We start from the raw sequence: 121,502 nt of genomic DNA, 5'->3' as shown, positions 1-121,502 counted from the left end.
CAATTAAGTCCGTTCTATGGCAGAACGCTCACTCTTGAGTTGAAGTTTGTTTAACTTAAACATAGTGTGATTATTACTAGAAAGTATTGTATTGACTAAAAATTTCGCTACAGAGGATTGACTATACATAGTTTGTGAATGATTATCATTGAGTATGTACACTCATGTCCAAAGTGATTGTCGCATATCTATAAATCTCTTCTGTAAGAATATAATTTTTTAATGATTTTGCAGGGTACATTTAATACTGATACCGGTACTAAGTGTATAACCGGGAAATGTATATTTGTGGCAAATTTCACAGGAAAAGAATTATAAATACGAAAATTAGAATGAGTAAAACAAAATTTTGCTAAATGGACAAGAGAGTTTTATGTTCGTTTTATCGTTCTTATTTACTGCTCTTTTGACATGAAATTTGCCACATTCATGTCTCTGCCGATTATACAGATACAAGCATTATAAGAAATACCGGGCAAAATCCTTGTCAAATTATATTCCTACAACAACGTGACAATCATTTTGGACATGAGTGTACATTTCTACTTACAAAAGTCGAGGCTGCCTTCCAGAGTCAAAGTTCAAAAAATTGAATCTAGATCCTTACGCCCTTTGATCTATTTCCAGCGGAAATCTATTTTCCCCTCTATTCTGTTACAGAACCAAATGTGTATTCTCTAATAGAAATAGACCATCTGGACATTGCCTCCAAGTAAATACTCAAATAACACATAGAAAAGAATTTTAAAATATGACAAAAAAGATAACGCGGAAAACTGGCATAGTCCTACTATGTGATAAATGAATCATATCTGTGGACTCAGTACACTGCCAACAGAGCAGAGATAGAAACAAACGGAGAAAGGAAACAGTAATGCGCTCTTGGTCTGGTGGGTAAAAATCAATGGTGATTTAAGCTCTGTCATTCCTTTCTCTACTGGAATACTTCAAGGTGACAGCATGGCCAGCATTTTATTCAATGTCTTGATTGCATCTCTCATATACGCGGAGAAGACCAGACTTACTGACGTCAAAATATACCACACTTATCTTCCGTTCAAGTGTTACATATGTAGTTGACGTAGGGCTTACATTTTTATGTAAACAGTATATCCATCCTCGAAATTATTCGGATCCTGTTAGGTAAGTATTAGTACCTATGTAGATTCTTATTTCTAGAGGAATATTAAATAAACAAAAAGCAGTTTATATGTTATTTGATGTTTAAAGGGATTTAAATCTTTAATTTTCTAATCATGCACCAGATCTTTTACATTCCTCCAAAGGAAAAGGTCTAAAGGTGTTAGGTCAGGATTTGCATCATTCTTTGCCAATCCATTTAGCAGGAAGCCGTCAATTCATAGCTACACGAACGTGACAATTGAAATCGGATGGTAATCTGTCATAATGCGATAGTATGCCGTTCCATGTAAATACATGAACGTTTTATGGGGTTTACAACGCCAATCATGTGAAATGTTGTTTCGTCATTACAGATCACATTGATTATAAAATTTTTATTGTCATCAATTTTATGGAATATGGAAGCAGCATATTCTTTTAGGTGTATCACTGGGTTTCATATGGTGCCCTGGACAAAAGAAACAATTTTTCTCTTTCGTACCACTTCGTATATAATGGATGGCGGAATCCCAAGTTAAAAAAGTCGACGTTTCAGACTTTTTGGGATTTCGTATACACGACACAGATTCGTTCCAAAGTTTCCCGAATGCGTCTTGTCTTTCGGGTGATTTTTCTCTAAAGACACTTCTGTTACTTGAAATTGTTTCAGCCACTCACGAATACTTTTTCCTGTTGGTGAGGATCTCCCCTACTCGCAATTAAAGTTACGTTGTATAGTGATTACTGATTTAATATCAATTAACGAAATAACCCCCTGTGCGTTCTCTACTGAATTCGTCATGGCAGTGCCCGGACGACACGAATATCCTGTTTTTGCAAAGCTTATACTGATTTTATTTTCTACTCATGCATTCAAGTACATTTGTGTAGCATATAATCTCTTCTTCTGCAAATTTTGCAGAATACCTTAGGCTTGAGATTCCATGTAAAATGTAGAAACTTGGAACAAAGATTGAAAAAAAAAAGTATTTGAATTAGTTACTGCCAATGCCGTATTTAGGATTTTGTTTCGGAGGAGGGGGCTATGTACAACGTGTGAATAAGCACTTATATTTTTTGAGACTCCGACAAATTTTAATGAAGTTGTGCATATAAAAATTAATTTCGAAGGGGGCTTGAGCCGGATAGCCACCCCCTAAATACGCCATTGGTTACTGCTATCTAAAAAGTTCGGTATTGAGGCGACAGCGTACTTCCAAATGGTATAAAGTCATGGACCTGTGATGCTAGGTTGAAGAACTTATATCATATAGTCTCTATAAGAACATGCATATATACGCATCTTGACAAAAAGTACCCGTGCACACATCTAATTTGAATTCAACTGAGTTTCGTACACGACTATACCCAAACATCAATGAAAAGATAATACTCTATGCTAAAGTAGTTGGGAATAGGGTGAAGGATGACTCATCCGACCATATCACACGTTTCTAGTCCTCAACGGTCCAAGTTGCATGGTCGCGGCATCATTTGCGGCGTGCGAAAGCGTTATGGTCCCTGATCAGCGGTTTGGCCCGTGCAACACGACCCCGTAAGTTCATGTCAGGTAATTCGCGGCGGACTGTGATTGTCGAAACGGTGGTGCAGGTGCTGCTTGAGTTCCTCCGTCACTTGCTCCGCAGTTGCACGACGGTTCTACGTGACAATGCGCTTTAATACCCGGCGAGACCTGTCACTCATGATTTTATTTCGCCCACTGTTCCGCTTCCCCGATGTAGTTTTCCCGCGTGTTGTGTAGGCCGTCGTCACCTTCGACACTGTCCCACGCGACACACCTAACACAGTAGCTACTGCCGTCACACTCACTCCACATAACCGCGCACCAACAATTTGCCCTCTTTGAAAATCTGAGAGGTCTCCCATTTTACACTACCTCCGTCTGCTGCAGCCACTGGACGCTGCTGTTCCACTGCGCCTGACGTAGTATGGAGACCGACCTAACACACCACCACCAGCGGTCCGGCGCTGCGGGCGCCACGACACCACTGCCAACCCATACATCTGACGTGTTTCCAACTACAGGTGTTTCAATTTTTCTGATCACCATCTGTATGTACAATATATACTACACTATAGTATACATATCATGGTATACCTCTAAAATAAACGTTAAATACAAAAAATTATTCTTTCTAACACTTTCATGAGCAATTAATTAATATCCATGAATAATCAATTCATTAATCTAATTATTAAAATTAAACTAATTTATGCAAAATATGTTAAAGAAACCTTGTTTCAAACCTACCTGCGAAAGGAAGAAGGAAGACTCATTTCAGGTAAAGATTTTATTGCCCCCTGCAATAAAAATAAACTCAGGTAAAGAAGGGTCTACCATCTGGTGTACGTCCCTAACCTCAGGTAGCTGGGTCACAAAACAAACTAGTTGACAAGGGACAGGGCAAATTAAAAAGGGTTCTTTTAGACGTAAAGGATCTCCTTCAAGCAATGGGAATGAAATTATGATTCGTTCCTCGTTCTTACCTAGCAATCCACTTTCCTTTTATTATTGGTTTTTACAAGTTTCTGGGCGGAGTAAAAGTTGTAAAACCATTCTTCGTCTCTCGTTTTTCATTTGCTGGAGTCTTTCTATTCAAGTTAACAAACTACGCCTTCTGCCTAGAAGCTCAAAGAAGCTACAACAGAAATAACTACCTCTTAAACAGTATACTTTCCTATCTCCTAAGAACCAAAAAGTGCTTATGATTCATACAAATTTAAACATAAATGAATACAAATTAACATAATTAATTAGATTTTCTACTTCTATTCTATCAATATGTTCTCTAGAGATAATATGAATATTTTATCTACCTATCAATAAAAATATCAATAACCAATACTACAACACAACAAGGACATGTTGTTCTTCCAAACTAGCTGTTAAGAGGCAATCCCCACTCACTCCATGTAATTGCATTGCCTACAATTCTTTAAATATTTTATCTTATTTCTTGTCATCCGCCCTATTATCAGAAATTCCTGAAATTTTTCCCATGTGTCCAGTCATTCCACCTACTTTCTTAAATATAATCAAAACACTCAACCCCTGCGTACGTGCATCCAGTCATGTAATCATTCAAACCACTTTCCTGTCAACAATAGAAAAAAATAATATGCACCTGCGCTCCCTAAACAAGTTTCTCCTGTGTACGTGCATACAGTCACGTAATCATTCCAGCTACTTCTCTGTTAACAAAGAATAAAGGAAACCGCCATGTCAATGACCCTAATTTATTACACATACGAACATCTGTGTTAAAATTCCTTACATTGTTCCCACACGTACACGTGCATATACTCAAGCAGAAAACCTATTATCCGAGAATTCTGAATTCAAAAGACCTATTCTCCGAGAATCTTGAATATAAAGAAAAAAGGAAACCATCCTGTCAATTATACTAATTTATTACACATACAAACATGGTGTTAAATTCCATACATTGTTCCCACACATACATATGCATCTAGTCAAGGACAATATCCATTTTTGAACAACACTCTCAAAAGATCCCTGCTGATCCATTGTCCCCGAGAACGTCGAACCACAACTACTCCGTGAACAAAGGAATTCCTAACATTCTTTCATGCACCTGTATATGTGCAGTCAAGCACATCTATTGTCCAAGAACCTTAAATACAAAAGATCTATTGTAAACAAAGTCGTCCTCCGGCAATTGGGCCGTGCGGTACAACAAAGGGCAATAAACGAACAACAGGAAATAATCTTTTCTATTCTTCAGCGGCGAAGTCTACCTGCTGATCGAAAACTTTAAGGTCATAAATAAACTTCTAAGAATACCAGTAGTATTGGCCCCATTTAATCTAACTTTGGACTTTGACCCCGACATTTGTGACATCATAGGTCAAAGGTCAATGATATTGGTCCGGGGTCAATGACCTAGGGGTACTTAGGACCACCCCCTCTAGATTTTGGCAGGGGTACCTTGGCCCACCCCAAAATTTTGGCAGGGATACATAGGACCAGCCCCCTTAAATTTTGGAAATTGCCAAATCTAAAAATTCGGTGTGGTAGCTTAGGATCAGGTTATGTACCTCTATTAGTATTGGAGGTCCACCTCGTTCTCTTTCATGGGTAAAAAATTGTCAAAAAGTCAAATTTCGGAGGTTTTTGAACTAATTTATCCCCTTGGATGAGGTCCTATTACCTTATATGGTTATATGGTCATGTACATGGGTCCATTCCCTATCATAGGACATGGGTACATTGGTGCACCCCTTTAAATTTTTGGGAGGGGTACCTTGGTCCACCCCTTTAATTTTGGAAATTGCCCATTTTAAACATTTGGTATTATAGTATATAACCATAATATAGATCACTATAAATTTGAGTGGTTCACCTCTTTCCCTTTTAGGGGTACAAAATTACCAAATTTTAGTACAACCACGTGTTTGGCTTTAGGCTCAATTCACCCCGTTTGATGAGGTCCTATTACCTTATATGGTTATATGGTCATGTATCATAATACATGGGTATATTGATGCAACCCTTTAAATTTTTGGGAGGGGTACCTTGGCCCACCCTTAAATTTTGGAAATTCTCCAATTTAAGCATTTGGTACTATAGGACCTCAATATGTATCATGATAAATTTGGATGGTCCACCTCGTTCCCTTTCATGGGTAAAAGATTTGTCGAAAATTAGTACGACCACGTGTTTGGTTTTGACCTAAATTATCCCCTTTGATGAGATTCTATTATCTTATATGATTATATGGGTATGTATAGGGGTCAATTATCTTCCATAAGATATAGGTATATTATTTCACCCTTTTAAATTTGGGGGCGGGGGTATCTTGGCTCATCCACTCGGTTTTAGAAATTGTTTAATGTAAGCATTTGGTATCATAGTACAGGACTTCAATATGTACCACTATAAGTTTGGGTGGTCCACATCGTTCCCTTTCATGATTAAAAAAAACTACCAAAAATCTAATTTCGGAGGTTATTGAAACCCTTTGATAAGGATTTAGAATGTTATATGGGCATGTACAGAAGTTTATTACCTTTATATGTTTATGTTCCCTTTTAAATTTGGGAATTATAAAATAACAAGTTGGTGTCCCTCTTATCGACAAATATTCAAATTTTAAAGGTCATTGACCTATTTTACCTTTCTTGATACGGCTTTATTATTGAATGAGTACAGGATTTATTACTTTTTTCATAAGACACAGGTGTATTTGTGTATCAGTCTTAAATTTTGGGAGGGGTACATTTCTTATTGTCATATCAATAATTGGTAATTGTTCTTAAAATTGGATGGTATCTCGTTCATTGGGTAAATCATTGTCAAATATGAATATGATCACGTGATCAGTTATTGACCTATGATGGGATTAGGAGTCCAGGACATTGGTACATTGAAACTTTGTAGGATAACTTGAGAGTTGTCAAAATTAAATTACGTCATTGGTTTTGATTATTCCCGCCAAATATAAACGTAAGCAATACGATGTACCATGTGATTGACCTTGATGAGGTAGTGTACAGGGATTCATTTCCTTTGTTGTGGTACTTCTTAAGTTTGAGTACACACTTCTAGAAAATAGTTGGTTCTTCTAAGGTAAACAATTGACGGACATTATTGACCTTATTGAACATATAATGATATGGTTAATTTTAAGACAGGTATATCGACAGAGGTACGTAGGACCATTCTTTAAATTTGGGAATTGTGATAAACAGAATTTTCACATAAGGCGCGAAATTTGAAACAATACTTTGAACTTTAGTCACAGCTCATAGTCTAAGATCATTGGTGGTGGTTGATTTATCCTCCAGCTTTAGAAATCTGATAGCTAACCTTATTGAATCTTATGGCTCATAGACGAAAGGTAATACATGCTACAACACTGAAATTTAGTCACAAGGTGATGTAATCTGACACTGGCAAAGTTATTGTTGATGCAATTTGATTGGATGATCAATATCTTTCGTGCAGTCTGATTAACTGATCACCATCTTTCCTGCAATCTGATTGACTGATGATTTTCAAATCTTTGCTGCATTCAGTTTTAAGTTTTATTTAACATTTATCGATTAGTTTAAAAATCTTGGTTTCGTTCAACATTTTACACTCACTGATAAATATGATCAAAACCGTTTATTTTTTAATCGAATCGTTAAAAGCCGGATAAAGTTTGACGGTTAACCGTGAAACGTAAAATCTTTGAGAATTTTGTTTTCAAAAATTTTTGTTTAAAAAAATTGAAATATTTTTGTTTCCAACTGTTTGAAAATTTTGTTTGAAAAATTTTTCGTTTCCAAATTTTTTGAATATTTTTCAAAATTTTGTTTGAAATTTTTTTGTTTCAAAATTTTGTTTGAAAAATTTTTTTGTTTCAAAACTTTTTGAAATTTTTTGTAAAATTTTTCGTTTTCAGTTTGAAATTTTTTCAAAATTTTGTTTAAAATTTTTTGTCTCAAAATTGTTCGTTTCAAAATCTTTTGAAATTTTTTGTTAATTTTTTTTAGAATTTTGTTTGATAATTTTTGTTTCAAAATTTTATTGAAAATTTTTTGTTTGAAATTGTTTTCGTTTCAAAATTTTTTTGTAAAATTTGTTTCAAAAATTGTTTGAAAATTTTTCGTTTGAAATTTGTGTTAAATTTTCTGTTTGAAAATTTATTTGTTTGAAATTTTGTTTTGAATTTTTTTAAGATGTGCTCTCATTAGTAAAGAACCGGAACTGTTTAGAACAAGAACGTCTGGCAAGAATGTTTTATGATGCTGCAATAGTACACGTCAGAACATGGGGTTGTACCAAAATGAAAAACACAAATCATTGAAATGGGTCATTTTATTACACTGCACTTGTTAATCTCATACATGTACATCCATACCAGATAAAGGATCTGGATATTGTCGATACAATGTATTTTGAACTTCTTGCACTAGTTTGTTTTTAGCGTATAATTTTAATTCCAACTGAGGTCTTTTAAGGTCTATTGCAATGTCAATTGGAAACTCAATGTCCATTTGATCACAAATAACTGTTTATCAATACAGGTATGCACCCACGAACGATGTTGACAACCATCACAACATCTAGATACATGTTGTAGAAGATGCAAGACACATTTCTCAAAACAGTACTTTTGCAGAAATATACTTGTTTTGTTGCACATTTCCACTGCATGTTAACACACTGGAATACATTGATGAATTTGTTCCATTCCGTTTGTGTTAGATACACCATGTTGCGAGGGACATGCAATGTACTCTTTTTACGTAACAGCACCATCTTGTTCTCGAGGACTGTACGCAGCGCAACTTCATGATTTGAGCATAATGATTTGATTATGGTCACATTTAACTCACCATGAAAATAATCATTCATTTGGTCGATTCGTGAACATAATATTTTCCATTCTTCAAAGTTCAGTTGTACACCAAATTGTTTTACTTTTCCCAATCGAATCACAGGTTCAAATGTTGTAGCACAGATACCAACCATGACATGTTTTGTTTGAAATATATTTATTGGATAATAGCTTGCGAAGAGGAATTCTTTATCGTTAGAAGTACACATATTTCCTGCTGAAACGCACTTGCTCGAATGATTTCATGAGCTGACACGGTATTTTATGATTTCATACAGCTACAGCTGACATCATTGAAAAGGAATGTGCTGACGTTTGAATTCTTGATTTCACCAAATTTGCTGACGAAACCAAGTTCACAGATCCGGCTGTGCACTAAATTCATATTGATGACTACGTCCAACGAGTCCTCTATAGCATAAAGATACAGATCCAGTATTTAAGAAACGTAGCAGTTCTTTTTGTTTTGATGCTTCCATGTGTAAATATCTTGCTGGTAAAATAATATTCTTGTCATTTTCAAGCTTCACTACGATTCTTAATCCCAACTTTGTAGGGATCATTTGGCTAGCTAAAATTCTGTAAGGTATATTCTGTTGTAAATCAGTATTCTTGGTAAATGATTTCATCACATCACGTGAGTTTAGAAACTGTAGACAAGTAGCCATGATGACGTTATCATGAATACTATCTCGAACGTTGATGCAAAACTGATGACGTTGCATTACCATGTTCTGACGTGTACTACTGCATCATGATAAACAGTATTGCCAGATGTTTTTGTTCTAAACAGTTCCGGTTCTTTACTAATGAGTGCACATTCTTAAAAAATTCAAACCAAAATTTTCGAAACAAATTTCAAACAAAAAATTTTCAAACAGAAAAATTACTAACAAATTTCAAACGAAAAAATTTCAGAAAATTTTGAAACAAATTTTACAAAAATATTTTGAAACGAAAAAATTTCAAAAAAATTTGCAAACAAAATTTTGAAAAAAATTAAAAAAAATTTCAAACAAAATTTTCAAACAAAATTTGGAATGAAAAATTTTAAAACAAAAATTTTCAAACAAAAAATTTGGAAACGAAAAAATTTTAAAAATTTCAAACAAAAAATTTTGAAACGAAAAAATTTTTCCAAAAAAATTCGAAAAAAAGTTCAAAAAATTTTGAAAAAAAATTAACAAAATTTGGAAACGAAAAATTTTTTCAAACAATAATAAACCTATGACGTCAAAAATGTCGGGCCAAAGTCCAAACTTAGATCAGATCACCCCATTACTACTATACCGCTCCCCATCTAAAGATCTCCCTATTTCCGCTCCAAATGGGACAATGCTTTCAATCCTTTAACAAAAGAAAAGAAGTGAGTCCAACTCTTTGATATTTCACATACAATATCATAAAATATAATATCCTGTTCAATTAAAATAATTGAGTGATTAATATCAAAGTATATCAACAAAAATGTTTCCTAACCATTTCCTTTAGTTAGCAACACTGAAAATCACTATAAATGTGAAAAAATCGTTATAAAATACTCGAAAACAATAGAAAATTAGCATAAATTAATATAATATCGTCATAGGACGGTTTAAAATACGCTCACAAGTATCGTAAAAGGGTACAAAATATAGGTTGAAAATAGTAAAAATCCCTAAAAAACGGTAAAAATCCCTAAAACAGACCATTTTTAACATAGGAGTTTGTCACCACTTTTCTGGACGTTAGCCAGATACCCTACTGAGCTGGTAAGAGCTCGAGACAAAACATTTTCTCCCCCTGTAACTCCAAACTGGTGACAGCAGTCATAAATAACTTTCCGTTACTAGCGGTACCCACCCTGCTAGCGGAGTTGTCAATTTTATAACTTGACCTGGACTTTCTGCGTGGAAATTCCATTTTCGGGAGGCGCTTATGCTACATTTTTTCAAGTTGCAATACAGTTATAGTAAGTATTACAATATTATTGAAATGTAAAACCTTTGATCCTCAAGTGAAGATTTTGTGTTGTTGGAAACTGATGCTATAAAGAGGATTGATGGACGTAGTGTTTTCACTTTTCAGAGGATGGTACCGAGACCGAAGCTAGTCTCGATCTCGTCTCGAATTTGAGACCGAGCCGTGCTTTTCGAAATCGAGACGAGACCGAAACTCTCTCAGTCTCGTCTCGATACCATTCTGTGGATGGTATCAAGACGGAGAGTAGTCTTGATCTCGTCTCGAATTTGAGACCGAGACGTGCTTTTTGAAATTGAGACGAGACCAAGACTACTCAGTCTCGTCTCGATACCATCTCTAGTGTTTTCTACGACATACTCAATATACTGTAGTGGTATGTATAGTCTGTAGGCCTATACTGTAGTGCGAATGTATGGAGAAAATGTATTCGAATAATAAACTTTGGGTCCCCAGTTAACACGATTTTTTTAACACGAACTCCTGATTTTTCACTCCTTTGGATTTCGTGTTAACGTGGGTTTACTGTAATATATTTTAAGTTCCATTTCCATTTGCACTAAAAAGTAGCAAAGTACTAATTTACAAATGATGAAAAGGAACCAGTTTGTAAAGTAATCTAGAAATTATGTACAAATAGATATGAAGTACTATCAATACACCCCAAACCACCGTTAGTAATAGACGTCAGTCTGTCTCCTCTCTGTGACTCGAATTTCGGAAAAGGAGTTCTCACATGTGAATTAACGCATGAAATTTCGAGAAATAGGTAGGAAGAAAGGTCGTGTGTGGCAATGTTACGTGCTAAACTATAAAACTAGGTCAGTATGTTGCAAATATTGTGAACATAAATATGTATGCGTAAATGCGTCTTCTGATACATGGTGAGACGTGTCTTCTGACAGTTACCAAACCTAATTTGTTTATAACATTTAAACATTTAATATGTTTATAATATCAATAGTAGAGTCAACTTTAGAAAATCCACTTACACATAAATTGAAACTAGCGGTGTAATTGTATTGTATTGTGTTTATTTTCATCCTTTTTCATGCAAATTGTTCATAACGTGAACGTATGAGTTGGACACGACATAAGAACACTGAATGTGTACACATGTATACATTTAAATCTACATGCAATATTAAAATAGTGTGAATTTATGTAACAAAAAAGGTACAATTTTTCATTATTCTAATTCACATACATCGATATAAAACAACATAACAGTTAATAAAACCTTATATTATAGATTACTTTAAACCTTATTTACTACAGGCGAGATATTCTTCTACAGAATAGAAACAGTGCTCGAGTAGGTAGTACTTGACTGCTTTATTGAAACCGGATGTTTTGCTTTTTAAAGTGGAAGGAAGCTTGTTATAAATATTCACTGCCATAGGAAATGTACTATTCTTATGTACTCTTAAAGGTGAGGACTCTACATGAAGATCAGACGCTTGTCTTGTATTATGCATATGAATATCTGAGTTCAACCGGAAACTGCTTGTACCTATCTGTATATCTTTTCTTACAATTTTTAGAAGTTCATATATATACATATAAACATGGAAGAGGTAAGATTTCAAGAAATTTAAATAGAGGTTTACAAGAAGTTCGAGGTTTACTTCCGGTCATAAACCTTAAAGCTCCCTCTTGTAAAACGAATATGGAATTTATCAGTGCAGTAGATCCACAGAATATAATACCATATTTCAATTTAGAATGAAAAAGTCCTAAATAAGTTGTGAGCATAACATGCTGACTGACACTATTTCGTAAAAGCTTTAACATGTAACAGGTTTGAGCCAATTTACTAGATAATTTTTGAATGTGAATTTTCCAATCTAATGTATCTGACACCCAAAGACCAAGAAATTTGATATCCGAGACGTAATTCAACGTTTTGCCGTTAATTGTTACACAAGGGTGTTTTCTTATCTCGTTTTTTAGTACGTGAAAGCACATGCACGAAACTTTGTTGTGTTTAGTATTAGTTTATTTCTATCCATCCAGTCACTGAAGGCAGACATGGTGGAATCTACTGCATTACATAACTCAACGTAAGTTTCTCCAGTTACTAATATATTTGTATCGTCAGCATACAGAACAATTTTAGCAGAGTCTAAACATTATGACAAATCATTTATATATATTAAAAATAGAATAGGGCCTAAGATGGAACCTTGAGGAACTCCAAATTTTAACTCTTTGGTATCTGAATAACATTTGCTTACTCCCAGAGTGTTTCGAGTTTGACAATTAATTTCAACAGTTTGCCTTCTGTTGGATATATACGATTTAAAGCACTCATAAGCATTTCCCCTAATACCATAATCTTGCAATTTTTTAAGTAAAATTTGATGATCAATTGTATCAAAATCAAGAAATATGCCGGTTGTATATTTCTTAGCGTTTATTGAATTTAAAGCAAAATAGAGAAAGGAGTAAAGAGCAGTTTCAGTAGACTTATTGTTAAAAATATGTGGACTTACTATACAATTTTCCACATATTTACTTGCGTAGAACATATTGTAAGTAAATATACATTTATGCGTGAGTTCCTTCGTGGCAAAGCGGTTAGCAACTGCGCCTTTGGCGCGGAAGATCTGGGTTCGATTTCCGGCGGGAGCTCATATGGTTCGGATTCCACGTTAATCAGTACGTCCTCGTTTCACATAGCCTCGCTGCTCAAAGGGAAGCTATACGGTCATAAGAAACAAATTTACCTTTGAAATCATAATGTAGTAATGGAATTCAATTTTCTTTGTTTATACATAAATTCCCGGAATACTCCCATTTTGGGGAATCTTCCCTGGAATTTTCGCAGGGAATATTCCCGAAAAATATCTTCCCGGGAATTTACCCATCACTAGTTCCGGCCGGGAACATAAGTGGGGGAGAGATCTTATCTGCTCTAGTGAAGTAGAACAGTAGAAGTGAAGTTAGTGTAATATGTAATGATTTTTTTTGGCATTAAATTTTGAAGAGTAAATTTCTTACAAAATTCTTCAGACAATAGAATAAGGAGGCACTATTCTTAGCAATAAGAACGGAAGAGATATCATAACGAAGCACTATAATTATCAATTGTAAAAAAATTGAAGGTTATAAACAGCACCACAAAAATAAGTTATATTGAATTTGTTTCAGCACGAGCAAGCTACCGAAAAATAGACTAATAAATACAACGTAAGTATAATATGAAAATAATGTAAGGTGATATGAATGAAAGAAAATCTTACGTTTTATGTTCCACGCTAGTGCCGGGTAGGCTAAAGTAGACAATGATGATGAGAAATGAATGGGGTGGCATTTAGTATCTCCTTTAACTCGTTTCATGGCTCCAGAACTGATTACCTTATTTTTGTCTAAATTATGATAAAGGTAGAGAAAAATGGGCCCTCGTTTAACCTCCTTCGCTCGCTCAGCTATATTTTGTGAAGTAACACTGGAGATCTTATACAGATGGTGATCAGAAAAATGGAAACACCTGAACGAAATTGCAACTTACTAAATTAATATGGTGTCGGGCCACCTTTCGCCTTCAGAACACCCTGGATGCGACGTTGGGTGGAGGCATAGAGGTCGTGAATGGTAGCAAGTGGAATTTTACACCATTCCTCGTGCAGGGCATCGGACAGTTCTGTGAGAGAGGATGGAGGTGGAAATAGTCGCCGGAGTCGTGTTTCCAAGACGGACCACAGATGTTCAATTATGTTGAGATCTGGGTATTGGGCGGGCCAGGGGAGGTGTTGAACTCCATCCCGATGTTCCTCAAACCACGCTGCAACAACGCCAGCTGTGTAAATGGGTGTATTATCATCCTGGAAGATAGCGTCATTGTCCGGGAACAACATCCGGACCATAGGATGCAAGTGGTCTCCTAAAATTGCGACATAATCGTTGGCAGTGATTCGTCCGCTAAGTGTGACCACAGGACCCAATGAAAACCATGATATTGCGGCCCACAGCATCACCGAGTCGCCGCCATGTTTCGCAGTTGGGCGGAGACACTGGAGATCATAAGCTTGTTTGGGCGTTCTCCACACATAAACACGGCCCGTGGTTGGGAATAGGGTGAAGGATGACTCATCTGACCATATCACACGTTTTCAGTCCTCAACGGTCCAAATTACATGGTCGCGGCACCATTTGCGGCGTGCGAAAGCGTTATGGTCCCTGATGAGCGGTTTGGCCCGTGCAACACGACCCCGTAAGTTCATGTCATGTAATTCGCGGAAGACTGTGATTGTCGAAACAGGGCGGGGAGGTGCTGATTGAGTTCCTCCGTTACTTCCTACGCAGTGGCACGACGGTTCTACGTGACAATGCGCTTTAATACCCGACGTGACCTGTCACTCATGATTTTCTTCCGCCCACTGTTCCGCTTCCCCGATGTGGTTTTCCCGTGTGTTGTGTAGGCCGTCACCTTAGACACTGTCCCACGCTACACACCTAACACAGTAGCCACTGCCGTCACACTCACTCCACATAACCGCGCACCAAAAATTTGCCCTCTTTGAAAATCTGAGAGGTCTCCCATTTTACACTACCTCCGTCTGCTGCAGCCAATGAGGAAACTGGGAAAACCCACGCACACGGTGTTTGCCTACAACAACCCTCAGTTTGGCGTGAGCTGAGATCGAACCAAGAACCCCATGCACCAGAGGTGATCGCTCTTTCACTGTGCCACCGCGGCCCCATAAATTTCAGGTGACAATCAGTCTAGACAATCGAAGGGGTCAGCCCCTCTAACCATTCCAAAACACATACAATAAATTCAGTAGCGTAGCCAGGATGTATGTTTGGGGGGGGGGCAAGTGCTGTTATAGGTACATATAGAAAAAATTACCAACAAAAATTATATACACATAAAAATATATAAAAAATTACAAACATCAAAGTACCAAAATACATTGTCGGACCTCTGGGGGGGGGGGCGGCCCCTCTGGCCCCCCCTTCCCTACGCCACTGAATAAATTACACAATGAGTATTTTAGGGCAACGTTCTAGAACACAGGTCCCCCTTCCGATCTAGCTCTAATAAAGACACAAAACAACGTACCTTGCGGGGCACTTACTCGCCTTCACTCGCTAAAGCTCGCTCGGCAATACTATATGAATTTGATATTAAACTTTCATATCAAATTTGATACAGAAAGGAACCAACCTAGCTAATAACCTATATGAGGGGACCAGTGTTCTAGAACCTTCCCGTATTTTAGTTCGTTAACTCTATTTTACGAGTTAAAATTATGAATTTTGCAAAACAAAGTTATGTAGACGACTTGACTACCGTACCAAAGTATACCCAATATTATTTTAAATGGAAGTTTGTATGGTAGACGCACATTATGTATAATTTTTACTTTATTACACAATAATACATTTTGCACTGTATATGAACATAACAGGAACTACTTTATATAACTGTTGAACTTTTTTCTTTTTTTGAAATCCACGTATCTTATTATTTTGTTGGTACATTCATTTATTTCAGTTGTTCATTTTTTTAGGGGGGGGGGGGGTGATCATCTTTTAAGATATTCTGAACTCTTATTTTATTTGTGTTTGCCCACCAACTGCATACAGATTTATTATAAACCTTCAAGCTTACATGCTATAGAAAATACGCATTCAAACGTATAGAGAAAGTTGCTTACACCAGGGCCAGGGAAAATCTTTATATTGTGTTTCACAGAACTGGATATATTTCTAAAAGGCTAAAAAATGTTCCTGTTTGTTTTATATTTCAACTTCATACTTAAAAGTTATGAGGTGATTGTTCGAATTAGGATATCAGAGCAAGAGCGGTTATTTTGTCCCTTGGTACCATAGACTGCAAAGTTGGCAAAAACCATGGTTTTGATTAGAAACAAAGAGCAACAACAAAAAAGCAGTTTTTTTTTTTGGTTTAAATGATTTGCTCTGTGTATTTATATCACATATGGTCAGAAATAAGTTTGTTTCGCCTTGATGTTATGTAACAACAAGGTTATGCTGTAAGGGGTCATATAAGCTTAAAGCGGAATCGAAACGGCTTTTCGGCTTACATCCGAGAGAAATTGTACATTTGAATTCGAAACCGGGACAAATTGGGCATAAATGCGATACGTCTGCCGACTCACTCACGAAGGACTCCTGATAAAAATACGATGTACTGATCTTTACATATTAATATAATTATCAAGAGTCATTTCAGAAGGACGAAAAGATATACAGTTGCAGAAGTAAAACCATTATATAGAATTACATATGGACAATTTCAAGATACTGCAGAGTACAGAAGAACTAATTTGCTTCAAGTTAGTTCACTACTACTTTTATTAGTCCAAGTTAAAGAAATACGACGACTTAATGTGCATCTCAGTAAGAAAAGTGAATAAAGATACGAATATGAATTATTTGAGTCCACTTTGACTCTGACCAATTTATACATAAATATATACCAAAGATACTTCTGATTTCAATAACTGCCTCTCGTAAAGTTTGTATGAGCGAATGAGCCCCCCCTAAAAGTACGGCATTTCGATGTATTTTATCAATAGTAAACATTATTAAAACAAAACAATATTTAGAATTTTCTTTGATTGCAATTGCATAACAATAATCACAAACCCTTAAAAAATCACAAAAGAAAAATTCATAAACTTATATAAAAAAGTTGCTTTTGTAGTTTAATATCTTTGAATAATGAATGGGGGATTTAGGTTTGTATAAAATACTATAATATACGGGAATGAAACGTGATAACCCACAAATATGTGTTCATCAAATTTTACAAACACTTGCTCTTTTACGAACATTTTTCGTTTTTTGGTTTAAACCAATTGTTTTTTTTGAAAAAAAAACAGCTGGTTTAAACCAGCTAACCCTGATAATTTGCTTCTTATTTCTCATTAGAATTGAAGTTTTTCCTTCATAAAATAACTTTAATAACAAGGAACACAGTTTGCATATAAGGACAGTTACAATTTTACAAGGTTTGTTGAATTATAATGAAATGAATATGAAAATAGTCATCGCAGCTTGGAAACGATACAGGATGTACGGGAAATGATTTCTGGCACCGAGATAAGTAAAAAAGTCATATAAACATATAACATATTGGGCATATTTGTGAAGTTAGCGAGGACTGAAAGTGTGGGAACAGTACGTTCGAAGCGGTAGATATCGTAAGCAAATAAGCTTAGAGATGTTGGTCTATAAAAAGTCTAGAGGTTGCACTAGTGTTGTTCGGTTTACACACACAGGTGGCTCTTGTGTTCAAGACGCAAGAGTACAGGAGTGCGGTCATTATATCCAAAGAATTGTTCCCTGGTTCAAACTTCGCCTAAGTTATAAAGAAATCCAATTTTTGAAGCGAAGTGCATAATAAATTAAAACTTACTACGTTTAGGAACAGTAGATATCTGAAATATACTGCAGCGTTTTCTTGTTAACTCATTTATATGCCGCATGAAAAATAGTTTGAAATGCCAGAAACAAAAATTACTTTTATACATGAAAAACGTAACTAGCCTGTCTAACTTGTTTCTTTTCTGTAATTTGATGGTATAAAATACATCTTTCAAATATGACTTCACTGGAGGTAAGAAAGAAAAGTGCCTAGAACTTTCTGGATTGTTGCAGCTGGCATGTTCCCTCGTACATCCTGATCCTGGGATGAGCAACATCCTCTATTTTATAAGTAGGGCGCCGCGGTGGCTCAGTGGTAGAGCGTTCACCTCTGGTGCTAGGGGTCTCGGGTTCAAACCCTGCTCCCGCCAAGTGAACTTTGTGGTGGACAAACACCGTGTGCGTGGGTTTTCTCGAAGTTCTCCCGTTTCCTCCCACTCTTCATTCCACCATTTCATTCATTACTCATCATCACCGTCTGCTTTAGCCTAACCGGCATAACCGTGGGGCGTAAAACTCAAAAATTTCATTTTATTTTATAAGTAATGTACTTACAACCTGTTTTGCAAGTTTGTGTATAATTGAAATGATCAATATAAATAATAATAATAATAAAATAAACCACCAACTTGAGGTTGTTGGTTGCCAAAGCAAGATTTCTAGTTGTTCCAGGTTAGAAGAGGGCGAACTTTGAAGTCCACGCACAGCGTTCTTTTGGAACAAATAACTATAAGTATGCGAATAAAGATGACACACGAACATGTTTAGGTGGTCACAAGGTAGTTTCCATTACATAAGCATCGTTAGAAACCATACAGTTTAACGCTGTTTCTATGTTCGCAAATGAATTAAATGCATGTTGCCTTCATAATTATGTTCCTTAGAAATTACTTTTCTGAATTAACAGGCTTTATCATAAATTTTAATACACCTAAAATGGCGTTCATTCGGGTTGACAAGAACCATGTTTTTTATTGAAAAAACCGAACAGTTTTTTCGGTTTAAACTTGGTTTTTTGGTTTAAACCAGATTTTTTTGGTTTAAATAATTTGCTCTATGTATTTATATCACATATAGACAGAAATATGTTTGTTTCGCCGTGGTGTTATTATGCGACAATCGGGCCACATAAGCTGGAAGGGGTCACATAAGCTTAAAGCAGAATCCAAAGCAGCTTACGTCCGGGAGAAATTGCCCTCCATTTGAGCTCGAAACCGGGACTAATTGGCCACAAATGCGATACTTTTGCCGACTCATTCACGAAAGACTTCTGATAAAAATGCGTTGTACTGATTTTTACATACTCGTTAATATAATTGTCAAGAGTCATTTCAGAAGGAGAAAAAAAATAAACAATTGCACAAGTGAAACCATTATACAGAATTACGTATGGGCCATTTCGAAGTACTGCAGAGTACAGAACTAATTTAGTCCAAGTTAATTCACTACTCTTTTTCTTAGTCCAAGTTAAAGAAATACAACGACTTAATTTGCATATCGGTAAGAAAAGTGAATAGAGATACGAATTATTTGAGTCCACTTTGGCTCTGATCCATTTATACATAAATATATACCAAAGATACTTCTGCTTTTAATAAATGACTCTTGCGGGATTTGTATGACCACCCCCCAAAAAGTATAGCATTTCGATATATTTTATCAATAGTAAACATTATTAAAACGAAAGAATATTTAGAATTTTCATTTGGTTGCAATTGCATAACAATAATCACAAACTATAAAAAAAATCACAAAAGAAATATTCATAAACTGGTAAAAAAAACAAGTTGTTTTTGTAGTATAATCTCTTCGAGTAAAGAATGGGGAATATAGGTCTGAATATAATACGAACAATATACGGGAGTGTGTTGATCAAGATTTTACGAATACTTACACTTTTATTAACATTTTTCGTTTCTTGGTTTAAACCAGCCAACCCTGGCGTTCATATTATGAATCTAATTTACTAATAATCTTGGGTTCCCTGTGTAACTTGGAAATTACATATACAGAACTTGTCAAATATTTGAAAACGGAAAATCGCAAAAGCTACTTTTGTTTCATATATTTTTTCTTTAAGACGACAGACTATTTCCAGTTATAAATAGTTATTTATGCACCCTAGTAAGTTCATCATCATTCTTTGATTGTAATCGAGGTGATGAATGCAAGGAGCTAATTATTATTATAATTCAATTTCAGTACATTGAACGATCTTACTAGATTTTAGAACTTAAAATATAGCCTTCAAAAGATCAAAGCCTGTGGGATTATGCATTAACGTATTCATAATATTGCGGAATACATTACAAGTATTTCAACATGGAGCACTTTAATTCAGTTGAATAGAATTGAATAGTATACGGGTGTAAACCAACACTAAATAAAGAAATGTAAGACGTTTAAAATTTTGACCAGTTTGAAAATCAGTAGTATCTATCAGTTTCTGTATGGTAATTGTCTTCTACTGGCGTTTAATTGTTTATTTTTTTTTTTCATTATTGCTTTCACAGTTATCCCCACACATCGAATTCACACACTTCATAACATAAATAAAAAAAAAAATTAATAAGGGTCAATTTTGGTTCATCCAATAAATTGAGGCGCTACGTTATATCGTAATTACAATTTTGCAATACTGTTTTACTATAGAAGCTTGCTGCCAACACGTTAAGAGTTCATGGTTGATAGTCATGTTTACACTTTTACTATATATGTTTGTACGAGTTAATTTCCTTATTACTGGAGTTTCAAGTACAAGAGCGAAATTAAGCGAATGGCACGTAATTTGGTTAGCGTAAAATATAGTGTGAACACAAAGGCTACTTGAGATCTGAGCCAACAACTTAATATATGATCTCAACCACATAAAATTCTACCGGGAATGATTTTTTTTGCATAAAAAGTGCGTAATAATGTAATAACAATGGAGCTCGAATAACAGATGGGGTTATAATAACTAAGAATCAGGTGTTATCACAGTTATTGAAATGTTTTAATGAAATATTCACAGTGTTTGGAATATGCACACTATGATTATATCTTCCTTCATAGAATAATACTTATTTGTGAGCTAAGGTTTGTTCTTCTATATTTCTTAATTGTACAACTTTTGCTGCAAGAAGCTGCACTTTGACCATAAAGGTAAATCCTCTTCTCACTTATAACAAGTACAAGAAAAATGAATATTTCGAACTTGTCCAAAGTTATGATTAACGGAACGGAAATTAAATCGCTTTTTTTATGTTTAGTCTTCGAGCAATCAACTCAGACCAGAAATTGTACCCAAACGCACGTGCCACATGATTATCGCTTGAAGGCGGTCAGTCCTGTGTCGGTAAGGTAAGGTGTGCATAAAGCTGTTAAGTTTAAACATACATTCAGTAATTATGCTGTGGAATTAAAACGTGTAAGATGTAAACATTGGAAGTGTTTACTGCTGCTCTTTCCATTTTATATGTGTTATCGGGTGTAGTATCCAAGAGATTATTTTATATTTGTATATACCTGAATTTTGTATGGTTCATAATCGTTGTTACGGATTCTAAAATTATCTTCAAAAAGGAATCAAAATTATATAAAATGATAAATTGTCTTGAATATTATTAAAATGAGATAAGTTACACTATAACATATTGATAAGAAAGTCATACTTGTGTACATTCATTTCATCGTAAAATTTGTTACCTCCGTAATCACATATCCAAGTAATCAAAAATATTATTTGATAAACTTACAAAATTTCTCTTGTATTTATGATTGATATTATAAAATATGTTTGAATTATTAACAAGTATATGTAATTATATTTTTCTTTCTCTTCCAGAGTTTTTTCCCTCAAAGACTGGATGCCCAAATTCTGAAATATTCAGTACAGAAAATTTTTATTTAAGTACATGGCTTTGAATTGCACGATTGTTAATCCTATAAAATTTGAACTGGGAGTAGAAAATAAGTCTATGGAAGTTTATGATTGTAAATTATATAATAGCGTTACTAATGACTTGAAACATAAGTATCCTCTTTTAGCATGTTCTACGTTAGATATGGAATGTAAGGCATCAACAGAAAATGAAACGGAGAAATATAATGACTTGAAAGTTTCAATGTTAAGAGATACGTTGATGCCCAAATTTAAGATCTGTTTGGAAGGTAATGAACATAATGTACCAGCAGATTGGAAACTTACCTCCAAACCCATATGTTTAATCAAGCGTCTGCCAATATCTGATTTACCTGTGTTAGTGGAAGATTTACACGGCAATTTGAAATTCTTGAAAACACAATTGAGTGACCGCACATCTCTTACGGAATGTTCGGCAAATGAGAAATATGGATCATTGAAGAACGTAGAGGAAAATGATGTTCGAGAATTAGTTGGCTATTCTCAGGATTTCAGGTAGCTAGATTTTAGCCTTTTTAAGGGTAATGTTTGATATAAATTTGGTTCTTCGTAACTTGAAAAATACGTAGTTATCTACATTTCCTTTGTTTATTTGAAATTACGTTACGAGGAGCATACTGAAAGTCGTGAGCAACATGTTTCCACAACTGTAATTTTCAGTTGTAGGTGAAACCAAGTATATGCTCTCAATCTACATACCTTTCTTTCTTTCTTTCCAGACGTTAATGCTGTTTGTTGCTAGCACGTGACCACAGACAGGATTTCCAAAACGGCGGGAAGCGATGTTTTGACAGCGTTCTGTGTTTGAATTCCTGGTTAAACAGGATCAATCTGCGTCAAATTCACTGCAGACTGCAGCGTGCTTATGGAGATGTTTGCATTGGTGCCACCAGTATAGTAGGTGGGTGAAATGTTAAGGACGGAAACACGAGTATCGAAGATGAGCCTCGCAGTGGGCGTCTTCGAACTGCCTCCACGGAATGCAACAAGGTAAGGGTTGATGAAATGATTAGGGGAGATAGGCGTATCACTGTGAATGAAATCGCTGCAATCCTTGGTGTTGTACATAGTGCGGTGCAAGAAATGATTCACAGCTTAGGTTATCGGAAGGTTTGTACTCGTTGGGTCCGACTTCTGTTAACCGAGGACTACAGACGTCAGAGACTGCTCAAACCCTTAAACGATTTCGACATGAAGGTGTTGACTTTTTGACGAGTATTGTGACGAGATTAAAGCTGGTTCCATCATTATGAACCTGAAACACAAGGACAGAGTATGAAATTGCACCACTTGAATTCATCACCGAAGAAGAAAGCGAAGAGGGAGGGAAAGTTATAGGAAGCGTCTTCTGGAATGTAGTGTTGCATTCTGGTTGACTTTCTTAAACTTGGACAAACTATAAATTGTGCGCGCTACCTCCATACACTTTTGAAGCTCCATCGTGCATTGCGTATTAAACATTCTGGAAAGATCATCCTTTAACAGGATAATGCACGTTAACATAGTGCACGTGCTACTATGAAGCAAATCAGGACTTTTGGAAGGGAACACTTCCACCTTTTCCCTACAGGCCCGACATGGCAACTTCCGACTACTATGTTTTCGGTTTTGCGAAGGAACAGATGCAAGGCCATCGCTACGAGACACTGGAGTATATTCGGCAAGCAGTACCTCAGTGTCTACAGGCAGTTAAGACGAAATTCTACCGCAAGGGTGTTTTCAAACTTTCAGAACGATGGGAGAAATGTGTGCAAAACAGCGGAGTCTATGCAGAAAAGTGAAGGAGAGGTCTGTACATTGAGGCGATGTATTTAGTTTCACTTAGAAATAAAAATTACAGTCGTGAAAAAATGTTGCTCATGACTCAATATGCCCCTCGTATTAGTATTGCATACTACATAACTTCAATAAGTGACGCAAATTTATAGTAAAATATTTCTCTTTATTATGTTGTCCACTTCTACGGTAAGTGTTGGAAGCAACTACGTCATATTTTACAATACACGTTAAGTTTCTGTGAGTGTAGAGGCATGTCCTTCAGCACATGTTTGTTGTCAGGTGGTACATACCCGAGAATTTTGTGCATGAATGTATGTTAGGGTAGACCTGTTTTTTTTTCGAATTTCAATTGGCTGGGTTGCGGAAAACTTGCCTCATGTTAGTAGTAGTCAACACAGAAAATTTGGATTTTTTTTGATCAACCCCTTCCTTTGTCTCATCATGGGACTTGAATATTTTTATAACTGTGGCTACCAAACCCGTACGACACTACGAAGAATATTGTGCTGCACAGCTGTTTTGGTTTAGAATTTCGATTGACCAGGATCCGAGAAAGTTGCCTCGTGTTATTCTTAGTGTACACAGAAAATTTGGATATTTTGGGGCAAACCCCTTCCTTTGCTTCATGGGTCTTATATTTTTATTGTTTCAGTTATGCAAGCCACTCAAAACTACGAAGAAAATTGTGCTGCACAGCTATAACCTTTGGTTCTTTTTCACACTGAAGCATCCTGAGGCTGAAAATAAAATGAAAGAGAAAAGTGAGATGCCATATTGTTCCTATGTGATTAAAAATTGTAATCAATTAGACAAAGAAATTGTATTGATGTTTTCAAAACACATTATGAATATACAGTAGGTCACGAAGAATTGATGATAAACCTTCCCTTGCAGCTCTTAGCTCGTTTCGAGATACACACTCGAATAATCCTCTGAACCCACCACGAGGAGGTGGCTGCAAATCGAGTTCCTGTACCCTCCCAACTTGTTTTAGTTTTTTTTTTTTTTTTTTTTTTTTGAAGTCAAACGTTACATTTTCTTTCTCGATACTAATTTTGCCTTGATAAAGCTATCTTTTCGATTCTCTCCACACACTGACGCTGACGCTTCTGTAACTACTTTTATCACACTCTCCACCGCCCGCGTAAGGCACGGGAAGCATCGAATTTCCTCAGAAGCTGTAGCCGCCGTTCTAATATTTTCTTCTGTCTGTCTCGAAGAAAGTTCTCTTGATAATGATGATTCGTGACGTCCGTGAGGAACCAATGAATCATCTCGTGATATTTATTTGCGTCTAAATTTACTTTCGGAACATCGAATTCACGTAGACAGGATCTCTTTCTCTGCCGACACTTTTTTATTATTCTCCATACTAAAACTTGGATGTCCTGGCTCCTGCTGGTGATCATTGCCAACAATGTTTTCCGGATGGGCAAAGTGAACGCTGGAACTAATCACAGTATACACGATTGTTCTTAATTCCTCTGGAAAAAAGTGTGCTGATCGAGCGAGTAGCCACAAGCGTCGCGTCTCGTTGGTGAGAGATGAATTTTGCTTTATTTTAAACGATACTCGTGCATATTCTTTGCTGAAGTACCATTCAAGCTAATGAAGTGCTTTTTCGGGATTTTGGGTGTTAATATATAATCAAGAATGCTAGAAGCTGTCGTCAGCCATCGTAGCATGTCAATTGGTCCAGGCTTTTCCTTCGGAAGGTCTGGCGGACACAAACCTGTTAAAACGGCTCGTCAAATGTTCAAAAGGTATTGCTGATCGTCACTGGACTATGTATAAAATTACAGTGTTTGCGACTTCTTATAAAACAATGCTTTACGTATTAGTCTCGTGTACAATGTTGTGTGTTTTCTATTATTGCACAACCGATGTCAAAATTATTTTATATCAGATTACTTGATTAAAATTTTCATTATAATATAAACGGGTCTAAAAGAATTGTTCACGATATACTTGAATTAAGCTTGACAACATATTTTTCACGTTATATGTGAAGAACTTGAGTTAACACACAGTTCTGCGTCTAATTGATTACAATTTTTAACCACATAAGAACAATTTCGCATCTCACTATTCTCTTGCCTTTTATTTTCAGACTGAGAATGCTCAGTGAGAAAAAAGAAGGTTGTAGCTGTGCAGTACAATATTCTTCGTAGTGCCGTGCGGGTTGCATAACTGAAACAATAAAAATATTCAAGTCCGATGAAGCAAAGGAAGGGGTAGACCCCCAAAAATTCAAATTTTCTGTGTAGACTAGCAATGACAAATGACAACTTTTCCGCAACCCGGCCAATCGAAATTGAAAACAAAAATAACTGTGCAGCACAATGTTCTTCGTATTATCGTGCAGGTTGCATAGCCACAGTTATAAAAATATTCAAGTTCCATGAGGCAAAGGAAAGGATTGACCAAAATAATCCAAATTTTCTGTGTTGACTACCACTGACATGAGTGAACTTTTCCACAGCCTGGCCAATCGAAAGTAAAAAAAAAAAAAAAAAAAAAAAAAAAAAAAATTCGGCACACCCTAATGTATATCTATCATTCTTCATCGGTCCAATATCAATTATGAAGCTCCTTGTCTTTTAGCACAGATTCCACAAACCAACGACAACAGTTTTTTCGGGCATCTGTGTCTCCACAGCAGTGGTTGGTAGACCTCTTTTAACTTTGTGGAGTACTTGTCAATTTCATCCCTTGCTCAAGACTGTGTGTGCAATGGCAACGGATTGCTGGAACTGGGTTGAAAGCCCTGGTGCTGAGTTCATGGTCTCACAACATTTGCAGCTGGATATCGATCAACTGTTCTTTTGTTCCCAAATGCGGTGGACCGGTTTTCGGTTCGTCCAGTACACTGGGTGTCTCCTGGAAATAGTCGTAGAGCCGTTGATGGAGGATTTGTTCGAGCATCTGTTCCGTACTTGTTTGCGTACGCCCCTTCGAGGTCAAAGCATAATTGCCGGAGTGGAAGTTCTCTGTAACAATTAATGTTCGTGGTTGTAATGTCGTCCAAGCCTTGCGAGTTACTAAGCTCCTATAACGAAACAATTTTTGAGGTTCCCTCTAAAGGTTTCATAACGTTTTGGGCACGCTGTATTTAATTGATAAAGTATGGGCAGTGCCGAACGCTTAGTATTTGTATTCGTACGTTGACGTTGACTAACATTTTAAGTATACCTTTCACGTTTTAGTCTTTTTAATGAACTTCAACTTGATTGTAAATTGTAACTGAAGTTAGTTTCACACTAATGATAACGAAATTGGAATCAATACCAGCTTTACAGCAACACTACCTATGGCTCAAGACGATATGCAGATCCTGTCTGTTAACTCACACATCATTTCAATTTCCATTTTTGGAAACTGTGTTCAAGCACCCCGAAAACGTCTGTTCCATTCCTTTAGAGACAGCTTCGAAACTCCGTGTAGTATGTTCTTCTCTCAATGACCAGCGCTCCTTTTTGATAACGGGAAATCACAAAAATCTATGTGTGATTCATCAGAGGATTTCACAGGAATATATGTACAGTCCGCAGCAAAATACCTGCAACATGAGCATGTAAGTTTATTGTGAAACTACGCCTAACAGCCCAGGGATTTAACATAACGTCTAAGTGGCATAACGTCTAAGGAAGAAATCTCGGTGTCCTCCCTTGCACACTTATTTCGGAGCAAAAGACTTCGTCGCTTCACAATAAATTTACAAGCTCAAGTTGCAGGGATTTTGCTGCGGACTATGCAAGGAATTGTGTGAATTCCTGTCTCATATCATTCATTCTATGTACGTCACTTATAAGTTTCCCATATGACGGCGCGTTTTCCTAGTAAACGATGACTCCAGGTATTTTGCGTACAATGTTCCCGACAGTATTTTTTTCTTATATCATTCCGGCATATACACCCATGCCTCATCCAGAATCACAATAACTTTTCCGTTTTATGATATGTGAGAGACCGATTATATGAACTCAAGCTTTAGTTTTCTTTACCAGATGCAATTATTATGGTGTTCATTTTATGTTGAACCTTGGTTTCTGATGCTATTTTTTGAGTCGGTGTTCTCCCATCATTCCAACGAATGCACTTCTTTTTGCACCGTTTGGGTGTATGCCTGGTCTTCCGATATCTACAATACCGAATTGGAAAGCTTTGCCGCAGCAGCAGGGGTGTCTGTTATTTTACAATTCAACACAGCATTCGTTTCTCACTCACGTTTTCATGACTCAAGAAAATCCATTATCATACACTTTATTTATTTGGTTAGAACTAAAGAATGTAAGAGGTACAGAACAGGTCTTTTAAAGTCATATTTCTGGAGCCATATCACCACTCACTCACACAACAGCCATGTGCTCTACAAGTCAACAGACAGGAGTTGGCAAATACCGACAAGGATGTCTTTACGCGTTCTATGAGTTAGAGGCCGATTTCGTTACAATGCAATTGAAATAATATTTTATTTTTCCTGAGAGTTCGGTAAAAGTCGGTAATGTTTATTTCTGCTGTAACATATCTGTATATAAATTTTAGGCAAGAAAATTATCATAAATTTTTATATTATGTGCTGATGATTATAAATACCTAGACGACCTTTCAGTATTTAAGACCATAAAGTTTAGGGAAAATCTTTTTGAATTCCTACGACTTTCTACATGGAAATTATTTTCCCTGTAATCGTCAACAACAATTGAAAATATTAAGGACTGATATCTTGAGAGATCCGTACAAAGATTCATCTACATGTCGATAAGTGAGGAATGTTTATATCTAAAAGTGACTACAATATGGGACTCTGTCATGTTGTTAAATACACACGACATAGGCTCCATAGCATCTGAAATTGACAAACATATATTTGACTAGTTACAAAGATCAAGTACAAAACTACTACGTACTTTCTCAGGTTTGTGCATGTCAAGTACGTCGTTTTGGAATAGGGTTTGCTGAATGCTTTGTTTAATAGATTGAAGGTTTCTGTCTTAACATAATTAATATCTTATTTTATTTGTGCTCTGCGCAAGAGCATGGTACACCAAATGAAATATTCACAGATTAAGAGGATTTCTCAATTGGGGAAATCTTAGTCGTAACTTCAGTCTTATTTTAATTTTACTGAATTTGGTTATTTTGTATTAAATGTCTATTTCTTTTAAAGGTTATTCAATTTTTTAAAATTATTTTTGTTAGATATGTCTAATTGACTAAGCCTGCCTGCTTGTTGTGTAGAAGCTATATAAATATAGATGTCACATCAGAAATAGTAAATTTTTAAAGGTAAAACTCAGGATAATAGATATAATTTTTTGGATAGAGATTTAATATTATGGCTAAAACTTTCATCTGATTGCTGAATTTACAGAAGTATATAGAAATACATTTCAGTGGTACTTTTCGTTTTCTTTAAAGGCGAGATATGAGTACTAGTTGGGTAGTATATTACTTGATCTTGTTTTAATAGTTTTACTGAAACATTGATAGTGGTAAGATGACGATATCTGATAAATGTTTAGAATATAGGTAGTATACATTTTTGTGCCGTTGTATAGTTAAAAAAAACAGTGGTGTGTGCAATATTTAGTATGTTAATTAAGTATTTAGGTATTTCACTTAATTTAAATTCTTATGCCAAGATTAAACAAAAAAATAGCGAAATATATTTCCTAGTATCCTTTCCTTTTACAAAAAAGGTTCAATTACTTTGAATATATACATTTATTGTAAGACGTCATTTACAAGAAAAAACTTTTTTTTTTTTGCATATGTGTGTATTTAGAAAAAAGACAATAACTGATTAAATAATTCCGGGAATACCTTTATTATGTTAGATTAGTGATGCAAATAACCATTCGCCCACTGTCCCGGGGCGAGTTTTTAATATATTATTTATTTCAAACAGTAAAGACTAGGATGTGATCTAGTAGCTCTTTTCTTTGGACTAGTAAAATTTTGTTTTTTTATTTGCATCCCTGGGTTAGATAAAGGACCTTGAGATTCTAGGATTTCCACTGGAAATCTATGATATCTATTATCTATATTCTAAAGTTATATTTTCATTCGTTTATGAATTTTATCGCTTACATTATATATTTTGTGATCTATCCCAATAGTAATTTTTAAAATGTTGACTTGGCTTTCTGATTACAATTTCATAAATCCTTTTCGAAGATATTTATTTTTGGTTTGTCGTTGTAGCTGTATAGAAAATTATTTATTGAGTACTTGTACTCCTAGATTATCTAGAACCGAATGTGTTTTCCATTTTTAAATAAGTTCACTTGAATTTTTATTACAGATTCGAAAAATATAGTTCTACTGAAATTAATTTTGAAAAGTCTGAAACTGACATATTTGGTGACTGTAGGAAGAATTCATACAATTGCGAAAATTGTGCTAAAAGTTTTAAAACTAAATATAAGTTAGAAATGCACATGTTAACTCACACAGGTGAAAAACGTTTTAGCTGCGTGGTGTGTTCAAGGAAATTCGGTCGAAATTATAGTTTAAAAGTTCACATGTTCACGCATGCCGAAGAGAAACGTTTCTATTGCATGGACTGTGGTAAAGGGTTCAATGAAAAAAGTGGTTTAAAAATTCATATATTAAAACATACTGGAAACGTACCTCACCTTTGTCAAGTGTGTGGTAAAGGTTTCTTTCGTGAACATGATTTGAGAGACCACATATTTACACATACAAATGAAAGACCACACTTTTGTGAAAAATGTCCGGAAACTTTCAAAGATCAACGGAGTTTGAGAAAACATATGTTAACACACAACAAACTTTATCATTGTTTTGAGTGCAACAAGAATTTCAGGGGAAAACAAAGTTTGAAATACCACATCTTAACACATTCACAAACAGATAAGCGTCAGAGACCTTATTGTTGTGTTCAGTGTGGTAAGGGTTTCAATCGCAAATATCATTTAAAAAACCACACTTTCAGACACAGCATTAAGAAGCCCTACTACTGTGAGCAGTGTGGCAAGGGATTTGTTGAAAAGTATCTTTTGAAAAGACATGTTACCACTCATTACATTTAAGACACGTAGAGTTGGAAGCTGTGGAACGGAGAGTTAATTTGAGTGAGAGTTCGGAAGTTAGTATACGCACCTACTGAAACTTAACGAATGTGGCAATTTATTTGACTCCGAATAAGGGAATTTAAGTTACAGAGTTGAAAATTTCAATTGCTAGCTGAACGATGTAATATCGTTCAGTAACTACTGAATTCATAATCTTCTAGTGAATACATTGTAATCAGATTGTCACTGTTACGAGAAGTAATATGGGGACTTCACTTAAAATTTATGAAACACTCATTTCTTAAGGCGTAAAAGGGTGCCTGGTTGTTGCCAGCGTAATAAAAGTGTTTCCCATAATGAATCACTCGTAAATGTTAGTACATAAATTGATTTGAGGGAAGAAAGTCCCAACTGTTGAGTTACAAAGGAAGTGGTGTTTAATCCTCACATCATATTGCGCGTTGCGAAATACATTTGTTTTAAAATCTAATTGCATAAAGCATATTTTAACTCGTGAACGTAAAGGGCCATACCATTCCTAAATTGTGCCAAAATGTTAATAAGCAGATTCTAATATTCAGAGTGTGGTTTTTATATTACAACGCAGACATTGCTTGAGAAAACAAAATGCATTATAAATTATCAAAAATTTAGTTTAAATGTTGGTATTAGGAAAAAAAATCATTAAAGGTGTATATTGTCCTAGGAATCAGCTTAAAGAATGGGAAAACTTGATTATGTTTGCATACTGGAATCAGAGGGTGATCTTCATATGGTAATTCGAGTAACTAATTAGTATTCAAAGGAGTACACTATTTTAATTACCTTTTGTGATAATGTGTTGAACTTTGTTTTCTAAAAATGCCTGATTTGTCCGAGATAGTTTCCTCCTATGAATGGAGTTTTACATATATTTTTTAAGTACTGATATCATTACTTGTGTGTCGGAATTTTTGGAGGTCTCTTTTCTTCTCTTACTATTGTGAAAAAATACCACGAGCCTTTAGTGTATCAAGTATATTATGTGAAACTTCTGTTAGTTAGAACCATTCCATTCCATTTTCTTTATTAAATTTGAAAGTAGGTTAACGGAAAGTGGTAGCTATATGACTGGCATGGAATTTACGAGGGAGGCGACATCCGCGTTATTACATAGAGGTGTTCCTTGAATTGATATTGAGGAATACTTCATTTCTGCATTCCTGAATCAAAAGTATGATCTTGAATATAAGGTGAATAAAGAATCCTCGGACGCTGTTCAAATGAATGCTTTATTAATTGATCTTATATTCAAACTAAGACATCAAGAATTGGTTGGTTACATGAAAATTTATGCACTTGGTATGTAAGAGATTGTATTTCCCGTTCTGTTACAAAATATATATAATTACGTTAAGTCGGTAAGCCACGGTCTGCATGAGTTCTGGGTTCCTAGAAAAGGAAAATGTTCATTTATTTCAGAATTCCAAAGATCATTTATATAGGTAATGGACGTAAAGAGGCATAAACTTTCATATTCGTGATTGATATGTCCAAATAAAAAAAAAAGTATATGTATAATTTTAATGTAAAACTGCATTTATCGATAATTTAGATTAATTTATACAGTTGCGAGACAAGAAATATCAATGTAGGTTTTATTTCATTGAAAAATGACTATAATTTGCATGTGCTCAATGGGAAATCGGACGTTTAGTAGAAAAAAAGACAGTCTACCCTTTTCAGACTGATGTCGAAGTAATAGTTTGATATGACTTATCTGATTATTTTATATAATACCTTTAAATAACAGAAATCTCCCTTTGCAATTAATAATTAACTTGATTGTTAAAGACTAAATTGTAATTTAGTGAATAGTAACATTATTATTTTTCATGTAAGATCTGTATAGTATTATGCAATAAATTAGCAGGCCTGTCCCTAAACTATCGATACATCATATGTCTTTATTACATTTCCTTTTACTGCTTAACTGGATTGCATCTTCTTGTAAATGAATAATCTGTTTTAAATCTGTTTTAAGCGGCATATATACTCGAACTACAGTAATTAATAAAATGATTTTATGCTTACGATGACTATTATAAGTACTCAGTGTTTGGGTTATTGATGTACTATAGCGGTATCTTTATGTACTTAAGAAATTTGCATTGGTTTTGGGAGGAAGCGACAGAAATTAGACCATACAGGCTCACCTGGATGCAATATGTTTCCCCGAGCTTGATTTAATAGTCGTGGCTTCCTTGCATGGCTTTAATCTTTCATACGGTTCCGAATGCTCTCATATTCACAATTGGAGAATATAAGTGCCTTGTGTTTCTAGTGCTGGAAGAAGAACTGAATAGATTGAAAGTAGCAAAAACCTGCTGACATTCTATTTCAGTAATGTTGACCGCGTTAGTCTGAACGTTACCTCCTCAGTTTCCCCGTAGCCCTACACAATCTTCGGTGACCTCATGATCGACGAAAATTAAGTAAATCTTTCCTCATCTCGTTCATGTTCTATACTGATATCACTGATATCTGTTAACTCGAGACGCGCAGTAGATGGAGGCGATGGAGAAGTACGGTTCTTAATACACATACCTTACTCACGTATCTATGTAACATTTTATTATTTATTGTGAATAAATAGTGAACCGGTTTTTAAACATAAACATAGACAAGATCAGTAGTAACAGAAAAATAATCAAACTTCTTTTTATAGACACTTCGTCGAGTAATTTCAACTTTCAAGTCCTTGGCTACGTCTATTGGAATTCGTCCTTTTCTAATATTTTAGAACTCGTCTTTAAATTAGGGTCAAACCAAAGCATGCTAGCTTTTAACTCCTCTCATTCATGATGTAGAAATTTTATTTTTTACCTCCTTAACTCACATCCTCTTGGCAAAGTGTTCCAAGTAAGTGTTCCAACATTTCTTCAGTTTGTTTATAAACATTGCTTTGCACTCACTTCAGTACTCATATAAAAAGGCAGAATTTTGTAACAATTAGGCTTTTTCAAAAAACCACACCGAATAATTCGTGTGTTACCTTTGTCGTTTTTGCTGGTTTATAGTGGGCGTCCTTAGCAGTACTAGAAAAATGTTTATTGGTTGAGAACCTGAGCCTTTCAGTGCCCTTTTTACTATTGGCTTCCAGCACTACAGATGAAGATCATAGCATCACAATTTCCGTGCAACACTGATTAAATTTAATAGTTTTGGGCTTTCCTTCCCCTTTTCCGTTTCGTTTGAATGGTAACTCAGTACACATTACCACCCAGTGCTTTTGTTTGCAAGTAACACACTTCATTTGTGTTTTACATCTGTTAGACAACTTTTAAACCCACAAACCAAGATTGTTTCCTTTTCTTGTGTCTTGTGTAAAGGAAGCTTTGAAGTTTGATAGTAGTCCTTAGTTCCATTAGGCTCATTACAAAATGTATTACTAACTGAGAGTTTAATTTACACTCACAATCAATTCATTTGCGTTCAAAACGTGTTCGTGTTCTTTTTCCATCTCTCTTGTTGGAATCTTCGGTGAGTTTGAATGAAAGTAAATTCAAAAATTTATTCAGATGGTTGATCCATATTTTGCTGATGAGGATTAACAACCTCGAAATCAATTTTATGTATTGTTAAAAAATAATAATAATTGCTTTCTTCTTTCGTTGAAAGCAGGTTTGCCGGACACGCCGTCACATAGGACTAAGCCTACTTATTTTGAGTAAGATGTGTATATACCAATTTTTAAATAACTAACATGTTTTTACTCTTAAGGGATTTCGATATATGACCATCTTTTTATAAAATTGCAACGCCTACACTTTTGCTTCCCCCATTTTATTCCCTTGTAAGGGAAAGATCAAAAACGCTAAAAATCGTGTCTGCTTAAATTAAAAGTCTAAATGCCAATTGTTATCCTCAGGGATTTTAAGTTATAGGACTCATACAATTTTAAGTCCCATCCTTTTTCTTCGCACATTTTTCGCCTTCTTGGTGAAATATTAAAAAGCGCTTGAACACGTCTTTAGTTTATTTTAAATGGGAAATCTAAATACCGAATTTCATGTATCTAACCTTAAGAAATTTCGACATATGATCAACTTGTTATAACAATTGTTATCCCAGACTTAATCTTCTAGGTTTTTTTTGTTCCCTTCTAGGGAAATAAATAAATGGATTATGTTTGTAAATTGGGCGTCCATATAGGAAATTTCATGTTTGTAACTCAGAATTCAGAAATATTGGGAATTTAGTTTAATAATTGCCTGCCTATTTGCCCGTTGCTCGTTGAATCTTCAAGAACTTCACAAATTCTATCTACTCTCAAAATTTTAAGTGTTAAGCTATTTGGCCTAGGCGTTGATTAGTCAGGGTTAATTTTGTACACAGATTAAGCTCAATTGATTGGTATTAAGTGCCGAATCGTAGCTTTTAAAAATTTATCATCTTTATAAGAAAAGAATAAACGATAATCAAAAGATAAATGTTAATAAATTTTCGTTTGTACTACAACCGGAAGAAATTCTAAAACATTAGCGTTTAACGAAAAAATGTCCGAAGATGTGACACCGATAAATCTAGGTGACCTGAACAAAATAATGTGGGTATAGGTTGGCCTAATCCTTCATGCTTAGCTTTCGACAAAATCGAGAAAAGCTTTTTTAATCGTTAAAACTCATGGTGTACAATATTCACGCCACTTATAAAAATGAAACTGATTTCAGAGCTTCAATAAGGATTTTGAAATACTGATTAAATGACAATATGCTCAGTTGTTCATGAAAAATCCGGTTTCCGTTACTATGGGAAATGAAGAAAATAATAAATGAAATACCTTCGTTACCGTAATAGCTCACTAAAAATCGTCCATGGTTAAAATATTATCCTAGTTTTTCAAAATTAAATTCTAGTAATTGTTATTCATTTGTAATGCATTTTGCTAATTAAGTTTCAATTTAACTTTAACCTGTAGGCAGTGAGAATTAATTTAAGTGTTATACAACATATTATGTGAGTCAAGGCATTTCAGAAATACTCTATACCAGTATTAGTTAATTTGTAATTTAACGCGCCAAGTAAACATCATTATTATTTGTTATAAATTGTGTCAAACATTATTTTCAAGTCAGTCGTTGAAAAGTAACAAAATTGTTTAAACTATAGCTATTTGCTGGGCAGAGCATGTGAAGTTTTCTGTGGTCCAGTGCTGAAATATTCGTCTCAAATCCCTTTCAGCTTTTTTTCAGCAATTCTTAACATGTTCTTCATGACACAGAAACAGCTATTTCCAAAAGCTGCGCCACAACAGAACAACTAGTGTTCGGCAAAATAAAGTTAGGACATTGGAACTAACCAATAATACTGATCCCTATTACAGAATGTAATGCATGATTTATATAAATGTGTATTATTTACATCTCTCAAAATGATAACAATAATTATTATTTTTTTATTTATTTGACAGCCAGGCGTTGCAGTTCCGTACCAAATGTTTCTTTACGACCCATAATACAAAGTAATCTTTTGTTAGTTTTAACAAGCGGATCAGGCTACTATCGAAGGAGCGAATTGTATATTAAATTGTCTATCATTCACAGAATTGTTGATAAATAATCAACTCTCCTTGACATGATAATGCTCGAGTTAATAGATTTAAGGGCCGTAACGAAATCAAAACTGGTAACAATATAAACCGCCGGAAATTTCTGTTTATAATAATTTACATAATATTAGGATAATTTTCATTCTCAACAGCTTATCAGCAGTGAACCTACAACATACGACGGAGTCTTCACAACTGACTAAATTTCGATGCCGTGGTAACGGTAGAAGAATAGATTTTCGAAAGAAAGTCAAAGTTATCAACAATTTAATTTGCTAGATATTTCGATACATAAAAGTGCGCATACCAGGATACCATGCACATAATAATAGGATACTTAGGCGTGATCCTACATTTCCGTCTCTGAATTTCGTATCCCAGACAGACATGAATGACAAACGGAAAGAGGAGCTCATTTTATCGCTTCTTATATGTTATTTTTTAAAATAGTGTGACGTAGGATTTTAAGATGCACAGTAGGTATGCAGAAAAGTGATAAAGACCGGAAAACACCGTACTAGGGTGGAATGACCAGATTTGAAAACGCACACACAAAAAAGAGAAACTCGGGAAATGGGCCTCTTTTAACAGTCTATCTAGATATAGTCATTTTTCTTATTCATTTCAGTGAGTAAGGAGCTTCTAGCTACAGAGTAACCAAATTATTTCTCCTATTTATTTGGATTAAAAACATGAGAAAGTTTTAACGTCACACTCCAGCACAAACAGTGAACAATTTTTGAAGTCTAATTTAAAATTAGTTTTGAAATATTTTGAATAGCGGTAATTTTACTTAACTGTCAGGCCAACCTCGCCACTTATGTTGCTTATATTTTATTCCGGTCGACAGGACAAATACAAATTTTAACGACATAGTTCAGTAGAAAAATAGCACAATCGTTATGGAATAAATTTTATGTAATGAAGATTTTCACTTTACATTAAGCCAGAATCAGTAACTAATTTTTGATTATCGTTCATTCTTACTTGTAGAAATATCCGAGGCACAATGCAGTACAAACATAACTTAACAGACTAAACATAATTGGGAAGTTCTGAAATCTTTTGAAAAGTGACAATTTTCACTTGTCTATTAAGAAAGCATCACCACTCAATTTCGTTTAATATTTGAACGGCTTGGACGAAGACATTGTTAAGCGCTACTTTTGGTTAAATTAAGTTATTAAGTGGAAAGTGTTGGGTTCGGACTGCATTACATGTAAGCAATTTAATTTGGGAAATGTACCTGTAGATGGCAGGGGAAACTTTGGTATATGTCATTGCATTACAGGGAAATGTTAAACTTTCTTTTCCAGTTCACTTGGAAGTTAGGAAATGTAACATATCATTGTCTTCCCCTGAAACACAAATTTATTTCAGTTGAGAACACAAGTTTCAAATGACGATTTTAACTCGACGTCAAGCCAACATCGGCACCTAATTTTTGATACCGTTCATTTTACTGATAAGAAAGAAAAAATCTGAATGGCGCAATTCTTCACAAACGTAGCACAAGTAACTAAGCATAATTTGAAATTAAGTCTAAATCATTTTAAATTTTGTAGAATTCACAGAAGGTGAGAAGGTTTAAGTTATGGATTTCCCTCTAGAATAAGTCTTACAAACAATGGAGATGGCAACATCCAAGTCGAAGGACTACGTCATGTCAAAAAGAAGATATATGGTTGAAGACTGAAATATTGTGAACACATTCAACACATAACTTAACAATCGAGGTAATATGTTGTAAGATTCTCATGTGAGAATTAGAAAGATGCTAGAGCGACAGGAACGTATGTAGAAATGAAGATTGTCCAAAAGCAGCGTAACGTATTTTAACTGAGTCTGATTTATTTTTGCTACATTCGAAGAGAGCATGAGCATTTTAGAAATTAACAGGGAGGTCTTAAACATTCTGATGGATACATATAAGGTACGAATAATTACGGAAAAGGGGAATGAGGATATAATCCCTACATCTGATGAAAAGGAAGATAATAGTGACAAGGCAACATTTATAATATAGTATGTGGTACTTTGCAAAGCAATATGAAAACGCATTGCAGAACATGCAGAAAAGTTTAACAGCAATCTCGTAAGAAACACTGAATACAACATTGGTCTTAAAAACGACATGGAAGGCAATAAGCAATAAAGCGAAGTAGATCGAATGCTGATAATAGAAGATTGCACAACTACTAAAAAGCGTGAAAAATGTACTGAAGGAGGTTTAACTATTCTAAGACAGATATTTTCAGGCGAAGTGCAATAGAAGTGAAAGAAAGCGAACAGATACAGTGCTGCAATAGAAAGATGAATTCGACAAGAAGCATGAAACAAGGAAAGGTGTCAGCACGTCAATTTACTAGACATAATAAACTGAACAAGAACCGGCAAATTCAAGCATAGCTTTACACAAAATGACAAAGCGATAGAGTTTTCTAGGAATGGGGAAGTGTCATGCTCATGTACTACATAAAAAGGGACATAAAGTAATGGAAGATCATGGACATGTCAAGCTGATAGGTCAATATTAAGAATGTGTAAAAAGCTTCCAAAAGGTTTTTAAAATAAGGATTAATTGACAATATACTCAGTTCGTGAAAAATCCGGTTTCCGTTACTATGGGAAATTAAGAAAATAAATGAAATACCTTCATTGCCATAACAGCTCAATGAACATCATCCATGGTTGAAATGTTTTCCTAGTGTTTCAGAATTAAGTTCTATTTGTTTTTCATCTATAATGAATTGACGAAGTTGTTTCAATTTAGCTTTAACCAGTAGGAAGTGAGAGCCAATTTAAGTGTTATACCTCATTTTATGTCAAAGTATTTCAGAAATAATCTAACCAGTTTTAGTTAATTTGTAATTTCACGCCAAGTAAACATCATTATTATTTGTGATAAATTATGTCAAACATATTATTTTCAAGTCAGTTGGTGAAAAGTAACAAAATTGTTTGAAGTGTAGCTGGCCTATAAATATTTTTCCTGATATTTGAAAGGTTCTTTTTTTTTTTTTTTTCTCGAAAGTATCGATGCTCCTATTAAACTTAGCTATTTGAAGGAACCTTGCATTTTGAAGTGTGTAACACAGTAGATCATGTAAGTGAAGGGGAAACTGATAGAATGGTGAAACAAATATGAATTAGGCTTATGAATTGCGTTTATTGACTATGAAAAAGTTTTCGACCCTGCGAAGACCTCGGCGGTTGTTTATGCTATTAAAGCACACAGTACCCAAGAAGCTTATATGAAAGCTATAGATAATGAAGATAAGAAAGCCACTGTAAGTATCCAACAGTCTCTCAAGAGGAAGACTATCATTACTTAGAACATGTAATAGCCGGTCTCTGCAAAGACTGATGGAGGAAACCATTGTACGAGGGTGGAAGTGCTACATTATACGGTGAGAACTTACAATAATGCAAAGATGTAAGACATGAAGTATTAATGTTAGTGAATAAGGCTAACAAGTAGTCGATGATGAATAAGTCAATAATCTGCCTTCTTTGATTTTGCCTAAGATTAATGTTATTTTACTTGCTTATTTTGACCTTTTACCTTAATATTCTGATTATTTAGCCGCCTAGGACAACAAATACATAATTTTCATTTAACTTAATTATCCATTATGTCATTACAGTAAGATAAATCATCGCAATCATATGTGAATCTTGCTTCCGACTAGAAATAGAATCGTTACGAGTTCGAGACCCGGGTCTTTCGAACTATCTAGAACTGAACATACAATTAACTTAGCTATTAGTATTTTCTGTTAAATTGTATAACCGTAGAGCCCAACTCATAGGACATTAGTTGAGAAAATTTCTAACTTTTTAAATGAATCTCGTGTAAAAACAATTCCAAGAATTTTTCTCTTCGCAATCAAAGGAATATGTGTATGTGTGTGGCTCCTGCGGAGTCAAAACACTCTCGCTTCTCTAAATATGGTGCTGAAATGTAGCGTAGAGACTGAATTTCCTCTCAGTGCATTCCTATGTACAGGTTTTCATGGTTATTTTTAATCATTGCGTTTTCTAACAGGAAGCCTTTTGGTGGGAAGGAGAGACTAGCAGAAAGAGTGGGTCATTCGGATCCAAGATGCTGAAGAATCATCATAGCGTATGCTGATCTGTGTATAACATAGTTAATTTTTGAAAGTTGATACGATGAATTAGTAAAATTATCTACTGAGAATGCAAAATGGATTATTTTTTTAAAAAGACATATATATGTATGTGATGTGTTTGTAGTGAAAATAACACAAAAGGAGAAAATTAAACTAGTAAAGCAGAGCTGTTCACCTATAATATAATATATAATATCCTTTTCTGGAGGAGCAGCGGACGGATGTGGACTATTATAACCAAGATAAGTAATACAAATGGAAAGTGTTTGAAACTCCATAAATAAACTGTGAATCGTTCGCGACAACTTCGTTTAGTACAGGACCTCATAAAAATATATACATACAAAAAATGATTATTGTGTTGAGCATATATTGATATTTGGTCAAATTTATATATATATATATATATATATATATATATATATATATATATATATATATATATATATATATATATGTGTGTGTGTGTGTGTGTTTTCTTTGAATTTATATGTATTTGCATGTTAACTGTTTCCATATGGATGAAAAACAATATAATTTAAGTATGCATGTAACCAAAAAGGCGTGTTTAAGTACTAAGTTTAATGTGTAACGTAGAAGTTCTCGTTATAACTGAATACCATACCGTTGCATGAAGGACCACGGAAACATAAATCTGCTTGTACTTTGGATGTAGCAAGCTAGAAGTGGTAATTGTGATACGTAAATTTTGTTGGCGTCTCTGGATTTTCTTTGTGCTGGTCCGTCATGCAATAAAGAATCGGTGTTATTGCATGACGGACACAGCCAGGGTAGAGCTGGAGGGGCTTACAGACTAATCTAAAGTGCAAGGTACATTTGTGTCCTCTTAAATGCTAGTGAGACACGGAATAGTAACATCTATATCTTTTCTAACCAGCTACGAATAATTTAGAATGTGGTACCGAAGGACTCTACAATTACATACGCACCAATCTTTATGTTCTTACGAACAGCTGATTAACCCTTTCCCCTCGAATTTGTTTTGACACAGCAAGCTGTACAGCTCGGATTTATTTTGAGATATACCCAGTACTTGAGTCGGCCAATACAAATACTGGTAGCCTTCATTTGATTGCTTCTGTGGATTGTAGCACTTAAAAACTATTCTCCCTTTGAAGCCCACTCTACTTTCATCGATGCTTACATTTTGTCCTGGCACAAAAAATTCCCTAAACTTGTTGTCAAGATGTTCCACAATGTTTATTATCTTTGAACCCCTTGCAGGAACACCTTGTTGCATCTGAGGTGCTGGGGGGCACAAGTGAAGCATCCAAAAAATTAAAAAAAAAACTATCGTGGTTGAAAAGGTCCTTATAAAATGAACATTTGTCCAACCATTCCTCTGAAAAGTAATCTTGTATGTTTGGTTTAGGATTTAGTGCCTTATTTAGTATTACACCCAAAAATGCCTTCAGTTCAGGAACTGTCATGACATGCCAAGTGAACCTTTCTTTGTAGTGGCATTTGTATCTTAGACTTAGCATACTTGTTTGTTTTATTTGTAATTTTCTCAAGCAAAGTGTCACTAAAAATAATTGAAAAAATTCAATTTCTGTAGTTGGCCTTCCAACAACTGGTGGTTTATACCCGGAATTTGCTTTAAAGGGTATTTTTGGAAAATCTGCATCATTATTACCATAGGGAGTCCAATTGTCCCTTGTCAACACATCACCTGTCACTTGGTCATCATTTTCATTATAATCGGAAGATTTATCACCACTACTTTCTTCACTCAAACTATCATTATCTAAATATTCGCTACCACTATCAATGAAATCGGTATGTAAGGAGTTAAATAGTCGGCCAAAAATGGCAGAAGTTGTCAACTAAATCATACAAGCGGGGCTATGTCGACATGCGAATAATTAAAGCGTCAAAATTAGTGCGGGGTAGCCCCTACATACGAGCGGAAAGGAAAATCTCGAATGTCGGGGCTCTCCATTTTGCTTGAATTCGAGTCCAATTCGCAAACTTTGGCCCACGCAAGGTAAGTCAAACGATTCGCTTGATGCTTTGATGATCAAAAGAAATATCAAACCCAACCGATCATATGCTATGAAATAACGAATTAAGGAGAAAAAGGTTATAGACTCTGTTTTCTACGTGGTGTCATTATCAATAAAATCTTTCATGTCACATAGCTGCGCTTAAACCTGTTCTATCTGCCTTTATAACGTTTCGTCAATTTTGGTGTCATGAACTCTCACGAGAGAATGAAGAACATATGGACGACTTGGATGCAAAGTGGTGTAAATTCAAAACAAGGTTTTCCATCGGAGAACATTGAACTTCAACATCTCCAGCAGTATTCAGAGATATTTTCACACTTGATTTACGTCATACTAAAAGTTTGACCAAGGCGTGATGCTAACTTCTGTATTTCGTAAAACATTGACGATGATTTCTACGATTTATATAAAGAAAAGACGAGTTACGACTATTCTGAAGGGTTGTCCAAAGACATTAGGATGAATCGGGTGATAGAGAACTATACGGCAATTTATGTTTTCCTCTGATGTGTTTGGGCAATCCTGGATAATAGTTCAGGCCGCTTTCTTTCGATATAAATCGTGGGTAACATCTCCAATACTTCAGGAAATAGCATCATGCGTTCGTCAATCTTTTAGTACGAAGCTAACCACACGTGAGAACGTTTATGAATATGGCTGATAATGATTTTTCACAACTGTTTGTATATGATATGAAATTGTTTGAAAAATGTTCCGTGAGAATGACGTAATCACGAAGTATTTCTAGGCCGAAGTGGATGTTGAAATCATGCCGGTAGCATATTAAACAGTTTGAAAACTTATTTATAGAGCGGAAGGCAAGAATCCAACCCGGACATTTCACACTATTAACATAAGATGTCTAGAAAGAAATATATTCTTATCAAAAGATAAAGTTCGTAATATTCGTCCGGATACTCCATCACCTACCGTACTTCTATCATAACTGTCTTCGGGCCACAAATTTTAAGTGCAGTTCGAACCATGTGTACCTTGCATGTGTTAAAGTGACAGACTAAAATCGGACTTGGAAGATATATCCATATGTAATTGTTATAGACTTGGATATTACCATAAATAGGCACACGATTGTGTTTATGCAAAACCGAAAACGGAAACAAGGCTTTACAACGTGGTTGCGAATCCTAGTCTGAAAGATGATGCTTTCTGACTATAAGGTAAATCGTCTGTCAAATGTCTATTAACAGAAGAAAATTTTTATCACAAATCATGCATTATTTTACACCTGAGCAGAAATTTACATCGTAGTCACTGGGTATATTTGACGTAAACGCAGACTTGAGCAACTACACATAAAAATGTCAGTGTTGGCAAATTTTGACACGTAGGTAAACGCAGACCAGTGAGAGATAACGAATAGAAAGCTGCTAACAGAAAAAATTGTGATCATGTTATGTTCTTTAGCAGATAACTCGTGATTTTAGCTAAGTTAGAGGTGTTAAATCGTGAAGTCCAATTAATCCTAACAAGTACTATTTTCATTGTACAGTCATATCACATTTGTTACACAAACATGAGAAAGGCATTTTATTATACAAGTAGAAGACTTCACATTTCTACGTAACACCCTTTAGTTGGAAACATGATTATATATAAGTTAGAAGTATTAATTGATATGTGAATTCCGTTCTCTTCTAATACATACCCCTTATATTGTGCAGTTGGATGACATTTTGTTATATAGACAATACATTTTACTTACATAAACAAACATCTATACAAATTTCTACGGAAATAAGAATTGTGATCATTTTGTATTTCTCTGCAGAAGTACCTCTAATGTCAGAGCAAGAATACTCAGGAAGCATGCTTTTGTTCCATTCTTCTACTGGAATGTTTCAATTTTCTGGTAGAACCATTTCCTATGTTCATCATAAACAGGCAATTTTGTGGAAAAATCCAAATGTGAGTACAAAGGAAGGTATTTCCAGGAACATGTTACATCCCATGGTTTGGAAGCAGTGCACGATATCACCAAGAAGAAGACTTACGGAAGTATAACTGACGATTTGAATGAAAATTTGCATAGTTGTAGAACATCGAAAAACAATCGACACGTATTTTTTTTTTATTTCGGGAATGGTGCGGGTTTAAGGGTAAAAACCACTCTAAACCTTAGTTGTGGTCTCAAAGCATAGATAGAAAACAATCATATAATGTAGAAGAAAACATAATGACAGAGGGTAAGGACAAATGAAGAGGTGGTTCGAATTTAGGGTCCACTGGATTTAACGCTCACGTCAATAAGAAATATGTGGATATGGTTTGCAAGCTGTCAGGTATCTTAGGGCCAAATCATTGGGAGATAAAAGAAAGGAAGTTCATAATAAATTATTATGGAACATGAAGAATTCCAAATTTAAAAATTAAAGCCATTTTCGTGAATTTGAATGTTGCTGTTTAGAATTTATTATTTAAATTTGCAGCCATTTGGAAAATAGAAATGAAATATGTTTAGTGTATGTTCGTAAGATTATAAACGGAATTAGTTAGGTAAATATATAACGAAAACTGATTCATAGTATACTTTTTCTTATTTCTTTTAAGTAACAGTGCCAATAAGAATGAACGAAGCAATTTCCTTTGTCAGTTCACTGTTAAATTATCGATGTGCCTTGATGGTTATGTGCGGATTGTTATAGAAACAATGAAATTTATGTTGCGAGCCCATCAACGTGAAAACCTAAACTGAGTGTTTTCAGGATTATATTATTTAGAGGTATTCACCACATAGAAACTTTCACACTGGATACGGCAGATATCAAGCTGGTAAAACTGCAACAGCATAAATCGTCCAGTTACACAGTTTAGATATCACTAGCGGATGGAAGCTTAGATCAGAATCCTGATATTTCCTTCACTAACATCCCAGTGAAAGCCTTCAGCGCAAGTACAGAAAATGGACTATTTTGTATTTGGACTTTCTCGTAAGGTGCCCTAAGGAAAGTACCCGAACAAGAATGAAAAATATATCCTTGCACACCTTGAACTAATTTTGTACAATGGAATGAACTTTGTTTGGTAATCATCCCAAGAGGTAGTTATCATATAGATCATAACCGGATGTGAAATGGTGGATTGCTAAGACAGGCTCTATATGTTAATATTACTCTGTGAAAAAATGAAAGATTTTGCATAAGAGAAGGAAGTCTATATCTTCAGTATTAACGAACTATGCGCTCTTCTATGGATTAACTTGGAGATACCTATAAGCTTTAAAGGGAAGAAAAAAAAAAATAACTTCAATTATTCTAGTAAACACTGTTGAATAATAGTTCTTGGTTTAACTGTGTCTTGACACAGAGTAAGGATAGGTTTTGCTTAATAGTGTACCAATATTATAAAAGCGTAATATCGTGGCCAAATATAATTTTTAATAGTAATATGTAAAAAATAACTAGTTACGTGTATACAATTAGAAATTTACACTACATAACGCTTAGTAATACATAAGCAATAGATTTGCCATTTAGCTTTATTTAAACTTCTCAGGTTAACATCATTATTATAGGAATAATTTATAGAATAATACACCCCTACTTAGCCATTACTGGACTAAAACAAACTTTCACTCACACTGCAAGCAGACTAATCGTTCAATTAGATACGCACTCCATCCTTTTGAAACCAACTCAAACTGTCATTTGTGAGGAAACACATTTCAGCTCCCAAGAATCCAGTATAATTTATAGGATCTTTAGTCCTATAAACTTAAATCGTTATCTGATTCCATAACATTAGTTGAGCTCATATTGACGTACATGAACTCTGCTTACCATTACATTATCGTATGTTAACAATATGTATACTTCTTTATTGAACTGATTTTACTGTTTTATATTTTTCACTGAGCATTTTCAGTGCTACTAATTAACTTTATTACAACTGTATAATAACATTTGATACTACTTCAGATAGCAATCCTCAAAGTTTGGAAGGATAATTACTGAATAAATTGTGGGTGTATTCTTACATTGTTCCTTTTTCTATTCTTTCAATTACCTGAACTGAGCTTGCAAATATGACAAAAAGATTTCATTAGTTTTTCAAACATATATTGAACATATTAAATCACAAGAAAAATAAGAATACATCAAAATTTACATTTTGGAATAAATTCAAAAAGAAGCTTAGTCTAAAACCTGAAACTGTTTTGATTTAACCAGACTTCACAAACAATTAACAGCAGTTTATGAGTACATAATTCTGTATAACAGCTTTTTCAAATAAATGATCTAACATGCCAATAGAAATGCAGAAGTTAAATTTTTTAACGGTACATGTTGAACATCTTGCACACGTGTACTATTTTGAGCTTCTCATGTATAATTCTTGACAATTCTAAACCAAACTTACAATACGGTAATTTTTTTTTCAAAATATTTTAGGATTTATTTTAAATAAAAAATTTCATCCATTTTGTGTGTAAATGGGAATGAATTTAAAAGACTTATTGCGTTGCCTCTTTGAATGGCAAGGTTTACCCGTTGGTACAAGAAATGTTTGCTTCTAGGGTCACCTGATTTATTAATTAAAGCTGACCCCAAATTTGCCAAAAATTTACTTGTTTCTTTACTAAAAACACCCATGGTTTCAGTAGCAAAGGCAATGAAAAAATGATGATCTTTTAATTTTGAATATTTCGAATGCTTTCGTTTACTAGCTGCCTCGGCTGCACTTCCTGCCTCCTCGCTGGTTAATGTTATGTATGAGGGTGCGAAAGTGTCTACGCATGTAACATCCCACACTAGACTTTGGCCTCTTTTCCAGGTAATTAAAGTAATTCCGTCTGATCTTTTGCCATCATCCCGTAACATTCCTGTTGGTTCCAAAATGCTAGGAACGTCTATGCTGGCGAGAGTTCGCTTTAATATTTGGTTTAGTTCTCCGTGGCGTGAAAATCTCCCACTGCTTCTGATGCAACTCAAAGCATGAAGACCTTTAGCGTCCATTTGATTCTGACATACACACATGAATTCATGACATATATTTATGCCAAAGCGTAAGGCTACACTTATTTGAAAGATATTATTTTCCATAAATGTTCCTATGTTTTTTGAGGGTGTAGCTTGCAACCATGCTCCGGACTCTTTCTTATGAAGCGCTTTAAGACGGGCTGTATCAATAGGATTTTCTGAAACTATTTACCTTTCTCTTATCTGATTTAATAATATGTCATCCCATTTCCTTTGTACTCCTTTTGTCTCTGGAATTTCGTTATAAGTGTCTTTCCATATCTCTAGTGCCTCTGTCAAATGTGCAATTTTCACTTCATCAACTGTGTTATGTAAAATGTTGGAGACGAGTGAAACTGCTCCATGACATGAAGACAAAAAAGCAGGAAAGCTCAAATCAGATACTTTTCGTATGCTCAAACCACCTAGTCGTATGGGTAATTTCTAATTTCTAATGACTTGCACATGTTAAAAATGTTAATTTTTGCACTTTGCAGTAGTAATTTAATTTTTCACCAATATGCATATTTTGAAACCAGAGCACATATTGAAATATTTAGTCTTTCACCACAACGCAGAGGAAATTGATATATATATATATATATATATATATATATATATATATATATGTATTTCAGTATCTAAGTTTTTTTTTATTTTCAATTTCGCACAACTACAGGTTGACATAATCAAAACCTGGTACAGAATTAGTAAAAACGAAACTTTTACAGCCTTCGTAATAGAGCAAAAACCGCATATTGAACTAAACTCTAACACAAAGTAGTCACTAGAAGAATTCTTTTATTGTACTTAGTTATAATCATGTACTGCTATTGTGGCTAATAAAAAAATCTTACCTTTTCATATAACTTATAGGTTACGACTAGTAAGAACATGTAACAAATGATACCATCATTTCTGTACACATTTCGGTAGCTTACCAATTTCTTGTCAAATAAAGAATTGTGTTTTTTCTCTTTATAATACAAAACAAATCAGCTCTCAAACATGTAAGCACCAAAGAAAAGTTCGTTAATGTAGTTCAAATAGTATATTCTTGGACTAAATTCTTGCTTGTAATTGATCTTATGAAAACTAGAATAGCATTTAAATACTTATTCACCAGTATTGAACTTCTTGCCTTGAAAATTACATTGCAATGCAAGTAATACCTATAAATAGTACGAAAGTTTGGCAAGGAAAACTATGTATCGCATATTTTTGCACCTTCAGAAATTCACAAAAAATTTCTAGAGCAAAGATATATAAATTTCTTTCTGGAAGTGTAATAGCCACAATCAGAGTAGAATTTGACCCAAATTAAGCGTTTCCTTTATGTTTGTTTTAAATACTTGTGGTTACACAATTAAGAAATGTCGGTATATCACAAGTACTTGAAGGAAAAAATAAGAAATATTTGGAAAATTAGGTCTCAACACGGAAATAAGATTGTAATATCACACAAAGATGCATAAAATCTGTAAATAATATATTCCTGGTGCCTTGTAGGTATCAAGATAACAGTATCAGAACTCCCCTTTTGCCTATTACATAATTAGGGATTCTGCTAAAAATTGAAGGATTATTTTGAACACATCAAAATGAGAACGGAATTAAATCTGAAGTTCTTGCAACGTAAAGCAGCATTCTCTTTAGAATTTACGTTTCACATTTGTTTTCTATTGCCGATAATCCTGAATATATCATTTCAGGAAAAATATTTTGTAAGGTAGTTCTTTTTTCAGTAACAACGATGTCTCTATTAGAGATGTATACATTTTTTTGTATTGAAGGTAATGTTATGGGTCAAATACCCTTCCCCACTGATCTTAGTATCCTAAATTTAACCCTTAAAAGTATATACTGAAATAAGAAATACATGTTATAAGGACCTGTGCTATTCACGTGTTTAGTGGCGCCTTACATACTATTTACGTGTTTAGTGGCGAATTTGGATTGTAAAGTCTTATACAAAACTCGGATATTTTACTCACCTGTGTTACGAAATTCATCGCAAATAAAAAAGGAATAAGTTTCATACACAACTGATTAAATGATGAAGTTACACTATAAAATATGCATTACAATTTGAAATCTAACATAAATTGTAAACTGTTCATGACATTTTTCGTACGTTACTTTTGCTATATTTGACGTAAAATTAATAACTGTGGTGCATATTACAAAAAGAACATAGCAGTCACTAAACCACTTTTCGTAAATTATTACAAATTTGCATTCCTATAGTTTAAACATGAATATATAATCTTACTTTCTATTTTAATAAACGATATCCCGAAAAATAGAACAATATTTGTTCACTTAACAATTCGTCTAACATTTGCCGACAGTTTAGGAGATAGGTCTCGCGCATTTTATGGGGTGCTGCGGTATATTTTGCCAAGGCATGTATCACTTTTTTCACCCACAATTGTGAAACAAAATATCGCACGTACCATTTCTCCTACTTTGAACTCACCTTGGAGTTAGAAACTCTGAAAATTCTGTTGAGAGTATCTCTGACAATTATAGCCTGTAGGAAACCCCTTGTATTCTCATTGCGCGTTGACGAAATACGCATTTTTGGATTGCGTATATATGACTTGTTTTATATGTACTGCTACTCCAGTTTCTCGAATCGAAATTGCTGTTGTTGAAATTTAGCTTGTTCAGAATAGTGAAGCACTTTTTCTCACAGATCCACATGAAGCTTTTCTCTAATTCTGATATGCGAAATCGACTCTTAGAGTTTGTCGGTATAGTTCATTAACACTCGGTTTAATCCTTAAAATGGCACTAAACGTAAGCTCACACATTTAACACTTTTCTATAAACGATTTCTCATATTGGGGTCACAAGAATGATATATTGTATATAAATATCGACAATCTGTGGTATTCTGACATGTATCTTGAAATTTTCATTTTAAAGAACGGTGTATAATTTCATGACTATGTTCCTAAGGTGGTACAAAAGAAGTAGGAGATAGTACACGGTACTTATTCCAACATGGTATCTAGTTAACAACCCAAAAGTGTTGCGCAGGATGTTCTAAAATAATCATTATTCATATTAATCGCATCTTTAAAAGTTCCAAAAACCACACAAGCAAGCATTTGGAAGGTAAACTTATGCATAAATAAGATTTTCCATGTGGGTTTTTAATCTTATGATCTCTTTTACCTTGATGAAACTAGATGACTTGTTGACGAATCCTTTTTGGCAATCAAATGGCGTCCTATCGTCACCTAATGCCCTCGATATTACCGAGAACTCGAAACCTAGCAAATATAGGGTATAGGCAGAAGTTATATGGTTGCACTAGGTCTATGGGGACGAGCTTTATAGTATTCAAAGATGCCATCAGCAACATTCAAAGAAATGCTGAGATTATAATTAATGATGTTATGATTGTATGATACACTAGTCAACCTCCTACTGCGTATAATGACACATAAATGTCATTTCTCAGTGTTGTTTTGGCGTATCCAAACACACATTGAATATTTAAATATACTGCACGTTTATTATCACTCGTATGGCCAAGCATGTGAGGACAAACTCATTCTTTTGCTGAATATCAGCATCTTCCACTCGCCTGACTACTGCAGTCTCCCTCAGAACAAAGACAACTACCGACAATGAACAAGTATCAGTCAGGGATAATCGGACCATACAAAGTAGGAAAAGACGTGCTCCCAATCAAACATTTAATGTTTCTGTAATTGGATGAGGGACTTACCTACCAGGTTATACTAGTTGTCGCTGCATTGTAAGTCTGCCTGAACGACCGCCATGTCCAGTACTCTGCTATCGGAATAATTTATCCTGTAAATCTTACACAGATATAATATAAAGGTATATTTTGTAAGTCAACTTCCCAGGACTCTTTAGACGCCCAATTCGGAATTACTTAATTCCAAAATTAACGTTTGTTGGTATAATTGTCCTCGCATTGCATGCAACGTTCTACACAGAACAGATGGTCAAGCTATTAGTGATGCCTAGCAAGCTCTAAAACTACTTGCAGAATTGCCTCCTAGCGTTAAGATGGCGGATGTACAAAATTTCGAAATTTAGCAGAATCCTTACAGATATACATTTTGTCCTTAGATGAATTTTCTTCGGTGTTAGTAAAGCTTCTTTAAAAATGCGTTTTCAACTTGAGTACTTTTAGAGCAAACGTTGAATACAAAATTTAGACAATATCCTGGAGCGGAAAGGGGCTTCTCTTAAGCTCCTTATGAATAATTCATCATGACGTCATACCATTGTTCGTTTGTTTGTAGCTTTAGTTTCATTTCATCACCGAGGATACATGAGACATTGATATGTAAGTCACTCGAACTATCGTAGTGCGTTAAATGCTATCCCAGGAGAAAGCAAATCCGGAACCACGTGCGTTTTATATCGTGATCACAACATATGAAATCAAGTGTTTCTCTTAACGCAACAATCACACCCTATTAGGCTAATAGAGCCGTATGAGCAAGGCAATAAATGACAATGGAATAACTAGTGCAATAATAGCACTAGGAATGGAATGGATATACCCGATTGCAATGAAATGAGCTGAGCGAGCTTAAACTACGTAATCAGGAAGCGTTTTTCGGTGATTATTCCTCGGTGGTACATCGGATTTTTGATTTCGACCTATGTTGTCACTCAGCACGACATACTCTATCAGCGTGCTAAGTTTGGTTGAGATCGGCCAAACGGTCTAGGAGGAAGCATTTTTCGGTGATTATTCCTCGATGGTACATCGGATTTTTGATTTCGACCTATGTTGTCACTCAGCACGACATACTCTATCAGCGTGCTAAGTTTGGTTGAGATCGGCCAAACGGTCTAGGAGGAGTTCGCGGACAACCAAACGGCTAACCCGAGTATAAGAGCTTCGCTTCGCTCAGCTCAATAAGAGGATGCTGGAGTACCCCCACAGAACCCACAGACACGAGTGACCACAGTATTATGTACAGTTGTCAACAGCGCATCATACTTAATTTGAAATTTATACTATGTAATGATAAAAACCTTCGCAATTCTATTTTGCATTAGTGCGAGAAACTGATTAACTGACAATTTCACCATTGCTTTGAATTATGAAAAGCTAGAACTTTACTGACGCATTTCCAATACTTTCTGAATGCAATGAACGTCCATATTCGGAAGAACGTGGTGACGACTTTAAATGAGTTCACAGGTGTGACATTGAACTGAAATTGTTTCCATATGTATAAACACATTTTTTACAGGAATAATGCTTCACATTTCCGTGGCGTAAAAAATGTCTATTTAGGTGGCTTTTCATTTTAAATTCCTAAGCACATTTTTTACATCTGTGCATCATGACAGCTATAAGCAAACATGGATGTGTTTAAAATGTGATTTTGTAGTGAGAAACTCATTGCATTCCTCAAAAATTAATTTCCTCGATCGATGTGGCTGTACAATATATGTCTATACAATATAGGTTTTAAACGAAAAGACGTATCACATTTATCACAACTGTAATAATAGTTATTTGTTGCAAGAACGAGCCCATTGTTTGCAAGAAAAGAGCTTGTCATCACAGTGTTTATCATATGATTTTTTAGATTACTTATCTGTATAACTGACCGACGACACATTCTTTACAGGAATAGTGCTTCACATTTCCGTGGGATAACAAATGTCTGTGCAGGTGGCTTTTCATTTTTTACACCTGTGCATTATTACAGCTAGAAAGAAACACGAATTTGTTTAAAATGTGATTTTGTATTGAGCAGCACAGTACATTCTTCACAAAAACCTGTTTCTTCGATCGATGTGGCTGTACAATATATGCTTATACAATATAGGTTTTAAACAAAAAGACATACCTCACTTATCACAACTATAAGAATAGTTATTTTCGTGCTCTGACTAAGTGAAGTTGAAAGTGATGCTTACGGTTCAATTTTATAATGGGAGTTGAAACTTTCTCTTTACAGTTTACAGTTTTACAAACAGGCCAGTAACCCCGTATTGTGTTATAAGCAAAAATTGATGTGTCTCCAAATGTGATTTCACAGTAAACAGCTGATTACAATCTTCACAGAAAGCTTCTTCGTTTGATGTGACTGTACAAGATATGACTATACAAAGTAGGCCTTAAACGAAACGACATACCGCATTCATCACAAATATAAGAATATTTTCTTTCGTGTTCTGACACTAAGTGATATTCCAAGTATTGCTTACGTTTGAAAGAACGAGCACATTTGTTGCAAGAAAAGAGCCTGTCATCACTATGTCTTATCAAATGATTTTTTAAATGACTTATCAGTATAAATGACCGACCACATTTTTCGCAATGATACGGCATCTTACCGGTATGACTCACCGAGTGTTTCTTTAACTTATATTTTGTATTGAAAGACTCACCACATTCAAGACAAGAGTATGGCATTTCACCTGTGTGCGAAAACAGATGTTCTGTTAGTCTCTCTTTGGTTCTAAATGAATGACCACACTCGTTACAGGAATAGGGTGTATCATTTGTGTGGGTAATCATATGGATTGTCAAATGTCTGTTCCATTTGAATGACCGACCACACTCATGACAAGAATAGGGTTTTATGCAATCGTGTATCACTGTATGACGTTTCAAGTTCTCTTTGAAACTAAATGATCGACTGCAATCGTTACAAGAAAACAAAACTTTGGATTTTGAAATCAGTGATGATGACTGTGCGCAAGGATTACCATTCTGAGTATAATGGGCTAGTAAATGTGTTTTCAAGTAGCGTTTACGCTTGAACATTCGACCACATTCATCACAAACATATGGTGAATCATATCTATGTGATATCATATGGGAATCCAAGTCGGCTTTTAGCTTAAGCGCTTTACCACATGTGTCACATAAATAAGCTCTCTCACCTGTATGTATTAACATATGGTTTTTCAAGGCATCTTTAGTCTTAAAAGTTATACAACACAGATTACAAAAATAAGATTTATCCTTGTGAGACTGCAAATGAGATTTTAGCGCATCTAGTTCAGTAAACGCTTTTCCATTGTATTTGCAGCTGTATTTCTTGGAGACACGCGATGAAGTATTTTTGTGTGCTGATATCTTTTCCTCAAAATCATTTTCATGAAAGGAGGTTTCTCCATATGTTTTGGAAGTATTACTATTTCTCCCAATTAATAAATTCATTTCCTGTCCAAGATGTTTTCTAAAGAAAGACAGTAGAAAAGATTAGAATTACAATATTTATTATTCTGTTGTTCATATTAAAGATTTAAATTACCTGATTTTATATATTTTAACCAGCTCACAATCATTTCTTACAATCTTTGTTTTCTACGTACTTTTGCCGTTGTCTGAAAAACCATAGAATGTTAGTATATATCTAACTATTTTGGACCATTTTGGAAATCCGGCAGTTTACAATGTCAAAACTTTCATGTTAATTATGGCATATCTTGTGTTTCCTTTTGAAAGATATATCTTCAGATGCATGATAGGTTCCAGAACTGTCAGTGGAGCACAATAGGATGCGTTTAGTGTACAACTTGACCATCCCGCTGCGTCACCACCAAGATTGACGACTTTCTCGATTGCGTCTTAAATACAGAAGAAACATATATGTTTTCGTGATGTCAGCAACGAAGAAACAGTATATACACTGCCAACATACAATAAAATTCTGAAACTATGTTCACCCGAAAAATGCCCAAGGTCTTACGGGGCAGACAGGTTGCTCTGCTCATTCACTTCTTCCTCTTCTAGGAACACACAAATAGTGCTGAATGGTATACTGGGGCTGACATGGAACGATGCCAATTCAATTCTTACTCCAGGGAGAAACCATTAGTCCCGAAGAATATTGTAAGATTTTCCGACAACTGAGAAGAGCGATTCTGAACAAATACGTGGAATGCCCAGCAGACGAATATCGTTAATACATTATAATGCCTGTCCACACACAGCAACTCACGGAAGCCACCCAGAATTAATATGATTGGAATACAATTTATCATTCCTTTCAGCTTTTTAGAGTGCAACTGGATGGCAGGTTGCTGTGAAATCCTTGTTCCAGCCCTGGTGGCTGAATTCTTTGATTCACGCTTACAAAAGTTAGTGCCATGTTGTGCCAAATGCCACAACAAAGATGATGTATATGTTGTAAAGTAGGTTAAGTAACACTAAAACTACAATTAAAAAATATTTTTTTGATGTTAGTTTTTCAATTTACAATTCATCGAAGTTTATGTTGTAGGTGACCCCCGTATATTGTTAACCTGAAAATTTTAACAATTTCTGAGCTGAACTACGAAACTTTATAACTGGAAATATATAAATTTCAAGACATGGTTGTTTAGCCATTATAAATATCATACCGGTGTTCATAATTATTTCTGCCTCTTTTCTGTTTCTGTATGAAATGAATGAAAGTGTAACAAGTGTATTTTAAATGAAGAAACTGAAGGTACGAGCTATATTGCATATTTTCGTTAGAAGGACTTAGGGCCACAATACATTCTTACTGATCCAGTTACTACATAAAGCAATAGTGTCTCTTTTTATGCACAATAAAGTAGCTTTATTTTTTTTAAAACCAAGAACACTTTCCGTACTGACTTAATTAACAAAAAAGTATATAAGACAGCTTCATCGTTAACACCTTGAGTAAAAATGAAGCTCTAAGTAGTAAAAGCGTGTCTCATTGCCACATCTGTGGATAGCTAAAACTGTTCTCGGCAAGATGATAGTTAACGTTTTCTAGTATTGAGGAAGGGCGGTCACGGTAGATTATTTTCTGAAAGGGAAACTTAACTAAGAAATATCAAGCAAGTCTCCAACCGATAATATGCGGCAAAGGTGTCGTAATAAGCTTAAGAAAATTCTTGTCCACTAGAACAATCTTCCGAAGCACAAGACGGTCATAACCAGTTAATCAAATTAGAACTGGGGTTTTAGATTTGTGCCTCATCCACCTCATTTGCTCTGTCTTGAATTTTTGGTCTGCGCATGTTTCTTAACACGAGAAAAAAGTTACATCATCATTTGAGATCGATTATGACGTCATGCTTGCCATAGATAACATTCTACGTGAATTCTATTACACGTTCATTGTAGAGGCATAATCACTCTTAAATAGCGATAGGCAGAGTTTCTATTTGAAGGTGACTATACTGAAATGTATATCTGAACTCTCAACTATTTATTCCACATTCATGTTTATGATTTTTGTAACTATCTAAGAATAAACACATTTCAGTACAAAATTTTATATTTATGCATTCATATTACTTAGTATAAGTTTAGTGTAAGAATTGGCACATATTATGCAAATTCACTACACTAAACCTATCACGTTTATGATTTTTGTAACTACGAATAAACACATTTCAGTAGAAAATTTTATATTTATGCATTCAAATTAGTATAAGTTTAATTTAAAAATTTGCACATAATATGCAAATTCGCTACACTAAACCTATAACAATGTAACATGAATAAAACCTTCTTTTGAAATACATTTTATACGAGAACTATTATATAAATAATTATACGAATTAATAAGAACATTAACTAGAACAGATCTTATCAAAACTTTCAGCTTACTTAACAATCATTAAGTTGCAAACAAAAATTACCACCTCCTTCTTGGTTGGCAAATAGCGTGGCCTGATATAGTCTAGATGCTAGAAAAGAATTAATATTCGAAACAGGAAATAAATCAACGAAATAAAAAAAAATCATCGTAAGGTATTACGAGTTACCTAGATGAATTATGACACATTTCTTGTAGATTTCATTTCTGAGAAAACTGTATTATTAAAACAGGAGTGGAAATTTAGTGTATACATAAAAGGATAAAATGCAGTTTAAGTATATATAAGATAAAGCGAGATACTTAATACGTTCGAGTCATCCATTTATTAGAACTTGAAGTATAGTGATTATTGTGCTGTCTAAAAACAGGGAAGAATGTTCCTTGAGTTGATACAGTTATATTGATTCTTTGGAAGTCTGTTATAATCATATCAACGTCAATTTATGTGAAAGTGATAACACAACAGCGATCAGAACTGGTAAACATTTCAGACTTTTATTCAATACATTACGTAGAATACAATACAAATTATGAAGTTTGAAAATCGTCAACTCTTAGAAGTGTGCATTACTTGGTATATACAACTATCGAATACTGTATATACACAGAAGACATGTGGATTTTTGTAACTATCTACGAATAAACATATTTCAGTAGAAAATTTTATATTTATGCATTCATATTACTTGGTATAAGTCTAGTGCAATTAATTGACATCTACTATGCAAATTTGCTACACTAAACCTATGTAACAGATTGATTGTTGCTATGAAACGTTACATTCTTAAAAAATGGCCCTAGTTGCTAACATCAATCTTATTTTTTTTTATTGCTTCTCTAGTAACACAGAAGGACAAGCTAAGACTGAATCTACCGTCTTACTGTGTTTCTCAAAAAAGGTAAAATATAAAACAATTAAAAACAAATTGTATGTAAGAATGCTTGAAATGCGAAATATAAATGCACTATTGCTTGTAAGAAGAAGTTACTGGAATCCTTCAGCGTTCAGTGTTTGTACGGAAGGATATGGAAAGCAAACTAGTATTATCCTGAATGCGTAGTTACGAAAACTACGATAGCAGAGATTGGACAAATGAACAATATATGCATGATTAATACATATATTTCGAGGAGCTAAGTCCATAGCTCCATGAAGTTCGAAGAATTTGTACCTATGACCAAAAATCTTTATGACTCCTAGTTATGTAAAGCAATTAGGCCTGATTTCTTTAAATCTACAAAAAAATTACGACTGCAGTGAAATTATGCGTGATAATGGATTAAGAATTGAGATTGCAATGCCACAAATAAGCTGTAATTTTAAAATAAAATCACCAGTGATTGTTATTAACTTACATTACTTTTAATTATTAGTGCATTATATGAACTATTATTAATTATCGTCTGCTTGGAAAGACAGATCACCAACATGACTATATATTTCGCTAAATATTTTATAATCATAGACGGTTTGTAAGAATACTAGAACTGGAAACAACCCTGAAGATTTTGTGGATTGAGCTAATAGAAAGGACATCAAAATTTAACTCTAGAAAGGTAGGAAATGTCTGAAGACTATTGATATTCGAGAAGGGAGATTTATGCACAGTCAGTGAGAAAATCTTAAAATAAAATAAAATATATTTATATCTAAAACATTTTTGAAGTGCAACTGACGATTATCTAGCACGTCGAAAATTTACCAGGTTTAAAGTAAATTAGTTTTTTTATTCCACTACAAAGTCAAAACGGCGCGAGCTGGGATCGAACCAGGGACCCCAAGCACCGGAGGTGAACGCTCTTCCACTGAGCCACCGCGCCCCTTATTCTTGCATTTGAGCAGATGAAACTTGAATATAATTAGAGATAATGGAATACATTTATGAATAAAAGTATTGGAAACTTTCTTTTTTGTATTGTTGAGGAAAATGACATAAGTACTTCTTAATACGTATTGAGCTTCTGTTATTAGGATCGTAGGGGGTTATGATATATTCAACAAAGAATTCTTCATATGGTCAAAGCTTATCTTCAATGAATATTTTCAATCTTTTGAAATAAGATATCTAATATTTCATCTGTTAACATCCTTAGATAGTTTACTATAATTTTTTCGGGCTACCCTACGTGAACATCCACCCTCCATTTAGAACTAAATATTTCCATGAGGTGCACTTAACATTAAACGATTATGCCTAGTAGTTTTTTTTCTTTTGTAGGCAAATAGTAGAATCTAGTTCAGTCCTCCAAATTTCAGTTAGGAAGATAGTGTGAAGAAGTGAACAAAATACGTCTATTTACCTAGAAAAACAATAAGAATTGTAAGAAATATAATCTTATAATATTAAGTGCACTTACGCTAAGATTATTTCATAAAAGGGGAGAGTATTTCATAAAGCGTTGCCATTTAGGAATAAAGTGATCTCTATAGAATTTACTACGTAAAAAATAAGATTTATTTAAAAGATTTAAAAATATCCATTGAGGACTGATCTTTAAGCATGTAAAGACATCTTTGCCAAGCCCTTACAGTCTTTGATGTAGAGAACTTGATAAATCTTCAGACATTAAAAAAGAAGAACCTGTGCTAATTGTATTGAATCTCAATTATCTTGTCATAGATAATGGCAAAACTAGTGAGGAGTGATATAAGTATGTAGTTAGGACCACAGACTTGGCACCGGATTGCATGTATGAGGAGAAAAATTACCATTTGCATGAAAGAAGAACCATATCCTTGTTAAATGTGGTGCTACAATGAAACGGGAACGTACAGAATATTCCCTTAAACAGAACAGCTACAGAGTTAAGCTCAAAACACAACACAGGAGAAACAGCATCGGTAAATAGTTTTGCGTATGTGCTGTAGAAGGAATTGTACTATTAGATATACACGGCAAAGAAGTACAAATTTGGTTGCTACCCTTAGATTTCTTTTAAAGCAGGGATGCAAATAAGCAACAAAATTTTACTCGCCCAACAAAATAGCTACTAGCCCCCATCTTACAATAGAAATAATTTACTTACCAACGATATGATATTAAACACTCGCCCCGGGCGAATGGTTATTTGCATCCCTGTTTTAAAGTAGTCATTAATTATTTCTATCTTACAAGACGCTGTAGTATCATTCTAAGCCACTTCCGACAGCTCTTACGATATACTGTACTACAAATGATTTTACACATAAATGAAAGTTGTTGGCTTAACGCTTACGATACCAAGGGGAAGGGGTTCGTCGAACCGACAGCCAATTATATTGTGAAATGTGCTTCTCTGCGTGGACAAAACAATCCGAAAAAATACGTGGTCGGTGATTTTTCAGTACTGAAAAGAGAACTAATATTTTGAACAACCTGCGCGTTAGATGTTTTGATTTATAGCATTGCAGTGTTTTCGTAGCTTTAGTGCTAATATTCTGTAGTTGAATATTGTTTCTTTTGTGTGTCGTATCGCGTAATAATATCAGTGAATGTGTTGCGAGCGAGTTATCCAATACTGAAATGTCAAGAAAACGTGCTCTTACAGAACTCGAGGATTTTGCCAAAAGCTTTTATGATAGTAATGATTCGTGCGATGATCCAAATTATAGTGAAGAAGTTGGAAGTGAAAGCAAAATTGAAGATGCAGTTGAGGATCATAATGCTGTGATCGGTAGTGATGAAGTAATGGGAGAGGAAATTGCTTCGGATAGTAAGCGCAGTGGTTCTGGGTACTTATCTACTTCTGGTAGACGTTACGTTTCTCAGCCTCCAAGAACGTACAGAAGAGGTCCTGGGAATACAATTCGCTTTACTGCTGGACTCACAAAAGAAGGAAGAATTGAGAAGCCTGTTGTAGCGTTCTTGAAATATTTTGATCATGATGTTTTGAATATAATTTTTCGTTACACAAATTTAGAAGACGATACAAAGAAAGTACAACGAACAGATAAAAATGAACTCATGCCTTACCTTGGTTTGCTAATTTTGATGGGAGCCAATCACGATGACAAAACTACCATAACCGATATGTGGTCAAATCTGCATGGCCGCCCAGTGCACATTGCTACAATGAGCTGGGTACGTTTTCTACAAATAAATGCCACTATAAGATTTGATAGCACCAGGGAAGAAAGACGAGCAGATGACAAGTTCGTACCCATAAGACAGTTCTTTACCCACATAAATGATTTGCTTACTAAATTCTATGTTCCAGGTCTTCATACCACAATAGGTGAGAAGCTGTCGTTGTTTAGAGGGAGATGTCCTTTCAAAGCTTTTATGAAAGAAAACCCAGGTATATATGGCATTCTTATAAGAATGCTTTCAGATGCTGAAACACGTTATGTTGTATCTATGGAGCCATATGCTGGAAGAAACAGCTTACCGCAGTATGAAAGAAGGTTCAAGGCAGTTGTAAAACTGCTTGCAAAGCCCATCGCAATATCACCACAGACAGGTTCTACACCTCCGTAGATCTTGCTAGGAATTCTTTGAAGAATATAAATTGAACTTAGTGAGCCGCCCGTGACAAATATATCTCATATTGTGAAAGAGAAGCCATCACGAAATTTGATTCTGCTTTCAACTAAACATCAAGGTGACAAAGTGGACTCTGGAGAGAAAGCAAAGTCAGCAATGAACCTATACTATAACTCAACAAAAGGCGGAGTCGACAAGATAGATCAAATGACCAGAAATTACACATTGAAGAGTAAAACAAACCGATGGCCACATTCAGTGTTCTATACACTCCTAAATATTGCACTACTCAAAGCAGGTACCATATACTTTGAAGGAAATCCTCAGTGGCACCCGAAGGATAGGAGCCGAAGTCGTAAGTTTCTGTATTCCGTTGATGAAGAGTTGCTGAAAGTACATGTGAGAGCCAGGCCAACAACAGAACTCAACAAGAAGAAAATCCTGGCAATGCAAGATCTCCTACGGAGTGAACTGTCGCAATCTGAACCCGGTACTTCAATTGCTTCGACAGCTTCTCGTGGCAGAAAGAAGCATAAGTACAACAGCCTGAGTAAAATGAAAACAAGGTACGGTGACTGTAGCAAGCACGTGTGTACGAAGCACAGTAGAAAATAGCATGAAAAACCTGTGTGTGATTCAGCAAAAATCTGAGATATCAAGAAATTGGTTATACGTCCATTTAATTGACCTCTTTGTTTTATTATTCAATTCTGTAGTTTTGAAACATCTAGCAAACAGAAATATCATTTGTACTGATCTAATCTTACATACTTTACCTTAGTAGCCTAAAATAATATATCCTATTTGTATAACTTAACTGTATAATTTCATTTATAATGATGATGATGATGATTATGATAGAGTGTTCTACCCGAATGTAGGTAATGTACCCGAATGCCCCTGGGCGAGACGAACCCATGCCATTTCCTTCCATGGGATGATTATGACGTCCAGAGGGTGGGACCTATAGCTTAACGTGGGATCCAAACCACTTGTGTACCCACTTGTGGAATCGATCCCGGGACCCCTGGATTGCAAGGCGACGACCTTAATCACTTATCCACCGGGGACACTATTTCATTTATAACTGATTATTTAATAAAACACTTGCAAATTTAATTTGAAAATGAATTTTACTCTATGGGTTCAACGAGCCCTCCGCTTGGTATGCAACGTTATAGAAAACACCTTGATATTGTAAGAGTTAGAAGTAAATGAAACTCTTTGGTATAACTTATAATTTCAGCAAATATGTTCAAATTTGTATTTAAAACCTTGAAACAACGGCAAACAGATCAGGCCGTGAAAATAGTGACGCAGCATACGAAGACGGATATATCCGGACAAGAACGTTGCCCCCTTACTTCCCTCGGCTACTCCGTTGAGAACCGTGGAATCGCAGTCAAATTTTTCTTCATGCATTGAAACACGTTCATGTACCAGAAAAGTGTCATAGAGAACTGGCAGGATCTTAAAAGCCTTAGTGGGTGGTAATCGGAATTGTCCGAACAATCATATCCTCTTACTAGTGACATTGTAACTTATGTTCAACGACGTTGCCACGGCTTTGGTCCCCATTACACTGTGATTAATGGCTTACACATTGGGTTCTTTCTTTCTATATAGAGAAGGGGGAAATAAACAAACACTGACCAATTTGCCTGCATATATAGATCATTCCGTCTCAATGGAAAAAGAAATATTCTGTTGAAAGCAGGTTGAAAGTGTCAAATAACAGCAACATCAAGCACTCGGAGTTTCCAGACTACTTTTTTCTTCGCCAAAACATTTGAGACATTCCATTCCATATTCATATGACTGAGAAGATCAGCTTTTGCTCACCCCCTATTTTTGGCGAGAGCTGCCGTCCAGTTTGAATTTTGTTCCTCTCCAAAGGAAGAAGGAAGATTTTTCCACTCAAAGTGTCAAATAACAAAACAACACAAACCATTCGGAGTTTCCACGCTACTTTTTTTTTCTTTTTCGCCAAAACCTTTGTCAAGTGACAGAGAGGAATACGTACTCACCCCTCTGGTAGAAAATTGTCAGCTAGCTTGAATTTCTTGGCAACACCGGATTTCGGAGAAAATGTTTGTTTTACTACCATGTAGTGGGAGGAGAAGGTTAATAGGTCAATTTTCCATACCTCCCCCAAGGTTTTTAAGAAGTTTCTAAAACTTTATTTCTATTTCCAGCTGAATAAAAGCAAGGAAAACCATCGATGTTTGGACTTTAAAAAAGGAACATGTTTAATATTAAAAGGGCGAAAGTATTTCGCGAACACTTTAATTAAAACACCCTGCTTTCGTCACAATTTTCGTTTATTTCATGGCGAGTGTGTCAAACGCAACATGTGATATAGTTTTGTATCCAAAACTGAAGTGGATGGGGGTCACAATAATCACACCACCTATAAAAATGAAACTTATTCTGAAGTGTATACTAACGACTGATAAAGCTTTTATTATGATACCGACAGGACGGCTCTGTACAGTATGTTTGATAAGAAACAATTGAAAAGTTTGACTGTCTTAAACATTTGTTTTTTAATTATGATATTGTGCAAAGATAGGACAAACATGAATCTTTATATCGAATCATGCCCAACAAAAAGGTAACTGTGAAGTGCATTGTCATGCGTAGTTTTTAGAAAATCGATGAAAACGAATTTCTATGACTAAAAATATATTGTTCGTTGTTAGTTATACATTTGATACTTTTTTGTTTTGCTGAATAGATTATATTATTTAATCGTACCTACTTATTTACAGGATGTTTTTGAAAAATATCCACTAAAAAGTAGGAAATTTGTGTGATTTCTTCTAATGGTAACACACATACTCCTAACAGAGACATACGTAGTACTTACATTTTCTTCACAGCGATGCACATACTATTTGTAATAACAGAAAAAAGTGAAGATAAATATTCTAAATTGAAGAGTTTGAAGCAAAAACCTATCAAATCCAAAAAGTGAAAGTGTAAAGAAGGTAGCTTCATAAGGGTATCTCGTTATCCGATTTTCTTCAAACTTTGGATACATATACTAGACCGAAAATAAATTGACACGTATTTTTTGTTTCTTTCGGAAAATTGGGTAAAGGAACAAAGGGCTCAGTTTGAAAAAAGAGCCCTCTCAATTAAAAGGATCACATTAGAGGAACGAAGCTCTGCCAGTGCAAAGACTATTTCAAAGTAGGAAATACATGTTTTGCCGTTTGTGCGAGAAAATGATTGCAGGGGGCAATATTCTGGTTGGAAATGACAAATTGCCGAGATTAGCGCAGGCATCTATAAGGTGTGAACCCGGATCGTTTTTTTGGGAAACGTTTTCGTAGATAGACAAATCGGCGATCACAGATTCCATTTTGTCTGTGGACAGACGTTTTAAAATAGTATTTTTGGTCCCAGGGTCCGAGACGGGGTCCAACGCAAAATTTGCAAATGACAAGCGTGGTCGAGTAGCATATTAAATGAAACGGCGAGACAGATGTGAAATAGGAAAACGTGTTTTCATCATTTTAAAAATTTACAAGTATTAATGAAAAAATATTTCCTGAAGTCACAGACGAGTCATACTTACAAATTTTCAAATAGCAAGAGGGTCAAATTGCGTATCGTTTGAGAGTTAGTAGAGAGTGAAAGAAGCTGGAGAAAATCTCGGCTGTCTACTCCTGTGCAACAGAATGACGGGTCAACATGTAAAACAAACTTGATCAAAAAGTCTATAGCCACTACTATAGATCTGAATCCTTTATACAGATGTCAAAACAGGAAAGCACGTATTCCATCATTTCGAAAGTAGGGTAATGAAAAGACAATCTAAAATCATTTAACATTTGTTCCGTGTGTACGAGAAAAGGATTATATATAATGGATGAACGCCTCTTTTGAATGAAAATGTCTTCTGAAATTACTAATCATGGAATATCTATCAAAGAGAAGGTAGAACTACATAAAATATTCACAAAATATAAACACGTCAAAACTATGCAACTGGTGTCTAGGGGAAATTAGATTAGACAGTGTAAACATTCCAGCATCTGAATAAAATAGACGCCAGTAATCTCGGCGCTAGAGAAACAATAATGTGCCTAATTATAGGTGACCGGAAATGAAAAACAGAGGTTTGGTATTGTGAGAAAAAGAGGCGTTTTGTGTTATGTGGGAACGAAATCGATATTGGACGCGGTAAAATTAAATAGCTCGGCGAACAAACAGGTGTTATTCAAAGAGTGAAATCTGGTCGGAGACAACTTCCTAAGGAAATGCAAATATGCATGGATCCCAACGAGAGACTGTCACACAACTGTATATTGCTCACAGAAACTTTTGATGTAGGCATGACCTTTCCTGCTGATATTTATACCCACAGAACAGGTGTGAATATGAGGGACTGGAATGTTTTCCGTATGTTTTAAATGGGAAATATTTTTATCATCAATTACGTAGAATTGTTTAAGTATTGTGTTTTTTTTTGCACGCCCCTTAGTTTCATAAAGCACTTCCTTTTACATTTGCACTCTGGTCCAGTAGTTTTCTTCGGAACATATTTGTCTTTCCAATTTACATTCTCTTTTTCTCTTGCCTTCTTGGACTTCATAACATTTTTTTCCTTGCTTCCTCGTTTCTCACTCATTTTTTACCCTATTATTCGAGTTGTTGGTCATCTCGTTTGGCTTGGTAGTTTTGCTGCAATTTTTCGATGTGCTTGGTTCCTCATTTTTCTTGTACCAGGAACACACACTGTATCCATATCTAATATCTTGTGTTCACTGCTCGTTCAATACATTTTATCTGATAAACCACACTGTACTCATTCCAGCTAATTCCTGGGCTAAAAATAGTGACGTATTTGCCACCTAGCGGAAAGCATTTTGCTCCATGATTCAATTAGGTACCGACTTTTCTGCTTTTGCTACAAATTTGTGTAACACGGGTTCTTTCAGGTTGTCTTTACATTGACAGATGGTCGTTTGTTTATGATGGGCGTTTATGAACTCTGGTTTTTGCCTCCTCCTTCTTACCGTGCTTTTCCGTAGATCACAAATACATGTGTTTCATATTCCTTATTGAACAATTCTCAAACGTTGTGCTACTTCGCCCCTTTTGTTATTTGCAAATTTTGCGATGGACCCCGTCTGGGACCATCAAGCCAAAAATATGTCAAAATGTGTGCCCACAAACATAATGTGATCCGTAGTCGCCGATTTTTCCATCTACTAAAAAGTTTCCAAAAAATTAATCCGAGGTCACACTGTGTGGACACCTGCACTAATCTCGGCAAATTTGTCATTTCGAAAGGGCCATTGCCCCCGGCAACCCTTTTTCGCAGAAACGACAAAACACGTATTTTCTACTTTGAAGTCATCCTAACATCGGTAGGCCTAGAGTTTCGTTTTTTAATGTGGCCTTTTAATCAAGGGGGAACGTCTTTGAACTCAGAGCCCTCTTCATTATTTTTGGAAAGAAACAATAAAATACGTCACGATATATTCTGGGTCTAGTATGTATGTGCCAAATTTGAAAAAAAAAAAAAAAATCGGATGAGGTGTATCCCTTGTGAAGCTATCTCTTTTACACTTTCACTTTTCGGACGTGACAGGTTTTTACAACGAAGTCTTCAAATGTTCGAAATAGTATTGAAATAGAGTAAGTTTACTGCTACGGTATAAATATTTCTCGCTTCTAACTTTAATAAGAAATAAAAGAAAAGGTGATTGTGGGGACGTAAAGTTGAGAACGTCAATATTAAGAGAATGTGTGAAATGCTTGAATAAGTGTTTTAAAATACTGACTAAATGACAATATGCTCAGTTGTGCATGAAAATATCTCGTTTCTCTTACTATGGCAAATGAAGAAAATAGTAAATGAAGTGCCGACATTGCCTTAACAGCTCACTGAAAATACTTTATGGTTGAAATGTTTTCCTAGTATTTCAAAATTATGTTCTATTAATTGTTTTTATTTCTAAGGGATTGTAGAAGCTAAAGTTTCAGTTAAGCTTTAAACCATAGTGAATGAGTGTCAGTGCAAGTGATATATCCATATTTCGTTTGTCACTCGTTTCGTTTATGCCACTCGAAATATTTCTGAAATACTATAGGCCAGTTTAAGCTTATCTGTAACTTGACATCAAGTAAACACCATCATTATTCGTGATAAATTGTGTCAAACCGATTATTTTCAAATCTATCGTGTTTCTGTATGACTTACGTGTGTACGAAAATTGTTCAAAGTGTAACCATTTATTGACGTAAGCAAGTGTGCTTTCTGTGGTCCACTATTACTATTTTTGTCTCGAATTGCTTTTGGATTTTTTTGAGGAATCTTTTACATGATACTAAAGCAGTTATTTCTAAACGAGACAATTAGTGTTCGGCAAATGAATGTTAGGATATTGAAACTGTTCAATAATATTGATTCTCATTACATAATTTAAGGCATGCTTTATATAATAGTTTATTATTTCTATCTTTCAAAACAGTAACAATAATTATTTTTCGTCATTTGAGAGTCAGAAGTTGCAGTTCCGTAGGAAATGATTCTTTACAATCCAAAATACGAAGTATTTTTATTTTATTAGTTTTAGCAATCGAAGCAAACCACTATTGAAGGAACGAATTGTATACAAGTTGTGTATCATTGACAGATATCTTGACAAATGACAAATTCTCCTTGCTACGTTAATATTAGATTTAGTACATTTAAAGGCAGCAACGAAATCAAAGTTAGCAAGACGCCGGAAATTTCTGTGTATAATCATCCACATAATATTAAAATAATTTGCGTTCTCGACAGTTATGTCCCAACCGAAAGGGAAAGTTGCATTGTCAAGACAAAGTCTATATATTAAATATTACTCTGAGGATAGATCTTGCTTAAGAGAAGGAAGCCCATATCTGCTGCTTTTCGGTATAAGCGTAGTAGGTGCTCTTCTATGTTATGTCTTGCAGATATCTATAGACTTTAATAGAAGGACAAAATAATAATTATTATAGTAAACACAGATATACAATGCATATATTATTATAAGTTCAACTGTATGACTTGACAGAGTAAGAATAGTTTTGCTGAAATGTACCAATGTAATAGCAATGTAATATCTTGGCCAAATATAATTTGTAATAGTAATAAATAAGGAAACTAGCTAGTTATTCGTACATAATTAGAAACTCACACTTCATAACGCTTAGTAATACATACGCAACTAGATTTGCCATTTCCCTTTATTAAACTTCTCAGGTTAACATAATTATTACAGGAGTAATTTATAGAGTAATACACCGCTGCTTAACTTTATTGGGGTAAAACAAAGGTTCACTCAAACTGCACATCAAATATTTCAATTACACACGGCACTCCGTCCTTCTGAAAGCAACTCAAACTATCATTTGCTAGCATATATATGAACTCCCAAGAATCTTGTATAATTTAATAGGACCTTCAGTCCTATAAACTTAAATCGTTATCTGATTTCATAACACTAGTTGAGCTCATATTCAAGAAAAAAGTACACCAACTCTGCCTGCCACTAGATTATTGAATTTTAACGATATGTATACTTTTATTGAACTGATTTTACTGTTTTACATTATTCACTCTTACCATTTTCAGTGATACTAATTATCGTTATTACAACTCTATAGTATTATTTGATGCTATTTAGGTACCAATGCTTAAAGTTTGGGAGGATAATTAATGAATAAATTATAGGTGTATCCTTACATTTTTTCTATTCCTATACACTGAACTTGGTGATATGACAAAAACTTTTTATTAGTTAATTTCTAATGACTTGGACGTATTAAAAATGGTAGTGTTTGCAGATTGTAGTAGTAATTTGACTTTTCATTAGTAAGCATATTCTTAAATCAGAGAGCACACATCGAAATATCTGGTATTTCACCAGAATGCACAGTAAAAGATATATATATATATATATATATATATATATATATATATATATATATATATATATATATATATATATATCTGTATACTAAATATTGTTTACAAATTAATAGTGGACAAAATTGCGTTGAATTTCTCTTTTGAAATTTGTATTTCCCTCAGTATCTAAGTTTTTTTATTCCCAATTTGACAGAACTACATTTGACACATCAACACCTGGTACAGAATTAGTAAAAACGAAACTTTTAAAGATTTCGTAGCAAAAGTAAAGACCACAAATTTAACGAAATTATAATACAAATTCATCACTAGAGAAATGCTTTTATTGCGCTTAGTTATAATCATGTACTGGTATCGTGGCTACTAAAAAATCTTACTTTTTCACATAAAATAGCTTATAGGTTACCACTAGCTAGAACATGTAGGAAATGAGATTATTGCCGTACACATTTTAGTAATTTATCAGTGTGTTGCCTGATAAAGAAGGGTGAATTTTGCTTTTATAATACAAAACAAATCGGTTCTCAAACATCCAGCAAACAAGTGTTTCTTAATTTAGTTCAAATAACATTCTTGGAGTACATTTTCCCTTGTAAGGGTTCTTATTAAAATTAGAGTAGCGCCTAAATACGTAGTCACCAGTATTATTCTTTGTCTGTTGAAAATTATATTACGATGATATTAATACCTTCAGATATTAAGAAATTTTCGCAAGGGAAGCCGTCTATCACATGTTTTTAAGTCTTCAGAAGTTCACTAAAATTTACAGAGCAAAGATGCGCAAGTCTGTTTCTAGAACTGCATTGGCATTATGAGGGTAGAATTGACCAGAAGTTACCGTTCCTTTTAATTTTGCATTAAAAGACTTGTGGTTACTAAATAAGAAATGTCTGTATATCAAGTATTTGAAGCAAAAAACAAGAATATCTCGAAAGCTAAGTATCAACAGCAATACAGGACTAAAATTTTAACATCCCATAAAGAGGTATAATACATAACCGGTGCCTTGTAGATATCAAGGTAAGAGAATCGAAACTGCTTTTCCGCCTATTAGATAATTAGTGATTCTGCTAAAAATTAAACACATCAAAATGAGAAGTCTGATTGAAATCTGAAGTTTATGCAATGTAAAGCTGCATTTACTTCAGAAAAAAATACGTTGCAGATTTATTTTCTATTGCCGATATACCAGAATATATCACCTCAGGAAAAAATATTTAATAAGATAGTTCTTTTTTCAGTAACAATGATGTCTCTAGTAGAGATGTATGCATATTTTGTATTAAAGGTTATGGTGTGGGTCAAAAATGCTTCCCCTGTGATCTTAACATCTGAAATTTAACCCTTAAAAGTATATACTGAAATAAGAAATACATGTTTTAAGCACCTGTGCATTTACCTATTATTCACGTGTTTACAGGCGCATTTGGTTTGTAAAGTCGAATACAAAACTCGGATATTTTACTCCCCTTTGTTACGAAATTAATCACAAATAAAAAAGGAATAAGGTTGATACACAATTGTTGAAATGATGGAGAAGTTACACTATAAAATATATATTACAGTTGCAAATCTAACGTAAACTGCAAACTTATCATCACATTTTTCGAACATTACATTTTCTACATTTCACCTAAAATTAATAACTGTGGTGCATATTACTAAAAGGACATAACATCACTAAACCACTTTTCCTAAATTATTACTGATTTGCATTTCATAGTTGAAAAATATTTATCTACATTTTCTATTTCAATATATGATATCCCGAAAAATGGAACAATGTTTAACCACTTAACAACTCGTCTAACATTTGTCGACGGTTTAGGGAGTAGCTCGCGAGGATTTTTATGGGATGCGATATATTCTGTCACGACACGTGTCACGTTTTTTCACTTACAATTGTGAAACAAAATATCGCAGGCAACCTTCTGCCTACTTTGGACTCATATTGCAATCAGAATATCTGAAAATTCTGTTGAGAGTATCTCTAACAATTATAGCGTGTACATCTATTGTGCGTTGATGAAATACGCACTTATGGAATGCGTATGTACCACTTGTTTTGCATTTATATGCAATGTTACTCCAGTTTCTCGAATTCAGAATGGCTATTGTTCAAATTTAGCTTTTTCACAAAAATGAAAAGATCTAGCTCTGAAAGTAAGCATTTTTTCTCACAGATCCACATGAACTTTTTATCTTATTCTGATGTGAGGAATCGTCTCTTACAGTTTCTCGGTACAATTCATTAACACTCTGTATAGCTTCAGTGCTTAAGAAAGCACTAAACGTAAGAACACACAATTAACACTTTTCTATAAATGATTTCTTATATTGGAGTCACAAGGATTGCATATTAAATATAAATTACGCCAATTTTTGTCATTCTGACATATATCTTGTATTATTCAATTAAAAGAATGGTGTATCATTTCATGAATATGTCCCTAATGTAGTATAAAATCAATGAGATAGTACACTGTACTTATTCCAATATGGTACCCGTTTGACGACTCAAAAATGTTATGCAGGATGTTGCAAAATAACCACTATTCATTTCAATCGCTTCTACAACTGTCCAAAATACCATACAACCTGAAATTCGGAAGGTAGTCTTAGACACAGATAAGACTCTTCGTTTGGTTATTAATTTTACGATGTCATATCTTGGCGAAGCTAGATGACTTATCGAAGCCCCTCTGGCGATGAAATGGCGTCGCATCATCTCATACATGTCCTCGATACTACTGCGAACTCGAAACCTACCAGACAAATATGTTATTGCTAGAAGTTGTTCGTTTGCACTAGGTCTATGGGGACGAGCTTTATCGTATTCGAGGATATCAGTAGTGTTTGGAGAAAGTCGGAGATTAGAATCAATTGTATTATGATTGTATGACGCACTAGTCAACCTTGTACTGCTTGAAGACCGGAGGTGATGGAGATATGTATGTTACTACTCCACACATAAATGACATTTCTCAGTCTTGTGTGGTGTATCCAAGCACACTGAATATTTAAAACCTGCTAGTACTCATATGATCATGCATGTTACTAGGAACAACTCATTCTTCTGCTCAATATCAGCATCTTCCACTCGCCTGAATGCTGCAGCCTCTCCCAGAACAAAGATAACTATCGAAATAAAGAGGTATCAGTCAAAGCTTTCAGAAATGGGAAAGGACGTACTATCAATCAAACGTTTAATGTTTCTGTAATCGGATGAGGGTCTTAACTGGTAGGTTGCACTAGTGGTCGCTGTCATGTTGGTTAGCCAGAACTACTATTCTGTCCAGTCACCTCATCATGGTATTCTGCTATGGGAATAATCTGTCTAAGATGTAAACCTCACACAGATATAATCTAAACGAATATTGTGCAAGTCCATCACCGAGGACCCTTTATACGCCCAAGTTAATTTCAAAATTAATGTGTAACCGATCAGATATCGGGTCGCTGTTCAGGCTGCCATTTGTTTGTAACTAACCTGGTAATCTGGTCGCTGTGCGTGGTTCGTTGTCCTACCAGTAAGTATTCTCCTGATATTATACCAACGTAATGAGACTCTTTGCAATAAATGTGGAATGAGCTTAAACAGAGCTTTATCAGAAAGGTTAGCTAATTGAGCTGTAAGCTCTAGCTTTTGCAAATAATTGTGAATTGATTCACTGGAAGGACCACCCTGAAATTTAGGAAAACACTGAATTTCTTTAAGCATGACATCGTCTTTTAATTTCGTATTTTTTTCTCTAGCGATTTGTGAAAGTAACATTTTTGTCGCGCTTACGCTTCGGTCGTATACAACCCTGATTTCTGAATCCTTACTTGCACTATCACTACCACTGGTGTCCTTAGAGTCCGAATAAGCCGAATCACTATAGTGCATATTTCTAACTTGTCTAGGAATATCTGTCCCTACAAGGGACTCAAATTCTGGCGCTCTGTTTTCAGTACTTTCTATTCTCTGAGCGAGCTCTACCATATCACGCCTAATTTCTTTTATGTTCTTATCTATTACCTGTATTTCAGCGCGACATTCTGCCTTAGATTCAGTTTTTACTTTCATATTATAATCTATGAGTTTCGCTTCTTCGTACATCATCTTGATGTCTTTTCCTTGCCTTTCTACGCGTTCGGAAATTTCTTGAATACGGTCATGCATATCATCTAATTTGTCGACTGTATCTATGTGTAAACTAACGCAGCGCTCCTTATTAGCCTGACACACATCTCGGGCTGATTCTAATTGACATGGAGGGATGGTGTGCATTCGTGCAAACCTCCTAAATGATTCTGGATTTTACACTTTTGTCTCTATTTGTTCTACACGATGACATGTTTCTTCAGTTTGTCGCCTAACTTTGACGCTGGTCTGTGTGGCGAGTTCGATTGCCTGTTTCGTACTATGACTAACTTCGTGAACCTTGTCATGAATCTTAAGTGTTATGCCATCGTATTTTTGCTCGAGGATTTCGTGCCTACTTTTACTTTCGGCTTCTCCAGTCCTAATACTCTCCTTTAATCTTTCGTTATTTTCGTGACATTCTTTTTGCACGGCGTCTAACTTCTGACCTAATTCGCTCTTCAACTCAATAAAATTCTCTTTATTCTCAGCACGGGACTCTACTTTTTTCTCTAATCTATCAATGTTCTCTTTAAAAAGCAAACTTATCCTAGTAACCATATCTACTTCCTGCTGTGCCATTTAGGACAAAAATAAACTTTAAACGTACGATTAGAATAAAATAAACTATCACAAAATCCTATGGTTAAAAACACCTGAAAAGGATTTTTTTTAGATTACTGGTTCTAAGCTGAAAGAGAAATGATATATTAAAATATTGATCTTATAATTATTCGAGCACCAACGGTCTCGATTCGGGTCGGTAGTTCGGGCGTCATTTATTTGTAACCGATCAGGTATCGGGTCGCTGTTCAGGGTGCCATTTGTTTGTAACCAACCTGGTCATCTGGTCGCTGTCCGTGGTTCGTTGTCGTACCAATAAGTATTCTCCTGATACCTGAAGTTACCTGGATAGGACGATGAAGGACCTCTCCAAGAAGGGATCACAAATTGTTTCCAAATCGCTCGTCGGTCTGAATGATGATATGTGCATTAGGCGCCGGGAGTTCGGTTATCTCGTCTCGAAAACCACACGGACGATCAGACCGTCATCCAGACCATAACGCACACAAACATCATTCACACAAAGAACGAAAACACGCTGGATTAAATAACACTATACTTATTTATTAGATTACTATTATATAAAAATTAATGACGAAGAGAAATGAACACAATACTTAACACAGAATATGTATAATAATCTTCATTACTCATTCACACTTTGCCCTTTTAATGCACTGTAGTCCTTTATATATAGGAGATTATGTCTGAAATTTCGCTATAAATACTTGTCTCACACCATTGACGCACTTGGGGGAAAAGTTACCGGGATAATCCCACGTAGAAATCCAGTTGCTGCGCCAAACAATCCTGAAGAGTTAAGATGAGTCTTCAGTAAAATATGAGTTTCGAAAGTGGAATGCTGATGTCGGAGGGCGCGTTTATAACTGGCAGGTACGCACAAGGTATGTGAACCTGGGACTTCACTAGTTGGGGGCTAGCCGTAAGAAAACGTCCTTCGCCGGTTAATAGCTTGTGCCCCTTAACACAAAGTCAGACTTAATTCCCGACGCAACATGCGTGGCGGCTGCACACAATTCCGGAGTCAAACTCACCGAGCTCAAAAGTTCAAGATGCAAGCTGCAATGGTTGACTGAAGAGTGTTGGCAGTTCATTCTAAAAACCACTCAGTTAACTCACCTGTATGCACATACAAACAGAATACGGAAAATAATTTATGTTATTTTTAGTCCACTGGCCACGATGCACGAGACATTGCGATAACTCGGGCGTGAGAAAGTACAGATAAGGAACTGTAAAAGCAATGTGACTGGCGTCACTCTGGTCACTCGAACATCCGGTCAGCTACTATTTCCATAAATGATTAAAGAAAGCACTTAATTCATTTCCAAATAACTGCAGAATATATACTGTGCATATTAATAAGTCAGGGAGAAACAGTGAAAAGGTTCGTCACTCACTGAAATATTCTCACCAAAAAGCAATGTTTTAAATATATATATATGAAAAAACAATGAGAGACTTCTTTGTCCAGTTGCATGGGAAGGAAGCAATTCCCACCGAAGAAAGAACTTATTTGCGTCGCAGAATCAAGTATAAATCGAAAATTATAATCACTGTCTTCACGAAATATACAGAGCGTCCACAAAAAATACTTCTATAATCTGGTAGCAGTTGTAAATGTTTGCTGACATTTTCTTTGCATTGGAAGCTACGTTTTACACACAACAGCTTCGCAAGCAAGTAGTGATGTCCCTCGAGCTCTCCAAACTACCAGCACAATTACCTGCTAGCACTACAGTGGCAGCTATACATAATTTCCAAATTTAGCATAATCCTTAATAGTGTTTGAGAACAAGATCATAAAACGAATATTCGGACGCAAGAGAAACGGGAATGGCAGAAACTTCGTAACGAGGAATTGCATAATTTATATAAATACCAAACGTTGTTAGGGTCATCAGATCTAGCAGGCTTAGATGGACAAGTCATGTAGCCAGAATGGAAGAAAAGGAACGCTTTCAAAGTTCTAACTAGAAATCCAATAGGAAAACGACCATTAGGAAGACCGAAGTACAAATGGGAGGACAATATTAAAATGGATCTTGAATAGATAGGAATACGAAGAAGAAACTAGAACAAGTTCGCTAAGGAGAGAAGCCATTGGAGAGCTTTTGTGAACGCGGCATTAATCCTGCGGGTTTCATAGGAAATGGAGTTTGTTAGTTAGCAGAATCCTTACAAATATACTTTTTTCTTAGATGAATTTTCTTTGATTCGGGCTTCGTAGTGCTTTATTATAAATACGTTTGAAACTGAGTACTCTTAAAGCAAAAGCTAAATACAAGTATTTTCAAAACAACACCGACAATGTTTGGGTGGTGATTCCTGACAGCGAGATGAGACAAAAAGTATAGATAAACTTGGGTGCACAAATGCTTCCTTTCGGAGTTATAGGCTGCCGAGGTTCTAAAAAATTGAAATTTAAACGTCCATAGCTTGAAAACTATGGGATCTACCGAAGTCTGGCGAAGACTTCACTTAGGAATTCATATGTGCCCTATCCAAAAATCTATGTTTTAGAATCGTAAGGAACTCACGCAACAGTTTTTATAGAGTGAGTTTGGCTATTGGCATATAATTTGAAGTACTCAACAACTACCTCTATAAAAATTGTAAAGGAAGTACCAGATAATTCTGAAACATGGATATTTGTATAGGGCGCATACTAGTTCCTTTGTGAAGTCTTCACCCGCCTACGTTAGGTCCCATAGTTTTGGATTTATGGACCTCCAAAGTTCAATTTTTCATGATTTCGGCAGGCTATAACTCCGAAAGGAAGCATTTGTGCACCCAAGTTATTCTATACTTTTCTCTTATCTTGCGGTCAGGAACCACCTCCCAAACGCTGTCGGTGTTGTTTTGAAACACCGTACATAAAATTTAGACACTATTCTGGAGTGGAAAGGAATGTCTCATACACTCATGAATATTTTGTCATGACGGCATATCGTTGTTCGTAGCTTTAGTCTTATTTCACCAACGTGGATACATGAGACAGATATAAAAGTGACTCGAACCATCGTAGTGCGTTAAATGCTATCCAAAGAAAATCAAACCCAGAAGTCGAAGTAGCTCAACTGGTAGAGCGTTGGCTTCGCATTCGGGAGGTCAAGGGTTCGATTCCAGCTGCTGTCCATTTTGATTGGTTTTCCTCAGTCCTACCAGGCAAATGCCGGGATGGTACCTAATAAACAGGCCCTGGCCGATACCTTCCCAAATCCTTTCCATTGTTATTGTTGTTGTTAGATATCCAGTGTAAAATGGCTCCGGAGCTGTATCTGGTGATTGTTAAATAAATAAATAAATAAATAAAAGAACTACGTGGTCTTATATCGTGATCACAACATATGAAATTAAATCTTTCATTCGGGCTAGGAGAGACATATGGTTAACCCAAGTAAATGAGAACGGAATAGTTGGTGGAAATGTGGGAGGAAACGGGACTACCCTACGAAAATTCAGACACGAATGATCGAAGCATGTACAGCTGTGAACAGCGCGTCAAATTGAGATCAGTACTTAATTTGAAATTTATAGGATGGAAAGATTTAAAACCTTTGGAATTCCAGGTTGCACTACTGCGAAAACTGTTTATCTGAGAACTTCATTATTGCTTTGAATTATGAAAATAAAAAACTTTACTGACACATTTTAGCTGCTTTCTGAATGCAGTGAACGCCAATTCTCATTAGAGCGTAGTGAAGACTTTAAATGATTCCGCAGGTGTGCCATTAAACTAAACTTATTTCTATATGTATTACCACATTATTTACAGGGTTATTTCTTCACATTTTCGTGGGATAACAAATGTGTATTCATTTGTCTATTCATTTTAAATTCCTAACCACATTTTTTCATCGGTGCTACCACTGCAGTACACCTACAAGCAAACATGAATGTGTTTCCTAATGTAATTTTGTAGTGAACAACTCATTACATTCTTCACATAGTTAATTTCCTTGATCCATGTGTCTGTACAGTATATGTTTATACAATATAGATCTAAACGAATAGACATACCACGTATCTCACAAATATAAGAATAGTTATATTCGTGTTCTAACACTAAGTGAAGTTCCAAGTGTTGCCTACGTTTGAAAGAACGAGCACATTCGTTGCAAGAAAAGAGCTTGTCATCACTATGTGTTATCAATTTTTTTTTAGCTGACTTGTCTGTATAAATGACCGACCACATTTTCCACAATAATACGTTATCTTACCGGTATGATCCGGGACTATACCGGGTCACTCACCGAGTCAGGGACGGCACCAGAAACGTTTGATGGGGTGGGCGGAAAGAGGCGGACCTAGTTGCTGGGTGCACGGACAATGAAAATGAAAACTGGGCAATGTAGAGATTTTTTTCTTTTTACAATAATTAAGTTTCAATTTTTATACTCTTTAGTTAGCTAAGGCTCAGACTGAAATAGGGGAGGAACAGGGATGTAGAAAACAGCTTTCTTGGCTTTATATAAGGTACAAATCCGGCATTCGCCTGGTGGGACTGAAGAAATGCAAGACTTAGATGGGCTGCTGGAGTTCGTGGCTATATGCTCGACCTACCGAATTCCGCGTTGCAGACACACCACCTCTACTGCCAGTTTTTTTTAAACAATAATAACGGTATGTACTGTGTAGTCGATGCAGATTTGCCTCCTCTCCCTCCAAGAATGAACATGACAACTAACAGATAATACCCTACTTTTCGTTAATAAATAGGTAAAGAAAGACAAGGTAAAATAGGCTATTGCAAACATTTTTATCTTTGAAGGATTTATTACAAAAAATGGAGACAAAAAATATAAATCATATTTTCTCTTATATATTCTTAATTTGTGCACATTAAATTTAGATTTTTTTGACGTGATTTCTGTATACAACAGCAAAGACCTATGTTACTAAAAGAATAGGGAAATTCGGCAGCATGATTGTTTGATCATACCTTACATAGAAATCTTTGAAACTGAAACTCAAGTTTGAAATATATATATATATATATATATATATATATATATAAATTGGATAAAAAATAGCAAAACTTTATCATAATCCACAGAGATAAAAATGTATTTTACTATGAAGGGCTGATCACATGGTACGAACAAGCTTACAATAAACTTTTATACCTGCACTTGACTGAAGTGCAATGCGTCGTATTTTATGTCCAGGATCGAATACGTTTACCACATCCTCTACAGCAATACTCATTACAAGTTTTCTTTCTACTGAAAGGAAACAAAGATCGCTTAGGCAGCCGTTTACCATTCGATTTCTTAGATATGTTTTAACCCGAGACACGACACGAGAAAGAACGCTCACATGGTGAACTAAGTACATGTATGATGACAGCATTACGCCTAATTTGTGAATTTTATGAAAAACAATTTTGAAACGATCCATCACTTCAGTAAATTGAGAAATGGAGGTAATTTTGGTGCTTTTCCTCCTCATAACGTTTCAACCCTTTCGGGAGAAGTTTCAGTTCCACCTCTACACTATCGACATCACATCCATAAAGACATTCAAGTGGCTCAATTTTCTCAAATGAGAGGAAGCTTTCACTTTTAGTGTAAAGACTGCTTATTGCGCTTAAAATCATTGTTCATTGCAGGGTTAAACAGGGTCGTAGAACATCGAAACATATGTTACAATCGAAAGTATTGCCTATTGCTTTTGAAGTACAGGATGTCACCGTTATTATTTTACTTGTCAGGGTGGGCGAGGCGATCCATCGGGTGGGCAGTCGCCCACCCCCGCCCATCCTTAATGCCGTCCCTGCACCGAGTGTTACTTTAACTTATATTTCGTATTGAGACACCACATTCAATACAAGCGTATGGAATTTCACCTGTGTGTCCAAAATGTATCTTCTCTTAATCCGTCGTTGTTTGTAAATGAATGACCACACTCATTACAGAAAAAAGGAGTATCATTTGTATGTGTAATCATATGAGATTTCAAATGTCTGTACCGTTTGAATGACCGACCACACTCATGACAAAAATAGGGAAATTTCTGTAAAAGGTGTATGTTAGTTATTCGCATGTGTAAAAGCATAAAGTCCCCGAAAATTTGAGTGATTTGAAAAATTTATAATAAATAACTTAAACGTTTCTAAGCGCAGACCCTCTGAAAGTCTTTTCTCTGGATCCATCACTGTTCATAATGTATTTTCGAACAAGAAATCCATTCCGGCATTTAAAATTAGAAAGCATGAGGTACCGGTTGTAATAATTTCCTATATAAGGGGTTACTTTGGACTAGTACACTGTAAATCCCCCGATTAGAGACTGAAACCATATTCTGTGTATTATTTTTGTCTAAGACTTTAAAACGTTTCACACTTGAATTTCAACTGTGGCCAAGAAGTCTGATTTTACATCGTAATATTCTACGAAACTGACTTACTTTGGACGGAAATTCTGGTAGGTAATATTTTTCAAATGTTGTCGCCTTTACAGCGATTGTTTTTCACATCTCTACAACATCAAACCCTTCAGGAGATTACAACTGATAACCTCCCAGCTTTATAGAAAAATACAGTTATATGTTCTGTTTTACGGTGGCAGCTAAAATTTTCTCCTTACACTTTACGGTTTTGCCGTGAGAGGAGTATGCAACTATTTCCATACTTAATGCAACGTTACACCGTCTTGCAGTATAAGCAAAAATTGATATTTCTAATTATGATTTTGCAGTAAACAGCTGACTACAATCTTCACAGAAAGTTTCTTTTTTTGATGTGACTGTGTAACATATGGCTATACAATATAGGCTTTAAACGAAAAGACATACCACATTCATCACAAATATAAGAATATTTTCTTTCGTGTTCTGACACTAAGTGATGTTCCAAGTATTGCTTACGTTTGAAAGAACGAGCACACTTGTTGCAAGAAAAGAGCCGGTCATCACTATGTGTTATCAAATGATTTTTTAAATGACTTATCAGTATAAATGACCGACCACATTTTTCGCAATAATACGGCATCTTACCGGTATGACTCACCGAGTGTTTCTTTAACTTATATTTCGTATTGAAAGACTGATCACATTCAAGACAAGAGTATGGCATTTCACCTTTGTGCGCAAACAGATGTTCCTTTAATTTTAATTTGGTTCTGAAGGAGTGACTACATTCGTTACAGGAATAAGGGGCATCATTTGTGTGGGTAATCATATGAGATTTCAAATGTTTGTTCCATTTGAATGACCGACCACACTCATGACAGGAATAGGGTTTTACAGAATTGTGTATTACAGTATGACGTTTCAAATTCTCTTTGGAACTAAATGAACGACCGCACTCGTTACAAGAAAAGAAAACTTGCGACTTTGAATTCAGTGATGGAGAAGGCTCTGCACAAGAATTATCATTTTGAGTATGATGAGCTAATACATGTCTTTTCAAATAGTACTTACACTTGAATGATAAACCACATTCATCACAAACATATGGTGATTCATCAGCATGGGATAACATATGTTTATCTAAGTCGGCTTTTCGGTTAAATGTCTTACCACATGAGTCACATAAATATTGTTTCTCACCTGTATGTCTTACCATATGAACTTTCAAAGCTCCTTTAGACATAAAAGTTCTGCAACACATATTGCAAGAATAGAAAGACTTATCGTTGTGAGACTGCATATGCTTTCTTATGTCAGATGATTTAGCAAGCGATTTGTCATAGTATCTGCAACTGTAGGTCTTGCTGTCACGTGATTTATTATTTTTGTGCGCAGATATTTCTTTCACAAAATTATTTTCATGAGAGAGAGTTTTACGATGTGGTTTGGAAGTATCACTATTTTTAGTAGGCTCAATTAATACCTTCAATTTCTGTCCAAGAGGTTTTCTAAAGAAAAGAGATAAGAGAAAAGATAAGAATCACGAGTTTTATTATTCTGTTCTGCATATTAAAGATTCAAGCTATTTCATTTTTTTTACATTTTAACCAACTTGCTCGCAAATCTGTAGAGTACATTTTTCACAATCATTGTTTTGTACGTACTTCTCCAGTTTTTTCTGACAATCATAGGATGTTAGGCTACATGTATGTATATATTCTAGGTATGCATAATTCCAAATTTTAAGCGAAAAAATAAACCTTTATCAATTATTCATATAACCTTTCAGTGCATCATTTGTTTTCCTGAACGAACATGAAAAGCAAATAATTTAACTTGGGGAGAGTTTGCCCTATATCTAATGGTGGTCATTTCATTTTCCTTCGTTCACAATGAGAATTCGCACGCGAAATGCTTTTCGAATGTTAACGGACACTCCGTTTTTCGATGATAATACCTCAATCGTATGTCTGATTGGGACATGGGACCCCTTACGATGCCCAAAGCATTCTCGAATCCCTACATCATATTTAATTACGAACGATTATTGCATATCGGGAGAGAATCCGGAAAAGCGAACGCCTAAATCCAGTAATGAGCTTCATTCCAACAAGATGAATCCAGAAAAAGGGTTCCCCATGTTCTAAGTTGGTACGAGTAGTCAGAGCGGACGCGTTTACGCATGAGTCCGGGTACACGTATCTGTAACCAGACGCGAGCGCAGTTCTGTGGAGTCAGTAATGAAAGAACTGTAGTAAATAAACATGGCTGTTGGCAGAATCTTCAGCTAGGTGCGAGGTAGGTCTATTAATTACCCCATGCCGTAAAGGTCGGTCCACCACCGATGGGCTAATGCTAAACGTAAATGCTATTCTCAGAAAAAGAGAGGAAAAGTAACGGACGATAACTTGACAGAACTTGATCATTTTGCATTACCAACTTAAAAATACATTGCAACATTAAAACTGAAATTAATCTGAAAATAAATCAATATGCAACTTTGAGTTTTACGGCCTGTAGATTCAGGAAGCAGCTGATTAATGAAAGTGAAATTTCTGAAATAACTGATGAAATGACAATTTGCGAGAAAAGCTAAAACCTCGTAAAAACCGGACATATGTTGTCCACGAACTTATGGCATTCCATCGAGCCAGACATGTCTGTCCTCAGGTACAGGTATTCTATTACTCTGACCCGCGAAAGTATGAATTAAAGGATGGAGGTGCACAATTTACTAGAATTAAGTGTGAGAAGAAACAGCTGATTTCCTACTGAAGTTGCATCTCTTTCTATATTTTTAGTGTTGTGATTATAGTATAACCATGCTTTACTGAGATCCCATAAAAAAGTAAAAAATCCAAGAACGATCGTCTCTGCAGTGCAAATCTTTAACTTCTTAAATAAACCTCGTATGGATATTTTCTAAGAATTCTCTTTTCACAAACATATACGTATATGTTTGCAAGTGTGTGTGCTAGCTCCGATACTAAATCGCTCTGTACTCTTTATATGGCGAAAAAAAATCATTGTATGCAGTGCATTCCAGTACAGGCAGTCTTATTGCTAATTTTCACCATTACCAGTGGTGCCCACCCCCCTTATGTCTATGACGCACCCTCCCCCCAATTGTCTATCCGTAGGTGTTCTCCCATGAAAAAATCTTCTTTTCGATTAATTTTACCCCCCCCTCATCAACCATATTTATATAGATTTTAACCCCCCCAAATATTTCAATGACGCAGTTTGCGTCATAGCCCCCCCTTGTGGGAACCCCTGCCATTACATCAGTCAGTTGCGTCTCAAGTCAAAACCGGGATTTTTCTTTGAGAAGCAGCACAAGAGGCTGGCGAAAAGGCAAGTTAGTCGAGTGGAGGGACTCCACCAAGGAGAAGTGCGATACACCATCTCCGGATATTTCGCATACTTACGTGCATGTTGCACGTTGAAGTCATTAGTTATATTGCGCGGGCTCGCACCTATTCCGTTTACACCAGGTGTTTTCGGAGTTCCGTTCCTAAAATGTTAAAGTAAGAAGGAACAAAGTGTTGGTGCTGTATAATTACAGAACGAGCCTTGCAATTAAATCTGTTTGTTTGTGATTTTACGAGTTGTAGCCAAATAGGAGAAATGCTAGTGAGCCTCTTTTAAAGGTGATTTGTTGCAGATAGTGAATGTTAACATAAGCAAATCCAAACGATAACCCTGTTAGAAGTAGCACAGCTATCTGTGAAGAGGATAGCCAAGAAGTGGAAACTGCGGCTGACTTAATTGCTACCTCCTTGTGCAGTGCAGTGTTGTATAATGAAACGCGTGTTACCTAGTTATCATCTACCTTTATCTCATTCTGCCAGCGCAAACTGTAAGTAAATATTGAGAAACAATAGTTCATATAAATAGAAAAGGCCATCTGATTAACATAACTGGGTTTAAGAAAATAAAAATGAAAAGAAAAGTAATTGTTTTGAGAGCTCAGGTTGTTAAATACAGAATTTGTTTATAGTTTGTTTATTGTATATTGTGTTTTAAATCTCAATACATAGTACTAGCAATTTTAAATCTCATGTTTAATTCTAATCCGTAATCGCTCGTAGCTTAACAAACAATGTTTAAAATTGGTGTTTCATTATTTGTTTTGTTTTACCCATTAATCTTTATGGTGAACACTCCTCTCTTACCCGATACCTTTAAAGCCATCGCTGGAGAAGAGGACTGCCTGTGTGGTTTATAGTGACCCTTTGTGGGCGCTGGAAGCCATTAGAGTTTGAAGCAAGTGAAATGAGAGAGAGAGAAATAAGTCGTCTATTAGCAAACCAAAATCAGAACAAATGGTTTCAATCGTGATAAACCTAAAAAGGTCGGTCACAATAGAGGTCTATATTTATTTATATCTACATACTGAATTAAGAATGATATACCCGCGAAATAAATTAAAAATAGCAGCTTTAGCTGAACAGTTTAAAATTATTTCTAGAGATACTCTATTAGTCATGGATATGAATATTTTAAATTCAAACAATAATAAGATCCTGCACATAGTAACACTTATTAAGACTACATGCGACCGTTATTTTCATTATCATTATTTTTATTCAAGAAAATATACGTAAAATAAACTATCCTTTAAAATAAAATTCCAACTTCTGAGATTAGTTAATTTTTTAGGAAATTCACTCTGTCACATTAGGTAAAAAAATATCCTCTGTTCACGGACTGGTGCTTAATTTACATTTCTATTTATCAAAATGTGTTTTAGAACAATGATACGGAAATAGTTCTTAGATTGGAGTTTTAAGTCCCTTTCATCGGCGAAGTTATCTAGGACGTGCACTACAGCTTAGCGTAGAATCTGACCTTCATGTAGATCACTGGGATAGATAAAAGCACTTTAGTAGCAATTTTCATTATTATTTCATTTGGAAAGGTGACAATGCAACTGCAAACGCTATAACGTATGTAGTAGAGCCAATACAAGTACCGGGAAATGAAATCTTTGAGTTTTACGTCCCACGATTATGCCGTTTAGGCCAAAGGTGATGGTGATTATGAGAAATGAATGAAGTGGTGGAATGAAGAAAGTGTTAGGAAACGGGAGGGCCCCGAGAAAACCCACGAACACAGTCTTTGTACCACACGGCGCGAGCTGAGATCGAACAAGAGACCCCAGGCTCTGGAGGTGAACGCTCTACCACTAAGCCACCGCGCTCCCACAGAACTAGAAAAACGGAATGCGGAAATCGACTTAGAAATTTTTAGACCCATTTCTATCGAAAAAGATTTTTCCAATAAAACATTGTATAATGACTCACAAGCAACAACATGAACAATATGACAAAGCTGATTCTTCATTGATTATTTAAGTTCACTATATCGTCATGATACATGCTTTCAGTATTTGGGAACTACTGAGCAGGGAAAGTGAATGAAAGTCTGTGAAATTCCAATACGTACAGAGAAATGTGTGGCCATATGACGCTTTGGTACCGAAAAAAAATTTCCACTCGTCGAAAATTTAGTAAGTTTTATATGAGAAAAATTTGAATACAGAGAAGCATCAATAAAATTCGAGCGTAATTTTAAGATTATAAATATTCAGGCCGTTACAAAACCCTCGAACTCCATCCGAATTAAGATGGCAAACATTGTTATGGTCTCGTTTCCAGGTGCATATGGGTTTGAATTTTCTCTCAAAACATGGAATCATAATTGGTATGATGTAAATGCTGAAATATGACATCTGAATATAAGGAAACTATGAACAGAGATACGCGGAGAAAGCCATAGCAAGTGAAGAGAATTACACACAAAAATACATTCGTCAGTTTTCTTTCATTCACTAAAGAGATATTTCATGAAGTTAATTTTCATTATGAAGCTTATCCATTGAATACACGTAGCACACAATAAGTAGAAAATGCAATTAAGAATTTCACATTTTATTATCTCTAATTAAACGAAAATTGTTATACATACCTTGCTTCGAACAACTCTTCAGTCTCACTTTCTTGAAACTCACTCTCGAAGGTGCTACCTTCGTTGTCTGCATCACTATCAACGTCAGTCGTCTCTTCTGCTGAGTCGTGTGTAATACATACACCATCTCCGGATATTTCTTGGAAATGCTTTCCATTGGTGTAAGAACGTTTAGTAATAGACTCCATGTCAGATGGCGATATACGTTCAAGCAAACATATTGCTCTGGCTCGTAATTTTCTATCCTTTGTCAATGATATTTGGTTAGCGGATGCCACATCTATTATATCCTGAGTATTATTTACTGTTTCAATTATGTTTTGTGCTTCCAACATATTTATATGGGTAAAAACGTTTTTATGACAATTTTGTAAATCTGAATCCAGTAAACATTCAGACACTTCTTTTGACTGAAGTATACTGTCTTCTTGTAGTGTGACTGTTTTATTCAAAACAATTTCCGAAACTTCTTTATTATTACTTCTCCTGTAACTTGTTTCATTACGTAAATCATCTTCTAAGCACAACATATTGTCTTGTGCATATGAAGTGCATTTAGTATAACTATCCAAATCAGATTTAGGTACAGAACTTAAAAGATTTATTTGTTTTGAACGTGGTTTCCCATCTTCTTCTAATGCAATTGAATTATTGGAAACGATTTCAGAAATATCGTTAGTGTCTTTTCTCGTACTGCTTATTTGGGTACAGAAATCTTCATCCGAACATGACACACCTCTGCTTGCTGCGTACATAGCGCATTTAGAATAATAGTGTAAATTAGAAGTTGATAAATGATCAGTACTCATTCGTTTTAAATGTGGTTTATTATCTTCTAATGACATTGTTGTATTTGATACATCTTTAAATTCATCCTTAGCATCACCTGTCACGCAACTTGCCTGCTTACATAAATTATCTCCCAAACATGTTGTACCATTGTTTTCTGTGTTGGAAGACCATTTAGTGTGATGACGTAAATCAGATATAGATAAATGATCGTCAATACAGATTTGTTTTGATTGAAATTTGCTATCTGCTTCTGACACAATTGTTTGAGTCGAAACAATTTTAGAAACATCCTCAGTATCACTTGGAACACCGGTTGTGTGATTAGATAACTCATTTTTTGAATAGGCCATGTCATTATTTTCTGTGCAGGGGGCACATTTGTTATTTTGAAAATCTGTAATTGCAAAACGATCGATAGTACACGCTCTATTTGTACGTAATTTGCAATCTTTTATGCGAATAATTTCACCTGAAAAATTTTTAAAGACATCTTTAGTATCATTTGTCACGCAACTTGCTTGATTTGATAATCGAACTTTCAAAGATTCTGCATCATTGTTTTCTGTACAAGGACCACTTTTAGTATAATTACTTAAATCGGAAATCGTTACGTCATTAACAGTAGACTTTCGTTCCGAATGTAAGATTTTATCTTCTCCCAATAAAATTGTTTTACTCGCAACAACTTGAAGAGCATCCTTAGAATCACCTGTCACGCTGTTCGTCTCAATAGACAGATTTCCGTTCGAGAACGATGTTTTATTTTCTAATCTGTAGGGAGCACATTTAGTATACTTGAATAAATTAGTAAGTGGTAAACGATTGACAGTAGACACTGCATTTGAATGTAATTTGCTATCTTCTTTTAACGCAACGGTTTCGTTGGAAACAATGTTAAACACATGCTGAATATTACTTGACATATCAGTTGTCTGATCAAGCAAATGTCCTTCCACAGATGACGTAAGATTGTTTTCTGTATAGCGAACACGTTTAGTATCATACTGTAAGTCATATACTGATAAACGATCGAGAATACATACTGCTTTTGAGCGCAGTTTCCAATCATCTTTCAGTGGGATAGTATTTACACCGAGAACAGTCTTCAACTTTTTCTTAATATTATGCCTGGTACCAATAGTCCGATTGCATAACTTTTCATGTGGATATGTCATATCGTTACTTACTGTTTTTAAGCTATTCATTTTGTTGTATCTATAATAATCAAATCAAAAACATGTAACGATGTAGATCAGTCTTAAACACACTATTTTGCACTTTAATTTCCACGCCGATCTTGCATGTAAACATTGAATTGGTTGTGGTCACTTCATGATAATTATTTCTATATTCTATAATAATTTTAAAATTTAAATTAGATACAAGAATTGTTAGAAAATAATAATTTGCATGAAATAACTGCCAATGTCTGTGATTAGAACTGTCAACATTCAAAGTTTATTGTCCGTAATAAAACCGTTATTTGGTTTCATTGTAATAACGATCACATCTTTCCAAAAGGCAATATCCATGGTAAAATTCAATTCAGAATTATTTACGGTATATTTCACTTTCGATCCTGAAGAATTCAGTGAAGACCAAATCACAATTCTGAAAATACCAACATACAAGTTTCCGTAAATATTCTAATATTGTATTTTTACAAATAGAAAATACTAAATATACATGGAACTTAAATCATTTACATTGAAGTCAAATTTCCTTTAGAAAGTAATTAAAAATTAAATTATGTTAATAAGTAATAGAAATTGAACCATAAGATGCTCAAGTTTCACTTTAATTCTGGAAACAATATACCGGCGTAAATATATACTGGTATTTTAATATATTTGGAATGACATTTTATTTTATGCATCAGTTCTTATAAATTGGATTCTTCTGGCATATTACGCAGGATTTCTCATTTGAAATCCTGTTAGTATAAACCAGCGAATAAAGATGGTATGACATTGTTAAATGGTCATCTAACCATTCATATGAAAATATATATCATTGACGGTTTTTTGATTTAAATCAAAGCGATATAAATCATGATTTAAATCGCCATTTAAATCGCATGTTCTTTGAAAATCAATGATTTAATTCAATTTTATGTTTTTTTAACTCATATAAAATGCATTACTTTTGAGTATTCTGACTGGAATCCAATTTGAATTTAAAATTTGTATCTTAATCCGTACTGTGTAGCGGTAGTGATGCCAGTTAATAAGATAATCAGAAGAAGAAATGTTCTTAATAGATTACTTTTTGTGTAGTGATGAAAGTTAGTTGTCATTCAAGTAAGATACATACAGAGCTATTAAGATCAGATTACCGTATTTCTTGGAATGGCATATTATTGATCATAAAATAATGTGACGAATTATAATTACTAATCGTGTTTGTTTGCTTATAAGTAGACATAGCCAAACTCGCCATTGTTTATTATTTCGTAGCTCGTATGTTTTAAGATTCTGGCAGGTAGGATGCAAGTTTAAACCAAATATTTTTTTAAGATTAAAATTTTGGGGCCAAGGATTTTGACAATGTATAATTCGCTTGCTGATGAAGAAATATAACAATAACAATGAAGAAATGAGAATACAATATTTGCAAATTACAGCTCAGAATTGTACATTCCATGTTTGGTAATATATACCACGGAGTTTTTTTTTTGTTTTACCATAAGTGCAAAATTATTAATAAGAACTTTGTTAAGTATAGTTTTAAGAAATGCATTCTTGATTAGAAACTAAAAGATTTTTTATGGTAGTCTACGTCGTGTGCTAAATTTCTTTCTAGTAACTACTAAAGCATCTTACATAATGTTGTATTATGTTGTCATAGTGTGGATAACTTGAAATAATTTATTTATGTATATACAACAAATAAAACACAATGTTAATATTCAAGTTTACCTTGAATAATTTATAGTTTTTAAGCTAAATATATTGATGTGTAACAAAATAAAATTAAATATTGACCTGTACAACACATCTATTGATCATTCCTCTTCTATAGATAAATGTAAGTGCGAACAAGAAATATGAACACATAACATTATATAAAAAGATAACTGATATTCATTATGATATAGTAAAAATTAAAGAGTATAAAAATATTCATTGTATAAACAAAAATTTTAAAAAGACTGCATACTTACTCTACAGTGCAATTTAAACTTTTCTACACAAGCATATTTAAATTCTTTACCGATTAAGTTCCTTAAAAAGAAAAACCAATTTAGAGGTTTTATCAGTGCCTAAACGATTTACTATCTTAGATTGTACAAAACCAAAAGAAGTAAAAATCTTTCAACTCCAGCAGAACTGCGTAATTGGCCTTGTACTTCCATCTCAAGCATAATTCCTTGTTATTTCCAGTATTCAATGCTTGTTACACCTTGTAGGACTTACTCGGTGAACATCAACCTAGAGAAAGGATGAGACTGCTTGAAATTTAATTACCATGGGCAGTAGAGAAGTACCACCGTAAGCTGCTTCTGCAAACTTCAAAGCTAAATCGTTTTCTTCGGCTGGTTATTTGAATAGTCATTGTTTCAGATCGAGAAGTTAGGACAAGAAATAGACAGGCGTTAATGCTCCCTTAAACCTATTTTCTTATTTATTTTCCATTTCCTTATCTTGGATTGCGTCCTCTATCTCTTAATGAAGACACTCGTACAGCATCAGATATTGTTATTTCATTTCTTTGAATTCTGTCCAATGAAACAGAGACCGTAGAAATGTAGAACAACCATGTGTTCTATATTTCTTTTAATTTTTACATTTTTCACTTTCTGCTGTATCATTTTGTCTAGTTTCGATCTATGGTTTTCACATTCTGCATATTAAACAAAACTGGCAAATTTTTAATGTAACTCTCGTCACCCCCAGAATCTTCTACTAGTTTTTCTGCTTTGCACACTTCTAAATGTTTCTTTAGTCAGATCACAAGACGCTGCATTTCTGAGCCGCACACCTTGTATTTCGCATGAAATCCTTTCTCGCTTGCAGTTGGAATTCGCATGAAAGAGAACCATATGTCGTCCTATTTTCGTCCCGTCATTGAGATTTGAACTCCCAACATCAAGGGGACCACCCACTCTTAAAATTTGGAAAAACAATGATATACTGCTCCTGACTCATTTTCACGTATGAGAAACACCTTTCAGAAAACACACTATAAACATGGGGAAACCCTTAATTTTGCTTTTCAGTATAACTTAAACTGGAAAACCTCCGTAACATATAAACAAATAACATTTAAATTTTAGTGTTTCTTAAAAAATCAAAGACTAGCGATTTAAATAAAAAATCAACAAAAATGATTTTTTTAAAAAAAATCATGATTTTTTCAACCCTGATCGCTGACGAAAAAACCGGAATGATAATAAGCCTACCGTTTACCTGTCACATATTTCTTCATAGTTGTGATACGAACAAACTCTTCTTGATAATACTATTCTTAATTCAGGAATTTTAATCAAAAATGCCTTGACGGATCTGTTCTATTTATTAATGGGCAAATTCCCGGGAAGATTCCCGAAAATGGGAATTTATGTACAATCACGGAGAAAATCGCGTTCTATTACTGCATTATGATTTCAAAGTTAAATTGGTTCTTTATCACAGTATATTATTACTGTTGTCTTCAAAGGATTCTTTAAAATGTATATTCCGAACGGTATTATTTTATTATATTTAGAGAGTACCCATAAATGTATATTGTAAAATTTCTTGGGTAGAGCAAACACAGTACTCGGGATTTGGACTTTTCCCATCACCTTTTTATTATGAAAAGTTCCTCTAATACAGAAGTATGCACAATAATAGTTTCCTTTAAATACTTTAGGTTAGACTGTGGTAGGAATCCGATGACCAAGCGTCGTGGGCTTTGAGGTGAGGTAATTCTCTTTGATTAGGCGTCGTGAGAGGGGTAGAGTGTTGTGCGTTTAGGTGTTTCCCTCGGTGACCGAGCGTCGTGAGAGAAAGAAGAAACCCAAGGACCGTGCATCTTAGGGCTTTAGGATTAGGCGTCTCTCATTTGACCAAGCGTCGTGAGACGGCAGGGTTACCCAATGGCCGGGCGCCTTAGGTGGATTGATCAACCTGTGGAGATTGATGCCGGTTGAAGTGTGCAGCTCCCTTTTATCCTGAAGTGTCGGCTTCCTTCGGTGATCCTCGTCCTTCTGACTGTTGGCGATGGTGGGCGACTCCTCTTCGGCCCGTCGTCTGCTTGTTATTTACTATTAACACATGTAGTTCACACGTGGTTATTGCATGACGTGTAGACATGTGGAACCTTACAATATTTACTTACAATATGTTCTATGAAAGTAAATATGTGAAAAAATGGTATAGTACGTCCATATATTTTACACTGCTTAACACGTTAAATTTATATGTAAGTGGATATTCTAAACGTGACTGTACTACTGATATTAGAAACGTATTAAATGTCATAAACAAATAAGGAAGATACATGTAGTAACTGCCGGAAGATACATGTCACACAATTTTATTAACATTTGAACAAACTTATGTCCACAATAATTGCAACAGACTGACTTATCTTTATAATTTTCCACGTAACATTGCCACACACGACATTTCTTTTTACCTATCTCTCGAAATTTCATGTGTTAATTCACATGTAAGAGAATTCCGAGTACTTCTTCAGAAATTGGAGTCAGACAGGAAACAGACCGATGTCTATTACTAACAGAGGCTTGGGGTGTATTAATAGTCCTTCGTACCTCATTTCTACATAATTCGTACATTTTTTCACAAACTGGTTGCCTTTCATTATTTGTAAATTAGTACTTTGTTACTTTTTAGAGCAAATAGAAATGGAACTTAAAAAAATCATATTTATTAGTTATATAAAGTACAGTCAACTACCTTTTTAACCTCCAAATTATATGAAAGGTAGAAATAAATCATAATAAATAAAAATACAGTAATTAGTCAAAAGGTTCCTATATTTTGGAAGATAAAATAGAGAAATGGAAATAAATTTCCTTCCGGAAATTTATATGCCAGGGGAAAAAACCCAGGAATATTTCCATTTTCTTATTTTCCTTTCCAACCAGTAATTTATATGCCAAGGGAAAACCCGGGAATATTCCCATTTTCTTATTTTCCTTCCCAACCGGGAATATTCCCACTGCCCATCACTAGTCCCATTCCATAACACTGCAGCTTTAAACTGGTTCGTTATGAGTAAAACATATTACAATCTAGTTACATGTGCAACATTGCATCGTGTAAAATATTTTAGATTTTCAACTAGAAATTCAAGAACGCAACAAAAAAATTTAATTATTCCAATTTTGAAATACCCCAAAACCTGTATTTTTAAATACTTAAAAATCCAGTCAAAAAACTACTGCACCTGACGAAAAAAAAATAACAAAATGGATTTGATTTAATTTTTTGCTGAGCGTACATTTGTGCAGCAAGTATATATGAGACATAGACCTAGATCTTCCGGGAATCTGTGTCTCCATGACGAAGTGAGTATAAAAGTTAGTATACAGAAGACTTTAGCGTTGAGATAGCATTTTGTTTTTATGATTCAAGAATAAAAAATATTTATTTGCTCTTACAATGGAAAACACATTTAAGTACAGTTCAACTCATGCATTGAATTAACACAACTACTGTATATACACGAGTAATAAGCTTAATTATATCTGATCACTTAAAAAATGTTGATTTTTCTTACTTGTTTATACACGACCGTAAAATCTAGAATTTCACTTCTTGCGTGAAACACATCATGAACCCATAAGCAGGTGCTTTGCGGTAAAACGAACCCCACTTTTAGTGTTTGTAATGTGACAACACTGTTTCTGTAAGTTTTGAACTTCTGCTCGAGGTAGTTATCCATTGTTGCTTAACAGTTGTGCTGATGCAGTGCAGTTTGTTTTGCTACGGTTTGCTACGACTTGGATTTGGTACGGTTATTGGTTGCTTCCGAGTGAATTCGAAAGGAGAACTCTATATTCCGCTAATATTAATGTAACTTATTTTTATTATTCGAAAGACAGAATTACAGTTTACATTTTGACTGCGTTAGTCATTTAGTGTTTTTGATTACGTTGTCTTGTTTACTTTACGAAGATGCCAGGTGAAGGAATTCTATTATTGCTACACAAAGTATGGGAAGAAGTCGTACACAGTGGGGAATCCTATGAAAAGAAAGTAAAAGATAGAGGAACGTATTCATAATACTAACTCTGATGAAGATTGTGTTTCAGAAAAACAGGGAAAATAATTAAGTTCTGGCTCTAATGATTATTTTAGTGGAAGAAATAATGTATGTAAGTGGAGTAAATGTAGTTTTCGCACAGTAGTAATGGGGCGACTTGGCCTAACTTTTTGGCCCCTGGGTCCCTGCCTCAGGACCCATGGTCCCTGGCCGGGGTCAATGACCTAGGGGTACCTAGGACCACCCCCTCTAAATTTTGACAGGGGTACCTTGGCCCACCCCCTAAATTTTGACAGGGGTACATAGGACCACCCCCCTTAAATTTTGGAAATTGCCAAATCTAAAAATTTGGTATGGTAGCCTAGGACCATAGTATGTACCTCTATCAGTATTGGGTGTCTATGTCGTTCCCTTTCATGGGTAAAAAATTGCCAAAAATTCAAATTTCGGGGGTTTTTGACCTAATTTATCCCCTTGGATGAGGTATTATTACCCTATATGGTTGTATGGGCGTATACAGGGGTCCATTACCTTTCATAAGACATGGGTATATTAATGCACCCCTTGAAAAATTTGGGAGGGGTACCTTGGCCCACCCCTTAAATTTTGGAAATTGCCAAATTTCAACATTGGGTATTATAGTACAGGACCTTAACATGTATTATGATAAATTTGGGTGGTCCACCTCATTCCCTTTTAGGGGTACATAGGACCACCCCCCCTTAAATTTTGGAAATTGCCAAATCTAAAAATTTGGTGTGGTAGCCTAGGACCATAGTATGTACCTCTATCAGTATTGGGTGTCTATGTCGTTCCCTTTCATGGATAAAAAATTGCCAAAAATTTAAATTTCGGGGGTTTTTGACCTAATTTATCTCCTTGGATGAGGTATTATTACCTTATATGATTATATGGTCATGTATAGGGGTCCATTACCTATCATAAGACATAGGTACATTTGTGCACCCCGGGAGGGGTACCTTGGCCCACCCCTTAAATTTTGGAAATTGACCAATTTAAACATTGGGTATTATGGTACAGGACCCTAATATGTATCATGATAAATTTGGGCGGTCCACCTCGTTCCCTTCCAGGGGCACAAAATTGCCAAAATATAAACGTAAGCAATACGTTATACCACGTGTTTGGTTTTTGGTCGATTTTATCCCCTTTGATGAGATGTTATTACCTTATATGGTTATATGGTCATGTATAGGGGTCCATTACCTTTCATAAGATATCGGTATATTTGTACAATCCTTTAAAAATTTGGGAGGGGTACTTTGGCCCACCCCCTTAAATTTTGGAAATTGACCAATTTAAACATTTGGTATTATAGTACCGGACCTTAACATGTATTATGATAAATTTGGGTGGTCCACCTCGTTCCATTTTAGGGGTACAAAATTGTCAAAAATATAAACGTAAGCAATACGTTGTACCACGTGTTTGGTCTTTTGGCCCAATTTATCCTCTTGGATGAGGTTCTATTACCTTATATGGTTATATGGTTATGTATAGGGGTCTATTCCCTATCATAAGACATAGGTACATTTGTGCACTCCTTTAAAAATTTGGGAGGGGTACTTTGGCCCACCCCTTAAATTTTGGAAATTGCTCATTTTATATATTTGGTATTATAGTACTGGACCCTAACATGTATTATTATGATAAATTTGAGTGGTTCACCTCGTTCCCTTTTAGGGGTGCGAAATTGCCAAATTTTAGTACAACCACGTGTTTGGTCTTTTGGCCCAATTTATCCTCTTGGATGAGGTCCTATTACCTTATATGGTTATATGGTCATGTATAGGGGTCCATTACCTATCATAAGACATAGGTACATTTGTGCACTCTTTAAATTTTTGGGAGGGGTACTTTGGCCCACCCCTTTAATTTTGGAAATTGCTCATTTTATATATTTGGTATTATAGTACTGGACCCTAACATGTATTATGATAAATTTGGGTAGTTCACCTTGTTCCCTTTCATGAGTGAGAAAAAAAATGCCAAATTTTACTACAACCACGTGTTTGGTATTTTGGCTCAATTTATCCCCTTGGATGAGGTCCTATTATCTTATACGATTATATGGTTATGTATATTGGTCCATTCCCTATTATAAGACATGGGTATATTGATGCACCCTTTAAAAATTTGGGAGGGGTACCTTGGCCCACCTCTTTTTTTTGGAAAATTGCCCAATTTAAACATTTGGTATTATAGTACTGGATCCTAACATGTATTATGATAAATTTGGGTGGTCCACCTCGTTCCCTTCCATGGGTACGAAATTGCCAAATTTTACTACAACCACGTGTTTGGTATTTTGGTTCACCCCTTGGATGAGGTCCTATTACCTTATATGATTATATGGTTATGTATATTGGTCCATTCCCTATTATAAGACATGGGTATATTGATGCACCCTTTAAAAAATTTGGGAGGGGTATCTTGACTCATCCACTCAGTTTTAGAAATTGATTAATATAAGCATTTGGTATCTTCGTACAGGTCTTCAATATGTACCACTATAAATTTGGATGGTCCACATCGTTCCCTTTCATGGGTAAAGAACTACCAAAAATCAAATTTCGGATGTTATTGACCCCTATTTAATACGTTATATGGTTTATTACATCTATATGTTTATGTTCTCTTTTAAATTTGGGAATTATCAAATAACAAAATTCGGTAAACGTTTTCTAGGACCCATTGGTATTCCTCTTATGGCCAAATATTCAAAATTTAAAGGTTATTGACCGGCTTTATTATTGAATAAGTACAGGATTTATTACTTTTTCATAAGACACAGGTGTATTTGTGTACCAATCTTAAATTTTGGGAGGGGTACATTTCTTATTGTCATATCAATAATTGGTAATTGTTCTTTGGGTAAATCATTGTGAAATATGAGTATGATCACGTGATCAGTTATTGACCTATGATGGGATTAGGACATTGGTACATTTAAACTTTGTAGGATAATTTGAGAATGCGTCATTGGTATTGATTATTCCCCGCCAAATATAAACGTAAGCAATACGATGTACCACGTGATTGACCTTGATGAGGTAGTGTACAGGGATACATAGCTATCCTTATTGAATCTTATGACTCATAGTCTTAAGGGAATACATGCTACAACACTGGCAAAGTTATTGTTAATGCAATTTCATTGGTTGATCACTATCTTTCGTGCAATCTGATTGGTTGATCACTATCTTTCGTGCAATCTGATTGGTTGCTGATTTTCAAATCTTTGCTGTATTCAGTTTTAAGTTTTGTTTAACATTTAAAAATCTTGGTTTCGTTCAACATTTTGCACTCACTGATAAATATGATCAAAACCGTTTATTTGTTAATCGAATAATTAAAAAACCGGATAAAGTTTGACGGTTAACCGTGAAACGTAAAATTTTTTAGTTTGAAAATTTTTTGTTTGAAAGTTTTTCTTTGAAAACTCTTGTTTCAAATTTGTGTTTGAATTTTTTGTTTCAGAATTTTGTTTGAAATTTGTTTCAAAATTTTTTGTTTGAAAATTTTTTTGTTTGAAATTTTTTTGTTGCAAAATTTTGTTTGAAAATTTTTTGTTCGAAATTTTTTGTTTTGAAATTTTTCGTTTCCAAATTTTTTTGTTTAAATTCTTTTTGTTTCGAAAGTTTTGTTTGAAATTTTTTGTTTGAAACTATGGTTTGACATTTTTAAAAGTTTGTGCACTCATTAGTAAAGAACCGGAACTGTTAGAACTAAAACCTCTGGCAACATTGTGGTGCAATAGTACACGTCAGAACATAGGGTTGTTCTTGAAATGAAAAAAACACAATTCATTGAAATGGATCATTTTATTACACTCCACATACATCCATACCAGATAGTGGTTCTGGATATTGTCGATACAATGTATTTTGAACTTCTTGCACTAGTTTGTCTTTAGCATATAATTTTAATTCCAATTGAAGTCTTTTAAGGTCTATTGCAATATCAATTGGTGGAAACTCAATGTCCATTTGGTCACAAATAAACTGTTTATCAATACAGGTATGCACCCACGAACGATGTTGACAACCATCACAATATCTAGATACATGTTGTACAATATGCATAACACATTTTTCAAAATAGTACTTTTTCAGGAATATACTGGTTTTGTTGCACACTTCCACTGCATGTTCCGCACACTGAAATACGCTGATGAATTTGTTCCATTCTGTTTCCGTTAGATACACCATGTTGCGAGGGACATGAAATGTACTCTTTTTACGTAACAGCACCATCTTCTCTTCGAGGACTGTACGCATAACCACTTCATGATTTGAGCCTAATGATTTGACTATGGTCACATTTAGCTCATCGTTCATTTGGTCGATTCGTGCCATTCTTCACAGGTCAGTTGTACACCAAATTGTTCTGCTTTGCCCAATCGAATCACAGGTTCAAATGTTCTAGCACTGATACCAATCATCACATGTTTTGTTTGAAATATATTTATTGGATAATAGCTTGCGAAGATGAACTCTTTATCGTTAGAAGTACACATCTTTCCTCCTGAAAAGCACTTGCTCAAATGATTTCGTGGGATGACAGTGTATTGGTTGATTTATAGAACTACGGCTGACGTCATGTGCTGACGTTTGAATTCATGGTTTCATCACAGTTGCTGACGTCATGCTGACCAACCAAATTCATACAACTATGTTTGATGTGCTGACGTTTGAATTCATGATTTCATCACAATTGTTGACGAATCCGGCTGTGTACTAAATTCAAATTGATGACTTCGACCCAAGAATCCTTTGTAACATAAAGATACAGATCCTGTATTTAAGAAACGCAGCAGTTCTTCTTGTTTGATGCCTCCATGGGAAAATATCTTGCTGGTAAAATTATATTCTTATCATTTTCAAGCTTCACTACGATTCTTAATCCAAACTTTGTAGGTATCATTTGGCTAGCTAAGATTCTATGAGGTACATTCTGTTGTAAATCAGTAATCTTGGTAAATGATTTCATCACTTCACGTGTGTTTAGAAACTGCAGACAAGTAGCCATGATGACGTTATCATGAATACTAACTCGAACGATACTTATATATGATGCAAAACTGATGACGTTGCATTATCGTGTTCTGACGTGTACTATTGCACCATGTTCTGACGTGTACTATTGCACCACAATGTTGCCAGAGGTTTTAGTTCTAACAGTTCCGGTTCTTTACTAATGAGTGCACAAACTTTTAAAAATGTCAAACCATAGTTTCAAACAAAAAATTTCAAACAAAACTTTCGAAACAAAAAGAATTTAAACAAAAAAATTTGGAAACGAAAAATTTCAAAACAAAAAATTTCGAACAAAAAATTTTCAAACAAAATTTTGCAACAAAAAAATTTCAAACAAAAAAATTTTCAAACAAAAAATTTTGAAACAAATTTCAAACAAAATTCTGAAACAAAAAATTCAAACACAAATTTGAAACGAGTTTTCAAACAAAAACTTTCAAACAAAAAATTTTCAAACTAAAAAATTTTACGTTTCACGGTTAACCGTCAAACTTTATCCGGTTTTTTAATTATTCGATTAACAAATAAACGGTTTTGATCATATTTATCAGTGAGTGCAAAATGTTGAACGAAACCAAGATTTTTAAATGTTAAACAAAACTTAAAACTGAATACAGCAAAGATTTGAAAATCAGCAACCAATCAGATTGCACGAAAGATAGTGATCAACCAATCAGATTGCACGAAAGATAGTGATCAACCAATGAAATTGCATTAACAATAACTTTGCCAGTGTTGTAGCATGTATTCCCTTAAGACTATGAGTCATAAGATTCAATAAGGATAGCTATGTATCCCTGTACACTACCTCATCAAGGTCAATCACGTGGTACATCGTATTGCTTACGTTTATATTTGGCGGGGAATAATCAATACCAATGACGCATTCTCAAATTATCCTACAAAGTTTAAATGTACCAATGTCCTAATCCCATCATAGGTCAATAACTGATCACGTGATCATACTCATATTTCACAATGATTTACCCAAAGAACAATTACCAATTATTGATATGACAATAAGAAATGTACCCCTCCCAAAATTTAAGATTGGTACACAAATACACCTGTGTCTTATGAAAAAGTAATAAATCCTGTACTTATTCAATAATAAAGCCGGTCAATAACCTTTAAATTTTGAATATTTGGCCATAAGAGGAATACCAATGGGTCCTAGAAAACGTTTACCGAATTTTGTTATTTGATAATTCCCAAATTTAAAAGAGAACATAAACATATAGATGTAATAAACCATATAACGTATTAAATAGGGGTCAATAACATCCGAAATTTGATTTTTGGTAGTTCTTTACCCATGAAAGGGAACGATGTGGACCATCCAAATTTATAGTGGTACATATTGAAGACCTGTACGAAGATACCAAATGCTTATATTAATCAATTTCTAAAACTGAGTGGATGAGTCAAGATACCCCTCCCAAATTTTTTAAAGGGTGCATCAATATACCCATGTCTTATAATAGGGAATGGACCAATATACATAACCATATAATCATATAAGGTAATAGGACCTCATCCAAGGGGTGAACCAAAATACCAAACACGTGGTTGTAGTAAAATTTGGCAATTTCGTACCCATGGAAGGGAACGAGGTGGACCACCCAAATTTATCATAATACATGTTAGGATCCAGTACTATAATACCAAATGTTTAAATTGGGCAATTTTCCAAAAAAAAAGAGGTGGGCCAAGGTACCCCTCCCAAACTTTTAAAGAGTGCATCAATATACCCATGTCTTATAATAGGGAATGGACCAATATACATAACCATATAATCATATAAGGTAATAGGACCTCATCCAAGGGGATAAATTGAGCCAAAATACCAAACACGTGGTTGTAGTAAAATTTGGCATTTTTTTTTCTCACTCATGAAAGGGAACAAGGTGAACTACCCAAATTTATCATAATACATGTTAGGGTCCAGTACTATAATACCAAATATATAAAATGAGCAATTTCCAAAATTAAAGGGGTGGGCCAAAGTACCCCTCCCAAAAATTTAAAGAGTGCACAAATGTACCTATGTCTTATGATAGGTAATGGACCCCTATACATGACCATATAACCATATAAGGTAATAGGACCTCATCCAAGAGGATAAATTGGGCCAAAAGACCAAACACGTGGTTGTACTAAAATTTGGCAATTTCGTACCCCTAAAAGGGAACGAGGTGAACCACTCAAATTTATCATAATAATACATGTTAGGGTCCAGTACTATAATACCAAATATATAAAATGAGCAATTTCCAAAATTTAAGGGGTGGGCCAAAGTACCCCTCCCAAATTTTTAAAGGAGTGCACAAATGTACCTATGTCTTATGATAGGGAATAGACCCCTATACATAACCATATAACCATATAAGGTAATAGAACCTCATCCAAGAGGATAAATTGGGCCAAAAGACCAAACACGTGGTACAACGTATTGCTTACGTTTATATTTTTGACAATTTTGTACCCCTAAAATGGAACGAGGTGGACCACCCAAATTTATCATAATACATGTTAAGGTCCGGTACTATAATACCAAATGTTTAAATTGGTCAATTTCCAAAATTTAAGGGGGTGGGCCAAAGTACCCCTCCCAAATTTTTAAAGGATTGTACAAATATACCGATATCTTATGAAAGGTAATGGACCCCTATACATGACCATATAACCATATAAGGTAATAACATCTCATCAAAGGGGATAAAATCGACCAAAAACCAAACACGTGGTATAACGTATTGCTTACGTTTATATTTTGGCAATTTTGTGCCCCTGGAAGGGAACGAGGTGGACCGCCCAAATTTATCATGATACATATTAGGGTCCTGTACCATAATACCCAATGTTTAAATTGGTCAATTTCCAAAATTTAAGGGGTGGGCCAAGGTACCCCTCCCGGGGTGCACAAATGTACCTATGTCTTATGATAGGTAATGGACCCCTATACATGACCATATAATCATATAAGGTAATAATACCTCATCCAAGGAGATAAATTAGGTCAAAAACCCCCGAAATTTAAATTTTTGGCAATTTTTTATCCATGAAAGGGAACGACATAGACACCCAATACTGATAGAGGTACATACTATGGTCCTAGGCTACCACACCAAATTTTTAGATTTGGCAATTTCCAAAATTTAAGGGGGGGTGGTCCTATGTACCCCTAAAAGGGAATGAGGTGGACCACCCAAATTTATCATAATACATGTTAAGGTCCTGTACTATAATACCCAATGTTGAAATTTGGCAATTTCCAAAATTTAAGGGGTGGGCCAAGGTACCCCTCCCAAATTTTTCAAGGGGTGCATTAATATACCCATGTCTTATGAAAGGTAATGGACCCCTGTATACGCCCATACAACCATATAGGGTAATAATACCTCATCCAAGGGGATAAATTAGGTCAAAAACCCCCGAAATTTGAATTTTTGGCAATTTTTTACCCATGAAAGGGAACGACATAGACACCCAATACTGATAGAGGTACATACTATGGTCCTAGGCTACCATACCAAATTTTTAGATTTGGCAATTTCCAAAATTTAAGGGGGGTGGTCCTATGTACCCCTGTCAAAATTTAGGGGGTGGGCCAAGGTACCCCTGCCAAAATTTAGAGGGGGTGGTCCTAGGTACCCCTAGGTCATTGACCCCGGCCAGGGACCATGGGTCCTGAGGCAGGGACCCAGGGGCCAAAAAGTTAGGCCAAGTCGCCCCATTACTACTCGCACAACAGGAGAAAGGAAGCAAAAAAATATTGTAAAAATTTAAACACAAACAAACTATTTTCTGAGCAAAACAATATAATCACATAAAAAAAACTACATACATGTACAGTTTCCCCAACTAACATTTTGCCTTCATCAAACACTATCTGATGAAGCCAAAATGTTAGTTGGCGAAACTGTAACACGTATGTAGATTTTTATGTGAATATATTGTTTTGCTCAGCAAATAGTTTGTTTGGGTTTAAGTATATACAAAGCAAACCTTTTAATGATGGAAAATATTACAACTGTAAAAATACTTCCTGGTACAAAACATATTGCCAAAAATTCGACAGTTAAAACATCAGCCTTCCACTGTTTTGTTTATTATGATATGGTTAACGATATAGTGGACCACACAAATAAGTTCATCCAGATTCAAAGGGGCAAGTATAATATTCTCGGGACAGAAATGGCTAAAAAACATCTCCCCGCTTGCTCTAAATGGGTGAGCATAAGTGACTACGGTACATGGGGCCAATGCTAATTTAAATACATGCACTTTTACTCTGAGTACAAAGAACAGAGCCTTCAGTATAATAAACACCTTAGTTACCTATGTGCTTCTGCTCGTACAGCTCTTTGGAATCTTTGTATACCTAAAATGGAAAACTGCTAATAGAATGCTAATTTTTAATCAATGAAAATATATATTTTTTTTCAATACACATACGAATACTTTTGTTACGGTTCTAGCCAATGTTGTCCGTACTTAGTACAAAGAAGAAAAGCTGGTAATAGAAGATTGTGCTGCAAGATGATTTTTGGTTTTGTTTTATATTAAAAAATAATAACACTAATGCAATATACCTATTTTTCTCTTACAAGGAAAGTACTTGAGCTTGAACGGATGAATACGCACAAAAAGGAAAGCATACGTTATGTTTGCACCTCGGAAGGAAATCGTGATATCCGTTTCTCTGCAAGATGCTGTAAACGTCCGCAAGAGCAGGGCAAAGTAGAGTACGTGCCATAAACACAGGGCGTTTGTAAAATCTGATCCGGGCAATTTTTGTGGAAACGGTTGGGTGGGTGGAAAAATCGTCCCAAACGTATCCCAATATTTGTAGCAGCACACAGTTTGAATGGAAAAGTTGTACCCCAGGGTCCACCTCACAATTATCCAATGGAAAGGGGGGTTCAAGTAGTATATCGTTTGAAAAGTATTTCGAAAAGAAAAAAACTGCAACAAGTCTCGGGTCTGTATGCGCACACTATGCAAAATGGTGATCACAGACTCATTCATGTCAACTGTGTTGACATTTTAACTACCATTTTTGTACGGAGCGAGTCTAGAGATTCGTGACTTGCTTCATCTTGTTTCCTTTCACAATACCTTTCCAACGATCTACTACTTGACCCCTCTTACCATATAAAAATTTTGGATGGACTCTGTATGGAACTCTGGGAAACATCTTTTCCATTCAGAATATGTGCCCCTAAAAATATGGGTTAATTGATCGCCGATTTTCCTACCCACTCAATTTTTCTGCGCAAAAATGGCTCGGGGTCAGACTTTATAGAAGCTTTGTAGTTATGGCACAAGCTCTACTTTGCCCTGCTCTTGCGGACGTTTACACCATCTTGCAGAAAACGAACATCAGTGTTTGTTCCGGAGGGCTAAAATTACACTTTAAATGCTTTCCTTTCTGTGCGTATTCACCCTTTCGAGCTCAAGTACTTTCTTTGTTAGCACTCGTATTCGCATTCGTACACAAGACGGATATAGTGTGACACGTTGTGTAGATATATTAGAAAGAAGGCAGGGATAAATAGTGTGAGAATACTAATTTCTGCATGAATGTACGGTGAATTTTACTCTGGTCACTTCGTTTGATTCGTTTATTTGGTTTCGGCTTTAGGAACGTGTTTGTACCAGTAGGTTGATTATTGGTATCGAATCATGTGTTACTGATGATGGTTGTTGCTTTTATTTTTGAGGTTGAAAGCATTTATATTATTACAAGTCATGTACTGTGATAATGTTCTTTATCACGTAGTGTTATTTATGATCTGACATCATATGCTATGTTAGTGTTTATTCTGCATGTAGTCCTGCTTCGTTGTTTCTGTGAATATCGCTTGCGCTGCTATTTATTCCATTACAGTGTTTCCCTGGCAGCACATAATTAATGAAGAATTTAGAAATTTGAATTTTCGTCGGTTATCAACGTTAATATGTACCACTTAAGATAATACACACTGTTTCATTTGTTATTTAAAGTGATAACCTTAATTGTGTGCGGAAAGATTTACACTATTATCACCAAAGGCAGACTATTAAATTGTAACTTATAGCCATATTATTTGCAACCAGTGATGTAAATTTTCCGGAAAGTTTTGAAATGGATTTTTTTTTTTGGAAAATTTTCCGATTCACAAAAACATACTCCACTTATTCCTACATCATTGTTTAGTCGTAAAATTTATTTGTAATAAATGTTGTTTGAAAAAAGTTTCATGAAATGAAAATCTAACGATTCTTCATTTCTGCAAAGATGTTTAAAAACTTCAATGTATTCTTTCCTCAAAAATCACCATTGACCTTAAAAAAAATCATATTTTGTTAATTTAGTACGCGTAAGACGATGTTTTCTTATAGGTTTAAACACAATAAAATCAGACATTTCTTTTTATTTTGTTACAAAAATATTCTTTATAAGGAACTGGAACTTTTATGTAGTTATTTCATACATAGGCAGGCGTATATGTGAAGAAATAGTAGAATTTTCAGTTTTTAAAACAACTGATGAATTCACAAGGGTTTTTGTTTCGTTATTCCTTACATTTTAAACAGTGGGCTAGGATATTTGTACTCTACGAATTCGATTTATGTTCCCTGCACTTTACACTCATACACCTACGTGCATACACAAAGAGAGAGATAGAGAGAGGGAGAAAAACACTATGTAAGTTTTTACTTTCCAACTTGAAATATTAGAAAATTTTCCGTTTCCCGAAAGCTAACTGGAAAATTACAATTTGTTGCTGTCTAACACTGCTCTACAGAAATTCAATTTTATAGCTCAATGTGCAGTTCAGTATAGTGGAAAATTTTCCATTTAATATCACTATACATAATATTCGAAATTGCCCGAGCTATGAATTTTTTCCACTTCTCTCTACAACATAATAATTTTCCAATCCATGGAAATTCCTTTCACTTGTTTCTACAGAGAAATAAAACTGCAATTCATAAAAAATTGTTTTATTTTTTGCTTCAAAATGGTGAAAATTTTCCTACTTATGAGTTTTTCAATTTTCCCATACACGACAGAAAATTTTTCGATTGATGAAAAGGTGTTTCACTTGTTCCTACGTAGTACCAAAAATCTTTTGAGCCATGAAAATTTTCAGATTCTTTAAACGAACTTACACTTTTTAACATTTCTATACATGAAGTCAATCAATTTTATGGTTTATGAGGAATTGTTATTTAATTACTGATATTTGTTTAGAACGGAAAATTTTCCACCTCACATAACTCTTTAGAACATATCTTGTAAATCTGAGAAACGCTTTTATATATATATATATATATATATATATATATATATATATATATATATATAGAGAGAGAGAGAGAGAGAGAGTGAGAAGTTGAAAATTTAATGAGCATCCTTGGGAGACAATTTGCATTGTTAGAAAGTTGAAAACTTACCTTATGGCCGGCGACTCCTGAAAATGTATGAATAAAGTATTCGTCCCCAACAATCGTAATGATTTATTACCTATATGACACACTGTAACTTTCAGGTACTGTTTAGATTTGAAATATGCATGTATTTAAATTCTATCACTTATATAACTGAGGGTGCAGACTAAGAGAATTCCGTCATACTAAAGAACTTTTCTAGGTGTGACTTCCTAAGAAAGTCTGGGCTATCATCATCCCAGTATGTCCTAATAGTTTGGTGCAGATTGATAATAGTACAAACTAGTATGCTTTGAAAGTGATGAAGATAAAAATAGTGGATCAAATTATGAGTATAAAATTTCACGAAGCAATGGTTTTCATAACTAAATTCGGTCAATGTTTAGCAAAACAAAGCCAGAAGTACGTAAAAAATACAAAAGTTACAGGAGTAATGGAGTGTGCATGTACGTAGACCTAACATTTCCTAATAAAATCTCACCTAACCTAAACTAACCTCAACAAACCTAATATTAATAGAAATAGGGAGATTTTTTTATTATTTTTCTTTGAAAACTATGCTGGACACCTATACTAACATATTCGAACATAAACTAACGTAATCTAACCCAACCTAATGTGAAAAAAATACTATCAAAATTCTAACACTTTTTCGAAAACAAAATACCTGTACACCGCTGGTAAACACTGTCCCTAGCTTCATTAAACCGTGATGGCGAGTTAACTACTTGTATGTAATGGAAGAAATTCTATGAACCGCACAAACCCACCTGCTTCTTCTACTAAATTTTGTGACTTCCAACAGCGTAATCAAAATAGTTAGAATATTGGGTATTTAATTAACACACTTACCTGGAACATAAGTTCATGTAGTATACTGTTACTGGTACATTAAGTTTTCCAACAGTTATCTATGATTCAGGATAAATTTTGGTAAACACAATTATCTTTGAACTACCAAAACGATATTGCAGATTAGAATGAACTAGACGCCACAAAGTATTATCTAGCGATGTGGTCGGGAAATTACTAAAGGGATAATAGTAAATTAAGATGTAGAGAAAAATTAAAATTGCTTGTATATAGTGGAAAAGTATAGGATGAGACGTGCTCCAACTTTCCGAGCCAGACACGAATGTCAATGTGAAAATATTTGGCGCGTTGAAACGGGAGATTTTAAGTTGACAAAACCAGAGCACCACACAATATGACGTCACTAACTGTGATAGTAAGTTGAGCAGTGTTTGCAACTGATTTGGTGTCAACTTATTAATTTTATACTAGAGTAACAGACCGGTAAAGAAAATAAGCGATATGCAGAGTCGTTTTGACGCGTGATTAGTGCCAAATTAATGAGGTGGACTAACATATGTTTGCTAGAGTAGTCAGATCTTTAGTATGACGCTAATCGTACGTCAAAACGACTTTGCATAAGGCCCCATATGTTTAAAAATAATTATCTGTTAATGAAGTAATATACTTAAAGAGATATTTGTATATTTGTATGAAAACATATCATTTCCACACGCGATATTTGATGATGTGCTCCGCGAAAGATTTGTTGCCACAAAAAATTTGGAGATCCAAAATATATAATTGACATAAAAATTAATGATAGGTCTACATCATATTAATATGTGACAGGCCCTTATCCAAGGGGTCTAGGGGGGCGGGCCCTTCTAAATTTTTACGGTACTGGTCCCCTAAAATTTTCACAGTACGCTTGCAAATGAACTATAACAGGGTGCAAAATTTCAAAGTGAGACGCACTCGCCAATCAAAAAATAATGGTCGCCAGTATCTCTCACGTACAAATTGAGATGTCCCCTCCCCCAAACGGCCTTTGGTTTGACAAAGAAAGACTTTACATTCCGTGTTTTCTCTCACTCAGTGACAATTATTTTCTTACGAAACAGAAAATGCGTTGCCCTGTGAGTTCAGGCAGAAACCATTCCTACTGAACACTGGTCGCCAGTTCTAAATTTCTAGTCGCCAATTTCTAGTCGAAAATTTGTACGCTGAGCTAGATTAACTATAATACGTTTGGATCGGGACTCCCTCCCAAACTTCTACCGGGCTTCCCCTAGATTTTTGGGCTGGCTACCAGCCTAGTATGTGATAAGTGACAGGGCCGTAATTTGAGGAGGGAGGGGGCAAATGCTTCCCCAAGGAAGCTCCCCGCCGTTTGAGGGGACCCATTTTAAGACAACATTTTCTTATTCCGTATACGATACGAACATGAAATTATAAATGAAGCATCGGGTTAAGTTTAGAGTTACCCCTCCGCTTTTTATAAAAATCATGAAAATTTACAGGAGAAATGAGGTAAGAAATGATAATTTGAAGTTTTTATTTGATGTTTAGGAATGTAAGTTCGGCATGAGAGTTATGTTTAATACGAGAAAAGATATGTGGAAGTTAGTACTATTTGCCGGATGCGGAAGCATTCGCGGAAGGTTTCAGCAGCATGGTAGTTGTAAAATATGGCGAATATGGTGAACAGGTGTTACGGATGCTCAAAAATAATGAAGAAAACCTTTTAAATTTTTGTGAAGCCCGCGGAGTACTAAAGTTAAGTGAAATGTGACAATTTTTAATACTTTAAACACCGTTTTTTGTATGTTGCGAAGTCCAAGGGCACCTTCAGACTGGAGGGGCAACTCTAAACTTAAGCCGAAGCATCGAATATGTCCACTATATTACATAAACAAAACAACACATAAAAGGTAAATAAAGCAAAAATGAGTCGTGGGCCCATTTCAATAAAAAAGTTTCTATTAGGGGCCCTAGAAGTAATGTTTATTCGTACGGCTTTGATATTTGTCAATATTGCCCTCTTAATTCATTTGTCATGTATGGAACGGGATCAAAGGTATAACTAACGACCCGGGCCCATAAAGAGTAAGAGAAAGATGGAAAGAGGGAGCCCAAGATTAGAGAAACAACTTTTTTCTAGGAGCACCAAATACGCGTATTAATACTTACCCCCCTCCCAAGAAAACAATCTAAGTTACGGCGCTGGATAAATGGATGCAGGTGTAGAATACATAAACATATAAACAGTAATTTATGATGAAAATGAATGACTGCATGTGAAAAAGGACGGTACTACTAATTTTTAAAAATTATATAACGTTTACTGTATGTAAAAAACGATGGTGCTGTCCTATTTCATGAGTTTGAATTTGCAAAATTTACGAAAGAAGTATGTAATATATTTCTCGGGTTCTGTAAGATTACGGGGGACCAAAACTACGTAAAAACACAATGTTTATAGATGGAATGAGTTGATGTTGCGGAAAGATAATTGATATTGATATGTGAGTAATTTATGAACTGAGTAGACTGGAAATGCCGTGCTGAATGGAAAATTTTGCATTTACTATTTGCTATTAATTAGAATGGACAAATATAACGTGCATTGCGGCGTTCTAACCCGACTTCGCTTGCTAGCGCTCGCTCGTCAATATTTATTTATTTATACAAGACATGGCCATTACCGGCATCTATGGCCTTAAGCACGTCAGGTTGGAGGGGTGACATCCTCGGCGAGCACACAATCACGGTACGGGGGAGGGATATAAGGAACGGATAAGGAAAGAAGCGGTCTGAGGCCTGTAAATTAGATACCATCCTGGCATTTAGGGTATACCTGGTGTGAATGAGAAAATCCCAGGAAAAACCTCATTTAGGATAACTAGCCTGAAAAAGCTGTTACACCTTTTCGACCGACTGACCCTGCCGGAAATCGAGCCCAGGACCAAAGGCGAGAGCATTAGCGACTACTCATGCTCAGCAATACTGTCTGAAACTCTTTAGTTAGTGGTATGTTTGGTTTTAGGTAGATTAACCTCAAAAATATTTAAGAAAACAGCAATGATTTTTCAACAAAAAATGCTTTCTCCCAGTAATCCGACATATGGCTAGTTTTCAAAGCACATACTGAAAAAAAATGTAGGTAGCGTACTCAAAACGGTAGGTTACATGCGTAATTCCTGTAGTTTTTGGACTTAACGTACAGCAAACATAGGGAAAGGTCGAGTAGTATCGGACACTTAAGGAACATGCGGTGTAGCAGCTTTGTGATGATCAGAAATTAAATGAAAACCTCATATGTACAATCCTCATACATATCTTTATAACACTATATAAACCATATTTCACTTTTACTACAAAATTTAGAGAAACTGAAAAAAAAAAATATAAAAGTCTAATTTTTCAAGATATAAAAAACTGGCGGGTTATATCGGACAGATCTGTTATTACCTTCTTAGATTTCTTACTTGTCTTTTTACATACCTTACAAACTGCAGATTGTTATGTTGTATTGCAAATATCACATTTATAATAAAATGCATCTCTCTCAAGACTTTCACAGTTTTCATGTGCCCAACCTTTGCACGAACTACACTGTATTCAGTTCTCATCAAAGTTTTCCCACAAATTATGCAATCAGTCTTTGTTTCACCGTCGAATTCCAGAGATTTCCTTGCAGATCCAACTGCTTGGTTGAGCATCAAATACGGCTTCCTTCGGGAGCATCTTTCGTAAGTTCTTTGTCCATTCTTACTCTTGGGAACACAAATAATGGGGGGATAAATTGATCACCTGACGCGTTTATGCACGGAAGAATTGTTAGTTTTTGTCTCTTTCTCCTGATGTTAATTTCCCTACCTGCTTTTTCCCTTTTATAGACAAAACTTTTAACTGATTTTCATGAGCTACTGACACACTAGTTTCATCAACATTATAAATTCTCGATGGTTTAAAAGAATATTTATTCATAAGTTCAGAGAGTTTGTCAAAAAAATATACCAACGTGCTCCTTGTTGAATCCTATAGCCCGCTGCAAACTTGTGGACTCCGCGCACCTCGGGATGTCTCTTCATGAAAGAAGAATAAAAATCTTTCACGGCTAGTCCTTTATTTCTGTTGAATTTACGGTTCAGTTTCAAGTGTTCAGCGAACTGAAATGCTAGTTTCAAAAATTCTTTCTTGTTGAGAGGCATCAGCTGGCTGTCCAGATCTTTGACACGATTATACAGTAACTTATCTTGTTCATCCCTAAAAGTGTTTTGAAATTTGCCCATTGGCGGTTTTACTTGAATTTCTTTTCCCAAGGAAAGAAATCTTAGCCTGTCACCTAAAGTGCTTTTCGAGACGGAAGACTGCTTACTTGCTTCTTTTGTACTCATCCCACCACTTATCACTTTTTCAATTGCTGTTTTCATATTTTCCTCTGACCATTTACCTCTATTTTTGTCCAATTTTTACCTGAAAAACACGAGAAAACTATAAGATTTCGCATTGAAACTTCGAATATTGCTGTCCGATATTGCCCGCCAACACCCTGTCCGATACCACCCGACCAACATGCATGATAATAAAGGGTCTTGAAATAATTTGTCTTGCAATGTAGGCAATGATATAATGCCAATTAGGATACAAAACTACAACAAAAATGTACAACTACTTAAATTTATATTTCACTTACCTTTGTTTCTGTAATTAGCTGACAAAATTAAGTACGTGCAACCACAAACCGCACAAAAACTACAAATCGTCACACCACATGTACACCTTGCAACGTACTAACTCAGAATGTTGGCGCCATGCTTCCCTCACAAAGAACTACTAACACGTGGCTAAAGAGTGTCGCCATCCTGTTCCGAAAATAGTGAATTATACACTGTCCGATACTATACGCTGTCCGATACTATCCGACTTTCCCCTATAACTGAAAACGCATGTTTTATAATACTTACTTTCCGTATAAGTGTTCTATCTATAGGAAAGGAGGGCAAAGCGGATCACTTAACTTCAAGGGCCTCAAATGGCAACTAAAATTAAGACCAGGAAACCAAAGTTTTGAGGAAATATTTTATGATTATTAAACTTTCAAATAACAATACAATAGTAACGAGAATTGCATATACATAAATGATATTGCTTAATTACTGAACTACTGCAATTTATCCACTTTGCCCCACCGGTAGGGCAAAGCGGATCATGATAGTGGGGCAAAGTGAATAAGCAAAACTCATACATTAAAAGTCAGTGTTTAATACAGATATGCAAAATAGAAATTGTATGGAAGAACAATATATGTGTACACAGTCTAAGACAATAAAAAAAGACACCTAAATGAACTGCTGTACCTACCAGAAGATTAAAATGTTTAATATTTTGTGAGTATTAGCCTAACACATTTAAATATAGAATTAAGTCTAGACAAAGCTTGCATACGCATGATCCCTAAATATGTTTAAAAAACCTCAAGTCCATAGAAGTCTTTTTTCTTATTAAGTAGGCATCTAGTATCTTTCAATCTATAGTAACTCTAATGAGTACAATTTACGTAGTAGCAAACAGATTTAAAAAAACAATAATAAGGCTTAAGGCTGAAAATAACATCACATCACACGCTTGGTTTACACAGATATCAAATGTGTCCCTTATAATAATATATGTCTTGTTCCTTATAATAATTGGTACAGTTTTCGTGAAACCATGACAGACAAATAGAACACTGAATCCAGTCTTCATTAAGTGGATCTGAATAACATTCATGACAGAACTTGCATTGGTAACTACCGTCTTCTGGTGATTTTGAATGTTTTTATTTGTAATTCCAGATGTACTTGGGAGAGCTATACCCGCAGCAAAACATTTCTTCTTGCAGGAGAACCTTGAATGGTAGATTTCCTTCTTTTCTCTGGTACTTCCTTTACGGAAGTTGCATTAGTACTTGGTTCGGTAGACATAGTAGACTTGCTATACTTCTTCGCAATCTTCTGTTTTAAACATTCCTTGATAGAGGTACTCGTTAGTTCCTCTGCACGTAGAGACCTCAAGCTTCCCCCTCCCCGAACAAAATTTCACCGTACGCCACTGTAGTCATTAGTACTGAACATGTATGGAACATTTTACGTAAATTGATTCGAGGCAAAAAGTAGAGAAACGAAGAAACAAACAAAGATCTGAAGTTAATTAAAATCATTTTAAAAGATGTAAAATCAAACTAATAGTTTCTTAACAGTGGTATAGAATTTCATAGTTTAATATAGGATAAGTGGCGTTAATAGCCGCTGCGATTATTTAACTGAACTCTTATCTTAACCCAACTTACTACTACAACAACTACTGATGTTACTCTACTACGACTACCACCACTACTACTATAACTACTGCTATGTTTTTGTTCGGCGAGTGTTAACGGAACAAATTTAATATGAATTTCAATATTCAAATTAGCTGTGTTGCAACGTATACGTACCGTCAATACCACATTTAGTGCCAAACAGATGTTCTAAAACAGTACTGTATTATGCTTGGGGCAAAGTGAATCGCTATTCGCTTTGCCCCTTCTAAAATTATTCACTTTGCCCCACACTACCACGTGAGACAAAAGACTGTCTACAGCATATGGACGACGTATTTACGATAATTCTCAAACATGATAACAAAGGTAAAATCCCACCCTGTCCATGTATAGTGTGTTCGCAAACATTCTACGGAATAGTAAGAAAATATTTCAAAATCCTTACCTCTTGAATTTTTTAGCAAAATGCGTATTTTTTTCTTTCTCCTCTCTCGTCGAAACAACAACACGTACACATAAAACAGTAACGCCCTTCTTTTCTTTCACTAGTGACGTCATAAACTGGGGCAAACATTTCCTGCCCTCTGTTTTCAGTTGACTGTAAATTGCGTTATTCGCTTTGCCTCATATATCCACTTTGCCCTCCTCTCCTCTATACGTATTTTCCGTATGAAACAATATAGGCGGTCAGGATCTCACATACAAATCGACGCAGAATGTCCATAGTATAATAGAATGTAGCTGCAGAATGTAACATAGGTGATATACGGAAAACTGTTAGATGTCAGACATCCTGCAATGGCATGATGTAACATCTAAGAGCAGTGCGTATGTAGCATATGCTCCATACTGATTTCTGTAGTAAGCAAGAGGATTTTGTATATTTGTACAATATACCGCTGTCCGGAGAACGGATTTTTCTTAGCGTGCAGTTCATAAGCAAGGGCGCCATGTTGTGGTTTCCAAGGGGGGCAAGTATAAGCGCCGTTTCATATATTGCTGTAAGTAATGTAAAAATTCTATTGGGTTTTCAGTATTCCCAAGTACAATTTCCTCTTAGAGGACAAACGCCCCACCTTGCCCCACTTGATGGGCGCCTTGTTCATAAGTAATGCAGTTATGTGGGTGCTGAACCTGTGAGTTCAGTATTTCTTGATAAATCCATTAAATGTTGTGCGTGTAATCCACAACGCACACAGATATAGGCGGGAATTCATGTCACTTAAGGGCCTCCCCATTTTAAGGCAGTAATAAATGCGAAAATTGTCGATAAGTGATTCGCCTACTTTGATTTTGCGAATAATAGTTCGTACTATGTGCGACTTTGTCCATGCGGCGTCTAGGGTACGGTCGACGTCGGTAAGCTAATAAAACGAAATACTTCAAATGTTGAAACGGTGAGTGCATAAACGTAATCCTCGTGTAGCTTAGGTATAGGCTGCATAATTACTTTATTACATCAGTGTTAATGTGCAGCCTTAAATTGGGATAGAGCAGTTTCCGCAGTTCAGATCAATAATACGTGGATAAATTCATATTAGTTTGAAACCCACATTTCTCGATGAAAATAGTGTCATCACGTCTTATCGACTGTACATGTGTTGGCGCATGCCAGTGATCCACCAGGAACAGGTAAAATTCAGGGGCGCTACAAGAGATAATTATTCAAAAATTACATTTTTTTTAAATTTATGGGTGCACACTTAGTAGTAGTAATAGTAGTAATGATAGTATAGTAGTAGTAAGGCAGTAGTAGTAGAGTAGTAGTTTAGTAGTAGCCAGGCCCGCAACCAGAGGGGGACCAGGTCCCTCTAAACTTTTTGTGGCCCCTCCAGACTTCAATACAAAATTTTATTATTAATACAAAAAACACAATTTAGATATTTATAAGATAATTTTAAAGACTTGGCCCCCCCGTAACATATTCACGGTCCTCCCAAACCTTTGTAGCTGGTTTCAGCCCTGGTAGTAGCAATAGGCTAGTAGCAGTAGTAGTAGTAGTATAGTAAGGCAGTAATGGTAGTAGTTGAGTAGTAGTACTAATAATAGTATACTAGTAGTAGTAGAGTAGCAGTAGTTCGGGTTAGGTTAGGGTAGGTTCAGGCAGCGAAATAGTCATACAGTATTTCAAGTCCCTTGTACATTAGTTTGCAGCCCTGGAATAACGCCCTTATGGAGAGTTTCATAGAATTAAAGCAACATCTTATTGCTGTATCCAGTGGCGGATCCAAGGGAGGGGCTATAGGGGCTATAGCCCCCCCTTGACGCTCAGATATACACTGGATAAAATGAACTTCAAACCTGCTTTACACTGGATAAAACGGCAAAATATGGTTAGCCCCTTCCTTGATCATATTCTGGATCCGCCCCTGGCTGTATCTATGTTCACAGATGACTTACATATTCTGCGCCTTCATAAATAAATTCCCTAAACATTTGTCTTTTGTTCTGAATTAACACCTTTTACCTGTAAATTGTAATTTTAAAAATGTCCACGTATTCTTAATCCCGTTTCTGCCACTCCAAAACACTTACTAAACCTACAAGAGTTCATTTGGTTCTAAAAGAAATTGATATATCATGAATGTCAGTACACTTATAAAATAGAACACAACTGAGGAAACCTGAAATTTCAATCTTGATACACGTATCAGTGCGCAGCACGAAATGAGATTTAAAGAAAAAATACCGGCGTTCTTCCCGCCTTTGATGGGACAAGCCGCAATTATTGACGCATTATTCAGTACATTGTTTGTGTATAATCTTGTTCGTTTGTTGAATGTAAAACGCAACTCACACAACCGTTGTAACATAATGTGTTTTTTATTGTCCCCCAGTACACGAACAAATTCCAGGTATGTCTTAAATTATAATCCACCTTGGCATATTATCTCAGCCGTAATGCTGTCAACAGAGCTGCCTTGCTTATGGACACCCTGCGCATGAAGCGCTCCAGGGTAGTGACGACATTAAGTGACGTCATGTCCTGTTGCTGTGGTTATGTCAACTTAAGAACTCCCCGTTGAAACCGCGTACTCTTCCACGTTACGTCATAGCGCAGGAACTCTGGGAATTTTTTCCCTTCCCAATAGTACTAAATGTTCTAGACATAATATTTGATTTATATTGCGTTTAAAACTTCTTCCCATTATTCCCAGCACTTCTTGACAAAATGTCACTAAAGTTAGCTGATAAAGCTGCTAGAATAGGTATAGGACTAGCTCAGGAGAGTAATGCTCCCGGAAGTAGGAACGAAAAACCCAGTTCTGATTGGTTGGCGTTATCTATATCTTGCCACGTTGCATTCAAATAGCAGAATTCAGACGGTTGTTGTTGTCGGTCCTCGTGCTGGAGTGGGCTAGCGCTATATGCTAGTAACGAAAATCTCTTTTGGCGTGAGTTCAAAGCCGGCCCGAGGAAAGTTTTTTTCATTTTTATAACACTTTTTAAATTAAAATAATACGAAAGTAATACTCAAAAACGTGATTTACTTACTCTTGTGCAGATAAGTAGTATTAGTAGTAGGAACGGGTTAGAAGCCCCGCACGGCTCGTTTTGTTGCCCTTGTACTCCAGGATATAAGGCTCGTTTTGTTAACCTTGTACTAAATGATATAGATTTTGTAACTTAAAACAACTGACTAGGATAGCGCGTAAAACAGCTGGCTAGAGTACCGCGCGAAAAAACGTACTTCCGTGAGTATTACTCTCCCGAGCGGGTTGTACAGGTATTTGCTGAATTTAATTCTAAAAGCGATGATTGATTTTTTTTATGCGAATCAACTGTAAGTAGACGTTTATGCTGAACATAATTAATTGAAACAGAAAATGGCTCACCCATTTGTCGAGAAACACTGGCGCTCATTCTGTTAAAATAACGAAAGAAAAAAGAGAAGAAAATTCATAATTGCTAGTAAGCGTTTCGTCAAAAAATTTTGCATTGCGTTAAATGAAATCTTATGGAATGTGCCAAACTGTTTCCTCTTCCACACTCTTCCTCTTTGGTGCTTCAGGCTGTCCAACACTTGGAATGCGTTGGGATTTCCCTATATAATAACATGGTGGCATATTTCTTTCCAAAATATGAAGACTATTTATTTTAAACATTTCAAAATTCGTCAAAATGTTCGTTAGTATCAATATTGCATGTTCACTTTTACTTTTTCCTGCTAGGGTAATATTAGAAGGCGCTAATTAAAAAATATTTTTTTTTTCGATTTAAAAGCTTTTTAATATATGGCCGTACATTTTGCAACAAACAGAACAGCAGGTAGGAGTTTAACTAGGTAGTTTTCTTTCATTCTATGCGCCCTGCTAGGTCACTTGAGTGAACTTTGGGTTGTCCCCGCAGATAAAGAAACCGATGGAATGTAAACTGACAGCAGAAATGAGCGAAGTCTGTTTTCTCTCTCTTCATAGACCTTAAAGATTTCATTGATTCTACGTAAACATCTCTGCGAATAGATACCTGTGGAGGCATATTGGAGCTAACGACGAATGAACGTTTTAGAAAATCTGTTTTTGTTGTTTTCAAGTTAGGGAAATGTTCATCTTATAAAAGTAGTTTCGACTTGTATAGTATAGAATAAACTAGCTTATTTGTCACATCAACGGAGAAACGTTTGCATAGAGATCGAAGAGGATTTATTCTCTTGTGATGTATAGCGAACTGCAAAATAGTTAATATATGTGTAAGAAGAAAACGACCGAGAACTCCTTCTCGATATATCGTGTCGTTTATGCTCTACAAAAATCAATATTGAAACCGGAAATAGTAGTAAATTTCTACCAGTTGCGGTTTTCAAAGAGAGATAGGAATGGAGAGGGTATATTTTCTAGAGACGTTGAATCAATTCCCTAAAACCGCTTGTCGATTGCTAATAAAGTTTTTGAGTTATGGCCCATAAGTGGTCGATCTCTATCACTTACGATTTATAAAGAAGATTGACGAAGGTTATGAAACCTATTGTTAGGATGCTAAATCGATTCCAGAAAACCAGTTTTTATATCTCTTGCTGCTTTTGGTGTGATACCTGTTAACAGATAGACAGACATAGCCGTTCTATTAGACTTCCGATACTTGTGCATAGAATAGTTTGGAAGTTTAATAAGCCCAGGTGGAAGAAATAGTATTCATCAAATCTATTTTCGTGCAGACTAAGAATATGGGAATTTCAGGGATTCTTTTACATAAATTATTATGCCCTAAAGAATAACGGTTACCGTGGTGGCACAGTGGTAGAGTACTCACCTCTGGTGTGTGTGTGCAACCCGGTAGTAGTATGGGCCCCACCCTATCGAACTCTTTGATTATCCAATTGGGGCCACATGGACAATAGCGTTAGTGCGAAAGAATCAGGCATGCTTTGACCCGGGATTGCGTCACCTATTGACATTTTGTTTATGCCTATTCAGGGGCCATGCACGCTGGTGCAAATGAGTCAGAGGTACCTTGGCCCGATTATGACGTCATTGAATTGGGATTTTTGGATTAGAGGTTATGATGATTCTTTAAAATTATTAAAAACATATTCTTGATGATCTATTACGTTATGAATTAGTACAGGTTTATGAATTCTTTTTTATTTGCGTTCCCTTTTATGGCATAAAATTTGGAGATTGTTATCTCTTTGATGAGACAGTATATAACTGGACTAACACTGATGCAAATGAAATCTTTAGTTTTACGTCCCACGATTATCCCAGTTAGGCTAAAGGAGACGGTTAGAAATGAATGAATTGGTGGAATGAAAGTGTGGGAGAAAATTGGAGTATCCTGAGCATAATGTTGTCCACCACAAAACTACTTTCGCGGGGTTTGAACCAGGGACCTCATTCAGCAGAGGTGAACGCTCTGAGCCACCGCGTCCCCTACTGGTGCGAATGAATTAGAGGTATTTGGTTCTAGATAATGTGTTTGTTTGACGTCAGGGTGACCTGATCGCACTCTTAATTACCCAATTTTCGACCCCCATGGACCATAGCGTTAACGCGAATGAACCAGGGACGCTTTGGCCCGGGATTGCGTCACCTATTGAAATTTTGGTTATGCTTACTCAGAGGCCAGGGACAAGGGAATGCATAGGATCACCCAGGGTACATAAGATTACCTTGATTTACATCAGGAGTTGGGAGGGGCGTATAGGACCTCGTTCCCTTTGATGAGTATAAAAATATCAATTTCGAAAGTTTTTAAAACATCCTATTATCTTTCACGAGACTTTTTCGTTATTAATTAAGTACAATAGTTCACTTCTTAAATTTGGGAGTCATCTTGTTTTCTTTGATGAGTATTGATCTTGGGACCTTATTACGTTATATGATTATTTGGAGGTATACTTAACATCATTCCCTTAAATTTGATAAGTACTTTGCGATCCATTTCGTTCCAACTCAAGGATGAACATAGATACCTTACATACGAGGCCTGTCTAAAAAGTGTCCGACCTTAATTTTTTCCACGCATAGTAGTGATTCTCAGGCGGCGCCACCGTGCACGGTGGAAGGAGGAACCTTAATGCGCATGCTTGAATTTTTTCCACCGCGTTCGCGTGTGCCAGTCGTGAGCTGGTAGTCGCGAAGTGAGGTGCTGTTGGTAGTGTTCGTCGGATTTAGTGTTTCTCGCAAGATGACTGAACGAATTGAGCAAAGATACTGCATCAAATTCTGTCAAAGGCTGAGTGATTCTCAAAGCCAAAATATTCGTAAGATTCAGCGGGTGTTAGGAGAAGATGCGATGGGTGTAACACAAATTAAACAATGGTTCAACCGATTCAAAGATGGCCGCACATCAGTCGAGAGTGAGCAGCGTAGCGGCAGGCCCCAAACTGCTCGGAATGCAGCTGTTGTTGAGCGGGTGCGAAATTTGGTGATGGCAGATCGCCGTTTGACAGTGCGGGAGATTGCAGAAGATGTTGGAGTGAGTAAAGATTCTGCACATGCAATTTTGTGTGACGATTTGAACATGAAACGAGTGGCTGCTAAATTTGTACCCAAGTTGTTGTCTCAGGAACAAAAAGACACCCGTTTTGACGTTGCACAGGACCTTCTGGACACCACCAACACTGATCCTGAGTATCTGAATACCGTGATAACTGGAGATGAGTCATGGGTGTACGGGTACGACCCAGAAACAAAACAACAATCGTCTCAATGGAAGCATCCCGATTCTCCAAGGCCGAAGAAAGCGCGGCAGGTGCGAAGCAAAATCAAGGTGTTGCTGACTGTTTTCTTCGATGCCCGTGGAATTGTGCATCACGAGTACGCACCGAAAGGACAAACAGTGACAAAGGAGTACTATCAAGATCTTCTCAGGCGACTCCGTGACGCAGTCCGGCCCAAAAGACCAGACATGTGGACAGCAAAGAACTGGCACGTCCATCATGACAACGCCCCAGCACATTCATCCCAATTGATATACACGTTCTTAGCCAAACATGGAATTTCAACCGTTCGCCAACCTCCCTACTCTCCAGACCTGGCTCCTTGTGACTTCTGGTTGTTTCCAAAATTGAAGACGCCTCTGAAAGGATCCCGTTTTGAGAGTAGAGAAGACATAAAGCGGAACACGACGACGGAGCTGAACAA

At 35.3% G+C, this 121,502-nt stretch overlaps 2 protein-coding genes across 8 annotated transcripts; one reads left to right on the top strand and one right to left on the bottom strand.

The window, feature by feature from the left end:
- Positions 1 to 13,261: 13,261 nt before the first annotated feature.
- LOC145671397 (uncharacterized) lies at positions 13,262 to 44,829 on the top strand. Of its 3 annotated transcripts, none has more exons than XM_081740522.1 (3): positions 13,262 to 13,643; positions 21,679 to 22,251; positions 44,118 to 44,829. In XM_081740522.1, the coding sequence occupies exons 2-3, from the start codon at positions 21,749 to 21,751 to the stop codon at positions 44,200 to 44,202; spliced, it is 588 nt and encodes a 195-aa protein (XP_081596648.1). In that variant the 5' UTR covers positions 13,262 to 13,643; positions 21,679 to 21,748; the 3' UTR covers positions 44,203 to 44,829. The 3 variants fall into 3 exon arrangements, with proteins under 3 accessions (XP_081596648.1, XP_081596647.1, XP_081596649.1); XM_081740521.1 differs by lacking the exon at positions 44,118 to 44,829 and adding an exon at positions 29,843 to 32,509 and having other exon boundaries at positions 13,277 to 13,643; XM_081740523.1 differs by lacking the exon at positions 44,118 to 44,829 and adding an exon at positions 40,214 to 40,678 and having other exon boundaries at positions 13,297 to 13,643.
- Positions 44,830 to 52,003: 7,174 nt separating this feature from the next.
- On the bottom strand, positions 52,004 to 108,035 carry LOC145671396 (uncharacterized). 5 transcript variants are annotated; one of them, XM_081740517.1, is made up of 4 exons: positions 107,667 to 108,033; positions 103,716 to 103,758; positions 86,308 to 88,710; positions 80,554 to 81,845 (listed from the first exon to the last, which is right to left on the bottom strand). In XM_081740517.1, the coding sequence occupies exons 3-4, from the start codon at positions 88,302 to 88,304 to the stop codon at positions 80,705 to 80,707; spliced, it is 3,138 nt and encodes a 1,045-aa protein (XP_081596643.1). In that variant the 5' UTR covers positions 88,305 to 88,710; positions 103,716 to 103,758; positions 107,667 to 108,033; the 3' UTR covers positions 80,554 to 80,704. The 5 variants fall into 5 exon arrangements, with proteins under 5 accessions (XP_081596645.1, XP_081596646.1, XP_081596643.1 ...); XM_081740519.1 differs by lacking the exons at positions 80,554 to 81,845; positions 103,716 to 103,758 and adding an exon at positions 52,004 to 54,506 and having other exon boundaries at positions 107,667 to 108,035; XM_081740520.1 differs by lacking the exons at positions 80,554 to 81,845; positions 103,716 to 103,758 and adding an exon at positions 68,044 to 68,325.
- Positions 108,036 to 121,502: the final 13,467 nt, after the last annotated feature.

Source organism: Thermobia domestica, chromosome 15 (genome assembly GCF_964235325.1).
Source record: "Thermobia domestica chromosome 15, izTheDome1.hap1.1, whole genome shotgun sequence".
In the NCBI taxonomy this organism is placed as follows: domain Eukaryota; kingdom Metazoa; phylum Arthropoda; class Insecta; order Zygentoma; family Lepismatidae; genus Thermobia; species Thermobia domestica.
Note: the sequence above shows the minus strand (reverse complement) of the source record. Positions and strands in the feature narration are given on the sequence as shown.

Bases quoted from the DNA above. Each gene is read 5' to 3' on its own strand.
- LOC145671396 (XM_081740517.1), bottom strand. From the start codon at position 88,304: ATGAATAGCTTAAAAACAGTAAGTAACGATATGACATATCCACATGAA. The intron at 81,846-86,307 runs GTATGTATAACA...TCTTTTCTTTAG, and splicing joins GAAGAGTTGTTCGAAGCAAG to AAAACCTCTTGGACAGAAAT.
- LOC145671397 (XM_081740521.1), top strand. From the start codon at position 21,749: ATGGCTTTGAATTGCACGATTGTTAATCCTATAAAATTTGAACTGGGA. The intron at 22,252-29,842 runs GTAGCTAGATTT...TTTTTATTACAG, and splicing joins GGCTATTCTCAGGATTTCAG to ATTCGAAAAATATAGTTCTA.